At 45.2% G+C, this 131,663-nt stretch overlaps 1 protein-coding gene and 1 pseudogene across 2 annotated transcripts; one reads left to right on the forward strand and one right to left on the reverse strand.

The window, feature by feature from the left end:
• Positions 1-49,495: 49,495 nt before the first annotated feature.
• Positions 49,496-110,131, forward strand: NCOA3 (nuclear receptor coactivator 3). 2 transcript variants are annotated; one of them, XM_077253259.1, is made up of 22 exons: positions 49,496-49,632; positions 97,656-97,763; positions 98,166-98,338; positions 98,546-98,646; positions 99,013-99,187; positions 99,354-99,542; positions 99,658-99,759; positions 99,850-99,990; positions 100,206-100,353; positions 100,484-100,872; positions 101,158-102,032; positions 102,208-102,343; positions 103,804-103,992; positions 104,077-104,310; positions 104,652-104,775; positions 104,893-105,064; positions 105,154-105,456; positions 105,690-105,794; positions 105,987-106,209; positions 106,649-106,814; positions 107,205-107,343; positions 108,099-110,131. In XM_077253259.1, the coding sequence occupies exons 2-22, from the start codon at positions 97,675-97,677 to the stop codon at positions 108,108-108,110; spliced, it is 4,185 nt and encodes a 1,394-aa protein (XP_077109374.1). In that variant the 5' UTR covers positions 49,496-49,632; positions 97,656-97,674; the 3' UTR covers positions 108,111-110,131. The 2 variants fall into 2 exon arrangements, with proteins under 2 accessions (XP_077109374.1, XP_077109375.1); XM_077253260.1 differs by lacking the exon at positions 49,496-49,632 and adding an exon at positions 67,641-67,659.
• LOC143770766 (U2 spliceosomal RNA) lies at positions 95,826-95,988 on the reverse strand (annotated as a pseudogene).
• Positions 110,132-131,663: the final 21,532 nt, after the last annotated feature.

Below are 131,663 nucleotides of genomic sequence, written 5' to 3' on the forward strand. Positions count from 1 at the left end.
TAAGCGGGGGGTGTCCAAAGAGATTACAGGTACGCGAAGCCTCCGAACCGCTTCAAGACTGATAAAATTGCCTGCCGCTCCAGAATCCACATACGCCACTTCGGAAGATTGATGCTGGTTAGAAATAAAAAGAATGGAAAGAGTCAGAGGTTGAGAGGAAACGTGAGCACCTAGGGAGGCCTCTCTTACCTGGCCTAGGCGGAAGAGTTTTCCGGTCTGTCAGGACAACTGCGGAGTAAATGGGTAGCACTACCACAATAGAAGCAGAGACCCTGGGTGCGCCTCTCCTTGCGGCGTTGTTCCGCCATTTTAACTCGATCCACTTGCATAGGTTCGGAGGTTGGGACAGAAGGAGGAACAGAAACGGGAGCACGAGGAGAACTGGGCAAACGGAGGGTAGAAGATACAAGCATAGGTCTCCTCTCTCGAGCAGACTCCCGCGAACGCTCCTGGAAACGGAGGTCAATCCGGGTGGCGAGAGAGATAAGGTCCTCAAGGGTAGTGGGAGTGTCACGACCGGCGAGCTCGTCTTTAATACGACTGGACAAGCCCCGCCAAAAAGCACCCACAAGAGCTTCGTTATTCCACCCTAACTCTGAGGCCAGAGTACGGAAGCGGATGGCATATTGTCCTACAGAAGAAGATCCCTGACGTAAATTAAAAAGAGACTCCGTCGTAGAGGCTAAACGTCCGGGCTCATCGAAGACCTTCCGAAAGGTCTCAAGAAACTCATCCAAATGGCAGACCACGGGATCGTCACGCTCCCATAAAGGATTCACCCAGGCTAATGCCTCTCCCTCTAGATGAGACACTATGAACGCCACTCTCGCCCGGTCAGATGGATACTGAAGTGGCAGAAGCTCGAAGTGGAGGCGGCATTGATTTAAAAATCCCCTACAGAGTTTAGGATCGCCGGAGTACCTGGGAGGTTTTCCTAGTCGAGGAGGAGGGTGAGCGGTGGACGGAGAACTGGAATCTAGGGGAGGGGCTTGCGCGACCACAGCTGGGGCAGACTGAAGATTAAATAAACGGTCATCAATAGAGGCCATATAACTCAGCATGCGGGACTGGGTATCGCGTTGTTGGGCAAGCTCTTGTTGGAGGCTAGCTAATTGGGCGGCGTTTACTGGGTCAGTAGATTGAATCGACGTGAGGCGAGACTCCATAGATTTCAAGAAAGCCATTATGCGCTGTTGGTTATCACGCAAATGGGTTAGCTCTTTCTGGGCCGAAAAAGGGGTACCAGCGGGGTCCATGGCCTGATTGTAATGTAGCGAGCAAAAGGAGACAAGAGTGGACCCTCTGGACCGTGGGGAGACCTACCCCTGGGCGAGCGGCCTAGGAGAGAACGACCCCTATACAGGGACCGCAAGGAGCAAGCCCAGAGGTCACTTACCCACGGTGAGATACCAGCAGGGACGGCTCCAGGAAGAGAGAGAGCAGAGGCTGGGTATGGAAGGAGACTCCGGGAGGTAGCGGAAGGACCTGAGGACTGGAAGGCGGGAGAGGAGCGGACCTGAGGGAAGAAAACAGAAAACAAAACCAAAGGACACAATAGGAACGGTAAAACTGGGACCAAGGTAAATAACAAGGGAGGCGAGGAGTAAAAGGGAAGGTTGCACGGAAGGGCACAGAGTTCGGGCCAAGAGGCAGGAAAGCAAACGGTGGGCCAAACGTAATAGCAAAGGTGCTAAAACAATCAGGAAGCAGGAAGAGCTACCTTAAATATAAATAGTAGACGCTGGAACAGGATTGGTTGAGGGAACCCCATGACCTCAGGAAGCGGTAGCAGGGAGGCTAGACCTGCGTCCAGGAGGGAAGCTAGAACGCCTGCGCAGAGACAGGATACCTGCTACGGACCTGGCCACCGGAAGTGCAGGAAAGGCGGAAGAGCGTGCAGACTCGGACGCAGCAGCGGCGGACCGAGAGCGGAGGAGTGCAGCGCTGGAGCGGTGAGAACCGCGACGCAGAGGCGCAGCAGTGGAACGGGGATGCCGGAGCGCAGCGCTACAGCGCCGCGGAAGAGCGGTGTGTGTAACAGTCGACCATGGAAGCTATGAAGTAACAGCTGCCATTATCCCAGCGAGTTAGCAGAAGGGTGAGACTCTGTAATGTGCATCTTCTTGGGGTATTTTGCTGGGACTGTTCTATGTGGTATCTGCCTGTTTTGTGGTTTAATAAAGCATTTCCACACTGTTTTACCTCACCCTGTGTTGTCTGAGTAGCGTTATGTCCATATTAAAAGGAGAGCGGGTGTCCAGTGCGACGATCCCTAGTCCATTCGGTTTTGGCTAGCGGACCTCCCCCTCCCCGTGTCTCCACACCGTTGAACACCATATCAGGTACAGTCATGGTCGAAGGTGTTGGCACCCTTGAAATTGTGCCCAGAAAATTAAGTATTTATCCCCGAAAATCATTGCAATTACACGTTTTGGAAACAGCATCAGGAAAATAGAAATCATAGTACAGAAGGTAATAAAGACCCAATACCATGAAGTATATGGGCCTGAAGTATTACGGACACTCCTCATGTCAGATTCATATACAGAAAAACATGGAGTTGAAAAATCCACTAAAAATATGGCATAATTTTATTAAAGATATCAACGGACAGGAATGCAAACAAGTATACATACAGTGCCTTGCGAAAGTATTCAGCTCCCTGGAACTTTTCAACCTTTTCCCACATATCATGCTTCAAACATAAAGATACCAAATGTAAATTTTTGGTGAAGAATCAACAAGTGGAACACAATTGTGAAGTTAAACAAAATTTATTGGTTATTTTAAATTTTTGTGGAAATACAAAAACTGAAAAGTGGGGCGTGCAATATTATTCGGCCCCTTTAGGGTACTGTCACACAGTGCCATTTTCATCGCTACGACGGCACAATTCGTGACGTTGCAGCGTCGTATGATTATCGCTCCAGCGTCGTAGACTGCGGTCACACGTTGCAATACACGGCGCTGGAGCGATAATTTCATGACGTATTTGCGATGTAGAAGCCGTTGGTTACTGTGCGCACATCGTATACAACCTGTGTCACACGATGCAATCATGCCGCCACAGCGGGACACTAGACGAAAGAAAGAAAGTTTCAAACGATCTGCTACGACGTACGATTCTCAGCGGGGTTCCGGATCGCAGTAGCGTGTCAGACACTACGATATCGTAACGATATCGCTAGAACGTCACGAATCGTGCCGTCGTAGCGATGAAAATGGCACTGTGTGACGGTACCCTTACTTTCAGTGCTGCAAACTCATTCCAGAAGTTCATTGTGGATCTCTGAATGATCCAATGTTGTCCTAAATGGACAAGGTCAATAGAAAGACTCAGATGTTAAAGGATTTGCTCATCCCCTATTAAGTGTCAGGGGTGGGGAATTTGGCTTTGAAATACTGGTGGAAAATAAATACTTAACATGTGAACGTGACTTAAATCTATGAGATGTTTGTTCTTGCTCTCATTGATTTACATTAAGTTGTGACTTCCAAATCACCCATCAAACACAGGAGTTATTTGGCAGGCCACAACCTGCTGGAGAGGAACGGAGCATCGCCGTTAAAGGATGAAAACAGTGACTGGTAAGTATGAGACTAGGGGCAGGGAACTTTCAGTAAAAGTGTATCCATTTTGTATGCCCATGTGTAATCTTTTTGTATGTTTTTGACATAACCTAGTAAATAAACTAAAAAGCCCAATTTATTTTTGTATACAATCTTTATACAAATAGTGGGCACAATTCTGGATCCACAATTTATTTGTCTTTTTTTTGTGTGTGTGTCTTCTGGTATTTGCAGATGTTTTTTGCACCAATTTATTAAAAATGGCGATTGCAATTAATGAATTTTGTGCAAAATCAAAAATGTTCTTATTTTTGTCTTTGACTAGTTTTTGCAACATTTGGTACCAAAAGTCGCAAATCCTTTAAAAAGTCAGAAACGTGCTAAAATGAAAACTCCACATACCTTACTACAGGAGGGTGAAAGGGGGACAGGATTGGGGTGCAGCAAAAAAAAAAAAAATACCATTTGATTAAAGTTGCATTTCATGAATTCAATTTGTTATTGAAAAATAATACTAAAAAATAGACTTATAAGAAGAAACAAAGGCTTAAAAAAATTGAGTAAAATGTATAAATAGGTTGGAAATACTAAAGCCACTAACAAAGAGCAAATTGCCTCAGAAAACATTGGTGAATCGGGCAAGTGTCTATCTTTCTTTCACATACCCATTGAGTACTACAGGTGATTCTCAACTGAATAACAGAACACATCCTTTTCATGTTGTTTTTTTATAAAGACGTTGCAATTTTTGCGACTTTTGACTCTAAAAAGGTTACATAAATGGTTAAAAGACAGATAAAAAAGATAAATTTTGACTTTGCATTAAATTTATGAACCGTGTGTGCCATTTTGATGAATTTGGTGCAAAATATGTCATTACCACAAGATAAAAAAGTGACTTAAAATAAAAATGTATGTGCTGTATGTGTGGGTTCATGGTCCAGAATTCCCCCATTGAGTGCTGTGCCACCAACTCATCACATGGTGTCAGCAGCGCTCCAGCCACAGTTCCCAACACTCCCCTGTCTAATACCAAACAAAGGAAGCTTGTGTTTACAGCTCTGTTACATATATAACCTTATTCTATCTCCTCCAGATATGGTTTATTATCAATGTCAGGAGATTCAGTTATATAATGCAAAAAAAGAGATGTGCAGCAGGAAGAAATTAGCATGAAAAGGAGTATGAAAGTAATGAGAGTCCCGAAAACTGAATTTGGAGAAACAATGCTGCAAAAGGGCTAAACAACTTTCATTGCAACACGTGCAGTCTGAAATTGGTGTGCTTCTAGTGTAGTATGAACTATTTCCCCAAAAGAAAGGATAAACAATACATTAATCACATGCCACACAGAGGCCCTAGGTACACTGGAGATCCAGCTAACACAGACTGTAAGCTCTGCTTCCAGCAAAATGATGAAGTAATTTACTGATATCAGGGATATAATGACACAGTCAAGGCCAAAAGTGAAAATAAAGGCAAAAATCCCAAACTGGGCCTTACAAAATTGCTGCCACCCTCAACTTAATATTTGGTTGCACACCATTTGGAATAAATAACAGCAATCAAGTGCTTCCTATAACCATCAACAAGCTTCTTACACCTCTCAACTGGAATTTTGGACCACTCTTCTTTTGCAAATTTCTCCAGGTCTCTCATATTTGAAGGGTGCCTTCTCCCAACAACAATTGTAAGATCTCTCCGCAGGTGTTCAATGGGATTTAGATCTGGACTCATTGCTGGCTACTTCAGAATTCTTCACCTCTTTGTTTCCATCCATTTCTGAGTGCTTATCTAAGTATGTTTAGGGTCATTGTCCTGCTGGCAGACCCAGGACGTAGGACGCAAACCCAACTTTCTGACACTGGGCACTATATTGACTCCCAAAATGTTTTAGTAATCTTAAGATTTCATGATGCCTTACACACAGTCATGGCACCCAGTGCCAGAGGCAGCAAAACAACCCCAAACCATCATTTAACCTCCACCATATTTTACTGTAGGTACTGTGTTCTTTTCTTTGCAGGCCTTATTTCGTTTTCGATAAACAGTAAAATGATGTTCTTTACCAAAAAGCTCTATCTTGGTCTCATCTGCCCACAAGATGCTTTCCCAGAAGGATTTTGGCTTGCATACATTTTGGCAAACTGCAGTCTAGCTTTTTTATGTCTCTGTGTCAGCAGTGGGGTCTTCCTGGGTCTCCTGTCATAGCATTTCATTTCATTCAAATGTCAACTGATAGTTTGCACTGACACTACTGCACCCTGAGGCTGCAGGACAACTTGAATTTCTTTGGAACTTGAATGGGGCTGTTTATCCACCATCCGGACTATCCTGCGTTGCAACCTTTCATCAATTTTTCTTCTGCCGTCCACATCCAGGGAGATTATCTACAATACCGTGGGTTGTAAACTTCTTGATTATGTTGCGCACCATGGACAAAGGAACATCAAGGTCTCTGGAGATGGTCTTGTAACCTTGAGATTGTTGATATTTTTCAATAATTTTGGTTCTCAAGTCTTCACACAGTTCTCTTCTCCTCTTTCTGTCCTCCATGCTTAGTGGCACACACAGACACACAATGCAAAGATTTAGTCAACATCTCCCCTTTTTATCTGGTTTCAGGTTTGATTTTCATATTTCCCACACCTGTTGCTTGCCACAGGTGAGTCTGAACAAGAATCACATGTTTGAAGTTGTTTACCCTCAATTTTGGAAAGATGCCAACAGTTTTGTGCAGACCATTTTGTGTGAAATTTTATCCAAATTTCCCTTTTTTCTGTTTTTTTTTTTGTGTGTTGTTCCAATACACACAAAGGAAATAAACATATGTATAACAAAACGTGCAATTGCAATCATTTTTTTTCTTTTAGGAGAAATACAGTACCTCATTTTCTGGAACAATTTAAAGGGTGCTAACACTTTTGGCCATTACTGTATATCGTTAGTATACTTCATTGAGTGAGGCACCTATAAATGGATGCAGTGGTGTCATTAACGTCTTTATCCTGATGAGGAGAGTAGTAGTTCTGCCCTGAGGAGACGTGCAAGTCACAAGAATCCTCTAAAGACAGAACAGCACATTTTTAAGGAGTGATTAGCATTTCCTGAACACAAGAAATGCCCCAGCCGCCAGACATCTAGTAGAAACCGTTACCTCATCTGTGTCAGCCCTAGTTTATCCTAGGCTCATTCAGCAAAGCAGTGGTACAGTCTAAAATCAAGAAAATCCTATAAAATATAAGGCTTTCGCAGGTTCTCTTCTTTATTATGTATTCTCAGAGCTGTTGTTAGTTCTTTCTGTTTCTGGGAAAGTAGAGTGACGACCATTAACTGGAGTCATTGTTTTGTTGTTTAGACTCCTGAATGGCCAGACTGCCTAGTTGTCCAATTACACTATCGCTGTTTCTTCATAATTTTCCTTTTAGGAGTGACTAGCTCTATCGAATCTGTCATAGCAGCAATATTGGTTATCCCCCAGCTTTCCTGAGAACAGCTATAGATACAGTTTTCTTGACCAATCAGGAATATTTTTGCATTATTTTTTTAGGAGTTTCATCCAGAAAACTCAGATGATTTCCATCAGATACTCATCCCTGATTCTGTTATTTATGTACGTTTGACATCAGCCTGTGATTCATTTCCATAATCTTCATAAAAAAAATGTACATGATCAAATTCAGATTCCTACGTTAATATTGGAAATGTATCCATAAAATCATATGCCACATAGATGTTCTATGTGGGATCTGTTTTTTTTTTTACTCACTCATAGGCTTGAATGGGCAAGACTCAGAAGAGAACAGAACATGCTGTTTTTCTAATAGACTGGGTAGGTTTACACGAGCATATAAAAAAATAATTCAAAATTTAATCCATGTTCCATCCGTGTTTTGGCGCAACGCCGCCACAAAAAAGTTACATGTAACTTTTTTGTGCGTCGGGACCGCCATTTTTGACCGCGCATGCGTGGCCAAAACTCCGCCCCCTCCTCCCTGTACCTTACAATGAAGCAGCGGAAGCGTCTTAAGACTGCTTCCGCTGCCAACATCGGGCATTTTCTTCACAGTATGCGTCGGTACGTCGGGCTGACGCAGCGCGACGGCCCCGTACCGACGCTAATGTGAAAGTAGCCTAACTTTTTTTGCGCACCCATAAACTAGAATGAGTCATTAAATTTGCAAAAGAAACTGGTGCACGCTGAGATTTTTTTTATTCAGTCAGTGAACAAAAAAAAATCACTCTTCTACACCACCCCACTGAATAACATTGGTCTAAGTGTTGTCTTTTTCTTCAAGGACTATTATCGAAAATATAGTGGTATGAACGAGCTCACAGTTGGACCAAGAAAAAAATTGTTAATCTGAACAGCCCTGTTGATTAATGGTACTGTCACACTCTGCAACTTTCCAACGATCACGACCAGCGATATGACCTGGCCGTGATCGTTGGAAAGTCGTTGTGTGGTCGCTGGAGAGCTGTCACACAGACCGCTCTCCAGCGACCAACGATGCCGAAGGCCCCGGGTAACCAGAGTAAACATGGGGTTACTAAGCGCAGGGCCGCGCTTAGTAACCCGATGTTTACCCTGGTTACCAGCGTAAAAGTAAAAAACAAACAAACCGTACATACTCACATTCCGGTGTCCTTCAGGTCCCTTGCAGTCTGCTTCCCGCTCTGACTGAGTGCCGCCGTAAAGTGAAAGCAGATCACAGCGGTGACGTCACCGCTGTGCTCTGCTCTTACATTCCGGCCGGCAGTCAGTCAGTGCGGGAAGCAGACTGCAAGGGACCTGAAGGACACCGGAATGTGAGTATGTACGGTTTGTTTTTTTTTTTACTTTTACGCTGGTAACCAGGGTAAACATCGGGTTACTAAGCGTGGCCCTGCGCTTAGTAACCCGATGTTTACCCTGGTTACAAGCGAACGCATCGCTGGATCGCTGTCACACACAACGATCCAGCGATGACAGCGGGAGATCCAGCGACGAAATAAAGTTCCAAACGATCTGCTACGACTACGATTCTCAGCAGGGTCCCTGATCGCTGCTGCGTGTCAGACACAGCGATATCGTATGGATATCGCTGGAACGTCACAGATCGTACCGTCGTAGCGACAAAAGTGCCACTGTGAGACGGTACCCTTACATGAGTCATTGTGTTGTCCATGTGCTAGCCGATCAAAACTCAGATAGCACAGGTCTGATTTATTTGCTAGTCGGCATGAGCTCTTACCCATGACAGATTTTTTTTTTCTCCCGGTAGATTTCAATCAGTTCGTGACTTTCTTAGATAGGAGTAGACATCTCGAAACTGAAAATAATAAGTTTTCATTTTGTGAACATTTCTTGTGTGTTCCCCGGTCTGGGGATGAAAAGCGGCCTCTTCACATACAGTATAGTGGCAAATAATGTTGCAAAAGGGTAAACTAGGCAATGTAGCCCCATCCAAGTGTGGGATGATGTTCCCCTCTGTAGTAAAATGTGACTTACCCTGTGCCACTGATGGAAACTCCTAAGATCAACCCTTCATGTCATTAGTTATGGGCTGTGTATGATATTGATGAGTCTGCGCCATCCAGGCAAATTAAACGTGACATGATTCCCAGTTCGGAGCTGCTCCACAGGAATCACATTGTATAAGTAAGCCCAATATATTTTGCCAGGTCCATCGGATGCCACAACAGGTAATGAAGTCACCTGACCCACAAACCACAAAAACTGGCAGCTAAGGTTTCCAGGTGGAGTGCTGCACCATATTAAGCACTGGTGAATCTTCAGCTCTACTTTCCAGTCTTGACATTGGGCACCATCCTAAATCTTAGATCCCAATTCATCATTTGCAAATTTTAAAAGTCACTTTTCTTCTTTAGACTTGTGGTATTCGCTGACTTTTTTTGGCTCCAAATTCTTCAAAACGGTGCATGCGTATCATGAATTTCATACCAAGTAAAGAATTGTCTAATTTTTTTCACAAATTTTTAGTGTTTTGTGAAATTTCAAGAATTTGCTGGCATACATAAAACTAGGGTGGATGGGAGTACATTTACAGAAAAAATTAGATGAAAACATCTAGAAAGCTTAAAACCTGGCCACAATGGCAAAAATAAAAAGAGACAAAAAAAATGCAAAACTAATAAGTCAGCCTCTTAATGTCTACAAATTTTCGGGGCTGATGATGTATGCTTGATTACTGGCACACTTGACGCTTAGTTGTGTGAAAGGGTTAAGGCACTCGGTAAGAGCTGTTGGCCCTACATTGTCCACATCGACTTTTACACCAGCTAGTACTTATTAACATCTTACTTTTTATAGCATGATAATGAATGTTGTGTTACTAAGCACTGCTATGAAAAGTATGGTTTTCGCAGCATTAAAAATGTACAACCCAATATAAAAATGAAGAGACTCTAGCATGGCCCCAGCACCGTGTCCCTTCTAAACAGATAATCGTTTAGGATGCTGAAAGTCAGATAAGGGCATCAATTTTAATTAGTTCCCCCAGTTCACTTTACGCGTGACACTGGTCCTGGAAAGAAATGCCTCGTCCGGATCTTCTGCAATCCCACAAAATAAAATCTATTCCTTCAAATAAATTCTTAGATTTTCTGTAGTGTGTCCAAAAATATGTTCATCATTATATAACTGAAAAGACAGACGGAGATCGGGAAAAGCTGAGGAATCTGCTGATGATGCAGGGCAGAGATGTGTCAGAGATGGCTCTATTGACTAACATAAAGTGTGGTCTTCGTGATACCCTATATAAAAAAGCAGTAATCTTATCCAGCGCTTTATCTTCAAATTTCCAAGTAAAAAAAGAGATTTATTGATTAATCCTCTTCTGACATTGTGATTAATAATACGTCCCTGCGCACTGGTACTTATTGACGCGGGACGGATTATTACGTCCACGCAATCGTGCACGCACACAGGCTGTGCGCGTGTGATCGTTGACGGGTGTCAGCTGATTCTAACCGCTAACACCCAGCACTAAATTCCGGGAGCGGTCCCGCACTGCTCCCGCCACTTTAACTCCCTAAATGCAGGGGTACCGTACATACAGTATTTCTAGGTTCAAAATGCATAGGATTTTTTTGCAGGATGTTCTGTTTTAAACTTTTTTTCATCAGGTGAGCTGAACATTTTTTCCTTGTGAAGGGTGACACCTATAGAGCTTCACTCTGGTAGGCATTAGGCCTTAGGTAGCATTCACACAGGCAATGCAGTTTTGTCCAAACATTTTTTTCATTTTTTTCCTCAGGTTGCAGAGCACCAAAAACAAACTCGTAAACGTAAATCCCTAGCCTTGTCCAGGCGCTAACTAAACAGAACAGACCCTGGCTACTCATGCTAAGCCAGCCCCAGCTCGGACAAACAAAACAGCTATTGTCCATAGCAATCAGCGATACTTGCAGTTCTCTGCACTCGGCCTGTGTGCATTTAATCAAGATCACATATGTCAGTGTGGGCTCACACGAACAGATTACAGTCTATTCTCCCGAAGGAGACTTTATATACAGAAGGGGCACAATCCCACCAGTCATGGTATCCCCTTAAGTCCAAGCTCCAGCAACATAGAATCATAGAATGTTAGAGTTGGAAGGGACCTCAAGGGTCATCGTGTCCCACCCCCTGCTCAATGCAGGATTCACTAACCCATCCCAGACAGATGTCTGCCCAGCCTCTGTATGAAGACTTCCATTGAAGGAGAACTCGCCACCTCTAGTGGCAGCCTGTTCCACTCATTGATCACCCTCACCGTCAAAAAGTTTTTTCTAAAATCTAATCTGTACCTTTTCCCTTTCAGTTTCATTCCATTGCTTCTCATGTTTCCATGTGCTAATGAGAATAAGGATGATCCCTCTACACTGTGACAGCCCTTCAGATATTTGTAGACAGCTACTAAGTCTCCTCTTAGCCTGCTTTTTTGCAAGCTAAACATTCCCAGATCCTTTAATCGTTCCTCTTTTCCGTCTGCTCATCATCCTGGTAGCTCTTCTCTGAATTTGCTCCAGTTTTTCAATGTCTTTTTGTAAAATGTGGTGCCCAGAACTGGACACAGTATTCCAGATGAGGCCTGACCAAGGAGGAGTAGAGCCAGATAATTACTTCACGTGATCTAAAAGCTATATTTCTCTTAATACATCCTAGAACTTTGCCTTTTTTGCTGCTGCATCACAGTGTTGACTCATGTGCAGTCTATGATCTATTAGTATACCCAAGTCTTTTTTTTTCACTTGTGCTGTTGCTTAGTTCTAGTCTTCCCATTCTGTACATGCAATTTTCATTTTTCTTGCCAAGATGTAGAATCTTGCATTTGTCTTTGTTAAATACCATTATATTAGTCACTGTCCATTGTTCAAGCTTATCTAGATTCTTGTGAATCCTTTTGCTTTCTTCTCTAGTATTAGCTGTTCCTCTTAGCCTCGCATTGTCTGCAAATTTGATCAGTTTACCTTCAGTTCCCTTATCTACATAATTTATAAAAATGTTAAACAACACTGACGCCAGGACAGAGCCTTGTGATACCCTACTTGATACACTCTTCCAATTGGATGTGCAACCACTTATTACCACTCTTTGAGTACGATCACTGAGCCAGTTATGAATCCACTTAACCGTAACCTTGTCAATCACATACATGGTCATTTTTTCAATAAGGATAGTATGAGATACTTTATCAAATGCTTTGCTGAAGTCAAGATATACTACAGCTCTGGCAAAAATTAAGAGACCACAACATCAAAACCCTGTCATTGGCAGCTCAATCTCCAGACCTGAACCCTATTGAAAACCTCTGGAATGTAATCAGGAGGATGATGGATAGTCACAAGCCATCAAACAACGAAGAACTGCTTAAATTTTTGCGCCAGAAGCAGTGTGAAAGACTGGTGGAAAGCATGCCAAGACGCATGAAAGCTGTGATTAAAAATCATGGTTATTCCACAAAATATTGATTTCTGAACTCTACCTGACTTAAAACATTAGTATTGTTGTTTCTAAATGATTATGAACTTGTTTTCTTTGCATTATTTGAGGTCTGAAAGCACTGGGTTTTTTTTAATTTTGACCATTTCTCCTTTTCAGAAAAATAAATAAATTATTGCTTGGAAATTCGGAGACATGTTGTCAGAAGTTTATAGAATAAAAGAACAATTTACATTTTACTCAAAAATATGCCTATAAAGAGAAAAATCAGACCAACTGCACATTTTCCAGTGGTCTCTTAATTTTTGCCAGAGCAGTATATCTACCGCATTTCCCTGTTCCACCCAGTCAGTGATTCCATCATAGAAGGAAATTAGATTAGTTTAGCATACTCAATTAGCATCCAGCATCCAGTTTAACTCCGGTCACTGATCACACTGAACAGGCTTCAGCTTCCACACAGTGCTCTACTTGCTGCAGACTTCTTTCAGAGAGACCCCGGCATGTCTCTCTCAGCTACAGTTCACATTTTGGCTGATCATTCATCAGAAGCACACTCGACTCTGCTTCATCCAACAGTCTGAGACTTTCTCAGGAGGCAGACACACAATGAATCCACTTCCTGGTTCTTAAAGAAACACTGCAGGTGCATGTTGTAATCAAGCACTTCATAGCTGCAATTTAACCCTGTTCTTCCCAGCTATGTTACACATCTTATAAACAGACTAGAAGACCCCCTAGATTACCACTCCCAACTATGTACCTAAAGGTACTCTTGCTTCAAGTGCTTCCCCCAATTACCTTCCAAGATGCCTCAGGTCTCTTTTTCTTCCCCATCAAGTTTAGGTGACCCCACAAGGGCACTATAGAAACAAAGCTGCAAGGATAGAGGGTGCAGTAGGTTATAGATGCAGTATAGTTCTTTCTCTGGGCAGCTCAGATCCAGCTTCCTTACAATTTGTAGTGGCAGTATAACAATTCATAATTTGTACCTTAAGAATAACAATTCGTAGTAATAAAACTATGGTCATTTTACAGCTCCTACACGTTGTGTGTTTTATATGTATATTTTTATCTATGCTCTGACTGCCTTTATTTGCGGTACGTTTCTGCAGTGTTATTTGCGATACGATCGATACTCACTGCGATGCAAGAGAGACCTGTCAGAAGTGTTCTCCTGTTTCTAGGTGAATATTCATCACCGCACTGCCAGTATCAGGCTGTCATTGCTGAAGAAGCAGAAGAATGCAAAGTAACCAAGAAGTGGAGAATAAAAAGGTCCACACAAGAAGTGTTTTGCTATTGAAAACACTAATTGAAAAATACTTGAACTTGGGAGCGGTAGCAACTGGACTCAGGAGGCCCAGAAGTCTACACGACTGGTCCTCAGACCCAGTTTTTCATCTGGTTTAGCAATGTCTCCGCTATTAGGACATGTGCCCACAACGTATTTTCGACACTGGCGTATCCGGATCGTTTTTGAAGCAGAAGACACTTCAGAAAAACGAGTCTTTTTTTACATTTTGGATATAAAATAGTGGCGGCTTCTAATCAGAAGCTGACAGAGGAATGGAACGGCCACTCCTTTTAGCTGCTGCAAGGCTTTTGAAGCCGGAAGTGGTTAAAAGAAGTAACAAAAGACGGAACATATGCACAAGTCGTTTTGACATTGATGTGGATATGTTCATTTTTGTAGCCCTTTTTCAGGTGAATTCCAGACACAATCTGCCTGTAAAAGACATTGTATGCACATACCCTAAAGATGTATTCCTTCATCTACTTGGATCTCCCAATATTCCATAGGCTCACTTGCTACATCACTATGCCTCTATGCACCACCTGTTGCCATTGGAATTTTTTTTGTTAATACTCTCATTTTAAAAAGAAAAAAACAGTTCAAACAGAAAATTAGCTGAATTTGATGCTTTTGATCTCATCAATATAGGGGGTAAGAAGCCACTGTGAGTGATTTTGTTATATGGGCACTATTTAACCGTCATTTTAATTTTTATTTCATAAATCAATAGTACACATGAAAATACGCAACTTTATAATATATCTTATCAGCTAAATCCACTTTCACTTCTTTATATTACATAGTTGCTTATATTCATGTGTACTATTGATTTCTGAAATAAAAATTACAATGACGATTACTCTTTAAGGAGTCACTTAAGGTAAATTGTCACTATCTTATGTGCATTATTCAAGGTGGGCACAATTCACGGACTCATCCAAACTGGGACTGTTACAGGGACACTGTTTAAAGGGGTTGTCCACTACTCAAACAACTCTTCCTGAACCCCAATGTTTCCCCCTGCAGGGCTATCTTGAACGGACAAATTAAGACATCCAGACTAAGTCACAGAGCAGCCGCAGCTCTCACCTCCTCTGGTTGTCAATTAGGTCTCTAGGAGAGGAGAGTGAAACCAACGCTTATTGGGTGCAGGGATCATGTGACATAATAATGTCACGCAATCCTCAGGAAAGCGTCAATACTGCTGGAACAGCAGCGGCACAAGATGTAAATTATTTTACTGGGGGAAAACGGATCCAGAAAAGGTTTTCCAAGTAGTGGACAACTCCTTTAAGATGTTAGTGGAATAGGTACCGTTATGCGGACATTATTGAAAGAGTTACTGTGACTGGCATGGCTATGGGGGCAGTATGTGAGGAGTCACTGAGACTGGCACGGTTATGGGGGCAGTATGTGAGGAGTCACTGGGGCTGGCACGGTTATGGGGGCAGTATGTGAGGAGTCACTGAGAGTGGCACAGTTATTGGGGCAGTATGTGAGGAGTCACTGAGACTGGCACGGTTATGGGGCAGTATGTGAGGAGTCACTGAGACTGGCACGGTTATGGGGGCAGTATGTAAGGAGTCACTGGGACTGGCACGGTTATGGGGGCAGTATGTGAGGAGTCACTGAGAGTGGCACAGTTATTGGGGCAGTATGTGAGGAATCACTGAGACTGGCATGGTTATGGGGGCAGTATGTGAGGAGTCACTGAGACTGGCACGGTTATTGGGGCAGTATGTGAGGAGTCACTAAGACTGGCACGGTTATGGGGGCAGTATGTGAGGAGTCACTGAGAGTGGCACAGTTATTGGGGCAGTATGTGAGGAGTCACTGAGACTGGCACGGTTATTGGGGCAGTATGTGAGGAGTCACTAAGACTGGCATGGTTATGGGGGCAGTATGTGAGGTGTCACTCAGACTGGCACGGTTATGGGGGCAGTATGTGAGAAGTCACTGAGACTGGCACGGTTATGTGGGCAGTATGTGAGGAATCACTGAGACTGGCACGGTTATGGGGGCAGTATGTGAGAAGTCACTGAGACTGGCACGGTTATGTGGGCAGTATGTGAGGAATCACTGAGACTGGCACGGTTATGTGGGCAGTATGTGAGGAATCACTGAGACTGGCACGGTTATTGGGGCAGTATGTGAGGAGTCACTAAGACTGGCATGGTTATGGGGGCAGTATGTGAGGTGTCACTCAGACTGGCACGGTTATGGGGGCAGTATGTGAGGAGTCACTGAGACTGGCACGGTTATGTGGGCAGTATGTGAGGAATCACTGAGACTGGCACGGTTATGGGGGCAGTATGTGAGGAGTCAGAGACTGGCACGGTTATGTGGGCAGTATGTGAGGAATCACTGAGACTGGCACAGTTATGGGGCCAGTATGTGAGGAGTCACTGAGAGTGGCACAGTTATTGGGGCAGTATGTGAGGAATCACTGAGACTGGCACGGTTATGGGGGCAGTATGTGAGGAATCAATGAGACTGGCACGGTTATGGGGCAGTATGTGAGGAGTCACTGAGACTGGCACGGTTATGGGACACTGTGAGGAGTTACTCAGACTGGGACAGTAATGAGAGCACTATTTGAGAAGTCACTGGTATTGGCATTATTATGTAGGCACTTTTCTCATAGTGACTGAGATTGACAATGGGGCATTATCTGAGGACTCACTGAGACCTACACTGTTATAATAGGAGCACTTTTTCAAGAGTCACTCAGATGGAGAATGTTACAGGGACCCTTTTTAAGAATTCACTGAATAGTGCCTCCATAACAGTGCTAATTTGAGTGAATCTTTTACTTGTGTCCACATAACTGTGCAAGTGAATCTTTGCATACTGCCCTCAAAACAGTGCCAGCTTCAGTAACACCTTGAGTTGTGCCCCCATAAATGTGCATCTATGAATTGTGCCTCCATAACAGTGCTAGTTTCAAAGATTCACTGTGACTGGCACCTATATAAGGGCACTTTTTTAAGGTGTTACTGTAACTGGCATGGTTATGTGGGCACTATCTGAGGAATCACTCAGACTTTTAGAGGGTCACTAATTAAGAAGTCACTGAGACTAGCTGTGTTATGGGAGCACAATTTATGGAGTCACTGAGTCTGGCACTGTTCTGGGCACCCTACTCAAGAAGTCACTGAAACTGGCACTGTTGTGGGGGCATAATTTAAGATGCCACTGAAACCTGTTATAGGGCATTAATCAAGGCGTTGCTGAGACTGGCACGGTTATGGGGGAAATATTTAAGGAATTGCAGAAACAGGCACTGGCACTGCTATGGGGCGTATTACTCAGTGAGTAAGTGCACCTCTCACACTTGCTATGTTTTGTAGCCCTGACCTGACATTTATTATTTCAACCCTTATATTTAGTCATGTGAAGTAGGAGCGTGTCATGGAGATGTTTACTGAGCAAATAATCTGTGAGCCAGAACGTGCCTCATTCTTCTGCTCAGTTGGAAGGTTATTAGCAGTCATCACAGCTCAGTCCCAGGCATTGGGGAGAATTGGGGAGCCCTGCATTCCTCCCTGTCAGAACTCCACCCTAGAGATTGTATTGTTCCAGCAGGAAGTGGCCCCGCAGGGCTGTAGTGTGTACTGAGCTCTAATCCCCAGACACTCAGGTTATCTCCTGCAGAGTCAGGGTCCAGGACCTAACAGATTACTTATGGCAATTGTTTGCTTAGTTGCTAAATAATCTTGGAAAGTGACATGCAATTTCAGCTCTACAACTGTTTGGAAACTACAACTCCCAGCATGTCCTGAAAGCCTGCATTATATCAAAACTTTCTTTCAGGCTATGTGCACACTTTGCGGTGTGACCTCTGCGGGTTCTCCCGCAGCGGATTTGATAAATCGGCAGGGCAAAACCGCTGCGGTTATCCCTGCAGATTTATCGCGGTTTGTTTTGCGATTTCCGCTGCGGGATTACTCCTATACTATTGATGCTGCATATGCAGCAATATGCAGCATCAATAGTAATGTTAAAAATAATAAAAAATGGTTATACTCACCCTCTGACGTCCCGATCTCCTCGGCGCTGCACGCGGCTCTCCGGTTCCAAAGATGCTGTGCGAGAAGGACCTTCGTGACGTCACGGTCATGTGACCGCGGCGTCATCACGGTCATGTGACCGCGACGTCACCGCAGGTCCTGCTCGCACAGCATCTTTGGAACCGGACAGCCGCGTGCAGCCCTGAGAGGTGAGTATATCATTATTTTTTTTTTTAATTCTTTTTTTTCCAAACTAATATGGTTCCCAGGGCCTGGAGGAGAGTCTCCTCTCCTCCACCCCGGGTACCACCCACACATTATCCGCTTACCTCCTGCAACGTGGGCACAGCCCCATGCGGGAAGTTAGCGGATCAATGCATTCCTATAGGTGCAGAATCGCAGCGATTCTGCACAAAGAAGTGACATGCTGCGGGTTGTAAACCGCTGCGTTTCTGCGCGGTTTTTCCTGCAGCATGTGCACAGCGGATTGCTGTTTCCATAGGGTTTACATGTAAATGTAAACGCAATGGAAACTGCTGCGGACCCGCAGCTGCAAAAACGCTGCGGATCCGCGGTAAAACCCGCAAAGTGTGAACATGGCCTCACATCACAAAGTGCAGTGTCTTGACCATTGATTGACAGTATTCTCTTTTGTGGTTAACTCATACAACTATGGTTTTGAAGGTTAAAGGGGTTGTTAGGTCAAAATCGATAACTCTGTGTGACTGCAGACTTAGGCTGTGTGCACACGTTCAGGATTTTTCACGTTTTTTTTTCGCTATAAAAACGCAATAAAATCACAAAAAAAACACATACATTAAGCATCCTATTAATAGAATGCAATCCACAATTTTTGTGCACATGCTGCGTTTTATTTCCACGGCGGAATCGCATTCCGGAAAAAAACGCAGCATGTTCATTCTTTGTGCGGAATCGCGGGGATTCCGGACACATAGAAATGCATTGATCCGCTTACTTCCCACATGTGGCTATGCCCACCATGCAGGAAGTAAGCGGATCATGTGTGGTTGCTACCCAGGGTGGAGGAGAGGAGACTCTCCTCCAGGCCCTTGGAACCATATACCTGTAAAAAAAAAAAAAAGAATTAAAATTAAAAAATGTGATATTCTCACCTTCCGGCGTCCTCGGCAGCCTTCCCGCTCCTCGCGATGCTCCCGTTCCCAATAATGCCTTGTGGCAATAACCTGTGATTACGTAGCGGTGTCTGACTTTGTGCATGCTGTGACCTCTGGTACCTCTTCTCATGATAGTTTCTGACTCTGCTCGTCTGACCACTCTTTCGTTACTTGTGACACCTGTGCGGCTGCTCATTGTTGCTACGCTGTTACTGTGCAACCTCTCTTCCTTCACAAGCACCCCTTAGCGGAGGTTGCGCTAACTGCACTGCAGCCGCATCACAGTCATAAGTAGCGTTGGTTTGAGTTTGCAAAGAAGAAAAGTGGACAGTAGGAAATTGGAAATTAGTGATTTGGAGCGATGAGCCAAAAGTCAATAGACTAGGCTCTGATGGGTGTAAATGGGTCTGAAAGAAACAAGGGAAAAAGGGGCTAACAGATAAAATAATTGAAAGAAATGTCAAGTTCGGTGGAGAAAGTCTGATGATATAAGGTTGGCTCACAGCCAAAGGCGTTGGACACTTGATCGATGGTGGGCTCAATGCTAAGCTGTGTGTGAGACTCCTAAAAGACGAGTTACTTCATACACTCGAGTACTATGGGTATGAAAAGGACGACTTAGTGTTCCAGCAGGACAGTGACCCAAAGCATGCGTCAAGATTAGCAAAGAAATTGTTAAATGACGATGAAGTAGAGGTGCTGGATTAGCCCCCACAGTCGCCCAACCTCAGCCCGATCAAACATTTGGAGGTAGAACTGAAAAAAAAAGCTATATACATACCCAAGTGAGTGGTCCAGTATGCACCAACTTTGGAAATGTGTAGAAGAGACTTAGGATCAGATTTCGGTCCAGACACGCTTGAATCTGATAGAGAGCCCAGAAGCATTGTTTAAAGGCAAAAATGGATTTACAAAATACTAACAAAATAATAAAAATAAAAATTTAGATTTTTAGGAGTGGAAGAGGACTAGAACTCTAGCACCACCTATTGGAAGTAGCAATTCTAAGTCAATATCGACTCTCTAACGAGCCTTGTCACATGACTTAGGAAAAAAGCCAGAATCTCAATTTGCAGACAATGTGTTTTGGGGTACTGCCCCTTGTCAGTGCAAAGTGCAAGATCTTGTTTTGCTGGGTGAGAGGTGTCTGACTGGAATGCAAGGGGTAATGTTTCTCCTTGCAGAGTGACATGAGGACTAGAACTCTAGTGCCACCTATAGGAAGTAGCAATCCTAAAAGTCATTATCCACTCTAACGAGGAAGATACAATGCCTGATGACAGGTTCGCTTTAAATCTGACAAACATGCCAAATCAGGAAAGGGGCAAAAACTTTTTCACACCTCTGTATATGTGGCAGTTTCAGTATATCATGTGTGATGTATATACACTGACGAGCAAAAGGGTAACAATGTTTTGAACTTTTATCTTTCAGGCTTCATATCTCACCTTCCACTACTGCTTTGAGTGTGAGACTACCATCATTTTATAGACAATTATCTTGGCTATTTCATACATAAATTTTCCTTACAACTATTTAGCATATGATTAGTAATGCAGATTCTTGTCATCTGTAACTGTATTGTTACTGTTTTGCTACTGGTGATGGAAAAAAAATCATTTTTTTCTTGTATACTACAACTTACAACCTGTTCCCTAATAGCTCAGTGTGTTATTAGGTTGATTCCCAAGTGAAAGGTCACTGGTTCGAATCGTGGAGCAACCATGAAGAGTATTTCCCAAGAAAAGAGAAACTGCATCATCCAGCTCACCGATAGAGGTCTGTCGGCCTAGAAAATTGACAAACTGCATTATGTGAGTGCCATGACAGTGGGAAGAATGTGAAATGAAGTCTGTCGATCCATTCAAAAGCTAAAAGGTGGATGTCCAGGCAAATATTGGAGTCAACACATCAGTTCATGACAAGGTCTATCAGTTGTGGCGTGACAAATACAGCAGTAAAGGTGACTCGCATGCTTCGTAAAAGTGAGATCACAGACATACATGCACACAGCGTGCAACATGTGTTACACAGGACTGGAATAGTAGTGACCTGAAAAAAGGTGAGGAAGCCTCGACCTCAATATTGTCATAAGAAGCATAGGATCGAATTTGCAAAAAAGTACAAAAGGTGGACAGTAGAAGATTGGAAATGGGTAATTTGGAGCCTCGCCCTATGTGATGTACACGGCAGTCACGGTGTATCCTATGTGATGTATACAGCAATTTTAGTGTCTCCTATGCAATGTATATGCAGCAGTATCAGTGTCTCCTATATGATGTATACAACAGTCTCAAAGTTTCAGTGTACCTGATGTGATGTACAGTACAGACCAAAAGTTTGGACACACCTTCTCATTTAAAGATTTTTCTGTATTTTCATGACTATGAAAATTGTACATTCACACTGAAGTCATCAAAACTATGAATTAACACATGTGGGATTATATACTTAACAAAAGTGTGAAATAACTGAAATTATGTCTTATATTCTAGGTTCTTCAAAGTAGCCACCTTTTGCTTTGATGACTGCTTTGCACACTCTTGGCATTCTCTTGATGAGCTTCAAGAGGTAGTCACCGGGAATGGTCTTCCAACAATCTTGAAGGAGTTCCCAGAGATGCTTAGCACTTGCTGGCCCTTTTGCCTTCACTCTGCGGTCCAGCTCACCCCAAACCTTCTCGATTGTGTTCAGGTCTGGTGACTGTGGAGGCCAGGTCATCTGGCGTAGCACCCCTTCACTCTCCTTCTTGGTCAAATAGCCCTTACACAGCCTGGAGGTGTGTTTGGGGTCGTTGTCCTGTTGAAAAATAAATGATGGTCCAACTAAACGCAAACCAGGAATAGCATGCCGCTGCAAGATGCTGTGGTAGCCGTGCTGGTTCAACATGCCTTCAGTTTTGAATAAATCCCCAACAGTGTCATTTGATTATTGCACCCCTAGGTGAATTCATTGAGAGGTGTAGCTTGTAAAATGGGGTATCTTATTTGGGTTTATGTTTTTCTGGCACCTCAGGGGCTCTGCCAATGTGACATGGTGCGCTCAAACCACTCCAGCAAAGTGTGAACTCCAATATGACACTTCTTCCCTTCTGAGCTTTTGCACTGTGCCTCAAAAGTAGTTTTCAACCACATATTGGGTCCTGGCGTACTCAGGAGAAATTGCACAACAAATCTATTTTCTCCTGTTACTCTTATGCAGGGTTGGACTGGCCTGCAGTATCCTCTGGTTCTCCGGTGGGTGAAGACACTGATACCTGCTGGCATACAGGGCAGGCAGCTGCCTAGGGCCCCCGCCGCTCCAACCAGTGGCGTGTCACTAATAGTGGCACACCATGCAGCGGCTATGGGGCCCGTGAGTCAGGGGAGCCCACCTGGAGCCAGCAGAGCAGCAGTGGGAGACAGGAGGCAGAAGCCTGTCCCCGCTGCTAAAGAGAAATGAATATTCACTCTTCCCCATGAGCGTGGAGAGGTGTGAATATTCATTTCACTGTAATAGCTAGCAGCATTAGCCACAGGCTGCGGCTAACATATCACATGTTAGCGGGGCCCGGGGGTGGGCCCCTGCAGGCGGCTAACACTGAGGGCAATCTGGCCTGTTTATCTGGCCCTGAGGCTCCGGGTCAGATTGCCCTCATTTGCGGCGGGTAGGGAGTGATGCACGGATCAGCATTTAGTGAACATGGTAAAAAAAAAAAAAAACAAGAAACAACTGAGGAATTGCACTTTTTTTTGCAATTTCACCACCCTTGGAATTTTATTCCCATTTTCCAGTATACAATATGTGAAAACCAATGGTGTTTTTCAAAAGTACAACTTGTCCTGCAAAAAACAAGCTCTCACATGGCCATACTGACCGAAAAATAAAAAAGTTATGGTTCTGGGAAGAAGGGGAGCAAAAATAAAAACACAAAACCAAAAATTCCTCTAGTCATTCATGGGTTAAGCCACACCTATAATCCTCAAGAAGAAATGTCAATCAAACACAAAAGGGTGGCACTGGGTGTGATATGTGGAAGATTGGTGCACCAACTGGGAATTGTTCCGCCTTGGGAGCATGCATTGCCCTCAGTGAAGCATGGCGGATGATGTCCGTCTCAATACCAGAGCTTCCCCCATATCTGCTGCCATTGGGCTGATGATGTTTGGCCGCTGCTCTCTTGTAATCAGCGTCATTTTACTTACCTTTCCTCCACATTGTAAATCTACCTCCCAGCGTCAGGTTTTGATTATCACTTAGTGAACATGGTGACAGTTTAGCAGCCGCCTGCTGCCTTCATTAATATTTTAGACTTCTTCGGGAGATGAAATGAAGCGTTGTCTTGAAGAATTGTCATGGAACATATCAGTTTATTTGTAACCACGTGGTAAAGAGACTGGAAATTCTGCAATATTACAGGATGCAGACCAATAAGGACGAAAACAAGAGGCAATTTAGACAAAGCATCATCACGATGATCCAATATAATATGCGGCCAGACTCGTATAACTAGATCCTGGTCAGGAACCGGATACACAAACATGTCATTAATGTAATAAGACAGAGAAGATGAGCAGCTCCTGAGTGACAAACAGAAGGAAAGTCTAATATTGTCTCACACAACAAGACATGGCTGTAGTTCTTACAATATTGTATCGCATGTTAGGTCTCGTCCGGAGATCGTACTATAGTGTATTACATGTCAGGTCTAGTTTGTAAATCTTAGAATATTGTAAAAGTGTAAAGCACACCAGGTCCGGTCTAGGAATATTAATATACTGTATTACATGCCAGGTCTCATCTGTAGATCTTATGATAATATATTACATGCCAGGTTTCTTTTTTTATAACATATTACATGCCAGGTATCTTTTTATAATATACTAGATGGCAGCCCGATTCTAAAGAATCGGGAGTCTAGAATCCATATATACTTTATTTATTCAAATGTAAGAATAATACAATTAATAAATAATAGTAAGAAAGAACAAAAAATGGCTGCACTCACCAGCTCTTGACAATTCTTGACAGTACGGCACATTTCTGATTGGTCGCTCGCGGCAGGCGGCAACCAATCAGAAAAGTGCCGCGCACCACGAAGGCATATATCTTTGTCCACCCTGAGCGGGTGTAGGACGCTGGTGACATCACTTATCTCCGGACATTATCTCCGGACAAAGCCACGGAAGTTGGCACAAATTGCCGGAAGTAGTATTCTAGGCAATTATATATTAGATTTTAATGTTATCAGTGTTTACCTTTGAACGTTTATATTGTATTGTCCTGTCACCAGCCATGTGTACGATTATCGGCCAAAAGCCTCTCTGGAACCAATAATCACCCCATGTAAAGGTATCTTTATAAGTTAAAGATTCAGAATACTATGACTTTTATCATATCCTGAACAGTCAAGTTTTTTATGAACCGTTAAGGTTTTCTGGTTGAAGTAAAAAAAACTCTGAGTGTTTACAGTTTGAAACCATAAAATGTTGAAAAATTATGTCATTCTTGAGTATATCACTCAATGTTGCTCATAAACGTGTCAAATTTGATCTATAATATACTTTAATATACGTTACTTTAATCTTTAATATACTTAAGAACAGGGCCCCAGACATCACACAGGGGGTCTGAAACACCGCACAGTGGTCCAAAATATCGCTGTGCTCTGCCTGGGGCCCCATATGCTGCCTGGGGCCCCTGTGCTCTGCCTGGGGCCCCATGTTCTGCCTGGGGCCCCTGTGCTCTGCCTGGGGCCACTGTGCTCTGCCTGGGGCCCCATATGCTGCCTGGGGCCCCTGTGCTCTGCCTGGGGCCCCATATGCTGCCTGGGGCCCCTGTGCTCTGCCTGGGGCCCCATAGGCTGCCTAGGGCCCCTGTGCTCTACTTGGGACCACTGTGCTCTGCCTGGGGCCCCATATGCTGCCTGGGGCCCCTGTGCTCTGCCTGGGGCCCCATGTTCTGCCTGGGGCCACTGTGCTCTGCCTGGGGCCCCATAGGCTGCCTGGGGCCCCTGTGCTCTGCCTGGGACCACTGTGCTCTGCCTGGGGCCCCATATGCTGCCTGGGGCCCCTGTGCTCTGCCTGGGGCCACTGTGCTCTGCCTGGGGCCCCATATGCTGCCTGGGGCCCCTGTGCTCTGCCTGGGGCCCCATATGCTGCCTGGGGCCCCTGTGCTCTGCCTGGGGCCCCTGTGCTCTGCCTGGGGCCCCATGTTCTGCCTGGGGCCCCTGTGCTCTGCCTGGGGCCACTGTGCTCTGCCTGGGGCCCCATGTTCTGCCTGGGGCCACTGTGCTCTGCCTGGGGCCCCATAAGCTGCCTGGGGCCCCTGTGCTCTGCCTGGGACCACTGTGCTCTGCCTGGGGCCCCATATGCTGCCTGGGGCCCCTGTGCTCTGCCTGGGGCCCCATATGCTGCCTGGGGCCCCTGTGCTCTGCCTGGGGCCACTGTGCTCTGCCTGGGGCCCCATATGCTGCCTGGGGCCGCTGTGCTCTGCCTGGGGCCCCATATGCTGCCTGGGGCCCCTGTGCTCTGCCTGGGGCATCTGTGCTCTGCCTGGGGCCCCTGTGCTCTGCCTGGGGCCACTGTGCTCTGCCTGGGGCCCCATATGCTGCCTGGGGCCCCTGTGCTCTGCCTGGGGCCACTGTGCTCTGCCTGGGGCCCCATATGCTGCCTGGGGCCGCTGTGCTCTGCCTGGGGCCCCATATGCTGCCTGGGGCCCCTGTGCTCTGCCTGGGGCCCCTGTGCTCTGCCTGGGGCCACTGTGCTCTGCCTGGGGCCCCATATGCTGCCTGGGGCCCCTGTGCTCTGCCTGGGGCCCCATATGCTGCCTGGAGCCCCTGTGCTCTGCCTGGGGCCCCATATGCTGCCTGGGGCCCCTGTGCTCTGCCTGGGGCCCCTGTGCTCTGCCTGGGGCCCCATGTTCTGCCTGGGGCCCCTGTGCTCTGCCTGGGGCCACTGTGCTCTGCCTGGGGCCCCATATGCTGCCTGGGGCCCCTGTGCTCTGCCTGGGGCCACTGTGCTCTGCCTGGGGCCCCATAGGCTGCCTGGGGCCCCTGTGCTCTGCCTGGGTGTAGGACACTGGTGACGTCACTTATCTCCGGACATTAGCTCCGGACATTAGCTCCGGACATTATCTCCGGACATTAGCTCCGGACATTATCTCCGGACATTAGCTCCGGACAAAGCCACGGAAGTTGGCACAAATTTCAGGAAGTAGTATTCTAGGCAATTATATATTAGATTACATACCAGGTCTCGTCTTTAGTTCCTACAATATATTACATGCCAGAGTTCACCTGTAGATCATATATTATATTACATGTCAGGTCTCTTTTTTAGATCCTAAATACACTGCTCAAAAAAATAAAGGGAACACTAAAATCCCACATCCTAGATATCACTGAATGAAATATTCCAGTTGTAAATCTGTATTCATTACATAGTGGAATGTGTTGAGAACAATAAAACCTAAAAATTATCAACGTAAATCACAACTAATATCCCATGGAGGTCTGGAGTTGTAATGATGCTCAAAATCAAAGTGGAAAATGAAGTTACAGGCTGATCCAACTATAGTGGAAATGCCTCAAGACAAGGAAATGATGCTCAGTAGTGTGTGTGTAGCTTCCACGTGCCTGTATGACCTCCCTACAATGCCTGGGCATGCCCCTGATGAGGTGGCGGATGGTCTCCTGAGGGATCTCCTCCCAGACCTGGACTAAAGCATTCGCCAACTCCTTGACAGTCTTTGGTGCAACGTGACGTTGGTGGATGGTGCAAGACATGATGTCCCAAATGTGTTCAATCGGATTCAGGTCTGGGGAACGGGCGGGCCAGTCCATAGCGTGAATGCCTTCATCTTGCAGGAACTGCTGACAAACTCCAGCCACATGAGGTCTGGCATTGTCCTACATTAGGAGGAACCCAGGGCCATCCGCACCAGCATATGGTCTCAAAAGGGATCTGAGGATCTCATTTCGGTACCTAATGGCAGTCAGGCTACCTCTGGCGAGCACATGGAGGGCTGTGCGGCCCTCCGAAGAAATGCCAACCTACACTATTCCTGACCCACTGCCAAACTGGTCATGCAGAAGGATGTTGCAGGCAGTAGATCGCTGTCTGTCACATGTGCTCAGTGTGAGCCTGCTTTCATCTGTGAAGAGCACATGGCGCCAGTGGCAAATTTGCCAATCCTGGTGTTCTATGGCAAATGCCAAGCATCCTGCACGGTGTTGGGCTGTGAGCACAACCTCCATCTGTGGATGTCGGGCACTCAGACCAACCTCTTGGAGTCAGTTTCTAACCGTTTGTTAGGACACATGCACATTTGTGGCCTGCTGGAGGTCATTTTCCAGGGCTCTGGTTGTGCTCCTCCTTGCACAAAGGCTGAGGTAGTGGTCCTGCTGCTGGGTTGTTGCCCTCCTATGGCCCCCGCCATATCTCCTGGTGTACTGGCCTGTCTCCGGGTAGTGCCTCCAGCATCTGGACATTACGCTGACAGACACAGCAAACCTTCTTGCCACAGCTCTCATTGATGTGCCATCCTCGATGAGCTACACTACCTGAGCTACTTGTGTGGGTTGTAGAGTCCGTCTCATGCCACCACGAGTGTGAAAGCACAACCAACATTCAAAAGTGACCAAAACATCAGCCAGAAAGCATTGGTACTGAGATGTGGTCTGTGGTCCCCACATACAGAACCGCTCCATTATTGAGCGTGTCTTGATAATTGCCAATAATTTCCATGTGATGTCTATTCCATTTGCACAACAGCATGTGAAATTGATTGTCAAACAGTGTTGCTTCCTAAGTGGACAGTTTGATTTCACAGAAGTTTGATTTACTCGGAGTTATATTCTGTTGTTTAAGTGTTCCCTTTATTTTTTCAGCAGTGCCCTTTATTTTTTCAGTACATGCCAGAGCTCACCTGTAGATCTTATAATATTATATTACATGCCAGGTCTCTTCTGTAGATTGTATAATATATTACATGCCAGTTCTCATCTGTAGATCTTATATTACATTCCAGGTCTCGTCTGTAGATTTTATATTACATGTCAGATCTTGCCTTTAGATGTTATATTATACTAGATCTTGCAGCGAGACCGCTACGTCATCTGGGGTCATTGCAGCAATGCATTCTTGGGACCGGAGCGTCGCGAGGAGCGGGAAAGGCTGTCGCGGACGCCGGAAGGTGAGAATATAATGATTTTTTTATTATTATTTTTAACATTATATGTTTTTACTATTGATGCTGCATAGGCAGCATCAATAGTAAAAGGTTGGTCACACTTACAGGGTTAATGGCAGCGTTAACGGACTGCATTACACCGCATTATGCCACGGTGTAACGTAGTCCGTTTAACGGACTGCTAAAACGCTATGTGGGCACTGACTGGAGGGGAGTATGGAGGGGGCACTGACTGGAGAGGAGTAGGGAGGGGCCAATTCGCGGCCGGACTGTGCCTATCGCTGATTGGTAGCGCCCAGCCGGCCGCAACCAATCAGCGACGTGGGATTTCCGTGACAGACAAACAGACGGAAGTGGACCTTAGACAATTATACATATATAGACTAGATGGTGGCCCGATTCTAACGCATCGGGTATTCTAGAATATGTATGTAGTTTATGAAGATTTCAGAATAATGCAATAAATACACAGTATTTGGCCGGCCGGGCGCGACCAATTAGCGAAGCATGGTTCAAATCTGGCGCCAATTTGTGGCCAGACTGCATCTGTCGCTGATTGTTCGTGACCAATCAGTGAAGCCAGGGCGAGCTCCAGGTTTTTGAGGGCCCTGGGCGAAAGAGTCTCACAGCCCACGTAGCATATAACACAGCCCACGTAGTATATAACACAGCCCATGTAGTATATAGCACAGCCCACATAGTATATAGCACAGCCCACGTAGTATATAGCACAGCCCACGTAGTATATAGCACAGCCCACGTAGTATATAGCACAGCCCATGCAGTATATAACACAGCCCACATAGTATAGAGCACAGCCCACGCAGTATATAGCACAGCCCACGCAGTATACAGTATAACACAGCCCACGTATTATATAGCACAGCCCACATAGTATATAGCACAGCCCATGCAGTATATAACACAGCCCACTCAGTATATAGCACAGCCAGGTAGTATACTGCACAGCCACGTAGTATATTGCACAGCCACATAGTATATTGCACAGCCACATAGTATATTGCACAGTCACATAGTATATTGCACAGTCACGTAGTATATTGCACAGCCACATAGTATATTGCACAGCCACGTAGTATATAGCACAGCCCACGTAGTATATAGCACAGCGATGTAGTATATAACACAGCCCACGCAGTATATAGCACAGCCACATAGTATATTGCACAGCCACGTAGTATATAGCACAGCCCAAGTAGTATATAGCACAGCCCACGTATATAGCACAGCCCACGTAGTATACATATTCAAATGGTGCAACTTCCTACCTCTGATTGCTGTCTCATCTGCTGCAATAGACGCTAATGGTATACACTTCATCTGCTTTCTGTCTGCTGTCTGTCATCTGCCACTCTAACATCTAGCAACATATTTTAATGTGCCTGCTTAATGATTGGTATAATTCATTTGTTGCATTGTACGATTTACTCACTGTTTGATGTTTATCCATGACTGTGGCCACTCTAGATACTATCAGGTGAAGGTGTTATAGCATGTTGCCAGCCACAATGTGTTTGATCATTTAACCACCCCCTGGTGTGCTGGCCCCAGCTGCCAAATTATCCCCACCCTGGTCCCACAATCCATCTCTTCTGACCCAGCAGTCTGGACTATAAATGTAGAACCATCCTTAGGGGTGCACGCATGTGGAGGTGCACGCATCACAGAAGCAAAACGTCATGAGGATAAGCGTCATGATACAGCAGTTATTCCATGGCAGTTAGTCAGGGCAGGAGTCAGGTAACCCACACTCTGCTCTCCCTTCTATCAATGTGCTTTATTCCTATCCTCCTATGTTCCCTTCCAATCCACTTTCACCGCCCAATCCCCCTCCATCACGACTCATATACATCAGCTCCTGTCTCCTTCCCTCTCCCATGTACAGCTCCCATGCACTTCTCACCTTCCTGGAAAACCTCAGCCCATCTTGCCCAAACACACTGCACAAAAAAACTTCATACACTTCCAAAAACTACTTGCTTTTTATCTTCTTACTCCTACTGATTTCGGGGGACATCTCCCCCAACCCTGGTCCCCCATCCCCCAACCTCAACCACTACCCTACCTCATATCAAAACCATACTAACCTTATTAATATTACGTGCACTCCCTCACCTCTCTCTTTCAATTGTGCCCTTTGGAATCCACGGTCTGTATGTAACAAGCTTCCTTTCCTGCACAACTACTTTGTGAACAACTCTCTGAATCTGTTGGCCCTCACTCAAACCTGGATCCAGGACTCTGACACTGTCTCCCCCGCTGCCATTTCTCATGGTGGCTTACAATTCTCCCATTCCCCGAGACCCACAAACAGACCTGGTGGTGGAGTCGGCATACTCCTGTCCCCACAATGCACGTTCCAGATTATACCCCCAGTTCCATCACTCTCATTCCCTTCTTTTGAGGCCCACACCATCAGGCTCTTTCGTCCCCTCTCCCTCGGAGTAGCGGTCATATACCGGCCCCCAGGCTCACCCACCCACTTCCTGGACCACTTCTCAGCCTGGCTGCCGCACTTCATGTCCTCAGAACTTCCAACCCTTATCCTGGGAGACTTCAACATCCCCACTTCCACATCTGCATCCCAGCTTCTATCGCTAACCACTTCTCTAGGCCTCTCACAGCTCTCAACCTCTGAAACACACAAAGACGGTAATACCCTGGACCAGATCTTTGTCCGGCTCTGTTCAATCTCCTATCTAGATAACTCACCACTTCCCCTCCCTGACCACAACATTCTATCCTTCACACTCACAATTCCTCCCCCAACCCAGCACTCTCCTACCTACAACACATTCAGAAATCTACATGCCATTAACCCTCATACACTTTCAGACTCCCTACACTCATCATTGTCCCCAATCTCTTCTTTTTCATGTCCTGATCTGGCTGTACATCACTACAACGACACTCTTAGAAGCACCCTTGAACGAGTAGCTCCCCTCACCCTCAGAACCTCCAAACACAGAGTGAAACAGCCCTGGCTCACATCGCAAACCCGATTTCTTCAGCGATGCTCTAAGAGTGCTGAACGCTTATGGAGGAAAACACACACACCAGAAGACTTCACACACTTCAAAGTTAAGTTAAGAACCTATAACTCTGCCCTTCACCCTGCCAAACAGACTTGCTACACCACCCTGATCTCACTATCCAGCAACCCCAAGAAACTTTTTAACACCTTTCACTCCCTCCTCAGGCCAAAAGCACAAGATCCTATCACAGACATTTGTACTGATGACCTGGCCTCTCACTTTATAGAGAAAATAGACAATATCCGTCAGGAAAGCCGCTCCCAGACACCAAGTGCAATGACTCCCATCCCTCCCTGCATCTCCCTTGGCTCACTCTCCACATTCGATCCCATCACAGAAGTCTCCAAGCTCCTCTTCTCGTCCGACTACATGCACCACCGACCCCATTCCCTCACACCTCCTCCAATCTCTCTCTCCAGTTGTCACTACTCACCTAACCACAATCTTTAATCTCTCCCTCTCCTCTGGCATTTTCCCCTCCTCCTTCAAACACTCTATCATTACTCCATTACTAAAAAAACCCCACCCTTGACCCATCCTGCACAAACAACTACAGACCTGTCTCCAATCTCCCCTTCATCTCGAAACTCTTGGAGCGCCTGATCTACTCCCGCCTTACTCGTTACCTCTCCACTCATTCCCTCCTAGACCCTTCACAGTTCGGTTTCCGCCCCCTACATTCGACAGAAACCGCTCTCATCAAGGTGACCAATGACCTTCTGACAGCAAAATGTACCGGTGACCACTCTCTGCTCATTCTTCTCGACCTTTCTGCAGCTTTTGACACTGTTGACCACCCTCTCCTACTCTCTAGGCTCCAGTCACTAGGCATTAAGGACACTGCTCTCTCCTGGTTCTCCTCCTATCTTTCTGACTGCTCCTTTAGTGTTCTGTTCTCTGGTTCCACTTCATCTCCTCTTCCTCTCACTGTTGGGGTACCTCAGGGCTCAGTCCTTGGCCCCCTTCTCTTCTCCCTCTACACGGCCCCAATTGGACAGACCATCAGCAGATTTGGCTTTCAGTACCATCTTTATGCTGATGACACACAACTATACACGTCATCCCCTGACCTTACCCCCGCTGTACTACAGAACGCCACTGAGTGTCTGTCTGCAGTCTCCAACATCATGTCCGCTCTCTAAAACTCAACCTCTCCAAAACTGAACTTCTTCTGCTCCTTCTACTAACCTCCCTAAATCTGACATTTCCCTCTCCGTGGGTGGCACCATAATAACACCCCGGCAGCAGGCGCGCTGTCTGGGTGTTTTGTTTGACTCCGATCTCTCCTTCACATCCCATATACAATCTCTTGCCCGCTTGTGCCGCTTACACCTAAAGAACATCTCTAGAATCCGCCCTTTTCTCACCATGGAGACAACAAAAACCCTCACTGTCGCCCTGATCCACTCCCGCCTTGACTACTGCAATGCTCTATTAATTGGCCTCCCCCTTACTCGACTTTCCCCTCTCCAGTCTATCCTTAACGGAGCAGCCAGAGTTGTCCATCTGGCTAATCGTTACTCAGATGCATCTGCTCTTCGCCAGTCATTACACTGGCTGCCCATTCATTACAATTCAGAGTACTTGTTCTCACCCACAAAGCTCTCCACAGTGCAGCACCCCCATACATCTCCTCCCTCATTTCGGTGTCTATCGGCCTAGCCGACTGCTGCGCTCTGCAAATGACTTTTGACTAACCTCGGCACTAATCCGTACCTCCCACTCCCGACTCCAAGACTTCTCCCGTGCTGCGCCAATCCTCTGGAATGCTCTACCCCAAGATATTAGGATCATCCACAACTTGCATAGTTTTAGGCACTCCCTCAAAACACATTTGTTCAGAGCTGCCTACCACATTAACTAATCAAGGTCATTTTGTTTGTGTGTGTAGCCCATTCACTATCTCCATCTATCCCCCACCCCCTAAAGATGGCTGGACCATCATTGTAAATACATCATTGTAAATACACACCTGTACTTTGTCTCTCCCCCACCTCATTGTAGATTGTAAGCTCTCACGAGCAGGGTCGTCTTATTTTGCTTTATTATTGTATTGTTAACATTGTTACCTATGATTGTTGTTTGAAACTGTTAAACTGTAAAGCGCTGCGGAATAAAGCGCTATATAAATTGGCGCTATATAAAGATTATTATTATTATATAGCACAGCCCACGCAGTATATAACACAGCCCACGCAGTATATAACACAGCCCACGTAGTACATAACACAGCCCACGTAGTACATAACACAGCCCACGTAGTATATAGCAATGTGGGCACCATATCCCTGTTAAAAAAAAAAAATTAAAATTAAAAATAGTTATATACTATAACTATACTTTCGGCGGCCCCCAGATCCAGCCCAGGCCTTTAGCGATGCTCCTTGCAATGCTCCGTTCCCAGTAATGCCTTACTGCAATAACCCGTGATGATGTAGCGGTCTGAGAGACCGCTACGTCATCTGGCGTCATTGCCGCAATGCATTCTTGGGACCGGAGCGTCGCGAGGAGCGGGAAAGGCTGCCGCGGACGCCAGGAACGTGAGAATATAATGAATTTTTTTATTATTTTTAGCATTATGTTTTTACTATTGATGCTGCATAGGCAGCATCAATAGTAAAAAGTTGGTCACACTTACAGGGTTAATAGCAGCGTTAACGGACTGCGTTACACCACGTTATGCCGTGGTGTAGCGCAGTCCATTTAATGGACTGCTAAAACGCTATGTGGGCGCTGACGGGAGGGGAGTATGGAGGGGGCACTGACTGGAGGGGAGTAGGGAGGGGCCAATTCGCGGCCGGACTGTGCCTGTAGCTGATTGTCACGGAAATCCCACGTCGCTGATTGGTCGCGGCCGGCTGGGCGTGACCAAACAGACGGAAGTGGACCTTAGACAATTATATATATAGATTGCACGCCATGTCCCATCTGTAGATCCTATATTATTATATTTCATGGCAGATACTGTCTGTAGATCGTATAATATTTCATTACATGCCAGGTCTCGCCTGTAGATCCTATAATATTATATTATATGCCAGGTCTCATCTTTAGATTTTATATTTTATTACATTCCAGGTCCCATCCGTAGATCCTAAATTATTATATTACGTGCAAAGTCTTGTCTGTAAATCCTATAATATTATATTACATTTCAGGTCTCGTCTCTCGATCCTATATTACATAACAAGTCTCATCTATAGATCTTATATTACATGCCAGGTCTCATCAATACATCTTGTAATATAATATTACACACCAGGTCCCATCTGTATATCTTATATTATATTACCTTACATATCAGGTCCTATCTGTAGAGCCTATAATATTATATGCTAGGTCTCGTCTGTACTGTAGATCTTATATTACATGCCAGGTCTCGTATGTAGATTCTATAATATTATATTACACGACAGGTCTCATCTCGAGATCTTATATTGTATTACACGCCAGGTCTCGTCTGTATATCCTATATTATATTACATGCAAGGTCTCGTCTGTAGATCTTATATTATTATATTGCATGTTATGTCTCATCTGTAGATCCTATAATATTATATTACATGATAGGAATTGACTGTAGCTCTTATAATATTATACGCTGCTCAAAAAAAATAAAAGGAAAATTCCAGTTGCAAATCTTTACATAGTGGAATGCGTTGAGAACAATAAAACATAAAAATGATCAATGTAAATCAAAATTTATATCACATGAAGATCTGGATTTGGAATGATGCCCAAAATCAAATGGAAAATCAAATTACAGGCTGATCCAATGTAAGTTGGAAATGCCTCAAGACAAGGAAATGATGCTCAGAAGTGAGTGTGGCCTCCACGTGCCTGTATGACCTCTCTACAACGCCTGGGCATGCTCCTGAAGCAGCAGATGTTCTCCTCAGGGATCTCCTCCCAGACCTGGATGAAAGTATCCGCCAACTCCTGGACAGTCTGTGGTGCAACATGGCATTGATGGATGGAACAAGACATGATGTCCCAGATGTGCTCGATTGGAGTTAGGTCTACGGAACAGGCAGGTCAGTCCATAGCATCAATGCCTTCATCATGCAGGAACTGCTAACACACTTCAGCCACATGAGTCCTAGCATTGTCATGCATCCCAAGGAATCCAGGGCCCAGTGCACCTGCATATGCAGGGCTGTGGAGTCAGTAAGCCAAACCTCCTACTCCAACTCTGACAAAATGGACTCTGACTCCACGACTCCAACTTCAGAGCCCTGACAGAGCTGTGGAGTCGGTAAGCCAAACCTCTGACTCCTCAATTTCCATGACACCAACTTCAACATCACCAAAATGGGCTCTGATTCTGATTCCACAGCCCTGTGCATATGGTCTCACAATGGGTCTGAGGATCTCATCCTGGTACCTAATGACAGTCAGGGTACCTCTGGCTAGCAAATGGAGGGCTGTGCGGCCCCTCAAATGCCTCCCCACCCCATTACTGCCCCAATGCCAAATTGGTCATGCTGGAGGATGATGCAGGCAGCAGAACATTCTCCATGGTGTCTCCACTCTGTCACATGTGCTCAGTGTGAATCTGCTCATATCCGTGAAGAGCACACGGTGCCAATGAAGTAATCCGCCAATCTTGGTCTTCTATGGCGAATGTGAATCGCCCTGTACAGTGTTGGGCTGCAAGAACAACAATCACTTGTGGATGTCGGGCCCAGTCTGTTTCTGACAGTTGAGTAGACAAATAGATGTTAGTGGCCTGCTGTAGGTCATTTTGCAAGGCTCTGGCACTGCTCCTCCTTGCACAAAGGAGACAGTGGTCCTGCTGGGTTGTTGCCCTTTACGGCCCCCTCTACATCTCGTGGTGTACTGGCCTGTCTCCTGGCATTTGATCCATGCTCTGGACACCGTGCTGACAGATACAGCTACCCTTCTTGCCACAGCTTGCATTGATATACCATCCTGGATGAGCTTCCCTTACCTGAGCAACTTCTGTGGGTTGTAGACACCGCCTCATGTTACTGTACCTCTAGAGGTAAGAGCAATGACAAAATGCAAAAGTGACCAAAATAAACAACCAAAAAGGATGAGAACAGAGAAATGGTCTGTGGTCACACTCGGCAGAACCAGAACTTTATAAGGGTTGTGTTGCTAATTGCCCATCATGTCTACCTATTGTCTGTTCCATTTGCACAACAGGAGAAATTGATTCACAATCGGTGTTGCTTCATAACTATGCAGGTTGATTTCTCAGAAGTGTGAATGACTTGGAGTTACATTGTGCTGTTTAAGTGTTACCTTTATTTTTTGAGCACTGTATTACATGCCGGGTCCTATCTGTAGATCCCATAATATTACATGTTAGGTCTCATCTGTAGGTCTTATATTATATTACATACCAGGTCTCATGTGTAGATGTTATATTACACGTCAGGTCTTGTCTGTAGATCGTATAATATTATATTACATGTTAGGTCTCATCTGTAGGTCCTATAACATTATATTACATACCAGGTCCTATTTGTAGATCCAATAATATTGTATTACATGTTAGGTCTCATCTGCAGATCTTATATTATATTGCATACTAGGTCCCCTCTGTAGATCTTATAATATTACACGCCAGGTCTTGTCTGTAGATCGTATAATATTATATTACATGTTAGGTCTCTTCTGTAGGTCCTATAATATTGTATTACATACTAGGTTTCATCTGTAGATCTTATATTACACGCAATGTCTCATCTGTAGATCTTATAATATTATATCACACCTCACCACTTGTGCACTTGACCCCATCCCATCCCACCTCCTCCCCAACCTCACCACCACACTAATCCCATCCCTAACCCATCTCTTCAACCTTTCACTAACTTCTGGTACCTTCCCCTCTGCCTTCAAACATGCCACAATCACACCTATCCTCAAAAAGCCATCCCTTGACCCAAGCGCCATGTCCAGCTATCGCCCCATATCTTTGCTCCCATTTGCATCCAAACTCCTTGAGCAGCACGTCCATGCTGAACTTTCCTCTCACTTTGCATCTAACTCTCTCTTCAACAACCTACAATCTGGCTTCCGTCCCACCATTCCACTGAGACTGCCCTGACCAAAATTACTAACGACTTACTTACAGCCAAAGCTAACAGACAGTTCTCTATTCTCCTCCTCCTAGACCTGTCCTCTGCCTTTGACACAGTTGACCACTGCCTCCTACTACAGATCCTCTCTTCCTTTGGGGTCAAAGACCTCGCCCTATCTTGGATCTCCTCATACCTTGCCAACCGCACATTTAGCGTTTCCTACTCCCATACTACCTCTTCATCTCGCCCCCTCTCTGTTGGTGTCCCTCAAGGCTCTGTCCTAGGACCCTTACTCTTCTCAATCTATACACTCGGCCTGGGACAACTCATAAAGTCCTATGGCTTCCAGTACCATTTATATGCCGATGACACTCAGATCTACCTCTCTGGTCCAGATGTCACCTCCCTGCTCTCCAGAATCCCAAAGTGTCTATCAGCCATATCCTCCTTCTTCTCCTCTCGCTTCCTCAAGCTCAATGTGGACAAATCTGAACTAATTATCTTTCCTCACTCTCGCATATCTTGCCTACCTGATCTATCTATCAAAATAAATGAAATCACACTTTCCCCTGTCCCCAAAATCCGCTGCCTCGGAGTAACCCTTGACTCTGCCCTGTCCTTCAAACCGCACATCCAAGCTCTCGCCACCTCCTGTCGCCTCCAGCTCAAAAATATTTCCAGAATCCGTCCTTTCCTCAACCCACACTCTACCAAAATGCTCGTGCATGCCCTAATCATCTCCCGCCTCGACTACTGCAACATACTCCTCTGTGGCCTACCTTCTAACACTCTCGCACCCCTCCAGTCCATCCTTAACTCTGCTGCCCGTCTAATTAATCTCTCTCCTCGCTACACTCCTGCTTCCCCTCTTTGCAAATCCCTTCACTGGCTCCCAATTTCTCAGCGTATCCAGTTTAAATTACTAACACTGACCTACAAAGCCATCCATAATCTTTCTCCTCCGTATATTTCCACACTAATCTCTCAATATCTTCCCTCACGTAATCTCCGGTCCTCCCAAGACCTCCTCCTTTCCTCCACGCTTATTCGCTCCTCACCCAATCGCATCCAAGACTTCTCCCGAATATCACCCATCCTCTGGAATTCAGTGCCCCAACACATCCGGTTATCCACTACTTTTGGATCCTTCAAAAGAAACCTGAAAACCCATCTCTTCAAAGAAGCTTACAGCCTGTAAAGACTACACGGCCACCTCAACACCACTGGAGCTACTGCAACCCTTGACCTACTGTCTCCTTCCCCACAATCCTGTAGATTGTAAGCCCGCAAGGGCAGGGTCCTCTTCCCGCTGTACCAGTCTGTCATTGTTAGTTTTGTTTACTGTAAGTGATATTTGTATTTTGATGTAACCCCTTCTCATGTACAGCACCATGGAATTAATGGTGCTATATAAATAAACAATAATAATAATAATTACACTCCAGGTCTTGGCTGTAGATCCTATAATATATTACACGCCAGGTCTCATCTGTAGATCCTATAATATTATATTACACATCAGGTCTCATTTGTAGATCCTACAACCCCTGGCAAAAATTATGGAATCACCGGCCTTGGAGGATGTTCATTCAGTTGTTTAATTTTGTAGAAAAAAAAAACAGATCACAGACCTGGCACAAAACTAAAGTCATTTCAAATGGCACCTTCCAGGCTTTAAGAAACACTAAAAGAAATCAAGAACAAAAAATGTGGTAGTCAGTAATGGTTACTTTTTTTTAACCAAGCATAGGGGAAAAATTATGGAATCATTCAATTCTGAGGAAAAAAATATGGAATCACCCTGTAAATTTTCATACCCAAAAATAACACCTGCATTAAATTAGATCTGCTCGTTAGTCTGCATCTAAAAAGGAGTGATCACGCCTTGGAGAGCTGTTGCACCAAAGTGGACTGACATGAATCCAACATGAGAGATGTCAACTGAAACAAAGGATTATCAAACTCTTAAAAGAGGGTAAATCATCATGCAATGTTGCAAAAGATGTTGGTTGTTCACTGCTGTGTCTAAAATCTGGACCAAATACAAACAACATGGGAAGGTTGTTAAAGGCAAACATACTGGTAGACCAAGGAAGACATCAAAGCGTCAAGACTGGAAACTTAAAGCAATATGTCTCCAAAACAGGAAATGCACAACAAAACAAATAAGGAACGAATGGGTGGAAACTGGAGTCAAAGTCTGTGCCCGAACTTTAAGAAACCACCTAAAGGAACTGGGATTTACATACAGAAAAGCTAAACGAAAGCCATCATTAACACCTACACAGAAAAAAACAAGGTTACAATGGGCTAAGGAAAAGCAATCGTGGACTGTGGATGACTGGATGAAAGCCATATTCAGTGATGAATCGCGAATCTGCATTGGGCAAGGTGATGATGCTAGAACTTTTGTTTGGTGCCGTTCCAATGAGATTTATAAAGATGACTGCCTGAAGAGAACTTGCAAATTTCCACAGTCATTGATGATATGGGGCTGCATGTCAGGTAAAGGAACTGGGGAGATGGCTGTCATTACATATTCAATAAATGCACAAGTTTATGTTGATATTTTGGACACTTTTCTTATCCCATCAATTGAAAGGATGTTTAGGGATGATGAAATCATTTTTCAAGATGATAATGCATCCTGCCATAGAGAAAAAACTGCAAATATTCCTTTAAGAAGACACATAAGGTCAATGTCATGGTCTGCAGAAAGTCCGGATCTCAATCCAATTTAAAATCTTTAGTGGAAGTTGAATAAAATGGTCCATGACAAGGCTCCAACCTGCAAAGCTGATCTGGCAACAGCGATCAGAGAAAGTTGGAGCCAGATTGATGAAGAGTCCTGTTTGACACTCATTAAGTCCATGCCTCAGAGACTGCAAACTGTTATAAAAGCCAGAGGTGGTGCAACAAAATAATAGTGATGTTTTGGAGTGTTTTTTTTGTTTGCTTTTCATGATTCCATAATTTTTTCCTCAGAATTGAGTGAGTCCATAATTTTTCCCCTATGCTTGGTTAAAAAAAAGTAACCATTACTGACTACCACATTTTTTGTTCTTGATTTCTTTTAGTGTTTCTTAAAGCCAGAAAGTTGCCATTTGAAATGACTTTAGTTTTGTGCCAGGTCTGTGATCTGCTTTTTTTGTACAAAATTAAACAACTGAATGAACATCCTCCAAGGCCGGTGATTCCACAATTTTTCCCAGGGGTTGTATAATATTATATTACACACCAGGTCTTGTCTGTAGATCCTATAATATTATATTACATACCAGGTTCCATCTCTAGATCCTATATTATATTACACTCCAGGTCTCATCTGTAGATCTTATATTACACTCCAGGTATTATCACAGATCTTATACAATCACATAGGCAGATTGGGGGATTCATATAAATGTAGTGATTCTGATGTGGAAGGTGCAGTTCCTGACATATACTAGAGATTAGAGGTCGGTGTCAGGACTCTGAACATTTTTTATTACCTTTTTGTGCATTACTGCCCTTTTCCAAGATGGCGTCTTTGGTCTCATGTGCAGTGTCTTCCTGCTATAAAACTCCACCCCAGCCTCCAGTCTGTGCTAGAGTATTTTGCCTTGCATCCAGCTCCTGACCTCTGGTGACTCCCTGGCTATATACCTGCTCCTGTGAACCTGTGGGGTTATCCTGCTACTCTGCTCTGAGTTCCTGCTGCATACACCAAGTTCCTGTAATCCTCCTTCATCTGCTGCTCGTGTTTGCTTCCATCTGCATTTTCTGGACATGTAAGGCTGGTTTCACACTTGCGTTTTGATCCGCAGCGTTTTAGCGCTAAAAAACGCATGCGTTTTTTTCCCTATACTTAACATTAAAAACGCATGCGTTTTTAGCATGCGCTTTGACGCGTTTTCGGCAACGCATGCGTTTTTTGATGCGTGCGTTCAGTTGCAGAAATGCAACCTGTAGCAATTTATAGCGGCGTTTTTTTGCCACAAAAAAACGAATGCGTTTATTCGCGGCAAAAAAATGAATTGCTGTCTATGTAAATGCATGCGTTTTTAAGCACATGCGTTTGCTTGCGTTAAAAACGCATGCGTTTTTATAGAAAAACACAAGAAAACACAAGAAAAAACAAGAAAACCCTAACCCTAAACACAAGAAAAAACAAGAAAACCCTAACCCTACCCCTGACAAGCCACCCCCCCACCATCAAGGTGATGAAGGGATACAAACCCTAACCCTACCCCTATATGACAGTCAATACTCTACGAGTTTATATTTTTAGTACTCTATAGCAATACCGTATATCTTGGGGTGTCCACATTGAACAAAGCTTTTTATTAGAAGAACGTCCTGGTCACCAGGTCAACATAATAGCCAATTCCTATGGATCCCTAGGGTTAGGATCCCTTTATCACCTTGATGGTGGGGGGTGGCTTGTCAGGGTTAGGGGTAGGGTTTGGATCCCTTTATCACCTAGATGGTGGGGGGTGGCTTGTCAGGGTTAGGGTTTGGATCACTTTATCACCTTGATGGTGGGGGGTGGCTTGTCAGGGTTAGGGTTTGGATCCCTTTATCACCTTGATGGTGGGGGGTGGCTTATCAGTGACCTGGTGACAAGGACATTCTAATAAAAAGCTACCCCTAACCCTAGGGATCCTAACCCTATCCATAACCCTAGCTATTTCTATTTATAGTGGGTTTTCTAGTTGATTTTGATGATTGGCAGCTGTCACACACTTCTCAGCATGCGTTTAAAAAAAGCAAACGCATGGAAAAACGCATGTAAACGCGGCAAAACGCCGTGTTTTTTTTCTGCATGCGTCTAAAAAACGCGGCGTTTTGCCGCGTTTACATGCGTTTTTTTTTAAAAACGCTGCAGATCAAAACGCAAGTGTGAAACCAGCCTAAGCTGTTTCTGCTCTGCAAGAACCTGAGGCTATTACTCAGGCCTCCCTGGTTGAGCTAAGATATTATTTGAACTGCCTTATAAGCATATCTATCTGTGTTTGGACTACCAAGGACTTATTTGTGTCAAGTATCCTCAAGAATAATTGTGCTTCATAGACTTTCTGCATGATTGCATTTTCCTCTGAAGTTTTCTATAGACTGCTGAGCTGCATTTGATATTTGCACCAAGTGTTGTGGACTTGAGTTTCTCTCTGCACCTGTTTGAATCACCATGTGATATAGACTTTACCACTTATAAAACTGTGTCCTGTAGTTGTCTTGTTCCACGCAAAGAGTCTCCTGAGTTATCCCCTATAATTATTACAGTCGGCTGTACTTGTCACACTCCTGTGATGGAAGAGATGTGAAGGTTTTAAAACAGAACATTAATTACAATCAAAATGATCCCTCAGAGGAGGACATAGATGGCTCAGCCAATGTGATGTGAATAATATAAGCAGTTATCTGAAGGGCACCAAGAAAATCTTTTATATTAGAGGACAGAATGATGTCAGCTAAGTTTTGAGAATAATATTGGACAACATAGAAGGATGCAGAAACTACCAGTCACTATACGCAATAAACTCTGTGATCTCACTGCCTAATATTTGGTCCTATCCAGATGTTGTCAATCTTCAATCCTATCATCAGATCCACTACACTCACACACCATAAAGTCATACTTGCCAACTCTTGTAGGAATCATAGGAATATTGGTGGTGGAGTTGTGCTTCCTTATAAAAGTCAGTCCCCCCTCCTAAACACAGATTCTGCACCTCCTCGGGTCACAGGGCAGATGAAATGTGTGTCTGCATATACAGTGTTAAACATACAATAAAAGTCATCCAAACTCACTTATTTATATGGGGTAACCTGACCATCTAATATCATTTCGTCAAGATCAGCCCATAGAAGGATCATTTTCTACCAATTTTCTAAGTAAATATACACTGCTTAAAAAAATAAAGAGAACACCTAAACAACAGAATATAACTCCAAGTAAATCAAACTTCTGTGAAATCAAACTGTCCACTTAGGAAGCAACAATGTTTGACAATCAATTTAACATGCTGTTGTGCAAATGGAATAGACAACAGATGGAAATTATTGGCAATTATCAAGACACATTCAATAAAGGAGTGGTTCTGCAGGTGGGGACCACATCTTAGTACCAATACTTTCTGGCTGATGTTTTGGTCACTTTTGAATGTTGGTTGTGCTTTCACACTCATGGTAGCAAGAGACGGACTCTACAACCCACACAAGTGGCTCAGGTAGTGCAGCTCATCCAGGATGGCACATCAATGAGAGCTGTGGCAAGGTTTGTTGTGTCCAGAGGCTGGAGGCGCTACCAGGAAACAGGCCAGTACACCAGGAGACGTGGAGGGGACCATAGGAGGGCAACAACTCAGCAGCAGGACCGCTACCTCAACCTTTGTGCAAGGAGGAACAGGAGGAGCACTGCCAGAGCCCTGCAAAATGACCTCCAGCAGGCCACAAATGTGCATGTGTCAGCAGTTAGAAACTGACTCCATGAGGATGGTCTGTGTGCCTGAAGTCCACAGATGGGGGTTGTGCTCACAGCCCAACACCGTGTAGGAAGCTTGGCATTTGCCACAGAACACCAGGATTGGCAATTTCGCCACTGGCGCCATGTGCTCTTCACAGATGAAAGCAAGTTCACACTGAGCAAATGTGACAGACGTGACAAGAGTCTGGAGACACTGTGGAGAGCGATCAGCTGCCTGCAACATCCTTCAGCATGACCGGTTTGGCAGTGGGTCAGTAATGGTGTGGGGTGGCATTTCTTTGGAGGGCCACACAGCTCTCCATGTGCTCGCCAGAGGTAGCCTGACTGCCATTAGGCACAGAGATGAGATCCTCAGACCCCTTGTGAGACCATATGCTGGTGTGGTTGGCCCTGGGTTCCTCTTAATGCAGGACAATGCCAGACCTCATGTGGCTGGAGTGTGTCAGCAGTTCCTGCAAGATGAAGACATTGAAGCTATGGACTGGCCGCCCATTCTCCAGACCTGAATCCGATTGAACACATTTGGAACATCATGTCTCGCACCATCCACCAACGTCACGTTGCACCACAGACTGTCCAGGAGTGGGCGGATGCTTTAGTCCAGGCCTGGGAGGCGATCCCTCAGGAGACCATCCGCCACCTCATCAGGAGCATACTCAGGCGTTGTAGGGAGGTCATACAGGCACGTGGAGGCCACACACACTACTGAGCATCATTTCCTTGTCTTGAGGCATTTCCACTGAAGTTGGATCAGCCTGTAACTTCATTTCCCACTTTGATTTTGAGCATCATTCCAACTCCAGACCACCGTGGGATATTAGTTGTGATTTACGTTGATAATTTTTAGGTTTTATTGTTCTCAACACATTCCACTATGTAATGAATAAAGATTTACAACTGGAATATTTCATTCAGTGGTTTCTAGGATGTGGGATTTTAGTGTTCCCTTTATTTTTTTGATCAGTGTATTTCTAAAGATGCTATTGACATGAAATTCTCAGCTGATGCCGGTAACAACCCATCCAATCCACACAGGCAAAGAAATCACACCATAGATGTCAATAAATTAAGCTACGTGTAATAATGAGAGAAGATACAGGGAAAAAGTATTGAACACACTTACTAAAATGTGTTTAATACTTGGTACAAAAGCCTTTGTTGGTGATGATGCCTCCTGTATTGGAGAAACTAGTTGCATGCATTGCTCAGGTGTGATTTTGGCCCATTCTTCCACAAACACTCTTCATATCCTGAATCTTCAGTTTGCTCTTTCTACAATCTCTGAGCTTCAGTTCCTTCCATACATTTTCTATTGGATTCGGGTCCAGTGATTGGCTGGGCCATTCTAGCAGCTTTATTTTCTTGCTCAGAAACCAATTGAGTTTTCTTGGCTGTGTGTTTGGAATCATTATCTTGCTGAAATGTCCACCCTCGTTTCATCTTCATCATCCAGGTAGATGGCAGCACAGCAGATTTTTATCAAGAATGTCTTGGTACATTTGTCCATTCATCCTTCCTTCAATGATATGAAGTTTGAGAGTGCCATTCGTTGTAAAATAGCCCCACACTCTGTTGTTCCTACCTCCAAACTTCACTATTGGTGTTTTTGGAGTGATGGGCAGCGCCTTTTGGCCTCCATAGGGTGTATTATGGAATCCAAACGGTTCAAACTTTGGTCTCATCAGACCTGACTATATTCTCCCAGTATTTCACAGGCTTGTCTAAATGTTGAGCAAACTGTAAACGCGCTTGAACATGCTATTTGTTCGTTCAGCAATGGGACTCTTACGTGATGAGCGTTCATACAGGCCATGGGGGTTGAATGCATTACTTTTCTTTGAAGCAATTGTACTTAATGATTCAAGGTCTTTCTGTAGCTTTCCACAGGTGGTCCTTAGCTCTTGGACAACTTTTCAATTCTATGTCTGAAAACTTGTGGAGGGCACCTGGTCGTGGCAGGCTTATGGTGAAATGATGTTCATTCCACTTGCAGATTATGGCCCAACAGTGCTTACTGGAACTTTCAGTAAATTAGAAATTCTTCTAGAACTAATGCCATCTGTATGTTTTGCAACAATAAGGTTGCAAAGTTCTTGAGACGGCGCACTGGTTTTACCCATCATAACGTGTTTCTTGTGTGGCACCTTAGTAATGAGACACCTTTTTATAGGCCATCAGTTGAACCAGCAGATATTGTTTTTTTACTAAGTGGCAGGATTGTTTTCTAATTACTGATAGGATATGTTCACACGTTGCATTTTGTATGTGTTTTTTATGCAAATTTTAAGCCGCGTTTTACAGTATCAGCAAAAGCTATGAAATTTCAGAAGTATGATGCACACTCATTATTTTTCTTTCCTGACTGATTTAGAAAATTGCTGCGTTTTTCAAAGAAGCAGCATATTACCTATTTCAGTGTTTTTTCCACTCCCTACAAAGCACTGGGTAAGAGCAAAACCTGATACCTGTGTTTTTTTGCTGCGGTTTTGCAGTGTTTTTGGTGCAAAAACCTAGGGAAGTTGCATCATGCTTTTTTTTGGGGGGGGGCACAAAACTTTATCAACATGCAAAAGAGACAATAAAAACGTGCAAAAAACTCAGGAAAACCTGTTTTTTGTAAGCAGATTCCTTTCTGCCAAGAGGGCAGGTATCGCCTGCAGAAAAAAAGCAGCAAAAGCGCAACATGTGAACATAGCCTTAGATTTCAGTTGGTGTCATGACTTTACATGGCTTTTTGCACCTCTCTTTCTTCATGTGTTCAATACTTTTTCCCTCTGTCATTTCTCAATATTACACACGATTTATTTGCCTGTCTGGATTGGATGGGTCTATGTCCCAAGAGATGATGCTTAGGAAAGGACTGGGCATGCTCAACGTCAATGTGCGATCATATTTTCCTTCAAGGAGATAATCCCTATTTAGAAATCATGCACACTCAGCTAAACCAAGCATGCATGTGTATGGGGCTGGGAGAAACCTGTCGGCTGAAAGAGGTGTAGAGGCAGCGTTACTCTCTAGCCTTATCTATACCGCCACCAGTGCAATAAAGAGGCGTATTTGCTAGTTTGGAAGTTTTGCCCTATCCACTGGATAGGAGATAATTTCCTGGTCAATGGGGGTCCAACTGTTGGGACCCCACATATCTGAAGTGCCCTGTGTGATTGGAGCGGTACTCGATCATGCTCACTGCCGCTCTATTCATTCTTATCAAAGTGTTGAAGACCAGATGACCGCGGCACTCAGCGATCTCCGGCAGTTCCATTAAGAATGAATGGAGCAGCAGTGCGCATGATCGACCACCGCTACATTTACATGGGGGTCTTTAGAGTCTTTGTATCCCAGCAGTTGGACCTCCAGTGACCGGGACGTTATCAGATGGGCTGATAACTTCCCAGTCACTGGAGGTCCGACAGCTAGGACCCCCTATCGATCCCAAGAACCAAGACTCCAAAGACACCAATGTGAATGGAGCAGTGGTCGATCATGCGCACTGCTGCTCCATGAATGAATAGAGCGACAGTGAGCATGATAGACCACTGTGAAAACGGAAATATTGGGGGGGTCTCAGCTTCTAGACCCCCAACAGATGAAAACCTATGATGTGTTCGCTTTATGTGAAGAGTTTACACAAAGACAACCTCCCTTGAAAATATATGAATGAAGGGTCGACAGCCTGACTCCTAGCTATAGTTTCCTATGGAGCCTTTTGATAAGCCGCTTATTATAAGGTACACAATAGGACTGGACAGATTTCATCCCTCGTGAAAGGTCCATATTATCCCAGCTGAGTATCTTGGGACATCATGGACAGTGGCCTCTTCTTATGTTTGGCAATTTTCTACATTTTTATGGAGAACGATGACACAAGTAATCACGCCCAGCAGGAAGGTCAGTGTGAGATACAGCTGTGGTGTATGGGGCCCCTGTATGGAGGGGATGGCTCATGAACAGGACAGGACGGTGCCTGGAAGGGGCCATGGCCTCAGCACAAATGCTGCACATGAAGCCAATCTGATTGGCTGCTTTGGGGTCCATAAAGACCCCATAAAGTTGCTCCCATCTTACATACACTTATGGCCAGGGCCGGACTGGCCATCTGGAAAATGCCAGAAGGGCCTGTGTGGTCATGGGCTGCCTTGTCTGCTACGTTGTTAACAGAATTGGTGTTCTCAAGACCCCCATACTGTTAAGAGTTGTGATGGAGCACAAAGTCGCTGACTCCGTCACTTACCCCACCAGGCCACGGGTATCATTAGACATATTGGTCTTGTAGAAAATCTTCCTTTCCTCCATCCAGGGTAATATTAGTAATATATCCTATCTGGTGCTTGGGACGGGGACAACATGGGCCTGTGTGATCTCAAATGCCAGGGCTGAATTTCAGCCCCAGTCCGTACCTGCTTATGGCCTTATAATTTGGTGACCCCCAAACCCCCGATGCCTCTACAGTCGCTCTTTGTATGAAAATGCCATAAGGGTAAGGGCGTCATGCCCCGCTGTGACACATCGCTCTGTATATGGACGCTCCAACCCCGCTCACTACCCAGAAACCCACATCTCCGCGACGGGAAGAGTTGTCACAGTACCATCCAGGGCTGCTCTCACAAGATGAAATACATCTTTGCTGGTAAAAGCTGTCAATATAGGGTAGATAGTCTATATATACACAGTATGTGGCTGCAGATGTCTCAGAACCTCTTTGTTTAGTGAACAGCTGTAGGTCTAGTCTGCAGTCATTAAGCATGTACACAGTGGAAGACTGAAGCTGCCTCAGAACTGCTTTGCAGGGAGCAGCTGTCAGCATAAGGTCTGCAGTCATGACTGTAGCCAATATACGGCTGCAGCTGCCTGAGAACCTCTTTGTAGAGAGATTTCAGAACAGGAACTGCAGTTATGATTATACATACAGCTTATGGCTCCAGCTGCCTCAAAACCTCTTTATAGGGAGCAGCTGTAGGTCTATGGTCTGCAGTCATTAAGTATGAATAGAGTATAAGGCTGCAGCTACCTCAGAACCTCTTTGTAGGAAGCATGTTTGTATACATACAGTACTATTCTTACACGTATATATTAGTATTCAGATGCAGCTGCCTCAGAACCTATTTTTAGGAAAAATGGCAGAACAGTACTATATGAAAAAAAATAAAAAAAAATATATATATATATATAGTTTACGGATGCAGCTGGCTCAGAACCTCTTTGCAGGGACAGGTTAATTGTATACGGACTGTAGTTCTACATACCATATCTGACTGTAGCTGCTTCAGAGACTCTTTGTAGGGGGCAACTGTCACTATAAAGCCTGCAGTCATTATGTATATAAACTATTTGGCTGCTGCTACCTCAAAACCTCTTTGTGAGGAGCTACTTTCAGCATCGTGACTGCAGTAATACACACACAGCTAATCGCCGCAGCTGCCTCAGAACCTCTTGCAGACAGCAGCTGTTATTTGGGGGTGGTAGACCAGCAGAGAGGAGTAGTAGCCCTCTGTCCCTTGTGACCTGCAGTCAGCTGGTAATCCTCCTCCCTTCCCCCACCCTGCAGACTGCCAGCCCCGGCTGCTCCTTCACGTCCAGCTCGCAGCCTGTGCCACAGAGCCCGGAGTTCACCTGAGGGGAGCCGCCCGCGCAGCAGCCCCGGCGTCCTCCTCCCCCTCTATCCAGCCACCTACTATAAATAGCCCCCCAGTGCCGAGCACCAGGTTTCATTGTCCCCCTGGTGCTGCGGGCGGCGCCGCACGGCATGCCGGGGGATGTAGTCCACGCCCATGCCAGAAGGGGCTGGCGCCGTAGCTTGTAGAACTACAACTCCCAAGAGTCTCCGCAGTAGGACGGAACTCTCCCTGCCCGGGGAGTGTTTGCCATTTAAATAAACAGCGAGGAAAATGGCGGAGTGTTCGGTGCTGGGATAAAGGAGGCGAAGAGCGGAGGGAGCAGCGGCGGCTGAGTGAGTACAGCGTCCCCCGGGGCAGCGTCTTCCAGACGGGTGGGCGGCATATGACCCAGGACGAGGGCGGGCAGGTGGGGAGATAGTAACCGGAAAGTTTACGGCTTGTAACGGGGTGAGCTGTCAGAGCGGCAGCTCCGGAGCAGTGTGTCAGCTCCATAAGCTGTGATCGTATACATCCGTATATAGAACTACCCTGATATGTTATGTACAATGTATATATGACCACCCTATATATATTATATAAAATATATACACCCTATAAAACACACACACACACACACACACACACACACACTCTCTCTCTCTCTCTCTCTCTCTCTCTCTCTCTCTCTCTCTCTCTCTCTCTCTCTCACTCTCTCTCACTCTCTCTCACTCTCTCTCACTCTCTCTCTCTCTCTCTCTCTCTCTCTCTCTCTCTCTCTCTCTCTCTCTCTCTCTCTCTCTCTCTCTCTCTCTCTCTCTCTCTCTCTCTCTCTCTCTCTCTCTCTATATATATATATATATATATATATATATATATATATATATATATATATATATATATATATATTTATTTATTCTATTCCCATATACAGCTCTGGCAAAAATGAAGAGACCACTGCTATATGTTCAGTTTGTCTGATTTTTCTCTTTATAGGTATATTTTTGAGTAAAATGTAAATAGTCCTTTTAGTCTATAAACTACTGACAACATGTCTCCGAATTTCCCAGCATTAAATTTTGTATTTATTTTCTGAAAATGAGAAATGGTCAAAATAACAAAAAAAACACAAACGCATTGCTTTCAGACTTCAAATAATGCAAAATAAACAAGTTCATAATAATTTAGAAACAACAATACGAATGTTTTAACTCAGGAAGCGTTCAGGAATCAATATTTTGTGGAATAACCATGATTTTTAATCACAGCTTTCTTGCGTCTTGGCATGCTTTCCACCAGTATTCTTGCTGCTTTTTGGTGACCTTATGCCACTCCCGGTACAAACATGTAAGCAGTTCTTTGATGGCTTGTGACTATCCATCTTCCTCTTGATTACATTCCAGAGGTTTTCAGTGGGGTTCAGGTCTGGAGATTGGGCTGCCCATGACAGGGATTTGATGTGGTGGTCCTTCATCCACACCTTTACTGACCTAGCTGTGTGGCATGGCGCATTGTCCTGCTGGAGAAACCAGTCCTCAGAGTTGGGGAACATTGCCTGAGCAGAAGGAATCAACGGTTTTTCCAGGATAACCTTGTATGCGGCTTGATTCATACGTCCTTCGCAAATAACAACCTGCCCAATTCCAGCCTTGCTGAAGCATCCCCAGATCGTCACCTGGTCATCTAATGGTTAGACGGAGACCTGGAGAGGCGTACAAACCACAGTGCCTTGCACCCACTGTGAAATTTGGTGGAGGATCGGTGATGATCTGGGGATGCTTCAGCAAGGCTGAAATTGGGCATGATCTCTAAAAGACTTAAAGGTGACACATTTCCTTTTGTATTTTAGGCAAAAATAAAATATCTTTTAAATTTTAAAAAGTAAAATAGGCCAATGCAAAAGTTTGGGCACCCTTGGAGATTTGTGTGCTCAGATAACTTTGACCAAGGTTTCATACCTTAATTAGCCTGTTAGGGTTATGGCTTATTCACTATCCTTGTTAGGAAAGGATAGGTGATGTAAATTTCCCAGCTTTATAATAACCCAGCCGCCTCTAACCTTGTGCCAAAAACAGCAACCATGGTTTCTTCTAAGCAGCTGCCTAGCACTGAAAACTGAGGCGGCCCACAAAGCAGGAGAAGGCTGTAAGAAGATAGGAAAGCGTTTTTAAGATGCCCTTTCCTCAGTTTGAAATGTAATTAAGAAATGGCAGTCAACAGGAACAGTGGAGGTCAAGATAAGGTCTGGAAGACCAAACAAAATTTCAGTGAGAGCCGCTTGTAGAATTGCTACAGAGACAAATCAGAATCCCCGCTTGGCTGAAAAAGACCTTCAGAAAGATATAGCAGATTATGGAGTTGTGATACATTGTTCTACTGTTCAGACACCTGCACTAATATGGCCTTCATGGAAGAGTCATAAAAATAAAACCTCTCCTGCATCCTCACCATAAAATTCAGCATCACAAGTATGCAAAAGAACATCTAAACAAGCCTGATACATTTTGGAAACAAGCTCTATGGATCAATGAGGTTAGAATAGGGCTTTGGCTGCAATGGTATGTGTGGAGAAAGTGGCACATATCAGGAAAAGCAGGGGGCTCCATCAATTACGCTTTGAGGTTTGTGTTGCAGCCAATGGTACGTGGAACATTTCACAGGTGGAGGGAAGAATGGATTCAATGAAATTTCAACAAATTCTTGATGCAAATATAACACCATCTGTAAAAATAAAAAAAATAAAAAAAAATGCTGAAGTTGAAAAGAGGATGACTTCTACAAATGGACAATGATCCTAAACGTCAAAATCCACAACAGACTACCTCAAAAGGCGCAAGCTGACTGTTTTACGATGGCCCTCACAGTCCCCTGATCTGAACATCATTGAAAATCTGTGGCTAGACATCAAAATAGCAGTGCATGCAAGACGACCCAGGAATCTCACAAAAATGGATGAAAATCCCTCAAACAAGAATTGAGACCCTTGTCTGACTACTAGGTACTAACCATGCAGGGTGCCCAAACATTTTCATCTGCCCAATTTCCTTTTTGTAATGTGTAAAAGATGAAAATATATATTTTTTTTTCCCAAAATATAACGGAAATGTGTCATCTGTAACTTTAGGCCTTTTTAGAGATCATTTCATCAACTTGCTTAACTGTTCACAATAACAGTAATATCGACCAGTTGTATATACACAGTATATAATAAATGGGTTCTAAATACAGTGTGTCTCATATACTATTTTAATTTTTATTTTTTTTTACCTTGGGAAAAAATTGCGCAAAGTTAGAATGTATTAATAGTTTGTATGTCCGGCCTTTGCCTTCATCACTTCTTCTAAGTACACTTGTCCATAGTTTTTGAAGGAATTCAGCAAGGTAGTTTTTCCAAACATCTTGGAGAACTAACCACAGATCTTCTGTCGATGTCGTCTGTGAAAACTCTTTATGTAACTCCAGACAGACTGAATGATGGTGAGATCAGGGCTCTGTGTGATCACTTCCAGGACTCCTTCTTCTTTACGCTGGAGATAGTTCTTAATGACATTGGCTGTATGTCTGGGGTTGTTGTCCTGCTGCAGAATAAATGTGTAGCCTGTCTGACGCCTCCATGATGGTATTGAAGGATCAGTATCTGCCAGTATTTTTCAGTATTGAGAATTGTAGAGGCAGTGGTTGGCCAAGGAAACGTGCAGCAGATGAAGGACACACTTGTTCACTTTCCTTCAAAATGAGAAGACCAGTGAGAACTAGCTACATGATTTGAAGTGGTCATCACGGAAGAATTGTGGCCATAAGCCTTACTTTCCACATGGAAACAAGGCCTAGTGACTCAACTATACTTGGAAACCTAAGGACTGGGGTGCAGATAAATGGCAGCAGGTACGCTGGACTGTAAAGTCATAATGTGAAATATTTTGGCTGTAGAAGGCAGTTTGATCTCAGAAAGGCTGGAGAGCGGCACAATTGTCTGCAGAAACAGTGAAGCATGGTGGAGGGTCCTAAAAGTTTGGGGCTGCATTTAAAAATAAATAAATTAAATAAATAAAAATGGCCATTAATCAAGATCGTATTCTTAATGCTGAGAAATACAAGCAGATGCTTATGCATCATACAACATCATCATTGAGGCATCAGGCTCCAAACTTATTCTTTAGTAGGACAACTGCTCCAAACATACTAGTATTGTCACTGATATTGGCACTCTCATTTCACAAAGCATTCTTACTTTGCACTGTTTAGTATCATATCTAATTATACCCCTTCCCCACAGATGTAAACATTATATACACTGGCTGCTTTGCCTTCTTTTGCGTCCAACTCATCTCAGTTGAGTTGAGGTCAGGTGATTGTGGAGGCCATGGCACCTAAGACAGCCGCCATCAGCTCCCCTTTTCTGCGTCTTACAAAGACGTGGTGTTTGGTGCCAAAAAGTTCAGTTTGACTGGTCAGACAACAGTATAGATTTCCACTGATCTAATGTCCAGTCCTTGTGGTGTTTGGCCCAAACAAGTTTCTTGTTAGTGGTCCTCAGTAGTGGCTTCTTTGCAGTAATTTGGCCATAAAGGCATTTTTTTCAGTCTCTTGTGTCTGGCCTCTGGACATCTAATGTTGAAATGTATTTTGGTACTTGAAGTCTGCATCATTTATGAGGGCTGTTATCGAAGGTGCTGTCAATTTGTGATTTCTGAGGCTGGTACATCTGATGAACATATCCTTTTCAGCAGAGGTAATTCTAGTTCTTTCCTTTTTGGAGTTTCTCATGAAATTCAGTTTCAACATTGCAATTGATGGTTTTTATGAGTGCATTTTTAGGATACTTTCAAGGTTCTAGCTTGTGTGTATGTATGTAATATCATTTTTTTTTTCTTTAATATTGTGGAGCTGGCAGTGACCATACGGAGGTGATTATAGGTATATAATTGTATTCCATGCATTGGGGGTGTATATACCATGCTCATTGTGAGTTCCTCAATAGCTGGCCCAGTAGTGGAAGTGTCCTCATCTAGGTGTCCTGACGATTGAAGGCAGTGAAGTTGCGTTCCCTTGACATAAAGTAATGGTGGCCTGTCGTTTTGTCTTAGTTTAGCGTTTTTTGCCACATTCTGGCTAGTGGAATAGGGCTCAGCACTGTGTATGGCGCTGTTTACCAACATTGCCTCTAGACAACACAGATGGTCAGAAACACTTTCTGCAGAACGGTGATTACTTACCCCCTTAATTTTGCCACAAAAAACTGGGAAAACTTAATGACTCGAGTATAAGCCTAGGGTGGGAAATCCAGCAGCTACCGGTAAATGTCAAAAGTAAAAATGGGTACCAATGAAAGTAAAATTAATTGAGACATCAGTAGGTTGTGTTTTTGAATATCCATATTGAATCAGGAGCCCCATATAATGCTTCATACAGTTCATGATGGGCCCCATAAGATGCTCCATACTAAAATATGCCCCATATAGTCCTGTATAAAGGTTAATAATGGCCCCATAAGATGCTCCATAGACACATTTGCCCAAAATAATGCTGCACAAATGTTGATTATGGCCCCATAAGATGCTCCATAAAGATATTTGCCCCATATAGTGCTGCACAAATGTTATGGCCCCATAAGATGCTCCATACAGACATTTGCCCCATGCAGTGCTGCACAAACGTTGATTATGGCCCCATAAGATGCTCCATACAGACACTTGCCCCATTTGCTGTTGCTGCGATAAAAAATCACATACTCACCTCTCCGTTGTTCAGGCCCCCAGCACTTTCAATATTCACCTGCTCCTCGTTCCGGCGCCGCTCCATCTTCAGCGTCTTCTGCACTGACGTTCAGGCTGAGGGCGCGCACTAACCGCGTCACTGCAGAAGACGCTGAAGATGGAGCGGCGGCTGGAACAGGGAGCAGGTGAATATCGCGCAGCGCTCCCCGTTATACTCACCTGCTCCTGGCTTCCCCGGCGCCGGCAGCTTCTCCCTGTACTGAGCGGTCACCATTACCGCTCGTTACAGTAATGAATATGCGGCTCCACCTCTATGGGAGGTGGAGCTGCATATTTTACTGTAATGAGTGGTACCATGTGACCGCTCAGTACAGGAAGAAGCTGCCGGCGCCAGGGACCTGCAGGGACCGCACCAGGAGTAGGTGAGTATAATTGGACAGCTCCCCCTCCCCTGCCGACTCCTGGGTATGACTTGAGTATAAGCCGAGAGGGGGACTTTCAGCCCCAAAAAATGGGCTGAAAATCTCGGCTTATACTCGAGTGTATATACGGTAAATGAACTCTTCATGAGACATACAGGTGCTTCTCACAAAATTAGAATATCCTCAAAAAGTTATCGCATATACTCGTGTATAAGTTGACCTGAGTATAAGCAGACACACCTAATTTTGCCTCGAAAAACTGGGAAAGCTTATTGACTCCAGTATAAGCTGGGTATGCATTGTCTCCTAATCCCTATTCTGCTAGGCATGGCTCCTTATCCCCACCCTTGCCTGCATGGCTCCCATGAGAAAAGCATAAAAGAACAAACATCCTACTTGCACGCCCTCACAGCATCTCGTTCCGGTGCCAGCAGCTCTTTCGGCCGAGCCATCACATGTCTCCGCTCATTAAGGTAATGAATATTCACCTCTCTCCATGCCTATGGGAGTGGAGAGGTGAATATTCATTACCTTAATGAGCTGGCACCCGTGAGCCCAGTAGCTGCTGGAAGCCAACGGCTGCTACTGTAACTGTGTCCATGCTATCAGAGAAATATTAATTGCCAGTGCAGTGAAAGTTAATTTCTCTTTAGCAGCGGGCACAGGCTTTAGCCGCAGCCGCCGGCTCTGCCTCCTGTGACACGCTGCTCCCCCGCCATAAACTGGGACAATGACTCGTGTGTAAGCTGAGGGGGTATTTTTTAAATGTGCTGAAAAACTCTGCTTATACACTGGTATATACGGTAATTTATTTCAGGTCTTCAATACAAAAAGTGAAACTGGTATATTGTATAGTCATTACAAACATAGTGATCTATTTCAAGTGTTTATTTCTGTTAATGTTGATGATTCTGGCGTACAGCCAATGAAAACCCAAAAGTCATTATCTTAGTACATTAGAATAATTAAAACCTTTGCAAAGGCTTCCTAAGTTTTAAAAAGGTCCCTTTAGGGTACCGTCACACAGTACCATTTTCATCGCTACGACGGTACGATTCGTGACGTTCTAGCGATATCGTTACGATATCGCAGTGTCTGACACGCTACTGCGATCAGGGACCCTGCTGAGAATCGTACGTCGTAGCAGATCGTTTGGAACTTTCTTTCGTCGCTTGATCACCCGCTGACATCGCTGGATCGTTGTGTGTGACAGCGATCCAGCGATGTGTTCGCTTGTAACCAGGGTAAACATCGGGTAACTAAGCGCAGGGCCGCGCTTAGTAACCCGATGTTTACCGTGGTTACCAGCGTAAACGTAAAAAAACCAAACAGTACATACTCACATTCCGGTGTCTGTCCTCCGGCGTCTCAGCTTCTCTGCACTGTGAGCGCCTGCCGGCCGGAAAGCGAGCACAGCGGTGACGCGGTGACGTCACCGCTCTGCTTTCCGGCTATGGCGCTTACACAGTGCAGAGAAGCAGAACGCCGGGGGACAGACACCGGAATGTAAGTATGTACTGTTTGGTTGTTTTACGTTTACGCTGGTAACCAGGGTAAACATCGGGTTACTAAGCGCGGCCCTGCGCTTAGTAACCCGTTGTTTACCCTGGTTACCCGGGGACTTCGGCATCGCTCCAGCGCCGTGATTGCAAAGTGTGACCGCAGTCTACGACGCTGGAGCGATAATCATACGACGCTGCGACGTCACAGATCGTGCCGTCGTAGCGATGAAAATGGTACTGTGTGACGGTACCCTTAGTCTCTTTCAGTAGGCTCCACAATCATGGGGAAGACTGCTGAACTTGACAGATGTCCAGTAGGCAGTCAATGACACTCCACAAGGATGGTAGACCACAAAAGGTCATTGCTAAAGAAGCTGGCTGTTCAGAGTGCTGTATCCAAGCATATTAAAGGGCCACTGTCACCCCCCTCCAGCCGTTATAAACTAAAAGAGCCACCTTGTGCAGCAGTAATGCTGCAGTCTAACAAGGTGGCTTTTAGTTTTTGATTCAGTTATTCCCTCAATAAAGCGTTTTATAATTTGTACAAAATAACCTGTCCTTAGACCTGGAGGCGGTCCGAAGCTTCCTCGTTGAATCTCCCAACGGCCGTCACTCATCTCTTCTGGGGATGTGGTCGCCGCCCCCTGAGCGCTGTTTCTTCTTAAATCCGGCGCCTGCGCTGTGCGTGCCTGCCTGGGGCAGGCGCAGTCTTCATTGTCCGTCATAGGTCAGATGCAGGGTGCCTGACTGCGCCTGTGCCAGCAGTGCGGCCACCCTGTTGCTGAATCCCCGCCCCGCACTGTTATTCATTATGCACAGTGCGGGGCTGGGGTTCCTGGGCATGCGCACTGCGCTGTTCAGACGCTCCCCCAGCTCAGACGCTCCCCCAGCCCCCCCGCCTTCCAGCGTTATTTGCGGCTGCTTCATTCCAAACGCTGGCAAGGAAACCTGTATATTACGGCAACGCTGGAAGGCGGGGGACCGGGGGAGCGTCTGAACAGCGCAGTGCGCATGCCCAGGAACCCCAGCTCCGCACTGTGCATAATGAATAACACAGTGCGGGGCGGGGATTCAGCAACAGGGTGGCCACACTGCCGGCACAGGCGCAGTCAGGCACCCTGCATCTGACCTATTACGGACAATGAAGACTGCGCCTGTCACAGGCAGGCACGCACAGCGCAGGCGCCGGATTTAAGAAGAAACAGCGCGAAGGGGGCGGCGACCACATCCCCAGAAGAGAAGAGTGACGGCAGTTGGGAGATTCACCGAGGAAGCTTCGGACCGCCTCCAGGTCTAAGGACAGGTTATTTTGTACAAATTATAAAACGCTTTATTGAGGGAATAACTGAATCAAAAACTAAAAGAGCCACCTTGTTAGACTGCAGCATTACTGCTGCACAAGGTGGCTCTTTTAGTTTATAACGGCTGGAGGGGGGTGACAGTGGCCCTTTAATGGAAAGTTGAGTGGAAGGAAAAAGTATGGTAGAAGAAAGTGCACAAGCAACCAAGATAACCGCAGCCTTGAAAAGATTGTTCAGAAAAGGCCATAAAGAAATTGGGGGAGAATCGCAAGGAGTGGATTGCTGCTGGAGTCATTGCTTCAAGAGCCACCACACACAGACATATCTAGGACATGGGCTACAAGTGTCACATTCCTTGCGTCAAGCCACTCACGACCAATAGACAAAGCCAGAAGTGTCTTACCTGGGCCAAGGAGAAAAAGAACTGGACTGTTGCTCAGTGGTCCACGGTGTTTTCAGATGAAAGTAAATTTTGCATGTCATTTGGAAATCAAGGTCCGTGAGTCTGGAGGAAGAGAGGAGAGGCCACAATCCAAGCTGCTTGAGGTCTAGTGTGAAGTTTCCACAATCAGTGGTGGTTTGGGGAGCCATGTCATCTGCTGGTGTAGCTCCACTGTGTTTTATCAAGACCAAAGTCAGCGCAGCCGTCTCCCAGGAAATTTTGGAGCACTTCATGCTTCCCTCTGCAGACAACCTTTTTGAATATGGAAATTTCATTCTCCAGCTGGACCTGTCGACACTGCCAAAAGTACCAATACCTGGTTTAAAAACAACAGTATCACTGTGCTTGATTGGCCAGCAAACTCGCCTGACCTTAACACCATAGAGAATCTATGGGGTATTGTCAAGAGGAAGATGAGAAACACCAGACCCAACAAAGCAGACGGCTGCTGTCAAAGCAACCTGGGCTTCCATAACACCTCAGTAGTGCTACAGACTGATCACCTCCATGCCACGCCACATTGATGCAGTAATTGATGCAAACGGAGCCCCAACCAAGTATTGAGTGCATTTACTGAATGTACATTTCAGTAGGCCAACATTTTGGATTTTAAACTCCTTTTTAAAGCTGGTATTATAAAGTATTCTAATTTGCTGAGATAATGACTTTTGGGTTTTCATTGGCTGTAAGCCATAATCATCAACATTAACAGAAATAAACATTTGAAATAGATCACTATGTCTGTAATGACTCTTTATAATATAGGCGTTTCACTTTTTGTATTGAAGAACTGAAATAAATGAAGTTTTTGATCTAATTTTGTGGGAAGCACTTGTATCTGATCTATGGAAGTCATTCCAGGTGATAACTGATGAAGCTGTTGAAGTGAATGCCAATAGGGTGTAAAGATGCCATCAAAGTAAACCAGGAACTTTGCAGAATCTACGATTTGACACACATTCTGGTCTGTTTCACACATGGTGTTTTTTTTTTTTTTTTTTTTTTCCTTTTACTCCTTGTTTCCATATGTGCTTCCTTATTTTGGTGCCTTCATTCTGAATCCACAATGTGCACATTCCAATAAGAACAATGAAAGCCATCGCATAAACAAATGTTTAACCCATGAGACAGAACACCTCCCCCCCCCCCCCCCCCCCAAAAAAAAAAAAAAACAGATTCCCAGATTTCTACACATTAAGTAGAGCTCCCTGTCTTGCTGGTGTAACATACGTCTAGACTGGTCCTGTTCCTTCCATGGTCACCTGTAGCAACTCTTGTAGATCTGGACAGATCTTGGTCAGTGCTCGGCTTGTCCTCTGTCCTTTGCTCATTAGGGATTGTGATTCCGGGTAGTGGCCTGGTTACTGACTGTATAATGCTGAGCTAATAATTTCTCTTTTGCTGCTATTGACCATTCCTATGGATGTGTCACATGACAGCTGTCCAGCTCTTGGCTCACTGGATAGATGGGGTGAATGTCAGCTCTTGGGCCTTTGGTTGATTGGGGTGTAACCCCCGGCTCTCTGACTGGGGGGAGGAGGATGGGCGACCACCATTTTGTCTGACCGGATTGGGGGCGGGGGGCTCAAACCATCAGCTCTCTGGCTGGATCGATTGGGGGGGGGGGGGGCTGGACGCCATCTGGCTGGATCGGGGGGTGGCAGGGACCTCTTCTCCTCCTTTAAATTAGTTTATCGTAATGATATTAACTATCCTGCAGCTCGGTCATTCTATTAGCAGATTCTTCCACCTTGCTGGGGTCAGTGGCATTTTGGTTGGGGTACAGTTGCCACATTTTCTAAATTGCCTAATAATGGGGACTATGGCGGTGCAGTATCTTGACACAGTAAGGTGACATTGTGTCATCGTCCTCCTTGATGGTGGGTGACTCCACCTGGTACCAGTATTGCTGCTTGGGGTCCTGGCGCTGCCGCAGATCATGATCTATATTCATGGGGCGCCTGGTTAACCATGAACGGCAGCGCGGCTTGTATTTTGCCTTCTCATTAGGTGAACAATGTCCTTGAGCGCTGGTCCTGCTGATGAACGGGGAAACGAAACTTATGCTCTCAGTTTGTGTAAGCTTAGCCTTTTACCAAGAAAAGTGTTAGTGGCCAATGCTTGTGCTGCGGTTGCCTCAGGTCTCACATGTCGGGCAATGCGGCTCTTGGTTGATATTTACCCATATGGCTGGGAGAGTGGCCGTGGCTGCTGCTCTGTTCTGTCTGATTTGCCTCTGATCACCGCATAGCCAGGCTTCGTAACCAGGTCAAAGAACATAAGAGGGCATTCTGACTACTGGTCTTGGGGTAGGGGAGAAGCGTGCCGGGAGTGGAGGGTTTCTTGCAAGTTTTATGCTTTGGAAGTCCAGGAATCTCTCTTCATTTTGACATTGGATATTCCTGACTGGATTGAATGTGATGATGCTGATGAAGTTTTCCACAATGGAAGAATGCTTTTTTAAAAAAAAAAACCAAAACAAAACAAAAAAAAAACAGAAACATGTTTTTATCAATTACCAAAAATGCTAAATGGGTGGACAAAAGAACCTGAATCAATGTAATGTTTGGTGTGACAACCATTTTGCCTTTATAAAACTGCATCAATTCAACATCTTGGAAAACCAGTCAGATATACTGTGGATGTTTCTTGTGCAAACCCTTCATGTAAGCCCAGACAGACTCTATGATAAGATTAGAAGATTTGTGGTTAGTTCTCTGAGGTGTTTGGAACAGTTTTTCTCTTCCCTGTTCCTTCAAATGCTGTATGTGTGTATAATGTTCTTCCTACCTGGACAACCTCTTCTTAGGCTCAGGTGCAACGATCTGGAACTAGCAGCGCTTTGGATGCAGCACATGTTCGCTGTGTCCAAAGCACTGCCGTTTATTGAATGCAGGTGAATCGGTATGTGTTCACTGAACTGTGTGCAATCACCGCATAAAATACATTCTATTGGTGAAATTTCTCTTGCAAAGACTTGTGTCTCCGCGAGAAATTGACATGCTGCAATCTGGAGAGACGCGCTGCATGTCCGTCTCCGTGGGTAATCCACAGCAGTTTCTGGGCACATAGTGGGCATGGGATTTCTTGAAATCCCATCCCCTATACTGTAACATCTGGCCCCTTTGGGTTGGAAGCTGCAGAAGTACGTAGCGTCAAACCCGCAGCAATTACTCAGTCTGCACATACACTGAAATGTTATAGTCCTCCAGTGTAAAATACCTCTCGCATCTGTGCCGTTCAATGTTGGATCTCACAGGGCTTTCATGACATTGATTGCAACACAGATATGGTAAAATAATGTTAAGTGAGCTCTGGGAGACCCTGTGTATGGTTTTTTTTTTTTTTTCCTCACATTGGGTAATATTGTATTTTCAACAAATGGTTGCAAGAGTAGTGGACAAACCCTCAGCATCTCTAACTTTTGTATCAGGAGGTAAGAGGTACTGCTGATGTTTCTTCCCTTTGGCAGCTTGCATCCCCTTCCGGCAAGTATTGTGCAGCTCTCGTAATGTTTAGTGCAGGATGCTTGCACAATACCTGTCAGGCGGCTGATAAATGCCACATCTGCAGCACCTCCTGTAGGAAACACTAGCTCGTTACCCAATTTTGCATTACTATTAAGTTAAAACAACTTTTTCATGGAGAAGTTTCCTTTTGTTTTGTCTACAGCTACTATACAAAACTATGTATCTCCATGGTTACAGACTACAAACAACCCTGTATGTAGTCTGATCTTGCACTGATGTATTGCCACTTTCACTTTTCCTCCTTTTCTTGGTAACTTTTTTTGTTTCTCCATCAGGATCCGCTATAGCAAATTCCACTACATTTTCCTGGAGGCAATGCACCCCTCAAACTACAGACTTCATGACAAAATACCATAATAAGTCAAGAGTTTATAGTGATTCTGCACTGCCACATGCCTGATCGGCAGAAGGGGAAAGGGGAGGAGCTAATACATCAAACTATGCAAGAAGAGTTTGCTCTGTAACCATGGCATAGGAGCTGTTAAAAAACAAAAAACCCTGGAAGAGGTTAATGGTACCCAGTCACATCTAGAAACTTTATTAATCTACTGTTAATGGCGTTCAGATCCTGTGTAGCTTATTGGAGCAGCAGCTACAGGGAGAAAACAAAGTTTTATTCTCTGCAGCCTCTCGCTTAAAGGTCTTTGGACAAATGATCGTTCTGTTCTTCTCATATGTTGCTGTTTGTCTCAGGTGACTGCAGTGGCATTGCGACCTGCAAGGTACAACACTGTCCAAGTCTCAAAATGTTCTTCCTGTTGGGAGATTTGTTTCTCACGGTTGCAGTATTTTGTGGTTTTGCAATGTGACTACAATTCCTCTGCTTTATACTGCGATGTAGTAGCAGCACAGGGCTTTCTTTGGACGCTCTACCTGTGTCGCAGCCATAGTCTTCGTGTAACCGCAATCCTATTCTGGCTTAACGCATGAGGCTGCAACAATGGACATCGAGAAGGAAGAAAATATACATACTTACTAACTAAGCCCCCGATGTATCCTGAAAGATGAGAAAAGGCGGTTAGATTATACTTACCTGGGGGGGCGGTCCGATCCGATGGGCGTTGCGGTCCTGGCCGGGGCCTTCTATCTTCATAGGATGACGTCCAAAGTACTGCAGTGCGCAGGCGCTGGGCCTCTCTGACCTTTCCCGGCGCCTGCGTACTACAGTACTTTGCTCTGCCCTCAGGGCAGACAAAGTACGCCTGCGCCGGAGCTGCAGCGTGAATGCAAGAGGACGTCATCCTAAGAAGATGGGAGGCCCCGGACTGGACCGTGACACCCATCGAACGGGACCGCCCCTGGGTGAGTATAATCTAACCTCTTTTTCTCATCTTTCAGGATACATCGCGGTGGGGGGGGGGGGGGGGGGCGCTTATCTACAGAATTCCAGAATGCTGTAGATAAGCCCCTGATGCCGGTGGGCTTAGCTCATCTTCGTTTTTGGGGGTGACAGGTTCCCTTAAAGTTTTCTCAATGCTGACACATTAGTGACCGGCTCGCTGTCTGCCTTCAGTCACCAGGGAGCTGCAACAATCCACACTCCCATGTGGCTGGTTGTCCTCAATCTGCTCCTACTACAGCCGCTAGGTCTCAGTGGCTAATCCTTTGATAAGCACATCTCAGCAGGTCATGTTTCATGTTCTTGTTAACAGCCCATGATGGGTATATTTCCGCCAATGGAGAGGTGTCTTCCAAGCTCAATACTTTGGCATGGACCTCCATAGACACTATCCTGGAAGACCTTGGACGAATCGTGACTTGTTTATTGGCTTAGCAGAAATTTTGAGTCCTCCGTACTCTGTCTACGCTGTCTGACGCACTCCTATATAATGTGTATGGCTGGCTTTAAAGATGGAGAAGGATCTATTTGTATTAATCTCTGTAACTAGCCCACAGGTCATCGTCCATCCTGTCCCATCCTATTATTTTACATCAGATAAGCGACACCGTTAGCATCTGGAGGCTGCTTACCCTGCTAATCGCCTGGCTGTGTGACTGACCCTCTCCGGTCAGGGTTATAATTATATCAGTAATCTTGTCTTGACGTTGTGTCACTGAGGTTGGTTATCGGGCAGCCACTGTCCTGACTGTCTGCTTTCACCGGGGCCTTATAGGAAGATAAATGGAATTTTCCACTGATGCTTTTCATAGCTTCTTTGAATATTTGACATGGCAAAAATGCAGCGTTTCTCCAAATGAGTCATCGGCTTATATATAACCTCACGCGAGGGTTTCAGTAAATGACGAGGGTTTCAGTAAATGAGGTGTTTCTATTTATACACAAGCAGATAGCGTACGAGCCTGCTGTATCTGGAGGCTTTGCAGATGTGGAAGGGTTAAACGCCGGAGTCAAATTTGTGAGGGGGTGATGGAATTAAAACCTGTGTTAGAAGATGAAGATTGACAACAAACACTAAGGTCTCCTTCGGACAAGAGATATAGACTGCTCTGTTTGGCGTCATTATTGTAGTTGCAGTGTGGCAGTTATGGTGATATAGTGTAGTGAATACATCCATGATAACCGTGGCGTTGTATGGGAAGCGTGAACTTTAACTCAATCAGTGTCCAGTTAGCACCTCCCATTTATAGTTGTGGCAGACCTTTTCTCAAAGGTAACCCTAATCCAGCTAAGTCAAGAGCCGCTCCGTTCCACATCAAAAAGGACTTGTACTGATGGCGTCATGACCTGCACACCTGCCGAAACGTGTGCTCAATCGACAGGTACCATGCGCATTTTGTCATGTGTGCGGGTCGTATCAAAAGTGAATGTCGTCGGATAACCCCCTTAAATCTCTCGGTAAGATCTTGAAATAACTCGTTTGGACTTTGGTTGCTTCTGACCATTAGTAATGGGTTATCGGGACAGTAAGATGGGAGTTACATAGTCTTCTCTTGACGTATACAGTTGTGCTCAAGTTTTTGCTTTCTTGGCTTTTTTTCAGTGAATATGAATAACACCAAAACTTTTTCTCCATTCTTGGTTAGTGGTTGGGAGAAGCCGTTTATTGTCAAACTACTGTGTTTTCTCTTTTTAAATCCTAATCAACCCAAAACATCCAAATGACTCTAGTCAAGTTTGCATACCCTGGTGATTTTGGCCTGATAACATGCACAGAAGTTGACACAAATGGGTTTGAATGGCTACTAAAGGTAACATCCTCACCTGTGACCTGTTAGCTTTTATGCACACACACACTGATGTTTCTGGGATCCAGACAGACTCTTGCATCTTTCATCCAGCCACTGACATTTCTGTATTGCGAGTCATGGGGAAAGCAATAGAATTGTCAATGGATCTATGGGAAAAGGTAGTTGAGCTGTATAAAACAGGAAAGGGATACAAAAAAAAATATCCAAGGAATTTATAATGCCAGTCAGCAGCATTCAAACTGTGATTAACAAAGGGAAAATCAGGGGCTCTGTAAAAGCTAAACCACGGTCAGGAAGACAAACAAAAATGTCATCCCCAACTACCAGGAAAATTGTTCAGAATGCAAAAAAAAAAACACAAATAGCATCAGCTGAAATACAGGACTCTCTGAAAACTAGCGGTTTGGCTGTTTCAAGATGCACAATATGGAGGCACTTGAAGAAAAATAGGCTGCATGGTCGAGTTGCCAGAAGAAGGCTATTACTGCCCAAATGCCACAAAGTATCTTGCTTATAATATACAAAACAGCACAGAGACAAGCCTCAGAACTTCTGGAACAAGGTAATTTGGAGTGATGAGACCAAAATTGAACTTTTTGGGCACCATCATAAACGTTAAATTTGGAGAGAGGTCAACAAGGCCTATGATGAAAGGAACACCATTCCTACTGTAAAGCATGGAGGTGGATCGCTGATGTTTTGGATGTGTGAGCTACAAAGGCACTGGAAACTTGGTCAACTTTGAAGGAAAGATGAATGCAGCACGTTATCAGCAAATACTGGAGGCAAATTTGCACTCAGCCTGGAAGCTGCGCATGGGACACACATTCCAACATGACAACGATCCAAAACACAAGGCCAAGTCATCCTGCTACAGCAGAACAAGGTTAAGGTTCTGGAGTGACCTCAATATCACTGAGCCACTGTGGGGAGATCTCAAATGCAGAGTTCATGCTAGACAGTCCAGGAATTTACAGGAACTGGAGGCTTTTTGCCAAGAAGAGTGGGCAGCTTTACCATCTGAGAAAATAAAGAACCTCATCCACAACTACCACAAAAGACTTCAAGCTGTCTTTGATGTTAGAGGGGGAAATATGCAGTATTAAGAAATGGGGTGTGTGAACTTTTGATCAGGGTCATTTAGATGTTTTGAGTTGTCATTATGATTTAAAAAGAGAAAACACAGTAGTTTGGCAATAAATGGCTTCACCCAGCCACTAACCATGAGTGGAGAAAAAGTTTTGGCGTTGTTGTTCATATTCTATGAAAAAAGGCCAAGAAAGCAAAAATTCTGCTGGGGTATGTTAACTTTTGAGAACTATAGATACCGTACACGGTCAACACATCTCCATTTCCATTCAGGTTGCATGAAACGTGTTGCCTGAATATACCCTGGTTTTAAGAGCTTCCACCTTACTTTCCAATCCTCTATTACTAATGGATATCGGCAAGTCCCAAGGAGGGTTTTTTTTTTGTTTGTTTGTTTTTTATAGATTTTTCTGAAGAAATTAACTTGTCGTTTATCCTGATCCAGGAGATGGCCCCAAGATGGGGCAACAGTTACCTAGAAGAGTTTACATTATGGCAATTTTTGTCTGCGTTTCACCTTTCTATAACTTTCTCTTCATGGCCGAACACACAGACCAACACTGATTGGGGGCTCTGCCAGCCGATGAATAGGAGCAATCTTGGGACCTCCCTTTGAAGATTCATTGTGAGGTTGTGCACACTACTTGATGCCTCAATGTGCATGTTTTGTCACCCTCACTTGCAGGCAATTCTTGAGCGCTCATTGTTTTCCCAAACCCGAACTAATTGCCCCACCTCGATTGCACAAAGAGGCGCTGTATTTTTTACTTCAAGCTGTACTGCTGATTTCACCTTCTCGATCCTTTTACATTTATAATTCGAGCTTCTCTGTTTCTTCGCCTCACAAAATCTTCTCGTCTGATGTTTTTCGTGCAGGCCTGACCTTGAGGCAGGATGGTAGAAGCAGTTCCTATGACAACCCGGCACAAATAGGACTCTTCCTCAGGAAAAAGCATCCTGTCAGCGACTGCTGGAGGAATTCTGTTTAACCAGTTCCAGCAGAATCTGGTCTGTCCTCTGAATTCAGCATCTTCTACGGCTATGGGTTATTAAAGTGAACGTGCCGTGATTGGCGCCCATAACGGATGTATGTGATTTATCCGTAGGAGCTCACGTTACATGTGACCCGTCTTCTCTGGCTTGGGCACGTAGAGCATGCGTCACACAACCTGTCTGTCTGGAATTGTGCACCTGGAATGTCGGCACGGAGTGTTTCCTGCATCTGCGCAGGTATGGAGATCACTACTAATGCAGCGGCACCTATCCGGTGTTCATCACTGCCCCTCCATGCTCAAATATCTGGACAAGAAATCTGCTGTTTGTATAATCGATTGATTGGCATCAACGATTAGATTCTGCGGCCTATTGGTGATGGCTACTATATCGCAGACTTATTTTGGAGCTGGATAAGCAACAGAAAAGAATAATGGGGAATGGAATAGTTCTTGTCACAGGACGTAGATCTCTTTTGGAAGGTTCTTCTCCTTCTCACTGTCATCTGTACATTAGGATGCCTTAGGGCTTATTCACACTTTAATTTTTCTCTACAAGTGCTATGTTTTTTCAGTGAGACTGTTCACGTCAGACTTTTTTTTATTTATTTTTTCCTTGGATCGATGGGTCTCTGCAACATCGCAGCGATAATGAGGCCTAAAGCTGGATGATCCAGAAAATTTTACAAGTTTTGCTAACGATCTAGCATGTATGAGGATGGCATGTCGCACAACGTTTCTTGTTGGTGGGGGGTGGGAGCAAATATTAATTGAACTTTTAGGCTATGTGCACACGTTCAGGATTTCTTGCAGAAATTTCCTGAGCGAAACCGGACATTTTCTGCAAGAAATCCGCATGCTTTTTTTGTGCGTTTTTGACGCGTTTTTTTCCCGGAGCTTCCCAATGCATTAAATAGCGGGACAAACGCGAAAAATCCGCAAAATTAATGCATTTCTTTCGCGGAAAAAGCGCATCATGTGCACAAAAATTGCGGAATGCATTCTAAATGATGGGATGCATATGTATGCGTTTTTTATAGTGAAAAATCCGCAACGTGTGCACATAGCCTTAGATAAGACTGAACGGCGTGCCCTTCTAAGGTATGTTCACAGGTGGCGTTTTGTTTTTTTCCCAGCAAAAACTCTGCTACAGTAACGGGAAAATAAATGAAAGATTTAAAAGATCTCACGCGCACGCTTAGTTTGTTTTATCCTGCGAGTTTTATTTAGAAATCTGCAGTATGTCAATTCTTTCAGTGTTTTTGCAACTAGTTTCACCCTAATCATCTAATGATGAGTAGATGGAAGAAACGCAACTATTTTACAGTTTTCCTGCCAACACACTGATTTTTGTTGCAGAAAAACACGCTGCAAAAATGATGCGTATGAATATACATTAGCTATTGAACCCGTTCTACGCCTGGGTGCCGAGCATTTATATTGGTATATGGCCTGCATTCTGATATGTGCTGCTTCCATCCTGCGCCCTAATCTTGTCCTGTGCTGCTACCATCTTGTGCCCCCTTCCTGTCTATAAGGCAGCACCCCCACAGGCAGACTCTGTAGTATAAGACAGCCCCCATAAAGAAAAACAATACATTCTCACCTTTCTTCTTTCTGGTTCCTGCGATGCTCCCGCTCGCCTCCGGACCACGGGCGCCGGGCAGTGACGTCATCGCGCCCCCTGCCAGTTGGTGTCACTGACGGCGATGATGGGAGAAGGAGCGTAGCGCTCCTTCCCTCATCAATGCGGTCAGCTGCCAATACAGCTGACCCTGCGATGACAGGCGGGGGGCCCACTGCTGGCACCGCCTATCCCCCCGGCTGCTCAGGGGCCCATAGCGGCAGAGCAGGGAGATCAATTCTCCCTGCTCTGCTGCAGAATGTAACTGTATCGGTGCCCTGTGCACGCCAATACAGTTACAGTAGCGTAGCTCCGGGTGGGCCCCCTCTGCCTCCAGACCCCCCCCCGGTAGCTACTGCCGGATGAGTAACTCTGTGGGGTCAAGACTGCGGAGGCACGTGGTGCTTGCGTAGTCTATAAAGGCTCCGGACAGAGTGGCGCTCCTAGCATTATATTATAGATGTCCCGTATACAGGGTGGGCCATTTATATGGATACACCTAAATAAAATGGGAATGGTTGGTGATATCAACTTCCTGTTTGTAGCACATTAGTATATGGGAGGGGGAAAACTTTTCAAGATGGGTGGTGACCATGGCGGCCATTTTGAAGTCAGACATTTTGGATCCAACTTTATTTTTTCAATGGGAAGAGGGTCATGTGACACACCAAACTTAATGAGAATTTCACAAGAAAAACAATGGATGGTGTGCTTGGTTTTAACTTAACTTTATTTTTTCATGAGTTATCTACAAGTTTATGACCACTTAGAAAATGTGTTCAAAGTGCTGCCCATTGTGTTGTATTGTCAATGCAACCCTCTTCTCCCACTCTTGACACTGATAGCGACACCGCAGAAGAAATGCTAGCACAGGCTTCTAGTATCTGTTTCGGAAGCTGCAAATCTTGTATCTTCACAGTATAGACAATTGCCTTCAGATGACCCCAAAGATAAGTCTGAGGCCAGCGTCACACTAGCGAGTTTTACGGACGTATGAGAGGTGCAGAAAATACGGCTTGCATACGGTACAATGATTCTCTATGGCCCAGCTCCTATCTGCCGTATTTTACTGATCCGTATTATACGGTCTTGTACGGCCGTAGAAAATCGCAGCATGCTGTGTTTGTAACCGTATTGCGCAAAAAAAAAAAATCGTCAATGAAAGTCTATGGGGGCGAGAAAAATACGGATTACACACGGACCATGCGTGTGACTTGCGAGAAATACGCACCGGTGTTATAGAGAAAAGCCGGTAATTCAGTGCGATGTACAGTAAAATCACACTGATAGAATAGGTAGAATAAATGTGTGTGTGTTATATATATATATATATATATATATATATATATATATATATATATATATATATATATATATATATATATATATATATATATATATATATATATATATATATATATATATATATATATATATTATTTTTTCCATACAGCGCTAGACATCATAACAGCCGGTAATTCAACTGCTGGCTTTTGCTCTCTCCTTCCCAAACCCGACATGATATGAGACATGGTTTACATACAGTAAACCATCTCTTATCCCTTTTTTTTTTTTTTTGCATATTCCACACTACTAATGTTAGTAGTGTGTATGTGCAAAATTTGGGCCCTCTAGCTATTGAATTAAAGGGTTAAATCGCGGAAAAAATTGGCGTGGGCTCCCGCGCAATTTTCTCCGCCAGAGAGGTAAAGCCAGTGACTGAGGGCAGATATTAATAGCCTAGGGGAGGGTCCATGGTTATTGCCCCCCCCCCCAGCTAAAAACATCTTCCCCCAGCCACCCCAGAAAAGGCACATCTGGAAGATGCGCCTATTCTGGCACTTGGCCACTCTCTTCCCACTCCCGTGTAGCGGTGGGATATGGGGTAATGAAGGGTTAATGTCACCTTGCTATTGTAAGGTGACATTAAGCCAGATTAATAATGGAGATGCGTCAATTATGACACCTATCCATTATTAATCCAATAGTACGAAATGGTTAATAAAACACACACACACATTATTACAAAGTACTTTACTCTTAATCCACCTGAAGACCCTCGTTCTGTAAACAAGGAAAAATAAAAAAACAATATCCCATACCTTCCGTCGTTCTGGTCAGGTCCCACGATGTATATCCATCTTTAGGGGTTAAAGCATTTTACACCCAGGAGCTCTGCTAAAGCAGCTGTGCTCGTGGTTGTAAAAAGACGGGGAATGAATGGAGTGCAGGAGAATAACCTGTAGTTACCTTGAGTCGCAGTGATACGCCCTTTGCTGGATGTCCTCATATGAACTCTAGCGTGGGAACTTTATACACTGTATATATGTTTTAACGAACATTTGAGCACACAAATCCATTAGATGTCGGTTTTGCAAGCCTGCGAGAAAATATCGCAGTAGGGATGCCATACGGATTACATACGGAGGATGACATGCGCAAAATATGCTGCCACACCCTGCCTACGGATGACATACGGACCACTATTTTGGGAACATTTCTGCGTATTACGGCCGTAAAAAACGGACCGTATTTTCATACGCTGAGTGTGACACCGGCCTAAGGGGGTCAGATAGGGAGACCTTGGTGGCCATTCAACTGGTCCACTACGACCATCATGATGTGTTGCCCTCTTTATGCACTGAAGATGGCACGTTCCCTGAGTTTTTCCAGCAAGATAGTGCACCACCACATTATGGGTGTCATATCCGAGCATTCGTACATGAACAGTTTCCTGGAAAGTGGATTAGTGGTCGAGTGCCAGTTGAATGGCCACCAAGGTCTCCCTATCTGACACCCTTAAGGTACCTTCACACATAACGATTTCGTTAACGATATCGTTGCAACGTCACGTTTTTTGGTGACGTAGCAACGATCCCGCTAACGATCTCGTTATGTGTGACAGCGACCAACGATCAGGCCCCTGCTGGGAGATCGTTGGTCGTAGGGAATGATCAGGACCTTTATTTGATCGCTGTCATCGCTGGATCGGCGTGTGTGACGCCGATCCAGCAATGTGTTCACTTGTAACCAGGGTAAATATCGGGTTACTAAGCGCAGGGCCGCGCTTAGTAACCCGATATTTACCCTGGTTACCATTGTAAAAGATAAAAAAAAAAAAAACACACTACATACTCACATTCCGATGTCTGTCACGTCCCCCGCCGTCAGCTTCCCGCACTGACTGTGTCAGCGCCGGCCGTAAAGCAGAGCACCATTTTCCTTGGAGGCTCACTGGAGAAGTGCAACAGATTATTCCTGTCTGTGCTCTTAACAAAAAGGTCCGTATACAGGATCCCATCTTTCTTATATACAGATGTATCCAAAAATTGCATCCTCTCCTGCGAGCAATCCATGGTGAACCAAAGTTCAGGAAAATTCCATTCAGAAATTGATGGAAAGCATCCAGCTCTATCCTGCTACCATCCGATAAAAGGAAGATGTCGTCGATGTAAGGCTACGTTCACATTTGCGTTGTGCGCCGCAGCGTCGGCGCCGCAACGCACAACGCAAATAAAAACGCAGCAAAACGCATGCACAACGCTGCGTTTTGCGCCGCATGCGTCGTTTTTTTCATTGAATTTGGACGCAGCAAAAATGCAACTTGCTGCGTCCTCTGCGCACCGACGCGGGCGACGCATGCGGCGCAAAACGCAAGTGCGCCGCATGTCCATGCGCCCCCATGTTAAATATAGGGGCGCATGACGCATGCGGCGCCGCTGCGGCGAGGACCGCAAATGTGAACGTAGCCTAACACCACCAGCCCCTAACATGGCTCCAGTGGATAGACTTGTACACATGCTCACCCTCTAGGACAGCCATGTAGATGTTAGCATAGGTTGGGGCCACATTGGACCCCATGGTGTACCACGACTCTGCAGGTAATTTAACTGTTGAATGTCTGTATATGTATGGAGACGTATTGTGTTTAGTTTTCATTGGTACATGTTTAAGTGAGGGGGGGGGGGGTTTGCACTATATAGTTTGGGTTGAAACACTCCTGTACTGTGCTTGAGAAAGATCTTTTGGATCGAAACGTTGCCACAGGAGGCGGAATAAAATGTGGGGGGGGTTTTCCCCCCGCCAACATTTGAGGCGCTGTCTTTTCTACTATATGGACTCGCCTATTCAATTCTAGGGGTGCACAGGAAAAAATAAAAAAAAATCCCGTATGGGTCAACCATATATCTCCCTTGTTTTTACAGATATTTTGCAATTCTTAAGCGTAAATGATATTTCGTCTTGTAAAGGTTAACAACTCGTGCCACATAGATTGTAAGAATGACCACTATACTGCTTAAATCTGTTATTTTCTGGGTGACTTTATTTATTTTATTTTTTTTATACGTTTGTATGAACCTGTCCGAAGATTAGTGAGTAATGTACAGTGTACGTAACTTAGTTTACTGACCCCCTTCATTTGATTGGGGGTGGGATCTCATAGTAATGTGCTTTAATCTTATGGAAGACATTCTTGTCTACAATCTTTTTAAAAAAGTTTCCCACATTTTTCTTTTTTTTCTTTTTACACCTCCCATCAAGCTCAGGGAGTAAAAGAGAATAATTATTGGAAACCCCTTTTAATGTTTAGTGTAGATCATATGATTTTCTCCATAAATTTGATGTGTCCAAGCCTCCATAATGTGTGTTCTGGGTGAGCTCTGTGGTTCCAGCTGGCAACTTCCGTTCTGTCACTGTCCTGGTGAAGTCATGTCATGTGTGTCTAGATTATTTCTGGTGCCGGAGATACCCGCTCATTATAATGTTTACCTCGAACCTGATGGCTGGGTCTTGAGCTTTGACGGTTTTGAGAGAAGGCATTTAGTCATGGCTGGCTTCAGGTGGCGTATTTAGGCATTATGGAAATGTAAAAACTTTGAGAAGCAATTTCTAACCTGATGCTTTTCAGGTCCAAGATCCACCATAATGATGAGGGTCCAGAATTCTCACCTAAGACTCAGGACCATTGAGGTTTCCCTCTTTCACATTGATTTAAGGCAGTGGAGTCAGTTCTTCTGGGCTTCCTCTAGTCAGTGTTTCAATTCATGGTTTGTGTCTTGTACCGGTGAATAAGGAGCGATTGTGTGCAGACGTCTTGGATTGTGACCTCCCATTAGACAAACGACTTCTTTTTCAGACTCTTGTTCAGCAGCTAATTCTCAGCTACAGCTAAAACAAACACTTCTCCCTCTCTTCGGCCACAATGAACACTGTCTTATAATGCCAAGTTTGTTGGTTGTACTTTTATAATCCCACTAAGCGGTCTGATCTGTAACCCCTTCTCTCTCGCTATTCTCCCTGCTGGCCGGGAGTTAGGAGGTGTGGGTGACCTGTTAGGCCAGAGGTAACTTGTGTATCCTGTTTTTCTTCTCTGAATTTTCATGATATTGAATCTTTAGATATAAAACTCGTTTTTATTTCCAGCACAAATTATTTCCATTGCTATCGTTGTCTTGGCCTTCTGATATTTCCAGTGCTCGTGTTTGTTAGTCCTTCTGTTATTTCCATTGCTAACATTGGCTTGGCTTTCTGATATTTCTGGTGCTCACGTTCGCTGGTCCTTTGGGTGCAGAGGTCCTTAACTTACAGAAGATATCACCATAAAGACCATTGTGGGCTCAGATGCTGCTCTTTTACCAGCTAATAATAAAAATTTTATTTACATAGCGCCAACATATTCCGCAGCGCTTTACAAATTAGGCTACTTTCACATTAGCGTCGTGCACTGCACGTCGCTATGCGTCGTTCTGTAGAAAAAACGCATCCTGCAAAAGTGCTTGCAGGATGCGTTTTTCTCCGTAGACTTGAATTAGCGACGCAGTGCGACGCATTGCCACACCTCGCAACCGTCGTGCGTCGGACCGTCGGCACAAAAAAGTTGCATGTAACTTTTTTTTGTGCGTCAATAGCGTCTTTTCCGACCGCACATGCGCGGCCGGAACTCCGTCCCCGCACATCACAATGGGGCAGCGGATGCGATGTAAAACAGCATCCACTGCCCCCGTTGTGTGGCGCTTCCACACTATGCGTCGGTGCGCTGCAACGTGCAGTGCACGACGCTAGTGTGAAAGTAGCCTTATAGAGGGGACTTGTACAGACAATAGACATTTCAGCATAACAGAAATCACAGTTCAAAATAGATACCAAGAGGAATGAGTACCCTGCTCGCAAGCTTACAACCTATGAGGAAAAGGGGAGACACGAGAGGTGGATGGTAACAATTGCTTTAGTTATTCGGACCAGCCATAGTGTAAGTGTAAGTGTTCATGTAAAGCTGCATGAACCAGTTCACTGCCTAAGTATGTAGCAGTACAGACACAGAGTGCTATTAACTGTATAAAGTGTATGAGAACATGATGCGAGGAACCTGATTATGGTTTTTCTTTTTGGTTTTTTTTTTTTTTTGAACGGGCCACGCAGGGATAGTTAGGTTAATGCATTGAGGCGGTAGGCCAATCTGAACAAATGAGTTTTTAGGGCACGCTTAAAACTGTGGGGATTGGGGATTAATCGTATTAACCTAGGTAGTGCTTTCCAAAGAATCAGCGCAGCACGTGTAAAGTCTTGGAGACGGGAGTGGGAGGTTCTGATTATTGAGGATGCTAACCTGAGGTCATGAGCGGAGGGCACAGGTAGGGTGGTAGACTGAGACCAGAGAGGAGATGTAGGGTGGTGCTGAGCCATGGAGAGCTTTGTGGATGAGGGTAGTAGTTTTGTACTGGATTCTGGAGTGGATGGGTAGCCAGTGTAATGACTGGCACAAGGTAGAGGCATCGGTGTAACGGTTGGTGAGGAATATGATCCTGGCAGCAGCATTCAGGACAGATTGGAGCGGGGAGAATTTGGTAAGAGGGAGGCCGATTAGTAGAGAGTTACAATAGTCCAGACGAGAATGAATAAGTGAGACAGTAAGAGTTTTTGCAGAGTCGAAAGTAAGAAAAGGGCGAATTCTAGAAATGTTTTTGAGATGCAGATAAGTTGAGCGAGCCAGTGATCGGATGTGGGGGGTGAATGAAAGCTCGGAATCAAGTATGACCCCAAGGCAGCGGGCATGTTGCTTTGGAGTAATGGTGGAACCGCACACGGAGATTGCAATGTCAGGCAAAGGTAGGTTAGTAGAGGGAGAGAACACGAGGAGTTCAGTTTTTGACAGGTTCAGTTTCAGATAGAGGGAGGACATGATGATAGAGACAGCGGTAAGACAATCACTGGTGTTTTCTAAAAAGGTCGGCGTGATATCAGGAGAAGTGTAGAATTGGGTGTCGTCAGCATAGAGATGGTACTGGAAACCAAATCTTCTGATTGTTTGTCCAATAGGGGCAGTATACAAAGAGAAGAGGAGGGGGCCTAGGACTGATCCTCCTCTACAGTTAAGGCCCCGTCTCACTAAGCGATTTACCAACGATCACGACCAGCGATATGACCTGGCCGTGATCGTTGGTAAGTCGCTGTGTGGTCGCTGGGGAGCTGTCACACAGACCGCTCTCCCCAGCGACCAACGATCAGGGGAACGACTTCGGCATCGTTGAAACTGTCTTCAACGATGCCGAAGTCCCCCTGCAGCACCCGGGTAACCAGGGTAAACATCGGGTTACTAAGCGCAGGGCCGCGCTTAGTAACCCGATGTTTACCCTGGTTACCAAAAAAAACAAACAGTACATACTCGCCTTTCGGTGTCCAGGTCCCTTGCCGTCTGCTTCCTGCTCTGACTGAGCCGCCGTACACTGAGAGCAGAGCGCAGCGGTGACGTCACTGCTGTGCTCTCACTTCTCACTGTACGGCCGGCAGTCAGTGAGAGCAGGAAGCAGACGGCAAGGGACCTGACGGACATCAGAAGGCGAGTATGTACTGTTTGTTTTTTTTTTACATTTACGCTGGTAACCAGGCCCTGCGCTTAGTAACCCGATGTTTACCCTGGTTACCAGTGAAGACATCGCTGGATCGGTGTCACACACACCGATTCAGCAATGTCAGCGGGGCCTCAACGACCAAAAAAAGGTCCAGGCCATTCCGACACGATTAGCGATCTCGCAGCAGGGGCCTGATCGCTGGTACGTGTCACACATAGCGAGATCGCTATGGAGGTCGCTGTTGCGTCACAAAACTTGTGACTCAGCAGCGATCTCGCTAGCGATCTCGCTATGTGAGACGGGGCCTTTAGCAAAATCCACAAGCAATTCAATCCGAAAACTTAAGGCTGACATTAGCTGGATGAAGCTGCACCTCCTATACATAGAACAACTCGGCACAGACGGCGACAACCGTGGCACACGCTGCAAACACGTTTCCTGCAGCGGTGTTCCAGGTGCGCCAAACGTCTGTGGAGAAAATCTAATCTACCCGAAGATTTCATCCATTATAAGTTCATGCTAAAAACATACAACTCTGCCCTTCACCTCTCCAAACAAACCTATTTCAACACGCTCATCACCTCGCTGTTCAATAACCCTAAACGTCTGACACTTTCCAGTCCCTACTCAACCCAAGAGTGTCTCCGCCCTGACGATCTGGCCAATTACTTCAAAGAAAAAAAATTGACCACATTCGACAGGAAATTATCTCCAAATCCCTTCATACCATGCACTGTCATTCCTCCCCCACTGCATCTAGTTCACTCGCTAACTTTGAACCAGTTACAGAAGAAGAAGTAGTAATCAGGCTCCTTGCATCTTCTCGCCCAACCACTTGCACCAGTGACCCCATTCCGTCACATCTCCTCCAGTCCCTTTCCCCAGCTGTCACCTCACAAAAATATTCAACTTTTCTCACACTTCCGGTATTTTTCCCTCCTCATTTAACCCCTTCATGACCCAGCCTACATTGACCTTAATGACCTGGCCATTTTTTGCAATTCTGACCAGTGTCCCTTTATGAGGTAATAACTCAGGAATGCTTCAACGGATCCTAGCGGTTCTGAGATTGTTTTTTTGTGACATATAAGGCTTCATGTTAGTGGTATATTTACGTCGATAATTTTTGCATTCATTTGTGAAAAAAAATTGAAATTTGGCTAAAATTTAGAAAATTTCGCAATTTTCAAATTTTGAATTTTTATTCTGTTAAACCAGAGAGTTATATGACACAAAATAGTTAACAACATGAACCACATGTCTACTTTACATCAGCACAAACTTTGGAAACAAATTTGTTTTTTTGCTAGGAAGTTATAAGGGTTCAAATTTGACCAGCGATTTCTCATTTTTACAATGAAATTTACAAAACCATTTTTTTTAGGGACCACCTCACGTTTGAAGCCAGTTTGAGGGGTCTATATGGCTGAAAATACCCAAAAGTGACACCATTCTAAAAACTGCACCCCCCAAGTTACTCAAAACCACATTCAAGAAGTTTATTGACCCTTCAGGTGCTTCACAGCAGCAGAAGCAACATGGAAGGAAAAAATGAACATTTACTTTTTAGTCACAAAAATGATCTTTTAGCAACATTTTTTTTATTTTCCCAAGGGTAAAAAGAGAAACTGGACCCCAAACGTTATTGTACAATTTGTCCTGAGTACACCGATACGCCATATGTGGGGGAAACCACTGTTTGGGCGCACGACAGGGCTTGGAAGGGAAGGAGCGTCATTTGACTTTTTCAATGAAATATTGGCTCCAATCTTTAGCGGACACCGTGTCGCGTTTGGAGAGCCCCTGTGTGCCTAAGCATTGGAGCTCCCCCATAAGTGACCCCATTTTGGAAACTAGACCCCCCAAGGAGCTTATCTAGATGCATAGTGAGCACTTTGAACCCCCAGGTGCTTCACAAATTGATTCGTAATAATGAAAAAGTACTTTTTTTCACAAAAAAATTATACTATCCTCAATTTTTTCATTTTCACATGGGCAACAGGATAAAATGGATCCTAAAATGTGTTGGGCAATTGCTCCTGAGTATACCGATACCTCATATGTGGTCACAAACCACTGTTTGTTCACACAGCAAGGCTCAGAAGGGAACGAGCGCCATTTGACTTTTGAATGAAAAATTAGCTCCAATCGTTAGCGGACACCATGTCTCGTTTGGAGAGCCCCTGTGTGCTTAAACATTGGAGCTCCCCCACAAGTGACCCCATTTTGGAAACTAGACCCCCAAAGGAACTTATCTAGATGCAAAGTGGGCACTTTGAACCCCCAGGTGCTTCACAAATTGATCCGTAAATATGAAAAAGTACTTTTTTTCACAAAAAATTTTTTTAGCCTCAATTTGTTCATTTCCACATGGGCAACAGGATAAAATGAATCCTACAATTTATTGGGCAATTTCTCCTGAGTACACTGATACCTCACATGTGGGGTAAACCACTGTTTGGGCACACGGCAGGGCTCGGAAGGGAAGGAGCGCCATTGGAGCTAATTTTTCATTCACAAAGTCAAATCGTTAGCGGACACCATGTCGCGTTTGGAGAGCCCCTGTGTGCTTAAACGTTGGAGCTCCCCCACATGTGACCCCATTTTGGAAACTAGACCCCCATGGAACTAATCTAGATGTGCGGTGACCACTTTAAACCCCCAAGTGCTTCACAGAAGTTTATAACGCAGAGCTGTGAAAATAAAAAATAATTTTTCTTTCTTCAAAAATTATTTTTTAGCTCACAATTTTTTATTTTCACAAAAGTAACAGGAGAAATTGGACCGCAAAAGTTGTCCAGTTTGTCCTGAATACACTGATACCCCATATGTGGGGGTAAACCACTGTTTGGGCACACGTCGGGGCTCTGAAGGGAAGTAGTGACTTTTGAAATGCAGACTTTGATAGAATGGTCTGCGGGCGTCACGCTGCGTTTGCAGAGCCCCTGATGTGCCTAAACAGTAGAAACCCCCCACATGTGACCCAATTTTGGAAACTAGACACCCCAAGGAACTAATCTAGATATGTGGTGAGCACTTTGAACCCCTAAGTGCTTCACAGAAGTTTACAACGCAGAGCTGTGAAAATAAAAAATCATTTTTCTTTCCTCAAAAATGATGTTTTAGCAAGCATTTTTTAAGTTTTACAAGGGTATCAGGAGAAATTGGACCCCAAAAGTTGTTGTCCAGTTTATCCTGAGTACGCTGATACCCCATATGTCGGGGGGAAACCACGGTTTGGGCACACGTCGGGGCTCGGAAGGGAAGTAGTGACATTTTGGAATGCAGACTTTGATGGAATGGTCTGCGGGCGTCAAGTTGCGTTTGCAGAGCCCCTGATGTGCCTAAACAGTAGAAACCCCCCACAAGTGACCCCATTTTGGAAACTAGACCCATCAAGGAACTTATCTAGGATATGTGGTGAGCACTTTGAACCCCCTAGTGCTTCACAGAAGTTTACAACGCAGAGCCGTGAAAATAAAAAAATAATTTTTCTTTCATAAAAAAATGATGTTTTAGCAAGCAATTTTTTATTTTCACAAGGATAACAGGAGAAATTGGACCCCAATAGTTGTTGCCCAGTTTGTCCTGAGTACGCTGATACCCAATTTGTGGGGGTAAACCACTGTTTGGGCACACGTCGGGGCTCGGAAGGGAAGTAGTGACTTTTGAAATGCAGAGTTTGATGGAAAGGTCTGCGGGCGTCACTTTGCATTTGCAGAGCCCCTGATGTGCCTAAACAGTAGAAACCCCCCACAAGTGACCCCATTTTGGAAACTAGACCCATCAAGGAACTTATCTAGGATATGTGGTGAGCACTTTGAACCCCCTAGTGCTTCACAGAAGTTTACAACGCAGAGCCGTGAAAATAAAAAAATAATTTTTCTTTCATAAAAAAATGATGTTTTAGCAAGCAATTTTTTATTTTCACAAGGATAACAGGAGAAATTGGACCCCAATAGTTGTTGCCCAGTTTGTCCTGAGTACGCTGATACCCAATTTGTGGGGGTAAACCACTGTTTGGGCACACGTCGGGGCTCGGAAGGGAAGTAGTGACTTTTGAAATGCAGAGTTTGATGGAAAGGTCTGCGGGCGTCACTTTGCATTTGCAGAGCCCCTGATGTGCCTAAACAGTAGAAACCCCCCACAAGTGACCCCATTTTGGAAACTAGACCCCCCCAACGAACTTATCTAGATGTGTGGTGAGCACTTTGAACCCCCAAGTGCTTCACAGAAGTTTATAACGCAGAGCCATGAAAATAAAAAATAATTTTTGTTTCCCAAAAAATTATGTTTTAGCAAGCAATTTTTTATTTTCGCAAGGGTAACAGGAGAAATTGGACCCCAATAATTGTTGCCCAGTTTGTCCTGCGTATGCTGGTACCCCATATGTGGGGGTAAACCAGTGTTTGGGCGCACATCGGGGCACGGAAGGGAGGGAGCACCATTTGAATTTTTGAACGCAAGATTGGCTGGAATCAATGGTGGCGCCATGTTGTGTTTGGAGACCCCTGATGTGCCTAAAAAGTGGAAACCCTTCAATTATAACTCCAACACTAACCCCAACAAACCCCTAACCTTAATCCCAACTCTAGCCATAACCGTAATCACAAACCTAACCCCAACACACCCCTAACCACAACCCTAACCCCAACACAACCCTAACCCTAATCCCAACCCTAACCACAACCCTAACCCCAACACACCCCTAACCATAACCCTAACCACAAGCCTCATCTTAACCCTATTTCCAACCCTAGCCCTAATTCCAACCCTAACTCTAATTCCAACCCTAACCCTAAGGCTATGTGCCCACGTTGCGGATTTGTGTGATATTTTTCAGCACCACTTTTGAAAAATCCGCAGGTAAAAGGCACTGCGTTTTACCTGCAGATTTACCGTGGATTTCCAGTGTTTTTTGTGCGGATTTCAGCTGCGGATTCCTATTGAAGAACAGGTGTAAAAACACTGCGGAATCCACACAAAGAATTGACATGCTGCGGAAAATACAACACAGCATTTCCGCGCGGTATTTTCCGCGCCATGGGCACAGCGGATTTGGTTTTCCATAGGTTTACATGGTACTGTAAACCTGATGGAAAACTACTACAAATCCACAGCGGCCAATCCGTTGCGGATCCGTAGCCAAATCCACACCGTGTGCACATAGCCTAATTCTAACCCTAACCCTAGTTCTAACCCTAATTCTAACCCTAGCCCTAACCCTAGCCCTAGCTCTAACCCCAACCCTAGTTCTAACCCTAGCCCTAACCCTAGCCCTAACCCTAGCCCTAACCCTAGTTCTAACCCTAGTTCTAACCCTAGCCCTAACCCTAGTGGAGGAAAAAATATTTTGTGACGCAACAGCGACCTCCATAGCGATCTCGCTATGTGTGACACGTACCAGCGATCAGGCCCCTGCTGCGAGATCGCTGGTCGTGTCGGAATGGCCTGGACCTTTTTTTGGTCGTTGAGGCCCCGCTGACATCACTGAATCGGTGTGTGTGACACCGATCCAGCGATGTCTTCACTGGTAACCAGGGTAAACATCGGGTTACTAAGCGCAGGGCCGCGCTTAGTAACCCGATGTTTACCCTGGTTACCAGCGTAAATGTAAAAAAAAAAAAACAGTACATACTCGCCTTTCGGTGTCCAGGTCCCTTGCCGTCTGCTTCCTGCTCTCACTGAGTGCCGCCGTACAGTGAGAAGTGAGAGCACAGCAGTGACGTCACCGCTGCGCTCTGCTCTCGCTGTACGGCCGGATCTCAGTGAGAGCAGGAAGCAGACGGCAAGGGACCTGGACACCGAAAGGCGAGTATGTACTGTTTGTTTTTTTTACATTTACGCTGGTAACCAGGGTAAACATCGGGTTACTAAGCGCGGCCCTGCGCTTAGTAACCCGATGTTTACCCTGGTTACCCGGGTGCTGCAGGGGGACTTCGGCATCGTTGAAGACAGTTTCAACGATGCCGAAGTCGTTCCCCTGATCGTTGGTCGCTGGAGAGAGCTGTCTGTGTGACAGCTCCCCAGCGACCACACAGCGACTTACCAACGATCACGGCCAGGTCATATCGCTGGTCGTGATCGTTGGTAAATCGCTTAAGGTACCTTCACACGAAACGACATTATAACGATATCGCTAGCAATCCGTGACGTTGCAGCGTCCTCGCTAGCGATATCGTTTCGTTTGACACGCAGCAGCGATCAGGATCCTGCTGTGATGTCGCTGGTCGCTGAATAAAGTCCAGAACTTTATTTGGTCGTCCGATCGCTGTGTATCGTTGTGTTTGAAAGCAAAAGCAACGATACCAGCGATATTTTACACTGGTAACCAGGGTAAACATCGGGTTACTAAGCGCAGGGCCGCGCTTAGTTACCCGATGTTTACCCTGGTTACTAGCGTAAAATGTAAAAAAAACAAACAGCACATACTCACATTGCGTCCCCTGCAGTCTGCTTCCTCCTCTGACTCAGCGCCGCAAAGTGAAAGTGAAAGCAGCACAGCGGTGACGTCACCGCTCTGCTCTCACTGTACGGCGCTCAGTCAGTCAGGAAGTGGACGCAGGGGGACGTGAATGTAAGTATGTGCTGTTTGTTTTTTTTAGATTTTACGCTGGTAACCAGGGTAAACATCGGGTTACTAAGCGCGGCCCTGCGCTTAGTTACCCGATGTTTACCCTGGTTACCAGGGGACCTCGGCATAGTTGATCGCTGGAGAGCGGTCTGTGTGACAGCTCTCCAGCGACCAAACAGCGACGCTGCAGCGATCGACATCGTTGTCGCTATCGCTGCAGCGTCGCTTCGTGTGAAGGTACCTTAAAGGTAGTGAGACGGGGCCTTAACTCTCAGCTGCAGTTGTGCGCGTACACGATTGTGGAAAGCTGAGTGGCAGAAGCTAGTGTGCACAGAACATCTCGAGGACTAGCTCTCGAGGTAGTTTTTTTACTTTCTGGCCAGTGTTGGTCTTTTTCCTAAAATGATGTGCCCATCTCTGGCATCCTTTTGTGCATCTTGTTGAGACTGACACGAGATTCGCTTGTCTTCGGAAATGGTTTTTTCACAGCAGATGAGTTCAAGAGGCTCCACAATAAACAGTTTCAACTACCGGTAAGTGTAGAGCAGCCTACTGGACAAGATGCCGACCACAGCTTTTATGCAGGACCTATGTGTCTGTGTGGCAACAGTCTACAAATAAACCTTGTGTGGTCTGGCTCTTCAACCATAGTTTCCTTCATACACCCTTTTCCTTCTCACTAACTTATAGGGGGTATCTGGTACCTCCCCAGGTCTGCATCAGAACATCAGTGGCACTGCTTTTGTTACCATAACTGCTGCTTGCCAGCTCTCCTCCATGAGTCCTTTTTCAAATCCATGTACCTGGTGACTGGCCATTGAAGCGATAGAAGCGGCACCTCTAGCCTTCTGATAAGTGGTTAAAGGGAATCTGTCACCCCAAAAATCATGAGATCAGGCCACCGGCATTAGGGGCTTATCTACAGCATTCTGTAATGCTGTAGATAAGCCCCCGATGTAACCTGAAAGGTAAGAAAAACGGGTTACATTATACTCACCCAGGGGCGGTCCCACTGCGGTCCGGGGCCTCCCATCTTCATACGATGACGTCCTCTTGTCTTCCTGCTGCGGCTCCACCGCAGGCGTACTTTGCCCTGTTGAGAGAGTGCGCAGGCGCTGGGCCTCTCTGACCTTTCCCCGGCGCCTGCGCACTGCGGTACTTTGCTCTGCCCTCAACAGGGCAGACAAAGTACGCCGGAGCAGCAAGAAGACAAGAAGAGGACGTCATCGTAAGAAGATGGGAGGCCCCGGACCGCGACGCCCATTGGACCCGGACCGCAGCAGGACCGCCCCTAGGTGAGTACAATATAACCTTTATTTCTCATCTTTCAGGTTACATCGGGGGCTTATCTACAGCATTACAGAATGCTGTAGATAAGCCCCTGATGCTGCTGAGCTTATATATGATTTTTGGGGTGACAGATTCCCATTAACCAAGAACGAGGCGACAGAGGGGAATTTGACTGTGGGATCAGACTACATAAGGTTTGTTTGTAGTCTGTTACCATGGGAAAACGTTAGTATAGGCGCTCCAGTGACCGTGTGTAGGGCTTATTTGTATGTGATTGCGATCAGTGTTAATAATTGGCTTTTGGGCTGACTCGTCTCCTTTCCTGCTTGTACATCTAGCTTCTTAGTGCTGGGGTTCACTGTTTGGGTGAGGGACAGGTCATTGGGCAGACAGCTGATGGTGATCTCATTGACGTCCTGTCTGCTGAAATGTTGTGATTTTAGGGATCGGGAGTGATGAGACTCCACTAGACTGATGTGCCCTGGCGTTTCTCTGTCCCGTCTCTGGGGCTTTCTGTAATATCAGCGGATTTTTATCTGGTTTGAATGGTTGTCCTCGGTTAGCTGATCATGATCGTCGTTTTCACCCAAGTGACCCCCTCCATGTGCCACTGTCTGCTGTTGGACATTGTTGCATGGATCACTACTAATATCCTAAAAATGTGTAAAGCGGTTGTCCGACAACCTCATACTAATACGGGGTGGAGGGGAAACAAAACAAGATGGATGCACTCCTTCTGAAGTGCGGCTATTCCTAGTAGGTGTCAGGACGTTAATGTTTCATGTGACCGCTGCTGCCAATCCACTGCGCTCTGACTGAATATTGGTGAGCTGCATCTGATTAGCGGTCAGTGATTGGCTGCTGCGGTCACAAAACTGAATCATATCATTGATTACCATGAAGGCTGGGATGTGCTGTTGCAGAATCGTAGGGGAGAAAATGATTGTCATTTTCTAAACTTTTAGTCCAAAAAGGAAGTCATAAAGAATTAAAATAGTATGCAAGTATTTTTATTCGTTTCCTCCGTGGCGGTATGTATATACGGTCCAGTCTCTGCGTGACGTGGTGCGCTTGTTTGGGCCAGAGCATTGGTGTTCGCTCTAAGGCTATGTGCACACGTAGGAAATGTGGTGCAGAATTTTCTGCACTAAATCTGCATCTCCTGGCAGAATCTGCAGGTGTGTTTTTTATGCGTTTTTTTTATGCGTGTTTTTTGTGCAGATTTTACCACTGCAGATTTCTATTAATGGAGGGGTGCAGAAACGCTGCAGAACTGCACAAAAGAAGTGACATGCACTTCTTTGAAATCTGCAGCGTTTCTGCGCAGATTTTTCTGCACCATGTGCACAGCTTTTTTTTTTTTCACATTGATTTACATTGTACTGTAAATCACAGTGCAGTTCTGCACCAAGTCTGCACTAAATCTGCATCGTGTGCACATACCCTAAGGGTACTGTCACACAGTGGCACTTTGATCGCTCCGACGGCACGATCCGTGACGTTGCAGCGTCGCTTGATTATCGCTCCAGCGTCGTAGACTGCGGTCACACTTTGCAATGCACGGCGCTGGAGCGATAATTTCATGACGTAGTTGCGATGTAGAAGTCATACGGGACATTGGGAATATCGTGCACACCTTTGTTACACGCTGCGATCATGCCGCCACAGCGGGACACTTGACGACGAAATAAAGTTTCAAACGATCTGCTACGACGTACGATTCTCAGCGGGGTCCCTGATCGCAGTAGCGTGTCAGACACAGCGATATCGTAACTATATCGCTGGAACGTCACGGATCGTGCCATTGTAGCGACCAAAGTGCCACTGTGTGACAGTACCCTTAGTGTTGTCTGGACAGGCAGCAGATTGCAGACACTCAGCTTTTGCAGCAGGCAGCAGATTTTCCGGCCTGCAGAGGGCCGGCGCAGCGTGGGTTAAGGCCTCCTTGGCAGCAGGCGGATTTGCTGCTGCTCCTGCGCTGCCTCCCATTGGCTGCTGAGAGGTGAAATGGAAACCACACTAAACTTTTGACCCTGTAGCATTTTCTTGGGAGCCGCCTGTAGCTGGTGGAGCGGCCTCTCCTTTCCTGCAGCCTCTGCTGTGTGCAGCCGTAGATTTGCCCTCTTTTGCAGGTTGCTTCTTGTTTTTCATTATTTTTTTTTTTGTTTTGTTTTTTTTTTGTTTGTTTTTCATTTACTGAATGGCTTTTTCTTGTTCCAATCGGACTTATAGTAAGCTCCTGAGCGTCGGATCAAGTCCCAAATGGGGCAAAACTAAATCACGTGGTTGTTTTTTTTTTTTTGTAAATTTATATAACGCCTACTTATACTTAAACTCTGTACATAAATGGTCTTCACTCATATCGGTCCCTGTTTTCATTAAAGGGAACCTGTCAGCAGATTTTGCCGCTATGAGATACGGCCACCGCCTTTCAGGGCTTATCTACAGCATTCTATAATGTTAAGATCAGAAAAAGAAAAAATGTACACAAGAACCAATCATAATATATAAAAAAAACAACAACAACAAAAAAACACTTTTATTGACAAAGGACCAAAAAGACAAAGTTATTAAAGTGGGAAACCAAAAATTTGGCAACGGGAAACCAACACATATTAAGATGTTGTACATAGAAATTAATGAACTAACACACTTCACAGGATAATACATCCAAAAAAAGCCAACAAATCACTGTGAAAAAACATTCTCATGAAGAAGCATGGAGGACTACAAGAAAAATCAAGATGGTACAGAAATTACTTCTGGTGGGTGCCGTTACCTGCCCCTATGTACGTTTCGGCTATTGCCTTCTTCTGGGGGTCTATAAAGCTGGTAGATAAGCCCCCGATCTGACCTGTAAGAGAAGAAAAATAAGTTTTATTAACCTCACCTGGGGGGCTGGGAAAGGTCAGAGAGGCCCAGCGCCTGCACACTGCAGTACGTTACTTTGCCCTCAACAGGGCAGAGAAGTCCACCTGCGCAGGAGCACGATGCCGGGGAGCCAAGAAGAAGCAGGAGGGCGGCAGCGCAAGAAGCCTGGACAACCCAGGAGCGCCGTCCTCCAAACCAGGTGAGTATAATGTAACTTAATTTTCTTCACTTGCAGGTGGGACCGGGGGCTTGTCTACAACATTTAATGAATGCCGTAGATAAGCCTTGAAAGACAGTGGCCGCATTTTATAGCGGCAAAATCTGCTGACAGGTTCCCTTTAAGGGTCACCATCTTTGTGTGGATCTTCTCCAGATACTGTGTCCTTCCCGCATGCCAGACACCGGTAGAACATACAAACTGTGTCGGATTTGGACCTTGGACCTCAATGAGCCACTGTACTGTTCACTGTCTCGTCTAAAATATTGGGAGAAAAGGTGATGGTGATCATACCGGGGGTGTAAGCCAGGCATCTGCTGTTGGGGGTCTATGGTCCGTAGCAGAGCTATGAGCTTTTAGCACATTTTTTGTAGTGGCTGGTGTTGTGACCGCTGTCGCTTGTGGCTTTAAAGGGAACATGTCACCAGGTTTGGCTGATACGAGTTACGGCCACCCCCTTTCAAGGCATATACTTCATTCTATAGTGCTGTAGATAAGCCCCCAATCCGACCTGTAAGAGAAGAAAAATAGCTTTTATTATACTCACCTGCGGGGCGGTCTGGTCCGATGGGCGTCACTGGTCTTGGTCCTGCACCTCTATCTTCTTGCGATGCTGCCCTTCTGCTTGCTTCATGTGGATAACGTGTTCCTGCATCATCCACATAGGCTCCATCACGCTCCGGCGCAGGCGTACTTTGTCTGCCATGTTGCGTTCAGAGTAAAGTACTGCAGTGCGCAGGCACCGGGCCTCTCTGACCTTTCACGGCGCCTGCGCACTGCAGTACTTTGCTCTGCCCTCAACAGGGCAGATAAGTACGCCTGTGCAGGAGCGTGATTCTGGGGAGCCTGTGTGGATGATGCAGGGACGCTTCATCCACATGAAGCAAGCAGAAGGGCAGCATCGCAAGAAGATAGAGGTGCAGGACCAAGACCAGCGACACCCATTGGACCTCCCCGCAGGTGAGTATAATAAGTTATTTTTCTTCTCTTAGGGTATGTTTCCACCTTCAGGAAACGCTGTGTGTTTGACGCTGCGTAGAGCCACAGGGTCAAACACGCAGCGTCCAGATGTTACAGCATAGTGGAGGGGATTTTATCAAATCCCGTCTCCACTATGCGTGGTAACACGCACCCGGCGGCCCTGCGATTCCGGACATGCTGCGCGTCTTTTAAGATTGCAGCATGTCTGTTTACCTTGCGGCGACGCTGCGCCGCCGCAAGGTAAAACACAGGGCCCTATGTGTGGGGTGCGATGATGTTGGATGTGTGCAATGAACACATCCGGCATCATCGCGTCACAGAAGGGGGCGGAGCTTGGGGCGGAGCGGGTTTGCCGCTCCGTCCAAACCGCCAGCCATCCTGAAGGTGGACACGTACCCTAAGGCTGGTTTCACTCTAGCATTTGGCAGGGCTGCGGATTTCCTCTGTGAAGCCCCACCCAATGCTGTGCCTCTTCATTCAGCTCCGCCTACGGCTGCATGCGTCCTGCGTACCTTATCATCAACATTGGGTATGCAGGCTATGCGGATGCCTCTGCTTACGTCATTTCAACGTCTTGACGGATCCTGTGCAGATTTGAAAGACGGAAGTGTGAAAGAGGCCTTAGGATTTTGTTGCGGTCGGTGCAGCTTCAAAACGATGCATGCAGAGGCATTTGCATACATGCGCATGGCCTGTGTACCCAAGGGGAGGGGACGCATGTAGGTGGAGCTGAATGAAGACATGCAGCAGTGGGCGGGGCTTCATGGAGGAAGTCCGCAGCCCTGCCGAGCGCTAGTGTGAAACTAGGCATACAGGTCAGGTTGAGGGCTTATATGCAGAATTCTAGAATGCTGTAAAACAGCCCTGGAAGGTGATGGCCGTAACTCATATCTGCCAAATCTGGTGACAGGTTCCCTTTAAAGGCCAGCATCTCTCAGACCAGTAACAGGACACGCTGCAGTCACCGGAGCCACGTTTTCTAGGTCGCTACTTTAATTATTTATTTCCATTGGATCAGTGTGCAGATGACTAACTCTGGTTGCCTTTTGGCCGCCGTTCTGTACTGATCCCGGCTCCAGATTTGTTGGCCCGGCATGAACGCACCTTCGGCCCTATTTTCTCCTTCCACTCAGTATTGAGGCGCCTTTGTGAGCCGCCCGCAGCTTCTGCCTGCCGAACTCCTCTAATTGAATGAGTGATGACTGGCGTGGGGTTAATGGTAGATGCCATGTCCCCCTCTTGTGTGCCTGCAGGATAAAGGACCCCCATAACTGTGCTTTTATGGCTCCAGTTTACTGCATCATCTGTTGCCATGGACTCGCTGCTTTGCCGGTAATTCCGCTCTCTTCACGCGGCCATTAATTATACATTTAGTGAGCAGATATCTAATGTCTATCACTTTTTAAGATCTCTGGTTATCTCCTGCACTTGTCATCTGGGCCATTAACCTTTTAAGAAGAGGAACGTGAGTGATCCCCCAAAGAATTTACAATTCTCTGTCTCTTAAAAAAATAAATGGGTGGGAAAGTGGACGATTTTGACATGTCTCCCTCTAATATAGGCCAATATTGCAGACTGGTAAATGGGTTGCCACAAAGGCGTGTTTTGTTTGGTTTTTTTTTTTTTGAGTATTTAGAAAAAAAACAATGCCGCCTACCAGTTTCCGCCAATTCTCCCACCGTTGGATGTGTCCCCTGGTGGTTTCTTAACTTTATCTTCCTACTCAGATGGGGGAGAGGAGTGGCCACCCAACTTTCCAGAGTACTGCTTGGTTGAGCAGTATAGTTGGGGGCTGTATTTATTAGGCAGCTCAGCCACCTCTCATTGATATGGTGTATGTGACCCATAAGACTGAGCCTTTGGAATAATTCTGCATTATGTTCTAGCCATCGGATCGCTCTGTAGATTAAAGATTAGTGGAACTATACTATGACCAGGAGTGTAACTACAACAGGTGCAGGGGTTGCACTCCCACCCGGGCCCTGGAGCCTAGGGGGCCCTAAAAGTCCCTTTGTCCTATAGAAAGATTATTTCTATTAAAGATTTAAAATATTTGGGGGCCCCATTGGAGCTTTCACATCGGGGCCCATGAGTTTCAAGTTACGCCACTGACTATGACTTTTTATTCCAGGTGACCTGTAAGGGGTTAATGCTTATCCGGAGCCCAGACTGCTCTGGCGTCGTCGAACCGAAATGGCGGCAGAGCCGTGTGGAGCTCAGCGATGTCTGGCTCTGGATTTGGGGCGGGGAGGCTTGCGCTCCTTAGTTTAATAGTACAAATGTGTAAACTTCTGACCCTCCTGGATTTTACCATCTATAATCCAGTACATATGAGCGGTAGGATTGCGCCGCGTCCCTCTCCCTTCTCTCTGGTTTATTCTGTTTGGCGGCATCTTCTCACAGCTGACATCCATCAACGCAAACGGGCCCCGCACACGTCCTCGCCGTGCTGTGTAGTCGGTCACACATGTACAGCACATGTCTGCAGACGCCGCCACGCTCGTCATGCGTGGTCTCTACCTCCTCGTCGCAAAAAAAAATCTGTTGAAAATCCACCTTCCTTGGAAATCTCATACCCGCAACCTCTCGTGTCTCCTGTACGGGTACCAGATGCCATGATGTCCACTGTCGACTGCTATTAGCACCTGACTTTCCATAGAACCTTAAGGGTATATTCTTAAGTAGCATTAGTCTTCTGTCAGTCCTTACTGCTTTTCTGGCATTCCATTCATGAATCAAGGAGCTCTGCCTGAGCAAAATCAGTTGCTAAGTTATGTCACAGAATTGTATATATCTCAGTTTTTAATTATTTTTTTTTTGTATAATTTCAGGGCTGTAGAGAGACACTGTATAAACGGTGGTTTTTGGGAGAGGAGGCCTCTCCTGTCGTTAATTATCCAAAGCCCGTCCCTTCCTATGATGGAGCTGGGGCCCGAGCTCCTCTTCTTTTGGCTCTGGGCCTCTGGTAATTATGACTGAACCACAAGAATGCAAATCCCTGACTGGCTGCAAGCGAGGGGAATTTTACACAAACTCTGACTAAATATGGAGGTTTCCAGCTTCCTGTCATCAGAGCGGAGTTAACCTCTTCAATGCTGTCTCACTTGGCACGACAACCATTGTGAACCCAAGGGCCGTCGGTGGCTTTATCCCAGTCCCTAGCGTGGCGGTTATGTCGCCATTTTGTTGTGCTCGTTGCGTCACTTTAGTTATAAATTTATTTTTTTTCTTATTATTTGGATTAGATAACCTTTTTATTTTGCGGTAAGGCTCTGCTCGTGAACCTCTTGAAATTTTAAGGGCCACGGTTACCAAACTCCGGGGTGGCAATGAAAACCTCAGGCTGTGGTGATTTCTGTTCTAGCCATCGGATCACTCTGTCGTTACATCTTTGGCGGCTTCAGTCTCCGTGTCGTTCTCAGATTTATTTTGGCACCCGGTCTGTTATGAACACACCCGACACAAGAATCTCGCTACTGATGACTCCTCACCCTCCGCTGCTGCGTCCTGATACTGTGTATGGGGTGCAGCCGCCTCCCTGGGTGGTGACTGAAACCAGGATTTATACTGAAACTGTGGCCAAGACATTGTGGCAGGGGTCGTGTCACATGCCGCGTCTTCGCCACCATGCGTTTTCCCCTCTCTTTGGGGGTCTCAAAATCGGACATTTTAATGTTTCCAGCCATAGTGACAGGCATAAGATAAAATGTTTGCGTTGTCCAAAATGGGGAAATTCGGAGCTCATTACCAGAGACGGCAGATCTAGGGTAAAATATGGCCGATGGTCCTGTATACAATCAGTTGCATGCAGCTACTTGTGTGATGACAGAACCGCGCACCGACTTTCCACATTCTGGATTTGTGCAGTTTGCTGATCTGTGTGTGATAATATGTAAAGATCCAGAAGCTTCTTGTCACCAGGGCCGGTGATGCCTACAGAGCGCTGCATCCATTTTGCAGACTCGCATGTTGGAACATGATGTGAAATACCCGCGCAGCTGCTCAGGATTGTAAGGGGAGCTACAACAAGACCCAACATCTACCTGGCCTCAGGACAGAGCAGTAGGTGCAGCTCGTCTCCAGTGCTGGGAATGGGAGTTTGTTTCCAAACAGGTGGATTTACCTTCCAAAATGGCCGTCGTCCTATACAAAACAGTTCGCTTTTGCTTGTAGTAAATGGTTGCAGATGTCGTTGCAGTTACATTACGATCAGTGCCCTATAGGGAACGATGTAACAATGAATGGTGCGGGATGAGTTGCATCATCACAATCTGATATGAAGCACACCATCACGTGATTGATAACGAAGCAATAACAGCCAAATGGGCATGGAAGCTGTAAAAATGGAGAAATTCCCGGCTGCATCCGGCCACGCGGGTGGGCTCAATTATCTCCAAACTATGTACACATGGCAGAGTAAGGTTACTCTCAAGCAGGACTGATACCCTCAGCGGCAAAAAATTTGGTCACATCCCATGCGCAATGTAGTTACTGTAATATTCAGTAAATTTCTGTCCAGAAGACGTGCAGTGTATCTGCCTCAAGCTGGTGCCCTAAACTGTTCTTTGGCAGATTATAAAATTATTTCCAATCTGTCACGCCTGGGAGATATTGACCCAGGTTACTGGGGAGGGATATTGCCGTGTGTTCACCTGTCCTGGGGAACGGCGGCTTGTATCCAGTGGTTTGTGTTGACCTCTCTCACTTCTTCAGGATCTAATTACTTTATATAACATGTTGGGCCTTCAGACTTGTAATAATGAGCAGCGGTGCCCTTGCTCATTATGTGTTTGGTTTTTTTCTTTGGGGGGTTACACTGATGGGGGTGCCCCAGTTTGATTAGAGGGGAGAATGAGCCCGAAGACCCCGGTTGGCACTGTAGTTCTTGCCATGTTGGTCTTCATCCCGCTTCCATAGAAGATCTGTTCAGTCTTGACCGAACAGTTCTTCGACAGGACTACCCTCCAACAGCCGAATCTGATCTCTGAGATGACTTCTGTTTTTGGCACTTGATAGGAGCTCCACTTGGCCTGGTGTATGATGAAATAATCCCAGTCCTTGTTTGCCTCTACCCATCTGGTTATCCAGTGTCCACTCAGGTCTCCTTATAATTTATATTGAGGGGTTCAGGCTCGGCCAGTAATTACACTGTGACATTCCTGCTTCTGGCACATAGTGTCACAATTCATAGACTGGGGGAACCGCCTTGAAACTAAGGACTCTCCACCCCACAGATCTGTAAAAAAAAACAGGCTGCAGGGAAAAAATACATATTAGCACTGTTTTCCAAAAATGATCCTAGTAATGGAGATGCAAGAAAAGCTGGACAACGCATGTATTTGCGGCTGAGAACTAAAGACCACTCCAACTGCATCATGGAGTATGTGCACACGTTGCGGATTTGGCACCGGATCCACAGCGGATTTGGCCTTGCGGATCCACAGCAGTTTTCCATGTGGTGTACAGTACCACGTAAACCTATGGAAAACCAATTCTGCAGTGCACATGCTGTGGAAAACTCCGTGAAGAAACGCAGCGGTTTATTTTCCGCATCAGGTCAATTCTTTGTGCGGATTCCACTGCGTTTTTACACCTATTCCTTTATAGGAATCTGCAGGTGTAAAAACGCAGGCGAAATCCGCACAAAATCTACACAAAACCCGCAGGTAAACCGCAGGTCATTTTCATTCTTCAAAATCCACAATAGAATTTGCAGCGTATGCACATACCCTTAATCCGCTGTGACATTCATTATCTATGGAGCTGCTGGGGAAGAAGCCGAGCCCAGCACTAGGGGACGGATTCAGCGGTGGTCAAGCATGTGCATTGCTGATCAATCGGATAAAAGTGCCCCCCCCCCCCCCAATGATCAATATGTTTTGGGGAAGTGCTGTTTTGTTTTGTTTTTTTTTAACCGGAGAGCCCCTTTAATGCTCACCGTTGGATTGGAGTCATTCCCTATATGAAGCAAATAATCAATTTCCTTGAGATATGAGAATGTTTCTCAGTGGCGCAGGGTGTTTTTCCGATCACTCATCATGGGCATACTATTGATTATATAGAACTAGTATTTGCATATCGGAGGGGGTGTATATTTATGTAACGCCTTTCATCACTCCTGCAGGGTTGTTCTGGAACTTCTTTTGGGTGCAGAAGTGTCGGGACACCCACAGGTCGTCTTATTGCGCTGTCCTGGTGTTCAGTAGCTGGATGACAAGTACATGTATTACACAACAGGCCTGCCATGCAGCCATATTTTTCATTATCTTGGGCCCCATCCGTGCAAAAAATGGCTGGAAAACTTGAGATCATCCCTTGTATAGCCTGGTGTACTGCTGGCAGTGGTCCTCTTGGACTGGGACGTGACAGTGTCCCAGAAATGTCCTATAGCTCACCCTATAGATCATAGGGGCAGCTGCGGGGTCATTGGATTAATTAGGTCACTGCTCATCACAGATGATCCTGAGAATAAGAGGATTTCAGGAGAATGAACAGAAGGTCAGTGCAGAGTCAGCGTCCGTTACTGTATCTACCCAATAGCTCTCCCTCTACACAACGTCTTACTGTATAATATATCCCCCTCCTTATGTAATCGCTCTGGATATAAGGTTGGTTACTGATTATCTGATTGTCCCCATGACCACTCGCTCTGGATATAGAACTTATTATTGTATTACATCTTATAATACCCCTTCTCCAGAGATGCTCACTCTTTAATATGGAGCATTTTACTATATAATATCACTCTGGATATAGTGGTTACTATATAATATATCCCCTCATATCTGCTTGCGCTGGATATAGCGTTGGTTATTGTATAATACATCCACCTCATGGGCCGCTCGCTCTGGATATAGTGATGGTTACTGTGTAATGTATTCTTGTTAAATCAAGCAAAATGCATTTGGCATCTGAAATGTGCTTTTTCGGCCCTGAAATGAATTCACATGAAGGGTTAAAAGACAATTTGCACTGGTTTTTGGAAACTGGATCAGAGGAGGAGTGCACTGTTCCCGGAGATACTGCAATAACGGGTCAATGCGTGGAGTGGACAGAGCAAGCTCTTCTTCCATCTCCCTGTTCCAAAAATCTATTTAATATATGGTCCCCAAATAGGGGACATATCAGATATCAAATTGATAAGACTTGAGGGCAGCTCCTTCCTTCTCCTCTCCTAGTGTATCCTCACCCATCCCTTGTAGATTGCCAGCCCTCGCTGGCAGGGTCCTCTCCTCCTGTACCAGTCTTGACTTGTTTAAGGCTACGTTCACATTTGCGTTGTGCGCCGCAGCGTCGGCGCCGCAGCGCACAACGCAAACAAAAACGCGGCAAAACGCACGCTAAAACGCTGCGTTTTGCGCCGCATGCGTCGTTTTTGGCCGAAAGTTGGACGCAAAAAAAATGCAACTTGATGCGTTTCTTGCGTCCAACGCTTGCGGCCATGCGGCGCAAAACGCAGCACAACGCATGTCCATGCGCCCCCATGTTAAATATAGGGGCGCATGACGCATGCGGCGCCGCTGCGGCGCCCGACGCTGCGGCGCTGACCGCAAATGTGAACGTAGCCTAAGATCATTGTACTTGTTTTTACTATGTATACCCCTCCTCACATGTAAAGAGCCATGGAATAAATGGCCTTATAATAATGTGTCCCCCTTATGGTCGCTCGCTCTGGATAGTAATACATACTGTATAATATATATCCCCCTCATGGACGCATGCTCTGGATATAGCGATGGTTACTGTGTAATATATCCCTCTCATGGTTGTTGCTCTTGATATAGTGATACTTACTGCATAATATATTCCCCTTATGGTTACTTGTTCTGGATATAGCGGTACAACACACACACACACACACACACACACACACACACACACACACACACACACACACACACACACACACACACACACACACGCCTGCTTACTCTGCATATAGTGATGGTTACTATATAGTATATCCATCTTACTGACTGGGGTCCCTGAGGCTGCGTATTGTCTGGGTCTGTCTGTGGCACATGATATGGGAAGTTGTGCGCTCGGCACATCCTGGTTCCGTCTCGCTCTATTTGCGCTCTTCGCTCTGTCTTTCTCCTGTTTGCTCTCTCTGTTTGTCTTGGATTTTGGGTTTATTGCCTTCTTTGTGGTTTCTGTGCCTGGGGTGATGGGACATTGGCATCTCAGGGCAGTGAGGACACCACCAGAACTGTACATGTAAACCCATCTATATATTTATCTGGGACCTTATACACACGCACACCCCACCCCGGCACAATAATGCAGAAATACTAAATGGATCCCTTGCCCATAAGGCAGACATTGTACCCCTCAGATATTCTTGTGTCCTTATCACTGCCTGCAATGGACTGCGTGTGCCTTTTTCGCTCTTAGTAAGGGCCTGTAGCCGCAGACGGAGTCAGATGATTTTCTTTGAATAACCTTGGGGATGGCGGGATGCTGGCTGTTTACTGATGATCTGAGTGACTGCAACTGCATGAGGGGCAGCGGCACCATCTGCTGGAGACAGGATGAGGCGCATGCAGCCCGCCGTCTCTAATGCCGATCGTAGACACAAAAAATTTGGAGCAGTGAAGATGTATACAATTTTCATTTGTTATAAGCTTTTAAGTGTATAATGCCCGGGAGTCTGTAGTGCTGTATGCTCATTCCATTGCCACGTTTATCCACCGCTATGAGGGCATTGGGTCCATCACTGGGGTGTAAGCTCAGTTTACTGTGCTTGTTTGGGTGTTCAGGTGTGTGTGTTCCTCCAATAACCTACTGATTTTTTTTTATTTTTTTCTTTTTTTCTTGTTCTTTTCAGCTTCTGATGTTTGGTCACAATGAGTGGATTAGGTGAAAACTCCTTGGATCCTTTGTCTTCAGACTCCAGGAAGAGGAAGCCCTCTCTGTGTGACACACCTGGCCCCAGGTAAGGTTTCTTCTATAGAGGCCAGGTACACATTGGACTAATATCGGCATGTTCGACCGACCAGTCTGTGTATGGAGACCACCGGAAGATGGGAAGATGAGGATCCAGCATGTCTTTTTGTTCTTGGGAGAGAAGTCGCCACCGTGTTCTTTCGACAGCGCGGGTTCTCCTGCTTATAAGTGAGATTCTACCGAGATGGCTAATGGCTGTCTAAAGTCTATGGGGGGGGTCTTTGCTATTCTTATGCATCACACTCTAATTAGTAGGAGGTTTTGTTATCTGTATTTCTCAGTAGTGCAGCCCCAGGACTTTTTTTTTTTTTTTTTTGCCTAGATCACATATACGACCATCAGTCTGTCTAACCTGAGAAGTGATCATTGCTACCGTCTCCCTCTCTTCCAGTCTGACCTGTAGTGGTGAGAAGAGGCGACGTGAGCAGGAGAGCAAATACATTGAGGAGCTGGCCGAGCTGATCTCGGCAAACCTCAGCGACATCGACAACTTTAACGTGAAACCCGATAAATGTGCGATCCTAAAAGAGACAGTCAGGCAGATCCGCCAGATCAAGGAGCAAGGTAACATTCCGATCCTATAACTATTACTGGCTTAAGCACTGCCCATCCCGGAGTGTCTCTGCCGGACAGCTCTGCGCTCTCTGATCCCTCCTGGGGTGCTGGGCCTCTGTTGCAGGACACCACTCACTAGACAGTCCCTGGCTGGGGATGCATCAACTTTTATATTATTTGTAAATCTGCTCTGTGACTAATACTCAACTCTTACAGGAAAAGCCTCCTCCAATGATGACGATGTGCAGAAGGCGGATGTGTCATCTACAGGACAGGGGGTTATTGATAAGGATTCCCTGGGGCCTCTCCTCTTACAGGTGAGCAGTGATTGAAGGGTCTCCTACATGATTAGGTCAAGATTTGTCTGCACTTGGAGAAATTCTCATATACCAAAGAGGCGAATATGATTTCTGACCTGAAGGAATAAGTTGTTCAAGGTTCAGGATGAGCCGCGAATAAAATATAGGCCATCTGTATCGAAATCTGCAAACGAAAATCCTGTGTCCCGAAGCGATCAGTGCTGGTTTTCATGTTCTTGTTGCTCCTCTTTGCACTGGTTTATAATATTAACTTACATTCATTACGATGACAGTGAGGACTGGGAAGAGAAATTTTTTAGTCACTGTGGGTGTAGGGGTCACCAAGGGCATCATCTCCACTCTCTCGTCATTTCTGCCTTCCAGGCTCTGGACGGTTTCCTCTTTGTGGTGAATCGGGACGGAAACATTGTGTTTGTATCAGAAAATGTCACCCAATACTTACAGTACAAGCAGGAAGATCTAGTCAACACCAGCGTCTACAGCATCCTGCACGATGACGACCGCAAAGACTTCCTCAAGAACCTGCCCAAGTCTACAGGTAGGACGACCATTTCTATAGCCATCCGCATATGACTGAGGGAGGTATTTGCACGATGCTGAAAGGCATTATAGTATAAGGTTGGATTATTTAGGTGGCGCTATGGCAGTGCTCACCTGTACATGCCCCTTTTTAAGGTGTTTCTACTTTTTCTGTTTTTACAAAGTTAATGGGGTTCCCTGGTCTAATGAAGCACCCCGGCAAAAAAGCCACACTTTCAATTGCCGCATGCTGGTCAAGACTGCGTTGGATCACTTAGACGATGGCAACGCAGGGATGGACCCCCGACAGAGATTCGAGACCATGCAGTGCTTTGCACTCTCTCAGCCTCGTGCTATCATGGAGGAAGGTGAAGGTGAGTGATGTCTGGCAGTCATGTGCCACCTTCCTACCAGATGGATGTGTTGTATGACATTGTCTCTACCAGTCTCTGACTGCTGCGTTGGTTTTTTTTTTTTTTTCTTCCATAGACCTTCAGTCCTGCATGATCTGCGTCGCCCGGAGAATTACAAATTTGGAGAGGGTATTCTCGTCCAATCCGGAGAGCTTCATCACCAGGCACGACCTCTCCGGTGAGGGCGCTGCACCACACGCCATCTGTGTAATGTACTGCAGAGATTTCGTTGTTCCGTGCTTTTAACTCTTCCAATACCTTATAACAGGCAAAGTGGTGAATATCGACCCCAACTCATTACGTAACTCCATGAGGCCGGGATTCGAGGACACAATCCGCCGCTGTATCCAGAGGTTTTTATGCCACAGTGATGGACAACCGTGGACCTATAAACGCCATTACCAGGAAGGCAAGTGCCAAAAACCTAAGGCGCTTGCACTTGATGGCAGAGCTGTGCCGCCAAATATGCACAAGAACTATAAAATTCTGTATTCGTATCGTAATGCAGTAGGAGCAGATGTGTGGATGCGTTTGCTTATTTAGGAAGCAGCACCCAGTTGGTGTATTATGACGGGAAGCAAATTTTTACCTGCTTTGATCTTCTTCTTTTTTTTTCTCTTGCAGCGTACATGCATGGTCACTCGGAGACTCCGCTCTACCGGTTCTCTCTAGCGGACGGCACTATGGTCACAGCACAGACTAAGAGTAAATTATTCCGCAACCCTGTCACAAATGATCCTCATGGCTTTGTGTCAACCCATTTTTTGCAGAGGTAAGTCTTATCATTAAACCTTTCCTCCTACATTCAGCTATCGGTCAGAGCACAATATATATAGTGCATTCTTATGTCTGCTTACTTTTTTTCGTGCTATGTATCCCCACAATCTTTTGTTTTGTTTCAGGGAGCTGAATGGATACCGGCCTAGCCCCAATCCTATGGCACAAGGAGGTCGTCTGCCTTTACAATCAAATCCTCCTCCCGGCAGTGCTATAAATGTCACCTCTGCCCAGGCCATTCCACCACAGAATCGCAGCTATGGCATGGGAGAGGCCAGCAACATGACATCAATGTCTGGCATGAGATACGGATCGACTGGCAACATGGGACCAGTATCTCAAGCTCCAGCAATGCAGCAGCCCCCTTATCAGAACAATAATAACTATGGACTTAATATGAGCAGCCCCCCACATGGGAGTCCGGGCATGAGTAGTAACCAACCCAACCTGATGATGTCTCCCCGCAATCGAGGAAGCCCGAAAATGGCATCCAGCCAGTTCTCCCCTATTCCAGGTATCTCCATACACCCATGACACCATTATTTACATAGCATCAGCAATTTGTGGTGCTGTAAATTATGGCATGTTAAATACACAGTGAAGTCAAGGGGGTTGCCCCATCCTGGACATTTATGGCTTATCAATAGGATATGCTACCACTAAGACACCAGTATGTTTCAACACTGTCAATAATGTGTGTATGACTGTCTCCTTTCATTTTGTAGATATTCTTGTGTTTACACCACGTGATCATTTTTGGTATCTGTTTGACTAATGTTTTTGGGGTTTTTTTCTGCAGGGATGAATTCTCCCATGGGATCCTCTGGGAACGCCGGCGGAGGCAGCTTCTCTAGCAGCTCGCTCAGCGCCCTCCACGCCATTAGTGAAGGAGTCGGCAGTTCCCTTCTGTCGTCCTTGTCTTCCCCTGGTCAGAAAGTGGAGAGCGCCTCCAATATGAACCTACCCCAGCAAAGTAAGATGGGGAGCCAGGAGTGCAAGAGTCCTTCTGGGTTATTCTGTGATCAAACTCAGGTAGAGAGTTCTGTGTGCCAGTCCAGCGGGAGAGACCATCTTGGCGAGAAGGATGTTAAAGAGAACATCATAGAAGGCTCCGACGGGCAGCGTGCACAGGCGGAAAGTAAAGGGCACAAGAAGCTTCTGCAGCTGCTGACCTGCTCCACGGAGGAGCGTGGCCACAACACCATGAGCAGCTCCAGCTTAGACTCTGGCTGTAAAGATTCCTCCACCAATGTCACCAGTCCCTCAGGAGTGTCTTCCTCCACCTCCTCTGGTGTCAGCTCCACCTCTAACCTGCATGGCTCCATGCTCCAGGAGAAACATCGTATCCTTCATAAGCTTCTGCAGAATGGAAACTCTCCAGCCGAGGTTGCAAAAATTACCGCAGAAGCCACCGGCAAGGACAACTTCCAGGAGACTGTGGGGTCAGCTCCTTGTACAGAAGCAACGGTGAAGCAGGAACAGCTGAGCCCCAAGAAGAAGGAGAACAATGCACTGCTCCGGTACCTGCTGGACGAGGGCAAGGAGCCACTCGCCAAGGACGTGAAGCCCAAAGTGGAGCCCATGGACAATAAACTTAGCCAGTGCAGCAGCTCCACCGTCGCAAGCTCCAGCCAAGAGAAAGATGTGAAGATAAAGACGGAGCCTGCGGAGGAGGTAGTAGCCGTCTCTAGATCTCACCATAATTCTAACTTTGTGTTATTGCTCTCACCCCTCAAAGTCTATTTTTTCTATTCTTTTGGGGTACTGGGATCAACGCACTCACCTGATACTTTAAATCTGAGTATATTTAAGTCCGGAAAGACAAGTTTTGTATTTTGTCTTGTTTCAGGTTACTGGAGACCTGGATCATTTGGATGCTATTCTCGGTGATCTCGCAGGTTCTGACTTCTACAGCAATTCTATGAATTCAAGTACTGGAAACATGGCACCCAAACCTCCTGTGTTCCAGGACAATCGGCCACTAGGTACGCAAGCTGCTTTTTCTAAAAGGGGTCGGTCTTCTGTAAATGAAGCTTAATTGCGGTGTATTGAAAACTCTGCAGCTTTTGAATAGACCACTTTCAAGAGCTGCGCTTGCTGCCTGTGAACGCTAACCTTTTGTTTCACATCCGGACTCTGACACATGCACCTTGGGAAAGTCCAGGACAGAGATTTGTGCTGCTGTGTTGAGCATAGAAAGAAATTTAGTCCTTGATACATTGTAAGAAACCTGCAGCTGTAGATCAGGACATCCGTTTAATTCACTGATATCTTGGAAAACACAAAGTTTATTACGTCAATGGGGGTTCTCTGGTGAAAACAGATAATCGCTTATCAATAGGATAGGTAATAACGTATTGATCGGTGGGTTCTGACTGCTTGGGACTTTTTATGGAGCAGTGCACATGTGGGCTTCCACTCTATTTATTCCCTATGGGGCTGTGCTCACCTTTTTTCAGCAGTTCCGTAGTGAATGGAATGAATGGAGCAGCATTTGTGCATACTTACTACCCCTTTCGATTGGAGATGCAATCCCCACCCCATCCATTCTGCCGATTTGGAGTGGGTTTGTTTATAGTTTTTCTTTTCCATCAGGCAACCCCTTTAAAGGGACTCTGTCACCCCCTCCAGCCGTTATAAACTAAAAGAGCCACCTTGTGCAGCAGTAATGCTGCATTCTAACAAGGTGGCTCTTTTAGTTTGTGGTGCAGTTATAGCCAAAATAAAGCGGTTTATAATTTCGCCAAAATACCTCTTTAGCCCTGGAGGCAGGTCTTAACCCCTCTGCTGCAACCGCCACACTTCAGTCACTCAGATCTTCTTCGGCGCCGGGCGCCGCCCCCTCCGCTCTGTTTTCCACTCAAATCCGGCGCCTGCGCTGTTTAGTACTGGCTGGGGCAGGCACAGTGAGCTCTGGCCGTCTGACCTCACATGCAGTCTTGCAGACTGCGCCTGTGCTGCCACCCAGCTTGTGAAGCCCAGCCCAGCCCCGCACTGTGCATAATGCATAACACACTGCGGGGCTGGGATTCACAAGCTGGGTGGCCGCACTGGCCCAGCCAGTACTAAACAGCGCAGGCGCCGGATTTGAGTGGAAAACAGCGCGAAGAAGATTTGAGTGACTGAAGTGTGGCGGTTGCAGCAGAGGGGTTAAGACCTGCCTCAAGGGCTAAAGAGGTATTTTGGCGAAATTATAAACCGCTTTATTTTGGCTATAACTGCGCCACAAACTAAAAGAGCCACCTTTTTAGAATGCAGCATTACTGCTGCACAAGGTGGCTCTTTTAGTTTATAACGGCTGGAGGGGGTGACAGTGGCCCTTTAAGTAACTTTTTTCCAAATGATTAAGCGTCATCTACAGGACAGGCACTTTCATCCACTTGCATCGTTACTTTTATTATTCTTGTTTTGGCTGATTTTGCTTTTTTTTTTTTTTTTTTTAAAGGTATGAGGAGTCCACAGAATGTGCAGGTCACACGGCCTCCTTTTAATCGGGCAATGTCATTGGACAGCACGATTCCAGGGAACGTCACCCCACCAGTCAGGAATGTCAGTAACTTTCCAATGATGCCAAAGCAGAGTATGATGGGAAGTCCCAGAATGATGGATGCACAGGATGGCTTTGGGCTGATGGGTATGTTGCTGGTAACACTGGTCATTATGGTGGGCCGGTGATTTGCCTCCCTGTGTTATTTATCTCCTCTCTTTGTACTTCTAGGTAATGGTCCTAGCAGGAGTATGGGGCAGCATCCGGTGGGGGAGTGGGCTATGCAGAACCCTGCCGTCAGCCATATGGAGCCCTCCAGCACTGTACCAGTTGGGCGGCAGGGGCCGGAGTACAACGCATCCATGCCTAGGCCAGCAATGAGTGGGAACATGGCGGGGCTCCCAGCACGATCAAACAGTATTCCGGCCAGTCGGACGGTTTTGCCCCAGCAGATGATGGCAATGAGTGAGTGTGACCCCCTTCTCTGGATATCTTCACAATGTGACTGCTGCATCAGATGTGTGCAATCCAAGTAATGCGATTCATCCTTGGTGTGATGGGGGTGGTTGTGTCCCTGCGTCCCTTAGAATAATCATCCGATTATACTCCTAATTGAGGTACAAAAAATACAAATTCGATCAACCTGTTGAGTGGAAATGAACCTCCAATTTAAAACTTGAGATCGAGGGTGCAGTATTATGTCCTCCATGGAGCATACATCTGAGATATGTTTAAGGCCTTTCCTGATTCTCACCATTTCTGTACCTTCTTGCCATAAAATTAAGATTTGTACATTTACATTCTAGGATCTAACGAACTGGGGATTGCTATGGGCTCCAACCCGTATGGACAAGCTCCTTCTAACCCTGCTGGTTCCTGGCCCGACAGCATGATGTCAATGGAGCAGGGACCTAATGGACCTCAGAGCAGGTGGGAGCAGATCTTTGTGTCCTGATCATGCGCATGGCCCAAAATATTATGGCGACCTGCCCTTTTAAGTGTATATCGTCCTTTGTTGACTGGGTGTTTGCTTTCTCTTTCTTGTAGGCAGCTTGGCCGGAATACCTTGGATGATCTCCTTTGTCCTCCGTCAACTGTAGAAGGACAGACGGATGAGATTGCTCTCCTGGACCAGCTACACACCCTCCTGAGCAACACTGACCCCAATGGGCTGGAAGAAATAGACCGGGCCTTAGGTATCCCTGAGCTTGTAAATCAGGTGAGTTTATGGCAGGTTTGTGAAGGTGGGGGGGGTCTACAAGAAACCCTGAAGCTAGATGCTCATACTCGGTTCTTTCACCTCTACAGGGCCAGGCCTTGGAGCCTCAACCAGACACCTTCCAAAGGCAAGACTCCCCGGTGCTGATGGATCAGAAGCCTCCTATGTACGGGCAGCCTTATCCAGGGCAAGGGTCTACAATGCAAGCTGGAGGCTTCAGTAGCATGCAGGGGCAGCATGCACCGTTCAATTCAATGATGGGACAAATGGGGCAACAACAAGGCAATTTTCCCCTGCAGGGAATGCACCCGAGGGCTAATCTCATGAGACCCCGGACAAACATCCCAAAACAGCTGAGGATGCAACTCCAGCAGAGGCTCCAAGGCCAGCAGGTAAGTGCTCCCCCCTCAACGCTACGGTCTCCTGGGGAATTGGGCAGGCGACCTGCACACCATCTGTGTCCTCATTGTGTCCTTTTGTTTGAGCGCCTTCTCCATCTTGTTAAATTTTCACAATATTTGACAAGTATAGAGAATTTTGCTGAACTGTTCCCATATAACTTGAGATACCGTCATGACTTGTTCTATAGGATAGGACGAGCTGCTGACGCTGTTTGTATTTTCAGTTCCTGAACCAAAGCCGACAAGCACTAGAAATGAAAGCTGAAAGTATGAACCCTGGTGGAGCGGGTGTTATGAGACCAGTGATGCAGACGCCAGTAGCATCCCAGGTGAGGACGCGGTTACTTTATATACAGCATGCAGAAAGTCCATATCCAATCATATCAGTCTGACATTTGTCATGAATCGCCTCACATGCTCAGACTGTTTGATCTAATATGATGGCAGTTTGTATATTTGCATATGGCAGATTAAAGCACCGCTGCTAAACTGCAGTTTGCTTGATCTTCTGCTTTTTGCAGCAAGGATTTCTGAACGCTCAGATGGTCGCCCAGCGGAATCGGGAATTGATCAATCATCAAATCCGCCAGCAGCGAATGGCCATGATCATACAGCAACAAGGACAGTCCCAGGGGTTCAGTCCTCCACCCAATGTCACCACAACAGGTGGTATGGAGAATGCTCTGGGTGGACCTCCCATGCCTCAAGCCCCTCCTCAGCAGTTCCCTTACCCACCTAGTTACGGTAAGACATCTTTACACCCCATTGGCATTTGCTTCATCAGTTATCACCTGGAATGGCTTCCATAGATCAGATACAGGTGCTTCTCACAAAATTACATCAAACAGTTCATTTATTTCAGTTCTTCAATACAAAAAGTGAAACTCGTTATATAGTCATTAGAGTGATCTATTTCAAGTGTTTATTTCTGTTAATGTTGATGATTATGGCTTACAGCCAATGAATACCCAAAAGTCATTATCTCAGTAAATTAGAATTAACAAAAAAAACCTGTAAAGGCTTCCTAAGCATTTAAGAAAGTCCCTTAGTCTGTTTCAGTAGGTTCCACAGGCTCATCTTTTTTGATATTCTAATTTTGTGAGAAGCACCTGTATAGTGATAACGTAGGCAGCACTTGCCCCTTTCGGTGGGTTGGTTAATGTTCCTAGTCTGTCCTTTAAAGGAATGAATCAGCAGGCTGATCCCACGTTTGGAAGAGTCTCCAGTCCCCCCAACCACATGATGGCATCTAGGATGGCTCCTTCTCAGAACCCGCACTCACAGAGCACACAATTGTACCAGTCTCCAGACATGAAGGGTTGGCCGTCAGGAACCATGGCGAGGCCCGGGTAGGTTCTGGATCTAACAGTACCTCTCTTTCTGTGACACTTTCCATAAGGAGATTGCACCGACCTCACAAATACTGGTGATATCGGTTATACTCCTCTACCTAGTTCACATCCAATTGTAATCTCCATATCAGTAACTATGCAAATCCTGTATTCAAGTCATATCCAGAGCTGCAATTGTAATTCTGCAGGATCTCTCATTTCTACCGCCTCCTGCTGGTTCCACACCAGTACTCTGTAAACGGATGCAGAAAAGTTACATCTTTCACAATTGTCATTCATAAGCTCTGATAACCTGTTGAGTTCTAAATTAACCAGCAGAATTGATATATCTGCACTGGCATAAAAAAGGGTGATGTTCGTATTGTTAATTTGACTGTTTTGTTGCAGATCTTTCCCCCAGCAGTACGGGCACCAGGCCAGCCCTGGCACATACAACATGATGCACATGAACAGTAACGGCAGTCACATGAGCCAGATGCAGATGAACACTTTACCAATGTCTGGGATGCCGATGGGGCCGGATCAGGTGACTATCCTCTCGGCAGCGTTCAGTACATGCCGAACGTATCTTTGGGTCACTTCTAAAATAGTGCAGATATCAGGGGACACAGCAGATTGGAAGTGAGGCATGTGACTCTTTCCCCCCCCCCTTTGCTTAATTTCATCTTGTGATCAACATCCTGCACAAATTGTATAGTCAGTTGCAGAGACATTGAGCCGCCACTAGGGGGAGATTACTGTATGATTTGCAATGGAGAGGTGGTCATAGAGCACCCCCTTGTGGTGCTTCTTATGTAACACTAGCAGTACAAAGTATGGTAGCGCTCTAACTTTAAAGGGATCTTCTCAAGTTTATAAATTGGTCTCCATCCATGGGATGGACGAGAACATCCTGATCGTTGGGGGTCTGACCACTGGCACTAGCACCAATCCTGAGTGTGAAAAGAGTAGAGTCGATCGTGTGCATCTACACTCAATTCATTTTTAATGGAACGGCTAGAGATCGTCCTTCTCTGTGGCTGGCTGGCCTTTAGCACTCACATAAGAATGAATGGCGTGGCAGAGAACTCTATCAATCTGGGCTTTTCGGGTCTTGAGATAGAGGGTCCCAGCGGTCGGACCCCCAGCAGTGAGGCTGCCTTGAGTGAATTGTTAGGATCCTAATTGGGAGGCACATTTCACTGGCAGCAGTTTAATAGCTGGAAATGTCCTGCTCACATTGTATTGCCTGTTATCCGTTTTGCTTTCTCCTTTTTTAATTTTTTTTTTCTCCTCTTCTAGAAATACTGTTGACGCCGCCCTGTCCTCACCTGAGGCTGAACTAGAGATGATGAGTGACTATGGATGGATGTACTCCTGCTTCAGCCTTACCAAGGACTCTACGTTCCGGACGGTCCGGTCTTTTAGAGCCTGGACTTTACATGACGAGAGGTTGTGGTTGTGCCGGAGAACCCGCTGCATATGACTTTGGCGGTGATGTTCCCGCAGGAGCCTCTGCGGCCGTTTCATTATTTTATTTTTTGCGGTTCTGATTTTTATTTTTTTTTAAATTCCCAAAGCATCTGGATCGTTCTCTATAATTCCTGCGACTTTTCATTTGTCTGTAGACTCCTAGAAACCCTTGTGACTTTGGGTGACGTAGGAGGATGACCGTGTTAATCTCGCCGTGCAGTAGATTTGCACTTTACGACTGTTGAAATTCCCAAGATGTTACTTTTTTCTTCCTTCTTTTTAAATATTGAGAATGCAATAGCTCTGTGGTCCCTACCGTGTGTAAGGACTGCCGCCGGGAATTCCGCTCGTCTCTCCCTCCCCCTTATGTAAACTTTTGTATATACGAAGATGAGACCTCCTTATTGTATATTTTTATTTTTAGGTCAGTCTGTTTTAATTTTTTTTTTTTTTTTTTTTGTGTTTCTGAGCTTCTGAAAAGCTGCATATTTAACCCTGTGACTGCCATAGGTATAGAGCGTCTCATGAGATAATTAGCGGCTGCCGTCAGATAAGGACTTATTTGGGGGGGATTGTGTTTATTTTCTGGTCCCTTCAGGTGAATACAGCGACATCCTTGTGTTTTGTATGTTACAGATTTAAGCTATGTTACATGTACCTCATCTGCTCCATTTCTATAGTATATTACCAGCGGCCACAGATTTAGATGGAGATGCACAAGTCTATTCCCTAAAAAAAATCCCCTGTGATCCTGATACTGCTATTCCAGGAGGGAAGTAAGGTGACTTTTTAGCAAAGAGGAGCAATGGAGCCTTTACCTATGGGATTGAATTGGCATTTTCCTTCTAAACCTGATCCAGGGTGCAGTGAATAGATCCCAACACGCAAAGTTGTTAGAAAACTCCGCTATTATACTTCTATCCACAGCTGTCATCATTAAGGCGAGTCGCCAGTTTGCAGAAAAGGGGTTAAATAAGTATATTGTAAGTGAATATACACCTGTGGATGAGATCCTGCGCACAGCAATACAATAATCCCTTCTAAAATTGCTGGGAGGTAATACGCTTTCATTCATTGGCATTGGCAGCAAGCAGGAGCTGATGACCTATGCTGACCCAGTCATATTCACAAGCCTGCCAGTGTGACAGCTCTCTAGTAAGAAGCCTGTTGCCTATGGAAAGGGTTTGTCTTAGTTCATCAGTCTTCAAAATCTCTGCTTGCTTCCAATTAGAAAGTTTTGGAACGTTCTCTATTCTGCTTTATTGACATAGGACTGCATTGGCCTTTATGAGAGTTACATTGGATCTAGCAGTGAGGCTGCCGTGTCCCCATGAAAACTCTTCTAGTCCAGTGCTACCAATGTCCGCCATCTGTCCTGCTCCCCCTGCTGGAAGAGTGTCACTGCCTCAGAGTATCCCACTGAACATTCCTCAGTTTAATCACAGCTCCTGACGTTCTCCAGTATGAGAATTCTTGTTTTTGCTGTGCCGCAATCATGGCTGCTCCTTGGGAGTCGCTCAGTCTTCCTTTTGCTCATGTTTTGTAGAGATCTCATTCATGTGGCCGCATTGTGCTGCTTTTTTATTCCTCATGTTTTGGGGGGGCACTTGTTTATTGAGCAATAATTAATCCGTTCCTCCCGTGCCTTCCCCGATGGACTCTACTCTGCCCCTTCCCCCTCCTATTCTGTCCTGTACGTGCGGCCAGAGCGACGGTCAGGGTATTGTACTGTCAGTAGAGATGAGCGGCCAGCTAGGGGTCTCCATGAACTTCTGTGCAACACAAGAATGAGCCTACTACATGTAATAATCTGTACAATTGTATATTTTACATTTCTGTGTAATAAAAGGCTTTGTGTCTGGTTTCCAGTCTACAGCATGTCTTAGCTGCTGTTTGCGGCAAGTGTGGGATTATGGAAGAGGAGAAACTATGGATGGATCTGCAGCTGGGATCCTGGGTTTTATTGGGTGGAGGGTGGAAGATTTAGGCAAATGTTGCAGTGTAGTTGTTCGCTTTTTCTAGAACTGTCTGGATATGATGAGGATCCGTCTACTTTCCTTTTCCATCATATTAATGGTTTTGACAATAACACGTTTCATGACACTTTGCAATAATTGCATTTTTGAATGCCAAGCGCCAGGAGACTTTCATGGTTTAATATTTGGTCATCACTGAGGTTTCCCACCCAGAGGCACTGCAGCCTTGGATAATCCAGTTTATAAGCCCAGTTCTGTATAGCAGTGGTCAGACAGCCTTTTCCATAACTGGCAGCTCACGTAAGTGAAATATAGAGCCGATCAGATCTAAGAGATCATTTGGGAAATTAGATTAGTCTGGCATGACTTATTTGCTGCAAACCCATGCTGGCTCTGGTTAATTACTGTATTCTTATCCAAGTACTTAAATATATGCTGTTTAATAATTTGTTCAACTATCTTTCCTGTTATAGACGTAAGGTTCACTGGCCAGTCATTTCCTGGCTCCATCTTTCCTTTTTTTTAGTTTCAATAAGTTTATTTGGGATTTTTCAGTATAACATAATATAAACAATCCTCCATACAAAAAAAAGATGAATTAAGAAAAATATAACAATTGCTATATGGAAGACTCAACTTAACAAAAGGTAGACTAGACATATCAAAAGACAAATACATCACATACTAAGGGTAACAACATCAGGGCAGGGGGTAACAGTATTGTCAACAGAACCGTCAATGACTATTATATTAAAAGGCGATTTTATACATTGGGGTCATCACCTAGGCTATTCGGGAACCTCGAAATCCGTTACTATTGTAGCTACTATTTGACATCAAACTACCTATTAATGTCTAATTAAGGAGAAAGCGTAAGAGCTTGAGTTAGATGGACACTGGAGTCGAGGTCAAGCCAAGGGTTCCAAATCCGAAAAAAGGCATCCCACTCATCGTTCCTGGTAGCTTGAATACGTTCATATAGCATAATTGTATTTACCTTATCCTTAACTGACGATATGGAGAGTGCTGCGGTTCTCCCTTTTGCAGCAATATGAATTTTAGTTGCCATACAAATTATAATCACCAATTTATGTAGGTTTTTAGAGAGTCCAGGATATCTAGCCCCCAGCAAATAAACTGTGGGGTCCGTGGGAACAACCTTACCAAAGATTCGCTCCACAATTAACCCGACCCCGCGCCACAATGCCTCAACTACAGGACATTTTCCACCATATATGTAGCATATTGCCCCGGGACATTACAACCTCTAAAACAATTCTCAGAAATGTGGGGGTAGATGGCATGAAGTCTCGTCGGGACCGGATACGCTCTATGTAGGACTTTAAGTGACATCTCTGCTAGGGAAGTCTGACTGCTTTTTTGACAACGTGTCACAGCTCGCATGCCATGTCTCTATAGGCATGGTAAGTCCTAGATCCTCCTCCCATTGTAACATAAATTTCAGTTTCCCGTCTGTACGTGGTGTGTTAATGATAGAATATATCAGGTTAGATTATTTCCTTCCCCATAGGGTCATTCATACACTTCTGCTCAAAGCTGGTTGCACAAAATGGGGTCTTGAGAGATAAGGTTTGTCTAGCAAAGTAGAAGACTTGATTTATTCGTAGGGCCTCTCTATACGGAGGTTCATGTTTCTGAATGAAATCCTGCCTTGAGAGCAGAGTATTGAATGGGGAACAGAGATGCCTCAACGCAGTGATACCTCTCAAAGTCCACCAAGAAAAGAGCGAGGACTCTAGGCCGGGTAAAAACATAGGGTTGTGGAATAGGGAAGTGAGTGGGGAAGACTTAGATTGCAGCCCGTGTTTGAACCTCTCTTTCCTCCATAGGATCAAAGAGTGGGTTGAAAAAGGGGCAGTAACTGAAATATTTTGTGGGAGTTTCCCAGTAGTCCACAAAAGGCCTGGCATTGAATATGGTCAAAGGAAATAAGATTCCAAGTATACCCATCTAGGACATCTACTATTAAGGCTAACTCTAGCCATCTGGGCTATTTGGGCGGATTTGAAATATAACGCAAAATTAGGTAGAGATAATCCTATTTTCCTATGCAAAAACATAATATTTTGCTTGATCCTAGGTCTTTCCATTCCATATAAACTTCGAAATAAGCGCTTGAATATCTCAAATACTTTGATGGTATTGTGATAGGGAGGGAGCGAAATAAATGTAACCGACCAAGCCAAGACAGCGCCATAGAGGACCACCTAGTCATATCAGTCTGAAAGTTTCTAAATAAAGGGGAATAATTCCATTTAAAAAGAGATGATTTGTGAGTGATAAGATTAATTCCAAGATAAGTTAAGAAGTGTTCCTTCATAGTAAATCCAAATTGTGATACCAGGCTATCCTGGATGTCCCTGGGGGTATTTATGAATAGTGCTTCTGATTTTTCAACGTTAATTTTGAGGCCTGATACTGTTTCGAAAGTGCGTAGGAGGGAGAATAGGTTAGGGAGAGTGGTATGAGGGTTAGTAAGGGCAAGGAGGAGGTCGTCAGCAAAAAGACTAGCTTTGTACTGATCACCGAGATCCGCGGGTCCTAATATATTGGGATTAGCTCTTAGGGTATGTGCACACGATGCAGATTTAGTGCAGAATTGGTGCAGAACTGCAGCAGATTTTTCTGCTGCAGAACTGCACTGTGATTTACAGTACAATGTAAATCAATGGGGAAAAAAAAAAGCTGTGCACATGGTGCAGAAAAATCTGCGCAGAAACGCTGCAGATTTCAAAGAAGTGCACGTCGCTTCTTTTGTGCAGTTCTGCAGCGTTTCTGCTGCAGATTTTTCTGCACCATGTGCACAGCTTTTTTTTTTTTCCCCATTGATTTACATTGTACTGCACAGAAACTGCACAGAAACTGCACAGAAACTGCACAGAATCTGCATAGAAACTGCACAGAAACTGCATAGAATCTGCGCAGAAACTGCATAGAAACTGCATCAAATCTGCAGATGCAGATTTAGTGCAGAAAATTCTGCACCACATTTCCTACGTGTGCACATAGACTTATAGTTTCGGCTAATGGCTCCATGGCTAGGGCAAATAGTGCTGGCGATAATGGACATCCCTGTCGGGTTCCTCGATGTATTGCTATAGGAGTAGGTTTAGTAGATGGGAGTTTGAGGTGGGCAGTCGGATTATCATATATTAACTGAAGACACGAAATTAGTTTTTGGGGAAAGCCATATTTTGCTAATACCGTGAAAAGGTAGGGCCAGGAGACCGTATAAAAAGCTTTTTCAATGTCTAGTGCTAACATCATAAGTGACTTTTGGGAGAAGTTTGCCGAGTGAATGACATTAAGATTTCTTCTTATATTGTCTGGTCCTTGCCTCAAGGGAATAAAACCCACTTGGTCCTGATGTATTAATGAGGGGAGTATCTTATTGAGTCTATCAGTGACAATTGAGGTGAAAATTTTAAGATCAACGTTCAATAATGAGATGGGTCTATCATCTTTCCTTTTTTTTTAAAGAATGGTCACTACATTCTGGGACTGCTCCTGTTCACCAGGATTTTTCAAAGATTCTGGTTAGTGGTTCTGCAATTTCCTCTGCTAACTCTCAGTACCCTAGGATGTAATCCATCCGTACCAGGAGATTTAAATTCATTTAAATTAGCTAAGTGTGCTCTCACTATCTCTCTGTTTATGGATAGAGTGGATTCTTTTTGTTCCTTCAATAGCACCGTGAAGATCAGTGGATGTTACGTTTGCTTTCTTAGAGAACACTGATGCAAAATTAGGAATTTAAAAGTTCGGCCTTCTCAACATTCCTATAACATCTTTAATTTTTTTTTTTTTGCTTTTGACATACCCCAAAATCTTTGCTGCTTTTGGTCTCCCTTGCAAGCCTTGCCTTGTTACTGGCTTTAGCTCTTCTAACTCTTGCCCTGCATTTCCTGCAAACCGCATTATATTCTTCTTTCGTCATGCCCCCCTCTTTCCATTTGACTTTTTTTTTTTTTTTTTTCCCCTTTTTATCAAGTGATTAAGTTCTGTGTTCATCCACCCTGGTCTCTTTAAATGCTTCTAATTCTGCCTTCTTTTCGGGATTGTTATTGATTGGGCGGTGAGAATTTCATTTAGCGAAATCTCCCTTTTTGCTTGGACATTTCTGTTCTTTAGATCAGCCAGCCATTGGACCTTTCCTACCCTCTTTCCGAGTCCATCCTGCCTTTCTGAAGTCCAACCTTAAAGTCTGAGTCCTCGTTGGTCTTTCTCCTCTTGTAATCCAAAATTCAAGGATAGCATGATTGCTGCCTTCTAAGTTTCCAGCCACCTTTTACTTCCTCAAGCATTTCCTCCCTGTTGGTAAGAATCAGGTCCAAGATTGCAGAGCCTCTTTATTCTCTTTTACCTTTTGAAAGATAAAGTTGTCAGCAAGAGAACATATGAATTTTCTGGACCCATTTCTTTTGCCTGAAAGATTCCCAACAAATATCTGGATAGTTAAAATCTCCCATGATCACTATGTCATACTTTTTTGAGAACAGAGACATCTGATTTATAAAATAATCTTTTCCTATAACCATCTACACGTTTCTTATACCGCTCAGTTAAATTATGGACCACTCTTTTGCAAACTGTTCTTCATATTTGAAGGGTGCCTTCTCCCAACATCAGTTTTCAGATCTAAACCCCATTGGTGGCGAGATCTTGACTCATTGCTGGCCAATTCAGAACTCTCCAGTGCTTTGTTTCCATCCATTTCTGGGTACTTCTTGAAGTACGTTTGGGGTCATTATCTTGCTGGAAGACTCATGACCTGGGCCACAAATTCAGCTTTCTGACACTGGGCACTACATTACGACCCTAAATCCTTTTGGTAATCTTCAGATTTCAAGATGCCTTGCACACAGTCATGGCACCCAGTGCCAGAGGCAGGAAAACATCTCTGAACCTCTACCATATTTAACTAGATAACAGCGATATATTGGACAAGGAAAGTCAGCTCACCACATTCAGATTCACTCTGGTTAGACAGGGACTTTCATGGTGACCAGTGTGTGGTTTTTTTTGTTTGTTTGTTTTTTTTACTACTTTGAAAAAGTGAGAACCTTTTATTAATCAGATTATTTTTTTTATTGTGAAAAATATCAAGATCTATTCACATTTTTTCCCATAGGGGTGGAGCCGCATATTCATCCCTGTAATGAGCGGTACCACGTGACCACTCACTGAACAAGCTGCTGACACTGAGAGGAGGCATCGCGGGAGCTGGGTGAGTATTTTAATGCAAATGGGCGGGCGCACAGGAGGTGGGAGGTGACCCTGAACTTTATTTTTAATTAAAAAAAACCTTGATTTTTCATTCCTCTCCAGCAAACGCTGCTGGGGAGAATGAATGCCGGCTTCAGCACCAAAAGCAGGGGACAGTGCTTAACTCTAGTGCTGTCTCCTGCACGGTCCATGTGGTCCTCAGTCCCAGGCTATAAACATCTGCCCCCAGCAGTCTGCTTTCCCTCTGCCAGTTACAAAAACTGCACGGGAGCCCATGCAATTTTTTTCCAATAAATATTCTTTTAATAATTAATACATAACCAGTAATTTGCACACACGGTACTAATTGTATTTATCACTGTCATCTATATATCTACCTATTCCATTTGTATTTACTGTATGTAATCCATCTCTTCTATCTTGTCGACTCCTGCAGTGATTTTACAGAACACGGCAGATTAATTACAGGTATTTCTTCTATCCATGTAATATATACACACACGGTCAAAATTGTTGGCCACGTGTGTATACATATATACAGCTCTGGCAAAAATTAGACCACTGCACAGTTTTATAAAAATCAGCTTCTCTACATGTCTGACAGCCATTCCAGTGTCAGTTGAATTCCAACCAGAGTACACCTCATTCTACTTAATGTGCTTCTGATTAGGTGATCACCTGAACCAAATCTTATTTAACGAACGTATAAAAAAAAAAAAAATGCTGTGGTATTCACAATCCTCTTGCAATAGGACAAGCTGGATGGCAAAACAAGTGCTAGTAATATCCCAAAAGTAATAGGAATGAAAAAATAACTTTTAAGCATGCCAAAGGAGTGGAAAAGAAAAGTCTTGAGTGAGGAAAAGAGGAGCTCAATTCTGGCTTTACTAACAGAGTAACATAGTCAGCGTCATGTTGCCTCCATCCTTAAAATTTTTAAGACGGCAGTCCATAACAACAAGGTCAAGCAGCAGACATTGGGGACAACAAAACTACAGACCAGCAGAGGGCGAAAAGGACTCTCCACTGACCGGGATGACCATCTTATTCGAATGTCACTCAGCAACTGCAGGATGACATCAAGTGACCTACAAAAGGAATGGCAAATGGCAGCTGGGGTGAAGTGCATGGCAAGAACAGTTCGTAACAGGCTCCTAGAGTTAGGACTCAAGTCATGTAAAGCTAGGAAAAAGCCTTTCATCAATGAGAAGCAAAGGAGAGCCAGGCTGAAGTTTGCCAAAGACCATAAGGATTAGACCATAGAGGACTAGAGTGAGGTAATCTTCTCTGATGAGTCAAATTTTCAGCTTTGCGCAAGACCTGGTCATCTAATGGTTAGACGGTGACCTCGAGAGGCGTACAAGCCACAGTGTCTTGTACCCACTGTGAAATTTGGTGGAGGATCTGGGGATGGTTCTGCAAGGCTGGAATTGGGCAGGTTAATCTTTGCGAAGTACGTAAGAATCAAGCCACATACAAGGTTATCCTGGAAAAACAGTTGAATCCTTCTGCTCAGGCAATGTTCCCCAATTCTGAGGACTGGTTTTTCCAGCAGGACAATGCGCGCTGCCAGACAGCTAGGTCAATCAAGGTGTGGATGAAGGACCACCACATCAAATCCCTGTCATGGCCAGCCCAATCTCCAGACCTGAACCCCATTGAAAACCTCTGGAATGTAATCAAGAGGAAGATAGTCACAAGCCATCAAACAAAGAAGAACTGCTTACATTTTTGTACCAGGAGTGGCATAAGGTCCCCCAAAAGCAGCATGAAATACTGGTGGAAAGCATGCCAAGACGCATGAAAGCTTTGATTAAAAATCATGGTTATTCCACAAAATATTGATTTCTGAACACAACACAACTGATGGTTCCAACCCCATTTATAAGGCAAGAAATCCCACTTATTAAACCTGACAGGGCACACCTGTGAAGTGAAAACCATTACCGGTGACTACCTCTTGAAGCTCATCAAGAGAATGCCAAGAGTGTGCAAAAGAGTCATCAAAGCAAAAGGTGGCTACTTTGAAGAACCTAGAATATAAGACATAATTTCAGTTGTTTCACACTTTTTTGTTAAGTATATAATTCCACATGTGTTAATTCATAGTTTTGATGCCTTCAGTGTGAATGTACAATTTTCATAGTCATGAAAATACAGAAAAATCTTTAAATGAGGTGTGTCCAAACTTTTGGTCTGTACCGTATATGTGTGTGTCACAGACATCTATATATCTATGTAATCTATGTGTATATATCTATTCTAACCTGTCAGTGTGATTTTACTGTACACGCACATGAATTTCCAGCTTTTCAAAGGACACCGGTGCGTAAAAATTGGCCAGCACTAGATTTTTTTTCTCGCACCCATAGGCTTGCATTGGCAAGTCTCGGCGACAATCACAGCATGCTGCAATTTTACACGCACGTAGAATATGCCTGAGAAAAAATGCGGTGATGTGAGCTGTCCCATAGATTAACACTGGTCTGAGTGCTGTGCGGTGTTTTCTCGCATAGCAATCGTGTGTATTCTACGTTTTATACGTTAGTGTGCCCCGGCCTTCTTGATTACGTTGCGCACAATGGATAAAGGACCATCAAGATCTCTCGAGATGGACTTGTACCCTTAAGATTGTTGATATTGTTCAACTATTTTGGTTCTCAAGTCCTCAGACAGTTCACTTCTCTTTTGTTCTCCATGCTTCATGAGCTCACAAAGACACACAATGCACAGATTGAGTCAACTTCTCTCCTTTTTATCTTGTCTCTGGTGTGATTTTTCATATTTCCCAAAACCGGTTACTTGCCACAAGTGAGTTTGAACGAGCATCACATGCTTGAAACAAAGTTGTTTACCCACAAGTTTGGAAAGGTGCTAACAATTTTGTCTGGTCCATTTTGGGGGATGTTTGTGAAATTATGTCCAATTTGCCTTTTTTTCCTTTTTTTTGTGTTGTTCCAATACACACAAAAGGAATAAACATGTTTAATTGCAATAACTTTCTGGGAGAAATATGTAATTTTCTGCCAACACTTTCAGCCATTACTTTATATATACACATGTATAAAATAGTGAACAGCTTCCAAGCAGAAGCCTTCTGAAGAATGGACCAGTCACTTTTTTGCGGGTTTGTTAACCTGACATGGTTAAAAGAAGGTCAATAGCTTGAACATGTGAACACTGAGTAGCTATTGCAGTGAACAGTGAGTAACTATTGCATTCAGAGGCGGATTATCAGAGGGTCAATATGGGCGGTAGCCCAGGGCCCAGTGGTGTGGGGGGGCCCTGGGCTACCGCACAGATTGCCCGCCGGCATTACTGTCTGCAGTGCACCATGCATGGTCGTGCCCCCCTGACTGACTGGCGCCGCGTATGTAAGTATCATTATGGGCCCGGACCCGGAGGGCAGAGAGAGGAGGCCCGCATCGGGCCCCGTCTCATCTGCTCACCGGGCCCCTACCGCTACTGGCGCCGCTGCGGCGGTTTCCTATTGACGTGCGGGCGCGCGCCCGCACGTCAATAGTTAACAACAGCCGCCAGCCAGCCAATTGGAGGCTGGCAGCTGAAGCCGGCCGCAGGCGCAGCACATAAGTCGCGAGCCTCGCCGGTGTCTGACATCATTGTCAGTCGCCGGCGAGTGTGCGCTGTTGGAGGGAGCTCGCCGCTGGAGCGCTGGTCAGGTGAGGAGAATTCGTTTTTTTTTTTGTTTTTTTTTTTATTTTGGGCGGATTATAATGCTGGACACTGCAGTCAGTGACAGTGACACACTGGGGCAGATGATTGCAATTTGCTGGACACACTGGGGCAGTGCTGGGGTCGGAGACACTGACTGGGGCAATGCTGGAGTCTGGGGCAGATTGCTGGAGACACTGGGGCAATGCTGGAGGACACACTGTGGCAGATGATTGCTGCAGCCTGCAGCTGGGCACACTGGGGCAATGCTGAGCACACTGGGGCAATGCTGGAGTCTGGGGCAGATTGCTGGAGACACTGGGGCAATGCTGAACACTTGGGCAATGCTGGAGACATTGGGGGCAATGCTGGAGGACTCACTGGGGCAGATGATTGCTGGACACACTGGGGCAATGCTGGAGACATTGGGGGCAATGCTGGAGGACACACTGGGGCAGATGATTGCTGCAGCCTGCAGCTGGACACACTGGGGCAAGGCTGGGCACACTGGGGCAATGCTGGAGTCTGGGGCAGATTGCTGGAGACACTGGGGCAATGCTGGAGACATTGGAGGCAATGCTGGAGGACCCACTGGGGCAGATGATTGCTGGAGACACTGGGGCAATGCTGGAGACATTGGGGTAATGCTGGAGACATTGGGGCAATGCTGCTGGACACACTGGGGCAATGCTGGAGACACTGGGGGCAATGCTGGAGGACACACTGGGGCAGATGATTGCTGGACACACTGGGTCAATGCTGGAGACATTGGGGGCAATGCTGGAGACACTGGGGGCAATGCTGGAGGACACACTGGGGCAGATGATTGCTGGACACACTGGGGCAATGCTAGACATACTGAGGCTGATTGCTGGACACGCTGGTGGTAATATGCTGGACACACTGGGGCAGATTGCTGGACACACTGTCTGGGGGCAATGCTGGACACACTGGGGGCAATATGCTGGAGTCACACTGGGGCAGATTGCTGGAGACACTGTCTGGGGGCAATGCTCTACACTGGGGCAATATGCTGGACACACTGGGGGTAATATGCTGGACACACTGGGGGCAGGACTGGAGGCATGGGCAGAATGTAGATACGGGGCATGATTGGAGACACGGGGCAGAATGAAAGACATGGGGCAGGATAGGATCATGGGGCAGGATGGATATGATGGAGACAGATGGGGCAGGATGGGGAGATCATATGGTGTAGAATGGATACTAATGAGTGCAGGATGGGAGAACATATGGCTGGAGCCAGGAATGAGACATGGGGCCAGGGTGGGGAATATTATTTCCATAGGGGCTAATTAAGGAATATTATTACTGCAGTGATGTATTTATTTTATTTTTTGAGTATACTGTTTTAAATGGGGGGGGGGGCGGTCCTGTTACTGTGCAGAGTGACACTATATCGCCTTTTTTTCTCCATGTGGTGTAATGTAGAAGTTGTGAAAAATTAAGTACTGTGTTCTGCAAGCAGAGCTCGAGATAACTGTGTTATTTCCTGCAGAAACGAGTCCTGGCTGGAAGATGAAGGACTTCACCTAGAGATGTCACTGGTGAGTCAGTGTTACCTATACACTGACACTATACACTGTATACTATATACAGAGGTCCTGTGTACAATGTCACCAGTGATCTCTGTATTACTTCTACACAGACACTGCATACTAAGTACAGATCTCCTGTGAATACTGCCACTTATGGTGATAGTATTGGGTTTTCGTGTTTTTTTTTTTTAATTACTGATCAGTATTGTAGTATTCAGTCACTATGTGGTGGTAATATGTGGTCTGGAAATTGTGTTGTGGTATTTGTCCCTTGAATGTGCTATTTGGTCACCAAGCGGTGGTAATATGTGGTCTTGACATGGTACGGTGGTATTTGTCCCTTGTATGTGATATTATTCGATCACTGTGGTTGTAATTTGTGGTCTGGTCATGGTGCGGTGATATTTGTTCCTTGTATGTGATATTATTGGTCAAAATATACCTAAATTATATTGCAGATTTTAACAAATATTTAATAGGTTACAGTAGAGTAGGGCCCGGCCATTTTTCTGGAATAATCTGGTTCGGGTATAACATGACCCCCCCGTCACATGACCGGGGGGCCCCACAGTGTCTGAACAGCCCGGGGCCCTGGCTACCCTTAATCCACCCGATTGCAGTGCACATGTCCATTCTTTTTAGGGTTTCTATAACTTCAGAACTTGTAGGGGGTTGCTTGGGACGCTCATATTGAGATTGTTATGGATCCAACACTCCCACCCATCAGCTGATGTCGGCAATGTGCCGCAGCTCCATACATTGTTTAGCACTCCCTGCTGAGTACTTGCAGTTTTTCCCATTCAATGTTCATCTGCCTGTTGCTATCAGTTGATTATTATTATTTTTATTTATTTATTTATTTTTATTTTTTTTTTGGGGGGGGGGGCACTGGATCCCCACTGATCTCATACCAATGACCAAAGTACCAAACACCTATAAGAAAAGGGTTTACAACAAGTGTGATGGAAGTTTACCTAGAATGAGTCTCCAGAGGAATCTGTCTTCATACATATCCTGTGTTATATAGGACACAAACATTGGATGTGATCGGCTGCCCGTTAATATACATATATGTACTATGTAGTGTTTTTATCTCCTCCTGTAGACAAACCTCATGCTGGAGCAGCCTGCTTATTACAGATGTCATTATAGAGAAGACCCCCCAGATGGCGCTCCTAGCTACATTTATTTGCGTTGTGATTTCTGTAGAAAAACCTCGGCTGGAAAAATGCTATTTACAGCTCAGGGTTGGTCAGCCGGCTGTAAATATCTGTGCACTTTATTTTCTGATACTGTAACCTGGAGAGGATTTTTCATCCACATACTTCAGAGAAATTGCAGTGTAAATTGACCTGTGCTGCAGCTTTGCAATGTAAATGCTGTGCCAAATCAGTCCTGTATGGATGTATGTGCTTATACTTCTCAAAATAACTACTTTTTCATATTTACTTGTGAATGGCTTTTTCCAAGACAAAGAATTTGTCTTTAAAAACATGCAAATGCCTAAGTCTAAATCCTGCCCATGCCGTAAACTATGGTTACTTTTCACTTTAGTTTTACTCACCGACTACAGGTGACTACAAATATTCTTATTAGAAAAAAAATTGTCTTTCTTCCCACTTATGAGCTACTTTTTCCAACAACGCCCATACATGCACCTCCTGTACTTGTACTCTCTGGTAAACCAGCTCAAATCAATCTTGCTCACACAAGAGAATGGACTGGAGTAGTCATGTGTCACAGCCCATTATTCCCTGGTGAGGAGCAAGGAGAGGAAACAGGCAGACGAGGGGGAGAGGAAACGGGCAGAGGGAGACAGATCTCTACACAATGTTTAACAATTCTTACCTGAACTTTATTCAGATCAAGAGAGCTCAGCTGGGTTCTATTATTTGCTCTGTGCTGCAGTTTTTTTTAGGCATTTGTTCATTTTTTATACTGCACCTATCTCTGCCATATTTAGCATGTCTCTTTTCCGTAGCTCACAATGAATTGCAAACTAGAGTCAGAGACTGCAAAAGGGAATACTGATGAATATGTAAGACAAGTCATGTAATTGCCAGAAATAGTATTAATACTCATATACACAACAGCGTGATCTTAAAAGTTATTTGAAAGTCAATTGTACTTTCAAGTATCAAGGGCAACTACAATAATAAACTTGTCTAGAGGAAGTGAGAATCCTCTACTACAATAATAAGTTTTGGGTACAGCAGACCAGCTATTATAATGCTGCAGTTTCATGTAATGTGTTTCAACAGTCACAAATCGTGCATATAGTTTATGGGGAACGACAGTATTAGTAGTATTATGAGATCTTACCACATGCTGCTCACACTCTCTCTAGTGGTTAATGGATATTGGTAGAGTTGTTTGTTTAGTTCTGAAGAGTAGGTCAGCACAAAATGACTGTTCAAACCAAGCACAGGTGCTCTGTGAATCCTTGGTGTGGCCTATTGGTTACTTCTATCCCTCTTCTAACTGCTGGTATGTGCAAACTGTCTCCTAATCTGAACTAGCCACTGCACCCCCTGAATCCCATGTACTTCTATCCCTCTTCTAACAGCTGGTATTTTGCTGCTTTTTCCCTGAGTTTAATTCCATGTTTCATACTTCAAGCTTGCTGAATGCTTATTGATATGCACATGTTCCTCACACCTAGCTCTATCCTCCCATCTTATCCTATCCTTCACCAACCTTGATGCTAATCAAATGTACTATTAACTGCAATCTGTGAATTGCTCCCTGCTGTGAACTGTCCCCCCACCTCCTTCCTCCTCCCTCTTCCTCTCTCACCTGGCTTCATTTCATGGACTCTTCAAATGGTATAAGTTGCATGGTACTGGTCAGATATGGCCTCGGTCAGATGTGACATGATTTGAAGTGTCAACTTTTAAGTGTCATCAGAAATATAACAGAAATTGGCCATACGGTAAGACTAATCACTATCTTCTAAATTTGCCTCTCTTTTCCTCCCCTGCTCTTTATCCATGCTCACATTTTCCCCACCGTTTTTGCTCCACTAATCATCACTCTCCTTCACCCACCTGCTTCCCTTTCTCTGCTTATTCTCACTGCTGGCGACACATCCCCCAATCCTGCCCCCCCCCCCCCGCCTCATACATTACTAATCCTCACCCTATCCTTCTCACACTATGAGAAACTATCGCAACCCCTCACTCTTAAAACCTATGCCACTGATCCCCCCCAACCCTGCTTCCCCTCTCTGGGGCACTTTGAATGCCCGCTCTGTCTGCAACAAGCTCCACATGATCCATGATCTCTTCACTTTCCGCAACCTTTCCTTCCTGGCCCTCACTGAGACCTGGCTGATGCCCCCTGACACGGCCTCGCCTGCAGCACCGAGTTACGGCGGCCTCCAATTTACCCACACTCCTCGCTCTGGCAACAGACATGGTGGAGGAGTGGGTATCCTTCTTCCTAAAAACTGCTCCTTCAACCCTATCCAACCCCCACCCTCCCTTATCCTCCCTTCTTTCGAGGTTCACTCTGTCCGTATTTACTCTCCCACCAATCTCCAAATGGCTGTCATATACCGACCACCTGGCTCAGCCACTGCCTTCATCGACCAATTCTCCACCTGGCTCCTTCACTTTGTCTGCCAACATCCCCACCATCATCATGGGCGACTTTAATACCCCTACTGACACCCACCAGCCAGCAGCCTCCAAACTACTGGCCCTTACTTCATCCTTTGGACTCACCCATTGGTCCACCACAGCCACCCACACAGACGGACATACACTAGACCTCATCTTCACCCGCCTCTGTTCCTTATCTAATCTCACAAACTCTCCCTTCCCCCTATCTGACCACCATCTACTCACCTTCTCATCCTTGTCCTCCTCACCTGCCCCCCATGTCCAGCCATTATCACATCCTCGCAGAAACCTCGCACATCTAGACATTCACAGACTCAGACCCTCTCCTACCCCTGTCCTCCATATCTTCACTGCACGACACGGACCGCGCCACCGCTTTCTATAACTCGACCCTCACATCAGCCATAGACTCAGTCGCCCCTCTCATGCATGGCACAGTGCGACAAACCAATAGGCAACCTTGGCATAACAATGTCACAAAAAACTTCGACAAGCATCCAGGGTTGTGGAGCGGCGTTAGAAGAAAACACGCCTGCCAGACGACTTCACTGCCTTCAAACAAGCTACATTTGACTTCAAATCAGCCCTCACCTCTGCTAAACAGACCTATTTCACTAACCTTGTATCTTCACTATCCTACAACCCAAAACAACTGTTCAGCACATTTAACTCTCTCCTCCGCCCACCACTGCCACCTCCAACTCCCTTCATCTTTTCCGAGGACTTTGCCACCTACTTCAAAAACAAGATCGACCAAACAAGGCAAACCTTTACTTGTCCACCACCCCAACCACTCCATATACCAGACCTCTGCCCTTCCCTAATAACCTCCCTCTCCAACATCACTGAAGGAGAGCTTACTTGCCTCTTTTCCAAATCACACCTCACCACCTGTGCACTTGACCCCATGCCTTCCCACCTGCTCCCCAACCTCACTAACACGCTTATTCCAGCCCTAACCCATCTCTTCAACCTATCACTCTCTTCTGGTACCTTCCCCTCTGCCTTCAAACATGCCACCATCACACCCATCCTCAAAAAAAACTAACCTTGACCCAACTGCTATGCCCAGCTATCGCCCCATATCACTGCTCCCGTTTGCTTCAAAACTCCTTGAGCAGCATGTCCATGGTCAACTTTCCTCCCACCTCTCATCTCTCTCCTTGACAACCTCCAATCTGGCTTCCGCCCCCACCACTCCACCGAAACTGCCCTGACAAAAATTACTAATGACCTAGTCACAGCCAAAGCTAACAGACAGTTCTCCATCCTCCTCCTTCTTGACCTGTCCTCTGCTTTCGACACAGTCGATCACTGCCTACTGCTACAGATTCTTTCTTCCCTTGGCATCAAAGACCTTCCCTGTCCTGGATTGCCTCATACCTATCCAACCGCACATTTAGCGTTTCCCACTCCCACACTACCTCCTCATCCCGCCCTCTCTCTGTTGGAGTACCTCAAGGCTCTGTCCTAGGACCCCTACTTTTTTCCATCTATACCCTTGGCCTAGGACAACTCAAAGTCCCATGGCTTCCAGTACCACCTGTATGCGGACGACACTCCGATCTACCTCTCTGGCCCAGATGTCACCTCCCTGCTGTCCAGAATCCCGAAGTGTCTGTCAGCCATATCCTCCTTCACCTCTCGCTTCCTAAAACTCAATGTAGACAAAACCGAATTCATCATCTTTCCTCCACCTCACGTATCCCCCCTACCCAATCTATCTATTATGGTAAACGGCATCACGCTCTCTCCCGCTCCTGAAATCCGCTGCCTCGGGGTAACTCTTGACTCTGCCCTGTCCTTCAAACCTCACGTCCAAGCTCTTGCCACCTCCTGTCGCCTCCAACTCAAAAATATTGCCAGAATCCGTTCCTTCCTCAGCCCACAATCTACCAAAACTCTTGTGCATGCTCTCATCATCTCCCGCCTCGATTACTGCAACACCCTCCTCTGTGGCCTCCCCGCTAACTCTCTTGCACCACTCCAGTCTCTCCTCAACTCTGCTGCCCGGCTAATCCACCTCTCTCCTCCCCTGCTTCTCCCCTCTGAAAATCCCTCCACTGGTTCCCAATTCCCCAACGAATCCAGTTCAAACTACTAACACTGATCTACGAAGCCATCCACAACCTGTCCCCTCCCAATATCTCTGAACTAATCTCCCAATATCTTCCCTCACGTAATCTTCGATCCTCCCAAAACCTCCTACTCTCCTCCACACTTATTTGTTCCTCACACAACCGCCTCCAAGATTTCTCCCGAATATCCCCCATCCTCTGGCATTCCATGCCTCAACACCTCCGATTATCCACCACCCTCGGATCCTTCAGACGGAACCTGAAAACCCATCTCTTCAGGAAAGCCTACAATAACCATGCCGCCGCCTCACCCCTACCTTCTGTCTCTTCCCCACTATCCCATAGAATGTAAGTCCGCAAGGACAGGGTTCTCTCCCCTCTGTACCAGTCTGTCACTGAAAACCTGTTTACTGTAAACGATATCTATAACCCTGTATGTAACCCCTTTCTCATGTACAGCACCATGGAATTAATGGTGCTATATTAATAATAATAAATAATATTCCATGAATCTCTGCATTTTCTCCATTCCCCCCAACTTTTTGGCTTCACCAAAGGTGTGCCGAGTGCTGCAAAACATTTTTTCCTGACGTGTGCCATACTTGTAGCCGAGATCACAGCATAGCTGGCTTATGCAGGTAATAGCAAAAGCTCCAATCTCTACCATTGACCCCTTAAATACTGCTGTCAGTCTTGAGAGATGCAAAGACCCCCGGGTGTGGTGTGCTGTTCCCCCTATGACGTGATCATATGGTGCTGATGGTGTAAGGTGATGGACATATTGCCTGCATTTCCCCCTTGAAGAACACGTGTATTATATTCTGTAATTTGAATAGTGATATGAGTTAATAATGTTTGTATGTTTAATAACCTGTATGGATTGACAAAGCTGTGTTCTGCCCAGCAACAGGTAATTAACAGGGAATGCTACAGTTGAGTTTGGAATTAGTCCAGAGTTGGAGGGGATAAGCTGAAGGGGCAAGAGATCGTCCCTTTCCAATTGTCAGAAAGGGCCCAGTGTGTGTAGAAAGCAGACCTAAGGTCTGATCAGTAAGCAGTGCTGCCTGACGTGGGTGTCCCCAACGTGAGAGGAGATCGAGAGAAAGAGAAGGCAAGATCCTAGTGGAAGAGAAGTGACTGAAGGAATAGTGATCGATCGGAGATGGGTCCTGGGAAAGGATGACTAGCAGTACGACCCAGAGCTTATAACTCAAAGGTAACACCCCTAGATGGGACAGAGGACGCAAGACAAAGAGTGCCCCGGGTGGGAGTTCCACAGTTTCAGAGACCAAGATGATAAGTTTCCTGGCCATACTGGCAATATAGTTCATTAGAGGGGAAAGAAGACCCGGAACAGCACCTTGAGAATAGGACTTACTAACTGGACTGTAGTACTGAGCTGGGTTGAGGTGAAGTAGAAAGAACTGTTATAGGTAGAGGACAAACAAGTTAAGAGGAAGGATTTGAAACTGTGTGGAAAATCCATATTGCAAAAGGATATGTTCATCAAGTTGTGTACCCGCTATCCTACTGTACACAATCCCCTCCCCAAATTATAATTGAGTAGAAACTTTATTTTTGACTCGTGGTCTTCCTCACTGAACTGTCAAATATCTGGTATTGGCCAACCAAAGTCATCAGTTTTACATGTGGTCTGCAAGGGTGTAGAGCCCCCAGTGCGCAAGGCCACACACCACGCCAGGACCTTCATCTTCATGTAGCATAAAGGGGCATGGAAGAAGAGTACCTCGCCCACGGCTACTGCACCGTGCCACGTTACAATGGTTAGCCATGGCAGCCAGGTGTTTGCCGAAGGTCCCATGTCAGTATGCCTGAGAAACCAAGCCATAAGCTGAGCTTTATAGGAGACCATGATTTTATCTTTAGACTGGTGTACAGGTATAATGCAGTATATACAGAGCAAGAGACCAGATGATCACAGATTCAAGTACTACAGAGTAATGTTGAATTCTTTTCTTTTTTTTACAAATTAGAAAAGTTGTGAATTTTCTATCCCATTAAAAATAGAACATAAAAATAATGGATATGGATGTCTTCAGAAAAGTCGAATCTATGAAACTATACAATTATATAACATTTACGATAAACTTTGTAAAGCCAAAAACAAAATTGAAATGTCAGAATTGCAATTTTTCAGTGAATTTTGTACTCCAAAAAAGTATTAAAAAAAAAAGCTCTGGCCTCACAGCTCCATCAATGTAAATATAAAAAGCAGATTGGTCCTGGAAATTTATTTTTTTTTAATTGGCTAAAAAAGACCACACTTTGGGGTATAGAAACCCTCTCACAGTTTTCCAAAGTAACTTCATCACAGTAATGTACCTGTAAAACTGGTTACTTCCATACCTTTATATTCTAAATCTGTGTCTCCGTTGTATTGTAAGCCAGTGGTGAAGCCTTATGGAAATTATTTCATGGCTTGATCTGCATACAGTTCTCCAACCTCTTTCTCCACCCGACGCTGGTCTCCTGCCAGTGATTGATAGGTCACCCTAGCCAACATTTCGCACAGGCGTCCATTCACACTAGCAGTATTTGGTCAGTATTTTACCTCAGTATCTGTAAGCCAAAACCAGGAGTGGGTGATAAATGCAGAAGTGGTGCATATGTTTCTATTATACTTTTCCCCTGATTGTTCCACTCCTGGTTTTGGCTTACACATCCTGAGGTAAAAAACCTCACCAAATACTCAACGTGTGCACAAGGCCTTAACGTCCTGATGACATTGTGTGATCCATCTACACATGTGCTGACATCTCACACAGCAGGCACCGTCATTCCTGGGATACGGCACATGCACATATGGACACACTGGAAAGGCCCCTCGAAGCACTTGGCTACAGGGGACACACAGGCCCAGTCATTTTATTTTAATTACGGTTATGATTTTTGTACCCCACCCACCCCTTTTTCCTCCATATTGGTCACCAGTATCTGCCAGGAAAAAGGGGCCATTGGTTTGAGCGGCAATGTACCTTTGATATGATTGGTGCAGGACTTAAAATGGCGGGAAGATCAAAGGTTTATAAGGCCCTTGTTCTGCGCACTCCAGGCAGTCAGTGTACAGCAAGAAGGAAAAGTGCACCTCCCTAAGAAAAAATTTTTTTTCTGTTGCGATATTTGTTAGAAGATATAATTGCCCAGCTAATGCTGGGTGGATTTGGTTCTTTTTAAAGGTTATATAAATTTTTTATTGATGAATTATTCATGGTTTTAATTGGTTATTATTAAATTATATGGTATTGGTAACCCTTAATAAATATCGCAACCTATTTTATCCAATTTGTTGGTGTCTTATTTTAATTATCAAGCTATATATTGCTGTATATTTAATTTGGCCTTGTATCTCGTCTGTCGCAAAGCCATCATGAGGTTACTGGGCCTGCACTACCCCCTGAATGAGGGCACCTACACGAGATGATGACCTGAAGTCACCAAGACAGACCTGCAAATCACTAGCAGGGAGGAGAAAGAGGCCAGAGGGCTGCAAGTGAGAACGACGGAGACACAGATTAGTAAAACAGGTCCTTCTCAAAAAATTAGCATATAGTGTTAAATTTCATTATTTACCATAATGTAATGATTACAATTAAACTTTCATATATTATAGATTCATTATCCACCAACTGAAATTTGTCAGGTCTTTTATTGTTTTAATACTGATGATTTTGGCATACAACTCCTGATAACCCAAAAAACCTGTCTCAATAAATTAGCATATTTCACCCGACCAATCAAATAAAAGTGTTTTTTAATACCAAACAAAAAAAACATCAAATAATAATGTTCAGTTATGCACTCAATACTTGGTCGGGAATCCTTTGGCAGAAATGACTGCTTCAATGCGGCGTGGCATGGAGGCAATCAGCCTGTGACACTGCTGAGATGTTATGGAGGCCCAGGATGCTTCAATAGCGGCCTTAAGCTCATCCAGAGTGTTGGGTCTTGCGTCTCTCAACTTTCTCTTCACAATATCCCACAGATTCTCTATGGGGTTCAGGTCAGGAGAGTTGGCAGGCCAATTGAGCACAGTAATACCATGGTCAGTAAACCATTTACCAGTGGTTTTGGCACTGTGAGCAGGTGCCAGGTCGTGCTGAAAAATGAAATCTTCATCTCCATAAAGCACTTCAGCCGATGGAAGCATGAAGTGCTCCAAAATCTCCTGATAGCTAGCTGCATTGACCCTGCCCTTGATGAAACACAGTGGACCAACACCAGCAGCTGACATGGCACCCCACACCATCACTTACTGTGGGTACTTGACACTGGACTTCAGGCATTTTGGCATTTCCTTCTCCCCAGTCTTCCTCCAGACTCTGGCACCTTGATTTCCGAATGACATGCAAAATTTGCTTTCATCAGAAAAAAGTACTTGGGACCACTTAGCAACAGTCCAGTGCTGCTTCTCTGTAGCCCAGGTCAGGCGCTTCTGCCGCTGTTTATGGTTCAAAAGTGGCTTTACCTGGGGAATGCGGCACCTGTAGCCCATTTCCTGCACACGCCTGTGCACGGTGGCTCTGGATGTTTCCACACCAGACTCAGTCCACTGCTTCCTCAGGTTCCCCAAGGTCTGGAATCGGTCCTTCTCCACAATCTTCCTCAGGGTCCGGTCACCTCTTCTCGTTGTACAGCGTTTTCTGCCACATTGTTTCCATCCAACAGACTTACCATTGAGGTGCCTTGATACAGCACTCTGGGAACAGCATATTTGTTGAGAAATTTCTTTCTGGGTCTTACCCTCTTGCTTGAGGGTGTCAATGATGGCCTTCTTGACATCTGTCAGGTCGCTAGTCTTACCCATGATGGGGGTTTTGAGTAATGAACCAGGCAGGGAGTTTTTAAAAGCCTCAGGTATCTTTTGCATGTGTTTAGAGTTAATTAGTTGATTCAGAAGATTAGGGTAATAGGTCATTTTGAGAACCTTTTCTTGATATGCTAATTTATTGAGACAGGTTTTTTGGGTTATCAGGAGTTGTAGGCCAAAATCATCAGTATTAAAACAATAAAAGACCTGACAAATTTCAGTTGGTGGATAATGAATCTATAATATATGAAAGTTTAATTGTAATCATTACATTATGGTAAATAATGAAATTTAACACTATATGCTAATTTTTTGAGAAGGACCTGTATAAAGGTATGTAAGTAATCATTACAGGTACTTTACTGTGCTGATGTTGGGGTCTACAAACCTGCTCTTGGGTTCCTTTTAGGG

This window comes from Ranitomeya variabilis, chromosome 4, assembly GCF_051348905.1.
Source record: "Ranitomeya variabilis isolate aRanVar5 chromosome 4, aRanVar5.hap1, whole genome shotgun sequence".
Taxonomy (NCBI): domain Eukaryota; kingdom Metazoa; phylum Chordata; class Amphibia; order Anura; family Dendrobatidae; genus Ranitomeya; species Ranitomeya variabilis.

Bases quoted from the DNA above. Each gene is read 5' to 3' on its own strand.
- NCOA3 (XM_077253259.1), top strand. From the start codon at position 97,675: ATGAGTGGATTAGGTGAAAACTCCTTGGATCCTTTGTCTTCAGACTCC. The intron at 99,760-99,849 runs GTGAGGGCGCTG...ACCTTATAACAG, and splicing joins CACCAGGCACGACCTCTCCG to GCAAAGTGGTGAATATCGAC. The intron at 104,311-104,651 runs GTGAGTGTGACC...TTTACATTCTAG, and splicing joins CCAGCAGATGATGGCAATGA to GATCTAACGAACTGGGGATT.